We start from the raw sequence: 136,555 nt of genomic DNA on the forward strand, positions 1-136,555 counted from the left end.
AATTGGTTTTATTTCTCAGGTATAAAGAGCCACTGGAAGGCAAACAGACGTGTGGGTAACTATGTTCAAAGGGGCTGCTATCATTTAATGGGTGAAGTGATAAGGAGCTTTAGCATGAGGTGGTACTGGCACAGAACTCCAGGACTCTTTTCCCAGGTCAGGAGGAAAAGCTGAGGACAACTGCACTGACTTTGGCTCATCCCAGTGAAATATTGCAATGATTGTTTTTAACTTGCAGTCAGCTTGAAGGCAGCAAAAGCAGCTCCAAACCTGAAGGAAATGATCACAAGCCTGAAATCCTGCCTGATTTTTTTTCCAACTATATCATCTAGTCTAATAAAAGACAATAACTCCTCCTCCCAACCTTGCCTTGCTCAGAGCCTGAAAACACCAGAGCTCCAACAATTCTCCTGTAACAAAGGGAATGAGTCATTCATCAAAGCGTGCGTTTGGAGAAAAAAAAAATCTGCATGTTCATTTATTCTGGTACTTAGCTAAAAAGATTTGGTTTACCTGTAAAAAATTATATTTTAAAAAAATTAAAATCAAAAAGCCTCATCAATGGCTCTTGAAATTCAAAGTCTGGGTGCAAATGGCTAAAAGATATTTTTGGGCACAAATAACATAATTTTTCAGGCATAGGCCGAATAGTGGGAACAAAGGACTTGCTGAAGGATTGCAGCTAGAGCAAGATCTGGAGAAATCATTTCAACAGACAGATGGATGGAAGGACACCCAAATGTCAGGAAATGGCACCCAAAACCTGACAATATCCAGATTTCCTGGGCAATGAGGAAGCTGCTGCCATTTCATACTGCACATATGGATCATCTGCACACAAAAAAAAAAAAAAAAAAGAAGAAAGCCGCATGGCTTTGAGACATTTTCTGGAGTGACAGAGACATGGAGACCACAAGGTGGGCACATTGTCAGCTGCAGAGTTTTAACAGCACTCCAAAACCCCTTTTAAAAATGGCCTCTAGTCTGCAAGGCAAGCAGAATCTCTGCCTCCAATGGCATTTCCCTGGATCTTCATAAAGCTTTTTTTTTTTTTTTTTAAGTGGGATCTGTGTTGTTTGTGGCTCTAAGCACTGGGAGGTGCTCCCAGGGCCAGCACAGCCTGGAGCTGCAGCAGTGCAGAACATCCCTCCTCCAAGCTGCTGTCTGAACAAGGTGTCTTTGCCCCAGCACCTGAAGAATAGTGGGGTTTTGGAAGCTTCAGTGAATCTTAATTGCACCCATCCAGAAGCAGTGACCTCAGCTGTGCTAACCATAAAACACTGCTCACTGCTTGGGCTTAATGGTGTGTGGCCTGCCAAGGAATCTTTTTTCTCTCCCTTTCAGAGACAATCTGTGGGAATTTATTGGCTTTTTAAAGCTGTCTGATCTTTCACTGAAGGAAACTAATGGAATATCAATGACACCAGGTATTTGTCACAAGTATCATTTATGGAGGAAATATGGGCTTGGCTCAGAAGGGCTCTCCTGCACATGGTTAACCAATTCCAAACACAGGTCCAGGCAGCAGCTGGGATCAAACCCAGGCTTCTCTGTGGCTGCGGGCTTATCAGCCACTACCAAACACAGAAAAGCAAAGAGCATTCCTAATTCAGTTGACTAATTCAATTTAAAAACCCGATGAGGACAAGGCAGCTTGAATTTTCATGGGAGCTTTAATTTAGGATGACACCTTTGCAGCTGGAAGGAAGAGCCTTTGGTTGATTTTAAGCACCTTTTGAAAATAACAGGTTAAAAAAACCCCACTTTTAAAAAGATGAAAACATTCCTTTTCCTATTTGATATTGGCATCTCCATTTTTTTCGACTCTGACTTTTCACTGAGCTACACCCTGTTTGGAGAAAGGTCTGCTCTTTTTTCATCTATTTTTCTGACAGGTTAAGAGTTATCTAAAAGGAAATGATGCCTCAGAAGTGTTATGATAGATGTGAGGCTTCAGCTTTTAACAGAAAAAAAAAAAGCTTTTTACAAAGGCTGCATCCTTATGGGGTCATCTAACCCTTGGGGAGCCTCCTGTGCTGGGTTTCACCCCACAGGGCAGCATCAAGTCCCCAAAACTGAGATCTGCAAACATACCAAGCTCAAACTCTGGTTTTTGGGACACAGATCTTCTTTCAGGTTTTCTCACCAGCCTTAAATCCAGCTTGGGTTCTCAAGAGCCTGCTAAGGACTGTGCCCAGTGATGAGTCTTCTTCTGCAACATGGTGGAAAAACTGCTCTTAATATATAAAATATTCCAGAAAGCAACAAGCAACATGGCTCATTCCTCAATTTTTTTTTGTTTAACAGGGCTTGAATAACAGAGGGGATGGCAGCAAAGGGGTAAAAAGGCCACTTTTGTGCTCAAAGACTGGAGAAATGTTTAAGTACCCAGAGCTTCGTGTTCAATTGGTGCAAAGCACGGTGAGTGCTGCAGGGTTTGAATTTCAGCGACTGCAAACCTCTCTCAGGGGAGAAGTGAAAGGAAAAGTGAAGGTCCCGGGTCTGAGAGCAGGGAATAAATGAAACCCAGGATCCTTTAGCCCCAGGAGGGTGTCAGGAGAAGCCTCCCCAGGACTGCGAGGGAATTTCCCGCAGAGCTTTGGCAGCACAGCAGGGAATGGGAGCAGGGACCAGCGGGGTTGTTTGTGCCACTGAGTGCAGGATCTTCTGTTGCTGATATTCTCTTAGACCTTGCTTAAACCATGGTGCTCTGTCCCTCAAATCCAACCAAAAGGTGCTAAAAATCCGTCCACCATCCCACCAGGAATTGCTCCTCCTTGCTCCGGGAGCTCTCAGGGCTTGTCCACCTTCAGGGGAGATGGGTCAGGGATGGCTCAACATCCCCAGCCCTTTGGTGCCTCTGTTCTGTCAAAGCTTCCCAGAAATGAGCCGGAAATTTGGGTGAAAAGAGGCTTCAAAGTGTAATTTTTAAAAAAATGCCTGACCACATTCCGTGGGTTTCGTGATGTTTGTGGAGTGGTCCCTAAATCTGAGCCCAGGGGTGCTGTGGGCTCACATCTGAGCTGGGTTTGTGTGCAGAACGTGCTGCAGCTCCTGGGACCCAGAGCAGGAGAGAGGGAGGGTGGGAGAGAGCAACAGGGAGACATGCTGCAGGTACTTGTATATCAGAACCTCACGTGAACATGTTTAGTATTTTTCCAGAGGAAAATATCATCCAAGAGGCATAATTATATCTTAGGTTCCTTTTTTTTTTTTTTTAACAGGGCTTTTAAAGCAGTTGTTTTGTTTCATTCTTCTCCTTTTTCTATTTTCGAATTACAGCGTTTGCAGAAACAGGAGCAGGATGACAGCTAACACAAGAGAGAAGCCACTGGTGCCTGAGAGGGAGAGAGATGCTACTGTTTCCTTGCCATCCCTGGAAGTGTCCAAGGCCAGGCTGGAAGGGGCTCTGAGCAACCTGGAATGACACGATCTTTAAGGTTCCTTCAAACCTAAACTGTTCTAGGATTCTGTGACTCAAAAGCAGCTAAATTTAGGCCTTGTTCTGCAAGCTGACTCCCCCATGGTAACTCACAAAGGGATTCTTGCCTGATGCTTGCTCTCAAAGGACAAAAACCTTGGGAGGAGAGAACCTCTTTGAGTTCCCACCATCCCAACATGTCCAGAGCTCAAATTTCCCTGGGAACACATTGAAGAAACATCTCTGACAAGCTGGATATTTTGTACACCTCTATGCTGACAGGTGAGATGCTCGCCCACAGGCACCATTGGTGATGCTCACCCTCTTCCCAGTCATCACTTGTAATAATTTTGTGCTGCTCCACCGGCTCAGGGCCACAGCTGGATGCCAGGAGAGCTGGGAACACAGCACATTTTCACACACACAAGTGCCCAAAGGCATTTAAGATAGCAAACTCACTCCTTCTAGGCTGTCACCACAGTAACAGGGGGCTTCCCAAAAATAATCAACAGCATGATTCTGAGCCGCTCACTTGTCATCTCGGAATTAGCAGCTACTCAATATTTTGGCTGAAAAATTAAATACCCAGCAGGCATTGGTGAGTGGGTGTTTCAGAGGGGAGTTTCACATGAGGCACCTTGTCCTGTGGGACCTTTGGCAGTGGAGGAGAGATCCCTTCCTGGCACCAGGAATCTGTATGTCCTAAAGCATGAGAACTGGTGACAGCAGGGAACCAGGAAAGCTCTTATGGGTCATTAAGTCATTGGGGTGTAAAAACCTCTATTTACTGTTTGAGATCCCAGCTCTAGCCATTGCCCCCTGTGGCACAGACACCTTCCAAGGAGGAATTTCTCACTGTTTACTGTCTAGGCACAGAGAGGGTGAGGTTTCCAGCGATGCTTTTATTGCTCAGCTAACAGTGTTAACCTCTTCAGCGAGGATATGGACCCATCTAGCAATTGTCATTTACTGAAATTAGCTTTGCACTTCAGGATCTGTCAAGTTGCAATTGTACTAAACGTTTTACTGGCTGCAAAGTGACAGTCCTGACACAGTTAATGCCATGACCCTTTGGCCTCAAAGCAGTGTGAGCAGACCCTTGGTCCCTTTCCTCTCCTCTCCTCAGGACTTGCATCTCCTGAGATGTATGTCACTATCATTTTGTAATTTTGTTTTAGCAGTTCTTTTTCACATGTTGTAGGAATTTCAAGCTGTGCATGGATGATGTTTTCAAAATCTCTTCCCTATTTACAAGGCTCAGAAGCCCTTTTTTATGTCTACACCTATTTACTTCAACAAGGATCAGAGTTGGGAGTGGGGAACACAGCAGCAGGTATTTCTGGTCTCACAATAAAATCAGGTGAAACAAGGTGCAAATCGTTTGCAGGGCTGCAGCAAGGACAAGGGACAAAGCTCTTCTCATGCTGTTCTGTAGAGGAGAAAGAGCCCAGCGAGGGCAGTGCTTTGGGGCCAGTCCTAGCTGGACTGGGGGCTGAAAGAGCAAGACACCAGCTGGTCCCAGAAAATATTTAGTAGAATCAGATTTCCTTGTCCTGCCTGTACAGGCACCTTGTGCTGTCACAGGATGCTAAACACAGGGTGGTGTTTAGTGTTTGGAGAAGCCACCAGAAAAAAAAAATCCCATTGATCTTAGCTCAGAAGATGTCCAGCCCTGTTCCTAAATCCATGGCACTGTAAATTGTTGGAAGATCCCAGCCCAGATGCCCAGCAAAGAGATTCTGTTTCCTGGAGCCACAGCAGCTGTTCCCCAAGTGGCACCTCTGGGATGTGACACCACTGAAGCTCACCTGGCTGATGAACATTTGTGATTAATTAAACCCCCACTGCCCTCCTGCTTTCCCTACAGATGTTCCATTAGGATCCAAGCAACAGCCACAGTCAAGAACGCAAAGACAATTACACACTGGAATTTAAAGAAACCATTAATTACCAAGATGCTCTGGCAGATGATGGCTCCAACAATGCTTATTACAAGAACCTTCATCAAGTTATCTGCTCTTTCATGTGAGCAGAGGTAACGATCCCCACTGAGATGGGAAAAAAATTAAAAACCATACAACAAGATGTTTTATTAATGACACGCACATCTCCATAGCTCTAAGAAAATTGGGCAAGCTGTTCCTACACCACAGCTCTCCATCAAGGGTTTGGATTTACCATCACTTTAATAATGGCTTGCTAAAGTGCTATCTGGTTCCCTTGGGTTGGCTTAAAGGAGGAGAGGACAAAGGGAGGATTTATTTATGAGTGGCACCCATTGAAGAGCAGAACTACGGCACAGAGTGGAATAGAAAAAAAGCCTTGCAAAGAGAGTCCCTGCTTAACTCGTTGGCTTTTAAAGAAGGGGTTCAGCAATGCAATAACAAAACTGAAAGTGCTTGAAAAAACTATCTTTAGGAAAAATACTTCCTCAAACAAAAAAAACCAAAAAAACCCAAACCAAACCAAACTAAACCAAACCAAACCAAAAAAAACCCAACAAAAAACCCCAAAAAACCAAAACAACCCACCTTGGTTTCCCTCTACAGATCTAGATCTGATCTCAGCTGATCTGATATTGAATGTTTTCAGTGGGAGCAGGAGCAGATCCATCAGGGGATTCACAAGCTTTGGTGAACCGGAGTTCAGTGATGGGCCAGCAGGGCTCAGCCCTGGGACATGAAACTCCTTTTCATTGCCCTTCATGGAAAGCATGAGGTTGACATGCACGAAGATTGAAGCCCTCTCTTGGTGTCTGACCAAACCCCCACCAGGACAGGCTTTTCCAGCCGGCTCTGCCTGAGGAGTGCACATCCATCCGCTCCTCCCGCCCTGGGGCTGGCACCAGGGACCTGACTCACCACCGAGCACCTTCCCTCTTCCCACTGAGCTCTCATTTACTTAATCACCACAGATTAAAGCCTGTCTAATTAAGGACAGGCGTTAGATGTGATGAGGAGCCGGCTCTTTCCCTGTTCACACACCACGGGGCTGGGCAAGCCCAGTGTCCCTCACCCGGTTCCAGGCTTTCAAACGGAAATGTTTTGTTCCTTTCCCAATGCAAGTTCAAAGTGTAGGTTTCACCTAAAAGAAGAGGGTGTAGAAGGACCTATAAAAACCACTTTAGATCCTGAAAGTATTTTAGAGGAAACTTTTTTGTCTGTCACAGGTATTTACATGCATGGGCTGGGTTGCAGCAGGGATGTGGAAGCTCAGACTGGGCTGAAAAAAGAATAAAATATGGTTATGAGGGCTACAGAAGGAAGCTCACTGGCCACAGGTTCATTGCCCAGCAATACCACAGCTCTGCATGGAGACAAGAAAGGACCAAAACCTTTTCTGCAACCTTTTCTTTTGCTCTCCTAACCTGATCTTCAGTGCAGGCACAGCCTCAAGGGTTGTGGCACTGAAATCAGTCCTGCCTCATCCACATATTGCTGGGTAGCCTTGAGTGAGTCACTCAGCCTCACTCAGATGCACACTGCACAGCTAGGGAGGCATGGATACTCCTTTTTACTCCATGGACATCATTTGGCTGATGGAATTGTCAGGTCTCATTGGTTACAAGGTGTGGACATATTTCTGACATTGGAATAAATAATAATAGTAGCATTTGGCTTTTCTAAGACACTTAGCATAAGTAGATCTTGAAGTGCTTTCTAAAAGGTGTACAATTATTCTTGGTTGGTAAATAGGACCTTAGCCCGGGCAGGAGTTTCTGGAGACTGCCACAGAGCCTTTCATTCATGTTATTCATGTTGTCTTTGAAATTCAGTCAGCAACTGAGTTGCCTCACAGGCTCACCCACTGGTGGCTCCTGACTCTCATTCATCTGGGCACACTCACAGACGTCTCCCTGACCTCCAGCAGAGCCATGTGCCTGCTTAGGTTACAAACAGGCTTCAGAAGGCATCTGCTGGGCTGGTTCACTGCAGAAGCTCAAGTTTCACTCCCCAAAATGACGAAACACTAAACACTTTTTTAGCTGGACAGAGCCATGCAGTTACTCAACTCTGCTGAGGTTTCACTGTGAGAAAAGACCAAACAGTTGAGGACCAGAGCTTTTGTTTGATATTTAAATAATTCCAGCAGAAGAAGCACTTGCCTAACACTGAGATGAACCAGGGCATGCCCAGGGCTGTGCAGCACAGTGAGCACCACAGCTGCCACCCCAACACTGTCAGCGTGCGGCCAGCGCCGTGTTGAAGACCTGCAAAGGGTCTCCCCTTTGTTGTAAAAGGCCACAACATGAGGTGCCAAGGGCTTCCCACGGGTCTGGCAGCTCCCTCCCAGCACAGGTGGGGTTTGTAGGAGGCAGAGCAAGGAGCAGTGTCTTCTTTCTAGCTGGAGAAGAGATGGCTGCAAGGTCAGGCTGGGAAGGAGGGTGCTGCGAGCGCCGTCTGTGCTGCCAGCGTGGCGACGCCGAGGGAGGGAGGAACGGTCTGTCAGCCAGGGAGAACACCAGCCCAAGGACAAAGGAAGGGATATCTGCCCAGGAAAAGGAGGAACTCTCTTCCCCAGCAGACCCTGCAGGCTCACAGGCCCCAACAGCTGGTGACGTGGACCATGCAGACACCTGCTGCCAGCAGTGCCCCGAGCCGTGCATGCACAGAGGTCACTGTGGGTGCAGCGGGGACATTTGGGCTCACCATGGGTGCAGTGGGGACATTTGGACCTCCCCAAAGCCCATCACCTCGCTCTTGCCATGGAGAGGCCCTGGATCTGTGGGTGGGTGCCTTACTGGGATGTCAGGCGCTGCCAAACCCGCATCCTGGGAGCAGAGATGGGGACAGCAGGGAGCACACGACTGCATGTGACCTGAGTGACACGAGGCTGCAGGCACAAATTACACACTTTGCAAGTGACATTTGCTGTCACGGGGGAAGGTTGGAATGAGGCTGTTTAAAATTCAACTAAACTCTGCCCAGAAGCAGGGCAGTACATGGTCTTCTTTTCTTTTCCACCCTCCAGGGTGACACTGTGATGTTTCCAGCAAGGAAGCCCCTCTCCTGCTCACAGATTTGGCAGTGGGTTTTGCCCCAGGGAATGTCTGGCTGCTTTGCAAGCTGCAGACCAGAATTCTTGTCAGTAAGTACCACAGCAATTGATTTACACCATGAGAGGTCTGATTTAGACCAGGTAGACACCCCACAGCTGAGGAGATGCTCATTAACATCCTACAGCTCCACTGTGCAGATGGAGAAACTGAGGGACAGCAACTCTGTGCTCCATCAGGAGAACTTAGAGCAGGATCAAGACCTCTGCAGAGCAATTCTGTTCTTTTTCTTCCTCTAGAAATGATGCGAAAGACCTGAAGGTTGTTTCTGAATTCACAGCTCAAATCCATTTTCCAGATAACTCAAGATGTGAAAGTAAAAGGAATTACTGCTCCCTTTCTCTCCATGCTCTCAGCAAATCCTAACAGCATTCCTGTGACTACATCCATTGGATATTCTCCCTCCATTTTTCTGGTCCTTCTGACTCTCTTTGGACACACACACACCTTAATATAGTTTCCCATCCATGAGTTGCTTGCACAAAGCTTTGCTCTGATTTGTCATAGATGTCTGTGCCATGACGATGCTATTAGGGCAGTTATCTCATAACACAGAATTACTTAATAATTTGCTCCATTTGTCCTCATTGACAGAAACAATGTGCTCAACAATATCTTATCTCAGTTCTCAAGGATTTTAAGCACTCTGTCAAAGCCTTGAGCAGCTCCAGCTCTTCATTTTATCAATGGGAAGATCAGAATATGTGACTCACTGCAGTGCTGAAGGATCCTTCAATCTGCAGAAGAGGACCAGGACATAAACTGAGCTGGGCAAATTCAGATGAGACAATTACCAGTCACAGAGAATATCTATCAAAGGAATTGGTGGACTGACTATGTCCTGAAGGTGCAATTCTTCTGATTAATGCCTGTATCCACAGGGAAAAGCCAACACTAACTCTGTCTTGATGTGCACATTTAGACCCTGGAGAGTTCTAGTCAAGGTGCTCAGGAGAGCCAAGGGGTTATTCTGATCTCTCTAGAGGACACTTCTAACAGGACAGATGAATTGTGCCCTTGCAGTGCACATTTCCCACCACCTATGGTAAAGAAGCTGGGAGCAGCCAGTTAGATATAACTATATTATAAATGTCTAGTTAGGAGAGATGAACTCCAGTTTTGGTGCTCATCTCCATTTCCAAACTGCCCAGTGCTCTTTGGATGTGTTGGGTATCTGCACACATTCCTGCTGGCTGACATGATAAAGGACCTATGGAGACCTTCATCTCCCTGGAATTTGATGTCATCCAGACTTGGGCCTCCTTTAAGTCCTTTATCATGTCTGCCACTGCAGATGCCAGAGGAATCCATGGTATGTGCTGGCTGGGACAGACTGGAGCACCTCACAAATTAAAAGATGCCAGTGCTCAGAAAGCTGAGTCCCTCCTAACACAGCCAACAGTGCTGTTCTTCTGGCCAAAGGAATCACTCCCTGGGGTCCCTGGAGTCCTGGACAGGCACCCATTGCTCACTGGACACCATCCTGCAGACACTGTAATTCAGCTGGGTCTCCATCTCTGAGCTCTACCCTTCACACCGTGCAGGGAGCTCAGCTCTGCTGACAGCACATCACTGTCTCTCACCCCTGGAGGGTCTTGGGGCTATCTTGCCCAGCTTTCAGCAGCTGCTCCAAGAGGGAGGGAGCCTGTAGGCCTGCATCATTTCCTGCCAGATTTGTCTGGCTGCCTCAGATTCTCACAGCATCCCAGAAAACCCCCACACACCTCCATTTAGACAAGTGAACAGTGCCCTGTATGTTTTCCAGGAACACACACATTACTCAAGAATGCCTTGCTGGATACATTGCACAAATACGGGGGTGAGTTTTTGTGGTGTGTGTACACAAATGCTCAGACTCAAAGACCTTGTTTCTGGCCATAAAATTTCCAAATGATCCCTACCTATCGTCCAGGATGTTTGCTTTGCTCAGTTCATTAGTGCAGGCAAGACACTTTTCCTGTGTTTTATCACAGGATCTCAAAGGGTAAACTATTTATATGAATACCAATGTTTATTCTATCATCGGGAACATTCAGTGAAGTTAAAGTACAGTCAAACAAGATGCACTAGGACAGAAAACCACAAACTACGTTTCATGCATGGCCATAAACAAGCGCAGCTTATCAGAAAAGCAGGTCCAAATGTGTCAGGAGCCAGAGAAAGGTTTTGATTACACAGCATCGAGCCCGTGGCCAATGTGGCTGTTGGCCTCTTTTCAGAGGAGCAAGTTATAATCCATGTTGGCATGTGTGAAATAAGGAATTGGTGGCACTCATTAAGAAAGAAAAGGAACGGAAAACCGTGAAAAGGAAAGTAGCTTTACCAGTATTTCCAGTGTGAATCACTGGCATTCAGGGCTGTGGCCTGGTTAGGGCAAGGAGGCTTCTAATTTGGGTGCCCAACTCTGACAAATCCTCCTAGGGAAAAATGCTAGCCCTCTTCCCCTGGAAGCAGAGAGGGAGGAGGGTTAGAGCTTTGCTGTTGCTGTAAGGGATTATTTTTCTCCACTCCCCCCAGGAAAGCCATCCCCTTTTCAAGCTCCTCACTCCACCCTGGCCAGATCCCAGCATTCTGTTCCCAGCCCCATGAGCTGTCTTCAGCCCTGTCTACAAAGGCTGCTCTAAAGGTGTTCAACCCCTCCTTTTCCAACAGAGAGAAAGTCCTGGTTCCTTGAAAACCAATGTCAATATTCTCAGAGACTGCAGGGAAAAATCCAGAGGGCTTTAATATTTTCACCATCTTCCTGAGTCTGAGCTCTTACTGGGAGCAAACTCTAGTCCCTCTCACCAACAGTGCTTTCCCTATAAAAATAGGAGTTTCCAACAGAACAAGTTTTCCCTAATTGTTCCTGGCAGGCATTTCACCATCACCCTCTCCGTGGGCAAACCTGCTCCTGGTCCCTCCACTAAAACCACAGCAAACGAGGTCTGGAGAACAAAACTCAAGATGACAGGGAGATCCTTAAACAAAAAGAAGGGAAGAACAAAACCCACAGCAGGAACATAATCCAGAGAACCAAAGGCTTGTCCAAGCCACCAACAGCTGTGTGACAAACCTGCCCGTCTGGCATGTAAGAGCAGAGAAAGTGGCTCAGCAAACCATGCAGGGGCTGAAAGTCAGCACCCTGTGATGAGTCACTGGGGCCAGGACTTGAATTTTGGGTGTCTGGAAGTGAAGAGGACAACCCAGTGCTGCCTGGAGCACTGAGTTCTCCAGGGAGATGCTGGTGTCCCAGCTGGCCCAGCACTAGAGGGTAACAGTGAGTCAGGCCAGCTGAGAGGATGGGTTGTGTTGGTGCTGATGGAGGGGATGGAGGTGGTGGTGCCAGGGAGGTCAGAGCAGGCAAGAGCAAACGAAGGGGATGGTTGCACTGTCCTCATTGTCCTTGCTGTGGGGCACCTGTGGGGCTGGGCTGCCCCAGGGACAGAGCCGTGGGGTGCTGGGAGGGGTCTCTATGCACTGGTGGAGGAAGAAATGAGGTGACATCAGAAATGGGTCACTGGGAGCGCAGGGCCATGGAGTGGGAGCCCAGGGAAGGGAATGAGGAGCCTAGTGGAAGGTGCTTTCTGCCCTCACAAGATGGTTTTAAGCCCTGCTCTGCTTCTGCACCCCCTGAGCTCCATGTTTTACTCTCAAAGCCCTGGTTGCTCATCTTCAGCAGCTAGACCGCTCTTGAACACATAACACAACCAAAGCCCAGCGTGAGGTGTAGACACAGAACTTCCTGCTGCTTCATTTCAAGACCTCATCTTCTGGACATGGAAAACAGAGCCCTGGCAGCCACCTGAGCAGCCTGTGGTGGCAGGAGCCAGACCTGTGCCAGTGTCTGTTGGCATGGAGCCTGGGACCTCATGTGTATGCAGAGCATCGAGCAGAGCAACTCTTCTTAAACAGTGTCTGTGCTCCCAGAGGGGCTGTGCCCAGTCACACATCACTGGGTAAAGCTGTAATGAATTATTTTTCCTTTAAAGCTTCAATATTTTTTTGAATATTTAATCAAAATTGTAAAGCCTAAGAGAAGGTTCTCTAGCAATTGAAGTTAGGTATCTAGTGGTTAGGAAAGACCGGCAGTCAGGACTCCTGGGTCCCATTTTCAAATCTCCCACTGACTCTTTGACTGACCTTGAAGAAGTCAATTAATTTCTGTGTCATTTTCCAGACAGGTAAAAATGAGGAAATAATTCTTCCCTAGTTCACTGGGGGATTCTGAGTGTTAATTGTTTGCAGGGCACTTCTCTCTCCCCAGATGAGAAGTGAAGGCTGCAGGAAGGCTGAAGGTTGGCATGGCAGGCCATGAACACTTCAGGACCACAGGGCAGTGCTCAGAGGGCAGATCTGTCTTTGCTGCAAGGAGGGGAAACTGCTTGACCCTACATCCCATGCCCTGTACACCTGGATAGGAACCTTCCAGCACTGCACCTGGGGTCCAGCTCTCCCCACAGCTGCCCTGCCCCAGCCTCTCAGCAGCTCTGGATGCTCATGTCTCCTTGCAGTCATTTAAGGAGGCAGAGGCAGTGAGAAGGAGCCAGCTGTCTCCATCCAGAGCCTCTCACACATGTCCATCTCTCATCCCCCCAGGCTCCCAGCCTTGGCACGTTTGCTGATCCTCACCAATAACATGCTGATACCTCACCAACGGGGATGCATCACCAGCTGGCAGGCTCTCAGCAACCAACCACAGCTATGAATTCCCATCTGGGCTATCAGCTGCTTTGTAGACCCTACCAAAAAATCCTTTGAGGACTTGGCTTTGTTCTAAAATGGAATATTTTCTTATCTAGAGTGAGGTGATCCTTTCTCTGCTCTGGTGAGGCCAGCAGAGCTGTGTCAGGCCACTCCAGCCTGCCCTGGGGTGGGAATGACTCCTGTGGGGAAGGATCTCTGAGTTCATAAATGTGGAAGTTTATTTTTGCCTTGCAGGGAGGCTTGTCACTGCCCTGCCTGCAGAGCTGATCACTGCACAGGTTTCCCCAGGCAGGAGAGAGGACGAGGAGCTGCCACCCGGGAACCCCATCCAAATTAACCTACTTACCAGGCTGCTCTGCTGGCTGCTCCAGGAGAGGCCTGTTTGTTTGCTTTGGGCCATTTCTGTGCAAGCAGTAACCAGAGAGGAGCAAAATTCAGAAAATTTCCCCTCCCATGGGAAATTTCAGCCTTTCAGAGGTGGTTTGCATCCCAAATCAGGCCACTTCAGCAAAATGAATTTCTGGTTCAACTCACTTGGAGCAGTTGGATTCTCCCTGGTGAAAAAGTGCAAGCTGGAGAAAGAAGGGAGGGCAGAAATGGGGGAGATTTTCTTTTACTTACAGGAAACTTCCCTTTATGAAAAATTGTATTTTTTCACTTGTTCCAGTCCCAAACTGCTCCAGAACTAATGCCAGGAATTCCCTCATCTATTTATACTGTTTTGCTGTCTGGGTCTTATTGTACCTGGCATTTGCTGTGACATATGACTGTGCTGCAAATAATACCAGGAACATTTACCTTGTGGAAGTATCATGGAGGGAAGGCATCCAAGGGCCCTTTGTCAGCCTGCTGTCAAAAACCTGCAGGGATCACCCCAGGCCCCCCAGACCTGCCAGCAAGGGTCCAAAGCCCTGTGGATTTTAGAGCACTGCAGCTGCAACAGTGTGGGCGTGTTTTGGGTGGGATAAATGCTTTTTCTGGTGAAAGAAAGCAGCAACACTTTGAATTTCTGTCAGTTTTGCCAAGTGAATTCATTTAGAGTTAAAAAACATAAGTTGCTTGAGATGGATTTCACTATGAAATGTGTCTTTGTTCAGAGATTTCCTTTCGCTCTGTTTTTCTTCTTAACATGAAAAATCCTTAAAGAGTGAACTGAAATGTTTTCTCTGGGATGGAGTGAAACTTTTTTATTAGATCAGGAACAATATAGACATTTGCAATTATCTTTCAGCATCGCCAGCAAACCAAAACATCTCTTACTCACCTCATTGTAATTGAAAGCATCGTGGGACACCCTGTTAAAACTGAAGCGCTCGCAATTGGCTCAAATCCAAACAAATAACTCTTAACTGAAACTCTTGTTTTTACAAAAGGAGCCATGAAAACATTACCATAATGAAGATCTGTCAGAGCTTACTTTGGGGGACAACTGCCAAGTGGCAGCTCTGTACCTAATCTCATCAACACTGCTGTAATTACAAGCAAAATCAGGCCCGTGGATTGCTGTTTTCTTGGTATTAAGTTAATGTCAGCGTGAGACAGACCAGATCTGGGATGGAGTTTGGCTGATTGTATGTAAATGTCTAAATTTGAGCTCCCTTCACAGTCACAGAAGTCTAATTATGACAGCCTGTGGTGTTTAGGGAACAACTCACTGAAGTAGGTGTCTAAAACAGTTTGGCTAAACCCCACCTTGAAAGAACTCATGTCACTGCTGCAAAAACAGCCCAGCTCTGATGGAGACAGAGGGTGTAGATGTGCAGGAAGGAAAACAGGTGCCTAAACACAGGCATTTCAAGGCCTTTGGGATGCCCTGGCATATCTTACCTGGCTTCTGGCTGCTTCTAGAAGGACACAGGTGTCACAGAGGACTTGCTCCAAAGCAGCACTTGGTCACTGATTTAATTCCCCTGAAGCTGCATGAGCTTAAAATCATTCCCAAAGTGCCCAGGTCAGCAGGACCTGGAAATACCCCATTTGGAAGCTCTCCTGATGGGCCTCCATTTCCAAAGATGGATCATGTAGCAGCAGCCTGCAGCGTGACAGCCCTGCCCAGAATTTCGGGAGGCTGCCCAGCTGAGCAAGGCAGTCTCCTGTTACCTTACATAAGACACACAGGGACAGGAGGAATTGCTGTGGAGGCTGCATGGGGCTGTCTTGGAAAGTCCTGCATTAACTTCCAACCTTTTGTCACCTCCTGCAGAATCACTTCCATGATTTTCCTGCTGACAAGTCACACCTCTTGCTTTGTGGGGGCAGGGCCATGCCAAACTGCCCCCAGTCTTTGCAGAGGCAGAGCTTGCTTGCATCACGCTAGGAAGCAGGAGATTTACACCAGTGGGATTGCACAATCACCCCAGATAAGGGGAATGTAACATGTCAGCAGTGTCCATGTCTTTATCTCTGTAGGAAAGACATACAGGAACACTCAGATCTCTGTGGCATTGATAGAAGAAATATCCTTCCCTTGCATTTCATCTGAACATGAGCACTGAAGAGTGAGCAGCACTGTTTGACCAACAGCCCCAGTGCTGCTTATCTGCTGCTAAGCCAGAGCTGGCACTGCTTTAAATCACACATTTCCCTTTCCCTGTCATTTTTAATCAATGCAGATAGTTTATGTTTGTGCAGCTTCCTTCATCCCAAGGATCCCTCAGTGTGTTATGGGGCATGGTCCAGATGCTGCCCTGCTATTCTGCAAGTACATTCACTCATGAGGACATCCCAGAATCATGAAATGGTTTGACTTGGAAGGGACCTTACAGATGATCTCATTCCAATCCCCTGCCTTATGTAGGGACACTTTCACAATCCCAGGTTGCTCAGAGCCCCGTCCAACCTGGCCTTGGACACTTCCAGGGATGGGACACCCACAGCTTCTCTGGAAACCTGTGCCAGGACCTCCCCACCCTCACAGGGAAGAATTTCTTCCTGATACCTCATCTAAGCTTGACCTCTGCCCATTTAGGCTCAGCCCCTCTTGTCCTAACACTGCATGCCCTGGTCAAAAGTCCCTCATACAGGGTACCTTTAGGGACTGTGGAAGGTTTGAGCTTTCTGCCCTGGTGGCTTCTTTGTTCATGGATGTACTGGTCAGTGGTGGTGTCCCAAGCAATGATGGAAAGAAACACAACCATCCAATTTATATTCCTCTGTTAAAAATACATCCTAGAGGATGGTTGGAGAGACAGGTATGCCCCAGGGCAAGAAACCTGTGAAAGCATGACTTCTGCAAAGAGCCATATGTGTAGGTTTTAGGGACTGAGTTCACATCATGTCTTTAAAAGAGGGCAAATCCATCTCCAAAGGTGACTTACTGAAGGGAAAATAGACTGAACAGAGATTTGCTTTAAAATCTGAGAGCCATTAATAACTAGGCTCTGAACCTGAGGCTCTCCAACCAAATGTGAATATCTCAGCTGCAGATGTCTGTCCATGAGCTTATTTGACAGACCCCACGACAGAGTCCAGGGAGACAACCAGGGGTTTTTAGGGCACAACCCAATAGGGCAAGTGGTGAAAATGTCTACTCCAGGATGAGGTACATTGCTGGACTGTAAAGGGAGTCCAAGATGACTGTTCAGAAGTAAATGTCCACGCTGCAGATGTCTGAAGTTAGGAGAGAGGAATCTTACCATGTAATAGCACCTGTGAGCCCAAAACTAAACAAGGGATCTAAGCAGAAAACCAAAGTCCTTCTTTCATCTTGACCAACACCTTTGTGTTCTCTGTCCTACACCTTTCAGAGAAATGGAGAAGAGGTGGCAAACAGCACTGGGCTCTTTGTTGCTTTGGATCCAGGTGAAAAGGCAGTGAAACAGGCCTTACCAGCAAATAGTAAGTAAGTAATAAAAGTAGCCAAAAGCTTGCTTGGTTTAATTACCAAGGCCAGAAGGGGGTATAGAAATCAGCAGGGGCAGAATGAGGTATTCAAGCCCAGAAATAACAACCTTGATATTTAGTCAACTGAAATAAACAGAGTGGAGATGGGAAGGGAAACAATAATCTTTGAAACACAACCCATTTTAATGTTTCTTTGGAGATCATCATGAGAACTGTGGAATTACAGGAGGAGATGAAAGTTTCCTATTTAGCAAATTAAAGAGAGGTTTTGAGGCTTTCCAAGAGCTTCACCCAGCTTCAAAACAGAGTGGACCAAAACTAAGCATCACCCGGACTAACCACAGCTCTGGTCAGAAGAACAGATCCAAGAATATTCTCTCTGAGCACCTGAGTCACAGCTGATGGGAACATTCCCACTGACTTCCCTGGGTTTTGGACACATGTGGAGTTTTTTCCCCTCAGACAGACGATCTTAGACCCCTGCCTAAAGCTGCTAACAGAGGCAGTGTTTGCCTGTCTGCATTCCAGAGCACATTCCAGCCCCTGCAGAGGACTTTGCCTCACCTCGGATGCACAAGGTCACCTCACCTTTGATCCTCTGCCTTGGTGTCAGGCTACCCGAGGAGGGCTGGGGAATGACTCAGCAGCTCACAGCCCGCTCTGCTTCTCCCTTTAACCGGATTTTTTGCTCCAGTGGAGCTGTTCCCAGCCTGGCTGGAGCTCGCATGCCCGATCTTGAAGCGAGCGAGAGCGCAGTGACGCAGCAGGTGTAAAGCCAGCGCAGCACCATGAGCTGGCAAACCTTGCCACGGGGAGAAGAGCAGCAGGTAACAACAAACTGTCACATGTCACCTTCGCCTGCCCCACCTCGGCAGGAGAGACAGTGAGCTGGGAACGCTGGGGATCTCTGGGACAAGTTTGATGAGTCCTATTGGTGTTGCTGAGCCCCAGCAGTGAGTGGTTGTCCTGAGCTCATGGGATGTGTAGCAGAAATTTAAGATGGTCAAAAGCCACAAGATAAGTGAGCAATGGAATGACAGATTGAGGGTAGGGCTTGAAAAGTAGCACATAGATCAGGTTTGTCAACTGCTTCCCCTTGTGGGAAGGTGTCTGGCCATCTGTTTTAGAATCACAGAACGATTTGAGCTAGAAGGGATCTTAAAGACCATCTAATTCCAACATCCCTGCCATGGGCAGGGACAGCTTCCATTAAGCCAGATTGCTCAAAGTCCCATCCAACCTGGCCTAAAACATTTCCTGGGATGGGGAATTCACAACTTCTCTGTGCCAGTACCTTACCAGCCTCACAGTGAAGAATTTCTTCCTAACATCTTACTTAAATCTCTCTTGTTCCAATTTAAAACAGGTAAGGGTCAACATACAACCCTGGGTGGTTAATGACAGTGACTTCAGTAGGAATCTTGCCTGGTTTTGCTTCACTCCTTATCACTGGCGTCCCACAACCACAACTCATAAAGTCCCACAGGTCACTGCCCCACATCCCATCACATCACACAGCTCAATTCAAAGCCCATCAGGACCTGGCTCTGAAGACATCACAAGTACCCCCAACACACCTGCTGCTGAAATTCTCCCTGAATTTCAGCCATCATTTATGTACACTAATTAGTACTGGTTGGAACCCTTGAGAAAAGCATGGATAAATACTAAGAAACTACTTAATGCCCCAAAGCCTAAAACATCCTGGCTTTAGCTAGTTTATGCTGTATCATAGTATCCAACTTGCAGCACAGGGCACAAAAATAGCTTCCAATGATATTATCACTTTGTTCTAATGGGCTAAATTCAGCCCTGAGGGGCTGTAAAAATTAACAGGGTTTGGCCCAACATGTAGTTAATGAGGATGGTCTATTTCAAACCCATAAGGTACCACATTCTGCCACTACAGATTGGCTGGGAATAACTCACCTCTTTAGAGACACTGTATTCAATTGCAGCCCTGGCTATGTTTGCTCTAAATAGAGGCAGCAAAAATAGACATCAAAAACAAAAACATTTCTTTCAGCCTCCAAGTGCCTCTGGCTCTGATTTTGATCTTGCGTGCAGTAGAAGCTCAAGTGAGTGGAGAGGTTTATTTCTCATTTGTGTCAGTAAAAATGAAATGGGCCCACTATGCTTAACACTGTTTTAGGATGCAGAACATTTAAGACAGTATCTAACAACGTAGAAATTGTTAATCTTTGTTCAACAAGGCTAACCTGTACTTCTTCCAATCTCTTCCTATGGATAATCTCTTGGCATCTTTTGATTTCTGTACCCACTTAGTTATTAACTTCCCCTGCCCATACAGCCAGACTCTCCTTGGCAGAAGTCCCTTCTCAGGAGCTTCAGTATCAAACTCACCAGATTTCTAGTTCTGCATGACCCTGTTTTCATCTCTACAGAGCTTGTTCACCTAGCCAGGCCAACATGTGTTTACATATTAGAAAAGGTGCATAAGCATGTTTTCTTGGAGTCTGCCCTGCTGCTCCCTCCTTTTGCATCTCAGTCTTAGCCCCCAGCTTGAACTTGACCTTTAAGCCTTTGCTGCTGTTTGTTTGTTTTGAAATAGGGCACAACCACAGAGCCTCAAAATGTACCCTCAGTTCCTGGATGCAAACTCTCCATCATGCCTTGTATTTTTGTCAAAAACTCTTAAAAAAAGCAGAATGCTCCAGAAAGTACTAAATTTCAAATCAAGTGGTGTCAGGTCTTCCAAACATTCTTGTCATTTTTAATGTGGATGATTTGTGTAAGAATTCTCCCACCTTCCCTCTCCCTCTTATATCTTATCCCAGATGTTCTTAGCTGGAGAGGAAACTGAGGAAGGATCTCTCCTAATTGTCTGTTTTGGCTTTCTCTTGGAGTGGAGTAAATTCGACCAGGGGACATTTTCTGGTCCAGAAGCCAACTGCCACAGTCCAGCTGTGTCAGAGTCCTCCAGCCTCCAGAAAAGGGTGACTCCGTCCAGACTGCCTGTGGGGAAAGATCCCTCAACCATGTGAACTTCCAAACACCAGCTGGAGACGGTTTGGGACAGGTCTAGGTGGTCTGGGCCAAAAGTTGTGCCAGGGATAATTCTAACATTAGAAAGCAAATTCTAGGGGCTCAAAACTATTTCACTATTTTAGATGTGTGCTTTAAAATCTTCCCATCAGTATATAATGGAAAACCACACTGGATCTCTTTATTTCCTGGATTACTTACTTTTATCTTATGAGTTGTTTTCCTTTCCCTAGAAAGAAAGAGAGGTGTTTACTGCTGATGAAGGCTGTGCTGAGGAGGAGCACATCCACCTCTTTCCTCTGGGATAAGTTTCAGATTTCATTCTTACAGCTCGTAAACTGAAGTCCCCAAACTTGCTGACTTCAGCCAGACAGACAAGGGTGGGACTTGGGACTGTGAGTGTGGGCTCACATAGACTGCAGCTTTGGAGATGAGGGTTTTCCAAGCAGGAGAAAGAGCCCACCTCCCTCCCAACCCAAAGGTTCTTCCCTGATACAGACAGCACCTCCCAGCACCACTCCACGTTCCAGCAAAGATGAATGGGCTGATAACCAGTTTATTATATTTGATCTTTTACCACATCCAAACACAGTCCATTAATTACTTGGATCACAGAAAATAAAGAGCTGATTTGAGATTCTCGTCTACTTAGTCATTTGTTAACTTCTGATAGAACTGAGCTTTGTCTTCTTATCTCTCTTTGCCAAACAGAGAGGCCAAGGCCAGCAAGTGAACCTCATCTTTCACACTACCCTCCTGATTCAATCAGTCACATATTGTAGTTGATCATTAAATTTTTTAGATAACAACTTGCCCTCTATTCTAGGATGTAAGAAACGTTTGGTGCACTTACCAGCTAATAGGAAGGAGGAGGAAATGCAAAGCTCCACTGATATCACATCTTTGTTATCAATTTATTTGGTGTAAAACTGGCAGTAATTTCACAATTTATTTGGTCCCTAACCAGACGGAATAGCTTATCTGTCTGGAATGAAAAGAGTCTTTATCCTCAATATACATCCATTATACCTCATTCCCCAGGGACCATTCTAATACAAGTTTCTCAGCAAACAAATGTCACCATCTTATCTTTTATCATTATAAAAAAGCTAGTCTTTCTTCAGGGAGTTGTGACACCACTTACTACATCTCACAACTCAGGTTTAAGGCCTAGCCCTTACTCATGGATGCCCTGTGAGTATCCAAACTTTCTCCCAAATTTTGGACAACAAACGAACATCATCAGGTCCATTCTTCTGGCCAATGCATCTGTTCACGTCTGTCAGGCCTCTCATTTGGAGGACATTGGGGACAAGATGACATCTCTAGCCTACACTCTTTGAAGTCACATTCCTAATTTGTCACCACATCTAAGGGAAAATGGAAATCTTGAAAATTTTGAAAATCAACTTTAGAAACTTTACCATCAACTCTGAAAACTTCAGCTTTGGGCTGATGCCCTAACGGTGGAAAGACCTGACTTCATTTGGTGGCAGTTGATAAAATTTTTCTCTCATTTTGAGCAGCATAATTTTGCAGCAGATTTAATTATCCCCTGCAAGCATTTCCTTTGGCTAAGAAAGGGTAGATTTACATGTGTGTGACAGATCATGACCTTTCTCCCACCCACCCCAAAGCTCTGGCACCACGTGTGTTCATGGCATGGTGCACACATCACCCTGCAAGACAGGAAGGCAGCTCTGGAGAGCAAGTCCTTGCCAGCAGCAAAGAAGTGGTTGGTTAAAAGGGTGGTTAATGTTCTGACATACTGAGTGGTTAACAACATGTCAAGTGTGTGGAGAGAACACTCATATTTACTCAGAGGTCAATTATTCACTCATAAATTTATTGGTTTAATTTCCTTGTAGTCTATTTCCTCTATTACATATTCATAATCATCTTCTCATAAGTTCTCCTCCTACAGCTACTAATTATTCTCTATGTTCGCCACACACCCTTTTGTGCCATATAGATGGGGAATATTAATTTCTGTAGAGGAGAGATTTTTTCTTAATTAAAGCAACGTTCTTTGGAAATAAATGCAACAACCATCAATTAAATTCAACAAATAAGGAAAAGTCATTACACAAAAATGCCAATCAAGATGCTGAGCTGAAATTCAAATGACATCAATCACACTTCTGTCATTCCAAAATGCTGATTTAATCAATGCAAAGTCCACAGGGCTTCAGTAAGGGAACCATTCTCACACATTACTTTTTATTTCTCTGGAAGATGCAGTTACAGCTCGGTACCTGGAGCAATCAAACATCATCTCAGCTACTTTGTGCAAAAGGTGTGCAAAAGGTGTGCTCCATGCTCTGGGTGTCTGAGAAATCAACACAGGACACATCTCAGACTCTGCATGGTATCTTCACTCCTCCATGTGAATAAGAGCAAATAACAAAATAGGTACAAATAACTGAAGTATTTTAAATATTCACTGAAAATAAGGGCTCACATCCTCTGGGGACTCAGAACTACTTACTTCTATGGCAAACAATCAGGTGTCACTCCTTTTTCAATGAGGATCTTCCAACATGCTTGAGGCTTTTAAGGTCTGCAAGGGAGTCTTTCTACATCAACACTTCTCTGTTGTATTTAACCAAAGCAGTAAAGAGGGACCTTTAGAACACGGTCACCAAGAAACTAGAACTAGATTAAGAAAAGTACTCTGGTGGGTCTTAAAAAATTTATGGGAACTGGGTAAGAAACTCACAACTCTGTAACTGGTGATGATGGAGTATTTATTTCATACAGCTACATGTTACATAGGACAGAGCAGTTTCACACGGTCATCGTGCTGTAGTTACACAGAACAACAAAAACCATAATGTGCTTCTTGCTAATTGTGTTTGGCCCCAAGCTAGAAAAACTTCTGCAGTAGACGAGCCTCTTGGTCCAGAGGCTGGATTGTGTCCTGGAGCTATCTCATAGATCTGTTTTCCAGAGTGGCAGCCAGACGCACACAAGTCCCATTAAAGTAATTGATTGCTCTGTGAGCTTAATACTTCAATATCCCGGGATCCATAGATTACAGTGCCGTGATATACGGCAAATTGCACTGGAGTCACTTGGCACTGGCTAAGCAAAGACCAAAGAGAAGATGGATATCGGAGTCCAGGAAGAGGCACCAGGGATATGTCAGAAGCCAGTAGCCAGCTGTGCAGAGTTTAACCTGTCTACGATATTTCTGTGAGGGCTGCACGCAGAAAATCCCATCCCATTATCTCCAGAGAGGGAAGAGGGATCATGAAGAGAGAAGGGTGAATTATTAAAGGATAGGCCGAGTATGACTGAGAGCTTATTAAAAAGGGAGGAGGATGGGTAAGTGGAGAAACAGCTTGCTTGGCTGGTTCTATTAAAATCTAAGGCCAGATCCTCTGTGTAAATTAGCATAGCTCCATTGACTCGGGTCGACTGGTTGACTTCTCTGGCTTTATGGCAGTTTACCAGCTGACATTTTAGCCCATTAACTTGAAGCATTGCATGTTTTCCTGGGAGCTTGGTCTTTGTTCTGTCCCCCACTCTTTTTTTTTTCTGCCAGAACTGACAAAATTCTTCAGCTGAAACATCTGAGGAACGACATCTCATCAAAGATGGACGTTTCCATGGAAATATGTTTCGGATGAAATTTTTTTGAGTCTTTCACAGATAAAATATAAATAACTGGTTGGACAAGTTTTCAATAAATCAAAATAGAAACTTTGCTGGAGAAACTGAAATGTTGTTTGGGTTGCATTTTTCCTCTGTTTTCTCAAATAAAGAACATACAATGCCTGAAGAAAAGAAATGGCCAAAATGAAAATTTGCTGAAAAACTTCCAAGAGGAGACAAAACCCTGTATTGGGTTATTCCTCCACAAATGCCTACATTTATACCCCTGAGGGCAGAAAGAGATGATGAAGAGCTGATGCTAGTGAATGCAAGGCAGAGGAGGGAGAGGGAGAGATAAGCACTCCTGGTTTTTCTCTGGATGAGAGCCTTTTTTTTTTCTCTCTCTCTTTCCCCTGCTCCTTCCCTTCCCACTCCTTGCAGCTAGTGCATCAAAATGTAATCTGGTGGAAAAAAAAAAAAACAGAGCAAGCTCTGCCTCCCCTGCACCAGGCATTGCTGATACAGAGATCCTCTGACATGGATCCAGAGGGTTTTTCCTTGCTCATTTTGAACCCTGATTCACCCACACAAAGGGACCAACATTTAATCATAAGGGGAAATACATTCCAGGGGTGAAACTGCTGGGGCTGTTTCCCAAAATGTGATCCTCAGGAAGAAGAACTGGTTATGGAAGATTAATCCCTGGAAACCATTTTAAAAATGAATATGTAAAATAAAATAAAGAGCTCTGTTCAAACACATAGAGGAGTCTGACCACAATGGAAGTTGGTAACTACATCCCTGAGGGTCTTATGGGGAGTTTCATCCCATGAATATTAGAAGAGTAAGAATGCATTGAGGATTCTGGACATATTATTACACCTCCACATGTGCTGGTAGTCCCATACCCCAAAACAGCACTGGGGAACCACTCCTGGGAGTCTTGACCTCATACATGCAGCAACAGCCAAGGCTGTGATTTGCAATGCTAAGAGATTATCAGAGATGCAAGACTCAGTTGAATATTTCCATGGCTTTACCTTACATCAACTGCCCAGAAAGCTCTCCATTAATGAAATAATAATGTTATGGAATCATAGAATGGTTTGGGTGGGAAGGGATCTTAAAGACCATCTCATTCCAACCTCCTGCCATGGGTAGGGACACCTTCCACAAGACCAGTCCAACCTGGCCTCAAATGCTTCCTGTGATGGGGAGTCCACAACTTCTCTGGGCAACCTGTGCCAGGGCCTCACCATCCTCACAGGGAAGAATTTCTTCCTGATATTTAATCTAAACCTGTTCTCTTTGAGTTTAAAATCACTTCCCATTGCCCCATCACTATCTGCCCATGTAAAAATGAGCTTAATCAATCCCTGGTTCTGGGAATGAAGTACCAGCTTCCTTGGCACAGCTCAGAATACCAAAGAAATTAAGACGCCTCCTACGACTGGGGAAGGGAGTTTGAGCTACCAGCTGCTGTGAACATTTGTAGAGGAATACTTGGGGACTGGGTTGCAAATACACTGCTATATTCCACTTTCCAGCAGCCTGAAGTGTGTTTGGCAATATACAAGAGAGAACTGATGTTGATGTGAAACACCAACCAGAACAGGACCTAATCCTACACATGGGTGAATATGGCCCTGCCATTTTACTGCTGTGCATGAGGTCCCATAAAGAATATGTCAGTCGACTTACTTTCCCTGCATAAAGAATAAAAGGTGTGCTTAAGTCAGTGCTTAGCTTTAGGCAGTGCTTAGCTGCTGACCAGCATGGAAATCCCATCTGGAAATGACATGCAGATTCATCAGCACTGCCAAAGTGGTTTTCTACAGCAAGTGCAAGTGCAAAATGAGACAAGAACTACTTATTTTGGTGCAGGCAAACTTCAGCTTTTTCTGTGAGCCTGTTGGGTGAGGTCAGCCAGATTTAAAAAAAAAAAAAAAAGAGTTTGCTAAACTATAAATACAATTAAAACCAAAGAGGGTAAGAGGGTGCATTGGGGGTAGGTTATTCAGAGTGTTTGAGGGGGTGCCAGAATCTGGATCTGAATAGTTTTGATTAACAAACCTGGGTCTGATTTGCTGGAGAACTGTTCATTTCGTTAAGCCATTATTCATGGCCTGTGACTGGTCATAAGTAATGTTCTGCATCCTGATGAGAGGATTGAAGCTTACGCTGGCATGATGAATGCCTGACAGCAGATAATGAATAGTGTACTTCCCTCACAATTCACAAGTGCTCCGGGGTTTCTGAATTGTAAACTACCAGGCCAACTCACTGAACAAGTACATTGAAATAACATTCCCAAAAGCAGCAGGATTTCGGCTCTTTCTCTATGGGGTAGAGTTTAATTTCCTTAAATCAAAGCAGTACAGGTCAAGCAGGTGTCCTAAGAGCTGCTTGTTGGTTTTGTCTCAGGCCCAGGCACCCTGCAAATAAAACCCAACCCCTGAGCCACAAATCCCTCCTCAGGGAGAGAGCTTGGGGTCCCCACCAGGTCAAAACCCAACTCTCCCAAAAAGTACCATCCCTTCATGACTCTACCAGTCCCACTTGTAGCTGGAGCTGTTTAAATACTTGCAAACAACAAACCACATGGTCACATAAATAGCAGGCAATGGAAGCCCAAGTAATTCATTTATCAGTATATTGGCCAGCGGACTGTCTTAATTATTTAACTATTCTGGTAAAAGCTAATGCATAAAGAACTTAAACAGTGTGTGGATCTTGCACAGGGCCTTCAGCCAAGGGGAAAATTCAGGCTGTTCAAAGCCTCCCCTGCATGCAAATGTGTTGGAGAATGTTCCTGCTGCATGGAGCTGTGGGATGACTGGCCAGGGGCAAAGCCTTGCAAGGGATGCTTGGACCAACACATTGCCACGCTGTTTTCCAGCTTTATCACAGTCTCTAAATACCAGTTTGACTTGTTACCAAATATATCCCCAACTGAACACAACACAAGTATGCAAGGAAAAATATTTCATTTACTGACCCAAGGGGAAGTGAGATGTAGGATAGCTGTCCTGTGAAGCCTGGAGAAAATCACCTGGGAACATCAAAATGCAGGTGCTGCAGCTGAACACTTGACAGACAGCCATGTGTAGAACACTTTACCCACAGCAGACGAGGAAAAAATTGTTTGGCTTGAGATATTTGTACTTCACAGGCTGATCTCTCAACCAAGCCGAAGAAGCAATTAATTGAATTAACAGGGCATATCAGTCTCTGGAGCACTCAACACTGTTGCTGTGACAGGCCTGCTGCCCACACATCTTCATCAGAGAGTGCTGCACCTCTTTGCTTCCACTCCAGCCACGTCTTTGCCGTGCATGACAGCCCTGGCACTCATGAAGTTGGTGGCTTGGGACAGGCTTTAGGTTGGGAATGGCTCCTGTGCGAATCCCAGTTCAGCGGGATCCTGCTGGCATGGCGAATCCAAAAATAAACAAGTGGAGGCTTCCCACTGACCCACTGACCCAGCATGGGTTACGTTTTCACCCTTGGCACCTTCCTAACAAACAATTGCTCTGGGGCTGCGTGAGGCCATCATGCACACTCCCTGAGCCCTTTGTGTCTGCTCACAGTGCCAAGCTCCCACTGATCCCCACAGGGATCCTCTTCCTCACAGCTGGAGGACAGGACCAGGAATTATGGACACTGCCTCTCTCCCAGGAGGGGTACACACCTATCACACCACAGCCCTTCCTGTGCCTTTACCAGGTTGGTTTTCAAGCTAGTAAAGGGCAGCTTCAGCCTCAGACAGGAGAAGGAGCAGACTGGGTAGTCCCAACCCTGCCAGAAATTCCCTGTGTAGTTGCAGTCCAATTACTCTTTCTATGTTTCAGTTTTCCACAGGAAATTATATTTCCTTTGACACTTAAAACTGTAGCTCTTTATGCTGTGGGTCACTTCCTACTACGTTTTGTACAGAACCCAGCACAATGAGGCTCGTTTTGACAGGATTACTGAATTATCTTGATCTCACAATCAAATATTTTTATTAAGCTCAATTTCATCCTGGTCGTCCTACATAAGTGCTTCTTCCTGAGGCTCAGACACTTCTGTTATTTGTAGATATTTATCAGGGAACATTTTTCATGGCCTTTTTACTGGAACACAAATTTTACAGTAAAAAGTGGATGATATTGCTCCAAACCATTGGTGGGTGGCCAGTACCTCTGGCTTTGGAAATCTCCAGAAACCAGTCAAGCAGCAGCACCTGTGTTGCTTTACATATTCAGGAAAGCAAAATTATATGGAGTCCTTGGTGCATTCAGAACTGGATTCCTTTTTATTACACAGGCAGCAAAAGAGACAATTGGAGAAGACAAAATTACTATTTCCAAGGACAGCCACAGAACTCCTTTAAATAATCTCTGCTTTTCCAGTATCTGAAGTGCCTTTTCCCAACAAAGGTCACCAGGTTTCTTTGCAGCTCTCCAGCAACCAGGTGCTGAAGACCACCCTACATTTGAAATTCTGAGGGGAAAGACACTAGGATTGAAATGTCAAGATTCCTTAGGAGTTTTTAGTCAAGGATTTCCTATTTCCTCCTCTTTCTGTAGTCCATTTTCCTTTCCCCTGCCTTACCATTTCCTCCATCTACACTTTCCCCTCATAGCTTGTGTACAGAATTCACAGACACCTTTCATAAATCTGTCCTCTTTCCTTCACTCAAACCTCCCCACTTTCACTCTGATTTCTCTACTTCCAGCCACACGGACCACACCACATCATGAAAAATGCTCTTTCACATTCCTGACACTCTCAGGTTCCACTAGCAGCCACGTGAATGAAATTTCAGTTAGACGAATGGTGCGAGTGGAAGCATCATAGCTCCAAAGGCTTCAAAGAGTGCCTGTGGTTTCCATGCCAGCATTTTTTGTGGTACTCACTCACTGCTAGTAGGGTCTAGTATCAGCCTTAACCAACCAGGCCACTTCACTTTCCACAGCCAGCCCATAATTTTAAAAGGCCAATGGACTCTCGATGATGATGCAATGATGAGTTCTCAGGTGCTTCTCGAGGCATGAGGCCAAAAGCTAAGTTACCATTTATGCAATTTGAAATGAAAGGCACAGAATTAGGCAGTGACTAGAATTTCTCATTGCAACTCTTAATCATTTTGACTTTATTTTTCCGACAGTCAGCAGGTTTTTCCTGTGAGGAGTCCTTTAAAAAATAAATTAGATGGCTACTTACCATGACTATCAGTTGACTCAGATGACAGGACATTGAACTTACAAGACCTTTCGTGTTCCTCACTCCTCCTTTTCTGTTTCTCAATTAGGCCAGATTCTACTGCCTTTGTTCATACTATTGCTTTATTCCATAGCTCACACGAATGATTTCAGCAGTGACTCCTGGAATAAATTATTGCTCCCGTGTGCTGAGATGACCTGAAGTCCTTGCCGAGGGCTGTTTCAGGTCTTTGTCATGACTTTCTTATCCTGTTTCATCCTCCACAAAGCCAGGACTTTCTCACAGCTCATCAGCTGGTTCCCCCAGAATCGGTAGACAAAAACCTTCCCATGTCTGCTGTGCCTCATGGGAAACCACAACTGTGTCACTAACGTGTCATGTGTCAACCACTGCTCTCATTAACTCAGCAACCCCACCATGTACCTATCAGTAAGAAGGTGTTGTCCTGTTTCATACGTGACAATGGCCAATGCCTCACTGAATCAGGTATTACAGGAATATTGCCCACATTTGGGGGATAAAACACTTTTAAAAATGGGTACCAGCAGTTGGAATGAGAATGCTGAACATTTAGAAGCATTTGAAAATATTTACCTCTAAGACTTACGAAAGCACCATGGACCCATCCTATTTCCCTCCAGTGAAAGTCCAGTCAATCCCTTTTAAGTGCTATGAAATCCTCACTGGAGCTGGTGCACAAGGTAGAGCCTAATTATGGAGCCTCCTTTAAATCAGTTGGAATCTTTGTAAGCATAAATCATAGAGCAAAATCAATTGTTTCCAAATCATGTCTCAGAAAGAATAACCAAGAGCATGCACGAAGTCAAATCCCCAAAAGATAGGGAATGCCAGAGCTAAGATGATCATGACCTAGTCTGGAAAGGACAAGCTGCTACACTTGATGCTACGTAGCCTCAGGGGAATGTGCAGTAACTGGTTACCCCAGTGCCTTATAAAATCCACTCTCAGGCTTTCCACAGTTGCTATTAATAGGAGTTATAAACAGCCACGGAACCATAACATGAGATTAGCTGTTGTTATATCTGTTTCACAGATAAACTCTCTGACAACCAATGAAACTGAAATGGAAACCAAGTCTCTGCAGCCGTATTGGCAGGAATGCTGCAGCAGGATACTGGAGAACGGAGTGCTCACAATGGGTAACCAGATAAGGGCAAAGCCACCTTTTATCCTGTCCCACTCTTGTGCTCAAGTGAAACAGCAGAGCAATCAAAAGTGAAGCCCTGCTACTGTTGACATGTTCCACTTCTCATCTCTCACCAACATCAAACGGTTATAAAATCATGGAATGGTTTGGGCTGAAAAAGACCTTTAGAAGTCACTTAGTACAACCCCCCTGCCATGGGCAGGGGCATCTTCAACCAGATCAGGTTGCTCAGAGCCCCATCCAACCTGACCTTGAATGTTCAAGGGATGGGGCATCCACCACCTCTCTGTAGCATTAATATGGTCTAAGGCTGCAGAAAAACAAGTAGTTGCACTGCTTGAAGTTGCTATTGCCTCCTAAATGGTTGGGTTTTGGCCCTGTACTATTGCTTCTGGAGTTTGAAAGAGTCAGAGTAATCTCTGATCTGGTCTAGGACAAATTATTTGGGCTAAAGAACTCAACCTGCTGCCTTCAGTCACCTGGGTTGGACTGAGAGAGAGCTTTGTTACAAATGTTTCTGCCAGCTGAATCCTGGCAGCAACTCCCCTCCAGCTCCAAAAGGTTGAGGAACATCTTAGGGCAGCAGGAGACAGTTTAAGCTTGGCCAGATGAACTAGAAGATGCAATGAGCACATAAATGGGACTTTTCACCAGCCTTTGACAAGGCTGGAAGGTGTAGCATTTGCTAGGTAGAACTGGATATGTCATTTGTAGGTCACCTGGTGATGAGCCCTCAGAGCCTTCCAGCTGTGGGTCACCAGCTGACTTCAACCCAGAACCAAAATTACAGCCAGGCATTTTAATTATATGTTCGCTTCCCTCTGGGTCGAACACTCTTCAGGCATCGTTTCTCCTGGGGGTGTCTGACATCTGGCACAGTCAGGCTTCATTTTAGTTGGATTCCTTAATCAAAGCTTCTGGATTAGGAGTCTACGGAAATTTGGGATTAAACATAAATTGTTAATGTTAGTTAAAAAAACTGTTCACCTTGTCTTCAGCACTAATTTAGCCCAAGGTAAGGAACTACATTTTCTATCATGTGCACAGTAAAAATCCCAGGAGAATAAAAAAAGTCACAAGAACTCATAATTTCCAATGTTATTTTTCTCCCTAAAAACCTTTATTAGGGAGAAAGAAGAGACACAATTTCTGTTACAGTACTTGAAAGCCAGTTTCATGACTCTTTCTCAGATTGACAGTAATACTGATTCCACCCAAACAACTCAGCCTGAAACAGACAACTCATAATGTTAAAGTTCAGGACAGTTACAGCTGACTGAAAAAGGGACTCAGAATGGAAATTGTTGTACAACTGCTACGTTATGACTTGCTGCCAGATCTGGAGATAAAACTAAAAGCAGCCATTTCTTCTGATTGATTTGGTTCTCTCTTATCCTTCTGTGGAATGACAATAGTAACATCTAAATGACAGCACTGCTCGGAGTTTTCTCATTTTTTTTCCACAGGAATAAATGCATTGTATTCAAAGGCATGAAATCCTCAGAATTCACAGCACTCAGTGAAACCAAAAGTGATCAAACAAGCACTAGTTTAATAAATTCTGATATGCACATATATTCCAACAGGGAATATGCTGTGTTTTACTTGGGTAAAAGCAGAGTCCCAGCACACTTAAAGCTCAACTCTTTTCTTATCAGAATCTCTTCTGTCATAGCAAATAGGTCACTGTGTGGAAATCACGGCCACATTTTTGAGTGAATTTTATGAATGCATCATAAAATGGGAACTTCATAACTTCCTATTGACATTGTTTTACTGTTGCAATTTACCATTCTAATGGCACTATTTAGGAAACAATGACTGAGCTGCAATGAGATAATTAAGGAATAATGTCCATTACTTCAAAGTATACAAAGCAGTAAACAGCTGCCAAAAGTGATTAATAGCTGAGGTGAAGTTAAGACATTTAATCAATCTAATAAACCATTTATTGCAAGAATATAGCTGCTTACACTAAGTATGAGACATTTATCTTATTGATACAAACTGCAGTATTTTCCTTTCTTTAGGATGTAATATCACGAGACCTTGATTGTTCTCCCATTAAAGTCAAGGATAAAACTCCCATTGTGGGCCCAGGGTCAAGACATCGCAGAGCTGATACCAATGAAAATAAATGCTTCCTTTTAATGTAGAACAGTTCTGCTAAAAACACCCCCCCCTGCCCCCCATTATAAAACATCCTGTGGCATTGAGACAGGGACACATTTTAGTAGCAAGGACAAATGTCAGAAGTCATGATGAAAACCTGGATCTCCTGTTAGCTGGTGCTGCAATTCCCTGCTAAGTATTGCTTTGTCTGTACCTCCACCTCTGATCTGTGACAGGGAGATGAAACCATTCCCTTGTTCCGTGGGATTATTTAGGATTTAGCTCGTGTAGCACACAAAGAAACACAGACAGAAGATACTGTACACACTTCAGAGTGTTCCCAAAGTAAAGCCACAAAGGATACAACATGGATTGCTCTTGATTCTGTAACATCTATCTCATAACCGGCACAGGGATGGGAGTGGTGGGGGTGGGAGAGGCTGATCCCACAGCCAGGGAAGGGACCTGTTTCCGAGGTTACAGCAGTGCTGCTGGGACAAGAACAGCTGCGTTTCCTCAGCTTCCATTCTGCTTCCCACTACCCTGCAGGAGTGTGGACTTTCTACAGCTCCTTGTGTGCTGCCAGTATCCTGCTTTTTTTGCTTTTCACCTTAGGCTGGAGTGGTGAGGGAGCTTCATGGCAGCAGCAAAGGGACGTGGGGAGAGACAGCCCCTCCTGGCACATCCTCTCACCCTACTTCCCCCTTTTATATCACCACAAACAGCAGTTCCCCCTCCAAACTGAAGCAAATACCAAATTCCTGACGAAGATGTACACACAGTGAGCTGTTGGACTGGAGTTTTACCACATGAGGTGCAGAAACAATCTTACCAGCGTTAAAATCACACAGACCGCATTGGCTCGAGGTGAACATTGTATTTGTCAAGCCTTGCAAAACGTGCTTTTCATCCGACAAGATGTTTCTGCCTCCTCATCCCTGCATAGAAAAGAGGCATTGGAATGCTTGTTCTCCCACCACACATTACAATTTCCCTTTCCTGGCAAAGAAGGGGAAGGTGTTCTTAGTGCTGGCTGACTCCTGAACTTGGTCTGAAGCAATTCTTTTGTCTTAATGGTAGCAGGAAGCTTCTTTGGTTTTTACCCAAATATAAATATTGATACAGAAACTCATACCAGATAATAACAGAGGTATGAATTTATTGTTTCAGCAAAAGCTCCTATGCAAATGAACCCTCAGATAATTAAAAATGCCTGCAGTGCCTGGGCGGGTAAAAGATCAAGCACTTGCAGGGTTACAACATAACCAGGGCTGTGATAAAGCTGCATAATAGCTCAGGAGCAGCAGCTCCCAGCCTTCACAGGCAGCAGGGCTAATTCCACCAGCCAACATGTACCAACTCCTGCTCCTCTGTGCCCGATCCAGCCTGTGAGGGACTGTTTGTAACTGCAAGACTCCTGTCTGGAGAAGCCAAAGCCAAGGAGCAGGTTGGAACTTGCACAGCTGGATGCAATGCAAGCAGTGGCATCGCGCTCACTCCCCATGCGAGTGTTTGTCATAGGAGCAGGACAGGAAAACCTAAAATACGAGTCCCAGAAACCTGCAATACAGGTATCTCTGCCTGTACTGCTCTGTAGGGAGTGTTAGTTTTGGAGACAGAAAGAACAGGTAGATTTGGAATGGCTTTTTCTACATTGAAAAAAAACCAAAAAAACCCAAAACACAGTGATTTGAAGGCTCGCAGCAAAATGTTTAAATCTGTTGACTGCAGGAATGAAACAAGGCCCCCGAGCTGTTAAGTCATTTTCTCCAGAATCTGGATGTGGCACTGCTGCAGAGCAGAAATTCCTCAAGGCTGGGCCCATAGTTCTCTTTCACAGCGAGGAAGAGCTGCAACAAAAGCAGCTGGTTAAATTGCTGGAATTAAACAAAATGGTCATTTCTGCAACCCAGCTTGGCAGCTGAAAGGAATCGCAGAATCCCAGAACGGGGATTGGGAGGGACCTTAAAGATCACCCAGTTCCACCCTCCTGTCATGGGCAGGGACACCTTCCACTGCCCCAGGTTACTCCAAGCCCTGTCCAACCTGGCCTTGGACACTGGCAGGGATGGGGAGCCAATGCCATGGTTTTGATACTGTCAGGCAAAACTGCTCATAGATAAATTTATAAATATTTTCTAATGCAAATGGTCAGTGGTTTCCTGTTTTAGTACAAAAAGAAGATCATTGTAACAGACATTACTAAAATTCATGTTGCCCGGGTCTCTGCTGGCTACAGAAGGATTTTCCCATTTATTTTATTAATAATAAAATTATACCTATCTTTAGTGTAGCAAGGTTACAATAGAGGCTTGAATATACATTAGGGTTTTGGTTTTTTTTCTAGGAGGTAAAGGAGGTTACAATTCTTTATTTATGTAAAATACACCACCATGTTTTTTAAAAGGTTTTCTCCTGGTTTTACACTCTGGCAGCCCCACAAGAGCCATTATTTGGGGTGGGTTTCCCCATGTACTTTCCCCATCACTGGGCCCAAGGCCCTGGCTAATGGCAGGTACCGAGGAGGGTGGGAGCAGGACAGGTACACCATAATTTATATCCTCATGCACCAGCAAACAGCAGCTCTGGGAATTCCTGGAGAGCCAGACATGCCTTTTAGGAACAAGACAGAGGGTATTTGCTGTGACAGAAGCAGCCAAGCCTGCCATCGGCACCTCTGCAGTACAAGAGGGACATGGAGCCCCTGGGGTGGGTCCAGGAAGATTGATGGACTCTTTTATGAGGAAAAGCTGAGGGAGCTGGGGCTGTTCAGCCTTGAGAGAATGCACTGAGGGGACCTCACCAATGTCCCTCAGCATCCGCAGGGAGGGCTCGGAGCAGGGACCAGACCCTGCTCTGTGGGGTCCAGCAATGGCACCAGAGGAATGGACAGGAATGATCCCAGGAAGTTCCCCCTGAACATGAGGCAGAACTTCTTTTTGTGCGGTGACCGAGCCCTGAACAGATTGTCCAGAGAGGGTGTGGGGATATTCCAGAACCATCCAGACACAACCCTGTGCTCTGCTGGGGTCCTCTCTGCTGGAGCAGGGACATGGGACCAGGTGACCCACTGTGGGCACTTCCAAATGGAGTGATTCTGTGATTTGAGCTGCACACTTGCTTCTGAAAAATACACCTTACAGACACCTGTAAAAAGACTACACTCCACACGTCTTCTAATAGATGGCTTATATCTGTTCATGAATCCATTAACACTCAGATCCAGAGATGGGAATGGAGCTGGGAAGGCTCTGGAGCACCAGGGGAGGCTGAGGGAGCCGGGAAGAGGCTCAGCCTGGAGAAAAGGGGGATCAGGGGTGACCTTGTGGCTTTGCACAACTCCTGACAGGAGGCTTAGGTTGGACATTAGGAACAATTCCTTCACAGAAAAGTTGATAGACGTAGGACGCCCCAGAGAGGTGGTGGAATCACCGTCCCGGGAGGTGCTTGAGGAAAGCCCTCACGTGGCACTCGGCGGCTGACACAGCGGCGCTGACCCACAGCTCGCACCCACCAACCCCACATCCCTTTTCCCACCCAAACAATTCCGACGCCGTGATTTATTTTTTCCCGCGCAGCCCGAGGCGGGAAATGGCGGCCGGGCCCGCCCCGCGCCCTCACGGCTCCCCGGCCCCGCCCTCCGCTAAGCTGCAGGGGCGGCTCAGGTGGGCGCGGGGGGCGGCGTGAGGCCGCGGGGGGAGGCGCGGAGCGCGGGGACGGGGGCTCTTCCCCCGCCTCGGGAGGCGGCGGGGGCTCGGGGGGAAGCGCTCGGCGGGCTTCCCGGAAGGGTGAATTGGATTAATTCGCCTTTTTTTTTTTTTTTTTTTTTTTTTTTTTTTTTTTTTAAGGGGGGGGGGATTCGCGCTCCTTTTCTCCCCCCCCTTCGCCGTGCGGAGTTGGCGCCGGCAGGAGGCCGCGGTGGCATCGCGTTTGGCGTCGTTCCCACCCCCTTCCCCTCGGTTTCGCTCCTGGAGCTGTTGCTTGTTGAGGTTTTGGTTGTTTTGGGTTTTTTGTTTTTTGTTTTAGGGTTTTTTTTTTCAAATACAAACCCGCGCCTTGATTCATTTTCTTTAAAACAAACAAACAAACCCGCTCCCCCCCCACCACCGCCACCCCCCCGCACACAAGCCTGCCTCTGAGAGGGAAATAGCCAGGTGGAATCTCACTCTGTTTCCATGGACAACCCGTCCATTATCACCCAGGTGACTAACCCCAAAGAGGAGGAGATCCTGTCCTGCACTCAGGATAAAGGTGAGCTGCTTTCTATCTTTCTCCATGATTTTTTTTCCCCTCCTCCTCTGTTTTAAAATGCACGTAGTAACAACTCGCATTCTTCAGTGGCCGTATAATCCTCTCTAGGCTGCTGGGAATAGAGGAGGGCTTGTTGGGTTTGGGCTGGTTGTGTTGTTTTTTTTTTCATGTGATGAAGGTATTTGTGTGAAGGGTCTCTGAAACTGCTTGTTGGATACAGCTGAGAACTTGTTAAAAGTGTTTAAAAACCTAATTTCCTCAGTCATTTTAAAAAATACTCTTGTTCTGTGCGGTTTGGGGAGGTAACTTCTTAAGGTGGTCACTGTGAAGTTAGTGCCCTGCTTCAGGAAAGGGATACCTGTGCTGGGTGTGTTGGAAGGTTTTGAAATATCCGCTGGAAAGATTTTAAATTCTTCTCTCCATTTTTTTTTTCAAACCAGATTTCTTTCATCTATTCCTCCCTGCCTCCCATTCCAGAATCTGTGCAGCTTTCGTGTTTGTTGGAGGTTACTTGTGCTTCTCAGAAAGAGACACAGGCTGCTTGTAAAAGCAGGCTCTGTTTAACTCCTTAGATAAATAGTTGTTGCTTGCGTAAGGCATCACACTTGGACTGGGTTTTACTCCCAAATGAGAGGAATCCAGCCTGGCCGAAGGAGCTGCTTCCCTCCAAAGTCTGGATGTTGATGAGTGCCTTTAACCTTGTTTGCTTTTGGAAGCTTGGAGCACTCTTGGGGCTGTAAGTGGTTGTGTTCTTGTGTCTGGTGGGTGAGCAGGAGGGCTTCAAGTTTTGGGGGCTTGTTCATGGCTTTAGGAAGTTATTTGGATGTCACTTTTATGCTTTGTTACAGGCAGTGCTGGTAAATAGGGGAGAAAGGGCAGAAATTAGAATTAAAGAGTTATGTCTCCATGTTCCTTGGTAGGTACGGTCAGATCTCTGAGCAGTCATCTAAAATGGTAGATTGGTAAATCTCCCACTGGAACTGGTGGATTTGGTGCCCAAAAAGCTTTTTATTTTTGTGTGGCTCATCTTGGAAATAGTGAGGGCTCCTGTATTGTTGGAGAAGTTGCTCCCAGTCACTTTTGACTGTAAGGCCATACATGAAATCTGTGTCTTCTTGCTTCACTAGTGCAGACTGCAGAAATATGGAGGTAGATTAAAAAAAAACCAAAAAACCCCAAACCATCAGTTTTGGGGGGCGTTTGAACAAAAAATTATTTATTTTCGGCATAGGAGCGTTTATGTAACTCTCTGATTCCTTTTGCTTGTGAGGTGGTACTTTCACCACGAGGCCTGGTTTGGCTCAGGAGATTTTTGATGCTTTGGCAATGTGGAGTGTGGGGTATCTGCAGTAAATAAGGTGCTGTGCTCTGCCTACCACTCCTCCTAAGACCTGTTTTGGGGTAGACATATGTGATACTGTGCTCAGATGTTGTGGCTTTAATAGCTTAGATTATTGTATGTAATGGAAGGGCTTTGTTAATATCCGTGGCAACTGCTTGAAATTTTGGTGTAAAAAAGCCAGTTGAGACAAGCAGAGGAAGATTTGACAGCTCGGAATAAGAGTAGGCATCCACATCAAACAAGTGGCTTCGGAGTCCTCGGCAGAGCGAGTGAAAATATGCATCTAACTTGCATAACTCTGCAGTAACTTGCATAATGTGCATTGTGTTCTTGCTATTGGTTTGTCTTTGGCAGAAAATCGTGATGGTCTTCTTAGCAGAGAAGGAGCTTTTCAGGCTTCGTGTTAGCAGGGCTGGGCTGGGGGAGAGGGGAAGGAGGGGACCTGGAGTTGGAGATGAGGAAACTCCAGCGTCATCTTCAAGCAGGAGGTGAATTACCATTTTTTTTCAGCTTTTGGGGTGTGTTTTTTTTTAAACGTGGTTGGATTGACGATGAGCTCTGTGGTAAGACTTTCACATCCCTCCAGAGCAACTTTCGCAGCAGGAGATCCGCGGGTCTGTCCGTCCTGGGCTCTGGAAGGAGAGCGCTGCTTGCTCCAACCTCTTCCACGACAGGTTTTCCCCGTGCTGGAGGTAGGGAGCTTGTGGGAAGCCGTGTCTCTGCCCGCCTCCCTGGCGTGGCTGCACATCCTCACCCAAATTTCTGTCAGATTTCAGAGCGGTTTTAGCAGAGCCTTTAGGTCCAGTGAGCTTCGAGAGAGAGAGCCCGGAGCGGAGATGGGGAGTCCAGATAAAGCTCCTAGCAGGAGGCTGTGCTGAGTCTCTGCTGCTGGTTCAGGGTACTGGTACAAAATGGCTCACAAATGTGTTAAGGCATGAGGAATTAACTCTCTGTTTCATGAAATCCAGAATCAGCTGAGGCTGAATTCTGGAATTCTGTGATAAGGTGAAATGCAGCAGCACTGTGCTGTGTGAGGCAAGGCTGTTCAGTTTAATGAAAAGCTGTTTTTTTTTTTTTTAATCTGAGTTCAGGATTTGGCTGCAGAAGTAAATTCCAGGGTACTAAGTGGCATGTGTTGGCTTTGGGAATCAGGGTTTTTGAGACCTTGTGTTGGTGTTTCTTGTGGAAAAAAAAAATTATTTTCTTGTTCAGCTGGAGAGAGGCAGTTCCAGAGTAACTGAGCAGCTGCTAAATAATGCATGTGTATACCTTTAAGGTTTTGATTTTTTCCCAAGATTTTTTTAAAGCTTTTAATCAGATGTGAGACCAGCATTTAGCTTGATTTATTTATTTTAAATGTATTTATGTTTTAAGAGGAATTAGATGTGCAGTATAGGCTTTTGCCAGATTTCTCCTGTGCGAGGGAGCGAGGTTGGCAAGAAACAGAGCTGGTTCTCTGGTCCTGGGGCAGTTGTGTTTTTAGGTAAATAATGTGTTTTACAAATAAAAATGCTCAAGCTTTTTCTTGCTAGTCCAGATGTATTAAAAAACAGCCTTTGAGATGAGTGAAGCTGTGGCAGCTTGTTAAGGGGGATCTTTTAAACACTAAGAAGGATTTGTTAACATTTATTTTTTAAGAAATAGCAAAAAATTTTGAAGGTGGAAAAAAACCAGGTCTTGGTATGTGAACCATTCCCTAATATGTTGCCACATGGTGGTGCACTGGATTTAGTTGTCTGTCAAGATGAAAGCTGAGCATGGAAGGTTTGCTACAATCATATTTTATTATTATTATGTTTGTAATGTTCTCAAATGCCTGTGGTGCTGCTGGAGGATTTTGTGTTGTATTTGTGTTGTTAAATTAGTTCTGGGAAATAGGAACTTCGATTCTCCCAACTGGAGGTGATTCGTGGGTGCCTGGAAATGCTTTGGACACTAAATTTGCAGAGAATTCAATTCTCTGTTAGTTTTTTAAGTAACAGAAGAATAGTTCTTTGCAGAATGTTTTATGTTGTGGTCATCTGGCACTTCTGGAAATTGGGAACATTAACAAACTTGAAGCTAAAATGGAGACCTAAGTATGTGAAAAGGAGGGGTTTTTTAATTGGGGTGAATGTGAGCAACTAAGAAAAATATAAATAAAAAGTATGAAGAAAAAGTGAAAGTCTGGATCTTTATGAATCAGTACAGATAAAATCAACCGGTTAATTTATTTTTAAATTTGTATTAATTCATATTACTCACAGACCTCTAATGTAAAATCTGTATTGTTAAATGTATGGAAAACTGAGCAGTGCTGACAGAGCTGCTCTGAGTGTCATGTTGGGAGTGTGATCATGGATGGGCAGCAGGCATTCAGTCCAAAGAAATGAATTTCCCTTTTTTACCTGTCTGCATTAATTTGATCCTCATAAATGATGCAGATTCTTGGCTGTTTCCAAGTGCCAGGTTCAATAGTAGTAAAAAACAGTCCAGTACTTCAGGTCCCTCCTTCAGGCTGTGGTGGTTTGTTTTCTGTCTTCAGCTACATCTTTCCTGACTTCTCTAAAATTTTCCTGTCAGCTGAGTGTCTATTTTCAGTTATTTAGAGTAACAAAATGTTTTAGTATCCCTGCAGATGTGAATTGTCTTCTGCAATAAATTATATGAAAAAGGTTCACAATGGAACCTGAACCATTAGAGTTTTTTTTAAATCACAGTGTGAGTGAGTCTCTGGGGATGTTTTCACAAACTTTACCTTCTTTTCTTTCAAACAGAGTTGGAAAAAACCAGCAATGAGAGCAATACTCATTATAATTTTAAATAAGGATTTCTGAAGATCTCAAGTTAAAAGCCAAAATAAGTGTCTTTGTGTCTTCAATAAAAAAACCATTTTGAATATAGCTGAAAATATTTTGAATGTACTTTTTTGCCATTACATCACCAGGATTCAGAGTGCTCAAACACTTGAACATATGTTAATGATCCTGAGACATTGTCTCAACAGATTTTTATAATATTGACTTCAGAATTTTAACACTAAAGTAGCATTTAAAGGGGAGGGAAAAAAAAAGATGTTGAAACCACTCCAACAGTCCACTGGAATGTGAATTGCTTGCAGAGGGTAAAATTTTAAATCATTAACTAATGACATAGTTGTTATATGAAACCAGAGTAGCCATACAGTAGGTTTTATGTTCCAGGGGGACTGTAGTAACCTGTAGTAACCCAAGATTTGATTTAGGGTCACAGCTAACAGGCAGAAGTGCACTGGCAGATGGGAATGATAATCTGAATATCAAATATTCAGTCAGTCTGTAACCTGCAGTGTGATCATTTCTTCACAGTGCTTGTTGTCACCTGGAATTCATACTGGTTTCAGTGGATTTAACTGAAGTGTTCAGAAGTTTAACTTGCCTTTAAAAAAAAAAAATAGAAACCCAACAAAGTTGACCTACATTTTGTTAATTCAGTATTCAGAAATGCAAATAGCACTTTCTGACACAATCAGTAAAACGCAGTGTGGTCGATGCCACGCTTCAGCTTTCAGAGTTTAAGCTGAACATTCCAAATAAGCCTCTGGATAACGGCCCCATTTGTGTTTCTTTAAAGGGATAAAAACTGAAATGCTGAGAAGGCAAAAGGCCAGGAGAAATGAAACTCCCTGACTTGGTCATTGTTGTGAAGGACGTTCCTGTTGCCCTCATAGATAGGTTTGACTGTGGGAAGTTTGCTTTCCCATCATGGAATGATTAATTTATGAGCTTGACTGTCCTGTAAAAGTCACCATTCCAACATCAAAATGGTTGCAAATTAGATCTATCCCACAATTTTATGTATATGTCAAATCTTAGCTCTTCTCTCTGTAAACAAGTGTACTTTTGATACTTTTTGAATTTTGAATTGTTGGCAATGACCGCCATGGTTGGGGCTCAGTGTTACGTTTTCAATTCAAAATCCAGTTTCAGGCAATCCTGGCTATGGAAATGACAACTTAGGGGTTGAATTTGTCCATTTCTCATGCCCAGCCAACAGAGCATTAGACAATTTGAAGTTTTTCTGTCAACAAGAGCTAACATTTTCTTTGAAAAAAAAAAAAAGAGTAGGAAAAGCAAAGACAGGTCTAATTACCTACATTCTTGCTTAGGTTTTGCCCACTGTGTGAATCAGAAAGGGAAAATGTGGCTCATCCCTCTTTCTCCTCCCTGCCTGGGGGATATATCTTGCTGGGAGGGCAGAGGAATGTGGATGTGTGGAGGACCAGGAAGGAGCAGAGGGGTGCCAGAGTGCTCCAGCCTGTTTGGGGGATGGAGCAGGGAATGAAATCCTGCCCTTGGAGGCTGTGGAGCCCAGGCAGAGGCTGCTGGTGGGACAGGGAATATTCTGCTGCCTGCCCTGAGCACTCTTGGGCAGTGGGGGCTCCCCTGATCAAGTCTGAGGGTCTCTGCCCACACATTGGGGTGATTTTGTCTGTCCCTTTATCCCAGCTCAGAATAATTTCCAGAAAGGGCTGGAATCTTCCAAGCTGAAACAGGAGAAGGGCTGATACAGCTGCAACGGGCCAAGCCTGTTTAGATGTTTATAAAGATCACATCTGGATTGCTGGTGAGGATTGTAAACCATCTTGTGCCTCTCAGCAGTGGAAACCTGGCTGGAAAAATCTCCCAGAGATATTCAGCAAAGTCTCCTAAATCTCCATGAGAAGGTTGTAGTGGATGTTCCTGGTCTAAGCTCTGTTTCCAGCGCTCAGCTCAAACATCTCACTGGGTTTAAATGATTTGCTGACCTCCCAGAGCTGCAGGCAGGCACAGAGGAGGAGCCTTTTGTGCTTTAATGTCATCACAGACACTTTCTAGAGTTTCACGTTGGAAATGTTAATCTTCTGTAAATTCTGCTTTTGCTGGAGTTTGAGGGGAGCTTGTTTTATTTTTACTTGGAGAGGTTGAGGCATGAAACGGACATGGATGGGATGAATATGGAAAGCATAAGTAACATCTAAATAGATCTGAGTGAAAATATGTTCCACGTGCTCTGCCATGGTATAATTTTGGCCTTTTTTTTGTATTTCTGGAATGTTTGCTGTAAGAAAAGAAACAAAAAATCTAAAGAGTCTTATACAGTTCAGTCCTTTCAGTGCCAGCTGCTACTGTGTAGCACAGATAGAGGCAGTAAAAATATCAACTTTAAGCGAATGAGCAGAGAAAGTCCTGTTCTAAAGCTTGTAGGCTTTATTCAGCCTGTTATCAAAATGATCACTTGCAAAGTGCCACTTATTGTTTTCTTTGTACAAGATAATAAAGTATGATTTGTAAAAAGAAGAACCCAGTTATTAGAAGTGATTGGCTGCACTAGAAATGAGAATTCTATTATCTAGAAAATTTATGGCGAGTTAAAGCTGAATAAATATATGATAAACTTGGATTCTGAGGGTGTTGGGGGTTGAAATGAGATTTTTTTTCTTTATTTATGTTTTCAAGAAGCTGTTAGTCTCTTCTGAATGTTTATTAATATATTTAAAGCCTGACAGATGGGAAAATAAGACTCTGCAGGACCTATTTTGTACAGAGGAGCAGCCCCAAATAATGGATGCCTGATCTGTCAAAATCTAATGCGTATGTAACTTTTAAAATGTTTCTAAAAGATCAGAACAGGTCCGTAGGAGGCAAATATTTCCTGACCCTCAGCCTGCAGTTACAGTTTGCATATTGATGATATTGTTTAAAGTCAAGTCCTCTGCTCAGTAACTGGCCAGTTGTTTGCTGCCACTGTTGCAAACCTTATTTTCCTGGTAGCAAGAGAAGTATTGATTTTTATTTGCTCTCCCCACCCCCGCAGCTCTCTGCTTCCTGACTTGTCCTCCAGGATTCCCGGCGGAATTGGCAGTAAAACGAATCTTGCTGTTTCCTGGCCTGCTGTAATCAGCAGTAAAATTTGAAACTTTCTTGTTTATTTGATGATTTGCAAAGCTTGGCTGTTCCCTTGGTGTGTGGGACTCCTCCCCTGGCGTCCGGGAGCCAGAGGGAGGGATGTGCTTCCAGCTCTTGAGGATGAATTCTGCCTTTGGGAACACTTTGGGGTAGATAAATCAGTTTGCATCCTCATAATCACCATAAAGAAATTGTGCTACAAGGGTGCTGTTACAGTGGACACGTGTAGAAAAATTCAGGTGTGTTATTTTTTTTAAGCAATGTTAATAAAGAGTTTTTTTTAAAAGATACAAATTTTATACAAAGTCATTCTGAGCATGCATTTAACAATTGGCAGACAGTGCTGCTTTATTTCTGTCCACAAAAGCTGTCTTGTATTTTCATGCTGAATATTTACATACTTGCATTCGTTACCCATGAGTGCACGTCCATGTGGTTACCAGGGATCTGATTACAGGAAAGCTTTCACAGGATCACAGAATGCTTTGGGTTGGAAGGAACCTTAAAACCCATCCAGTCCCACCCCTGCCATGGGCAGGGACACCTTCCACCATCCCAGATTGCTCCAAGCCCCATCCAGCCTGGCCTTGGGCACTGCCAGGGATCCAGCGGCAGCCACAGCTTCTCTGGGAAAGCTGTGCCAGGGCCTGCCCACCCTCCCAGGGAAGAATTTCTTCCTAATATCCCACCTAACCCTGTCCTCTGTCACTTCTAAACCATTCTCCTTTATCCTGTCATTCCAGCCCCTTGTCCCAAGTCCCTCTCCAGCTCTCTTGGAGCACTTCAGGCACTGGAAGGGGCTCTGAGGTCTCCCAGAGCTTTCTCTTCTCCAGGCTAACACCCCCAACCCTCTGTTTGTCTCCATGCCAGAGGTTCTCCAGCTCTCAGAGCTTTTTTGGTGGCCTCTTGGTGTTTCTGCAGCAGGTCCACCTCAGTCGAGCTCAGAATGGTGGGTGCAGGTTTTGGAATTGATTTGCAGTGTGAGCATTCCCAGTTTTTTTCCTAGTGATAGTCAGAGGCATTCTGCAGAGGAGAGGTCAATCGTGACACATTCCTAGAAAATATTTAATCATTTATATACTGGCTTCAGCCAAGCACAAAGAAAGGTCTAACATTTACCACTTGGAGAGAAGGGTACAATTATAAAGTATCTCATTATGCCTTCATAAAACCCTTAAAAATTTTTACAAATGGGCTTATGGGACTTCTTTCAACTAAAATTGGTTAAAGATGCACATTAACAATTTGATGAATGCAGTGCAAAGTGAAACATTTCAGGGAAAACACTTCAAGTATGTATTTCACAGGGATTTTTGGAATTAATCTTTGACCTTTCGGGGTTTTTTTAAAATTCTCTCCCTTGCCTTGTTTTGCTTTCTTGCCTTTTTATCTTCTCCTCAGAAGATCTGGACTGCAGCAGCTGTCTCTTTGTGCTCTGATGCTGTTGGAGCTCCAGGGGCTGAGGTGTTTGGTGGCTGTGTTCAGGGGTAATTCTGGTGTGTCAGTGCTGGGTTAAAGGTTGGACTCTACCTCAGAGATATTTTCCAAGCTTTCTGATTCTCTGAGAAGTTGAAGTGGATGTTTGGGGCTGAGGAGGTGCAGTGAGAAGGAACCCTGGACAATACTGTAGGGACAGATTGTCTCCTGGGAAGTTGGTGATATAGGAGCAGTCTTACAAGGAGAGATGTTCTATGTGTTGAAATTTAGGAATATAAAAGTCTTTTATCACCTCCAGTGGATGTTGTGCTGTATTTAAAGGGAGGAGATGCATGGAAAATAACCAGAATAATAGAATAAATATGCCAGGGCTCTTCCCAGGGTACAGCATGGCTTCAGAGTGAAAGGCAGATTGTTGCATTTGGATTAAAGGAAATATTTGCTCATGCCTCATACAGGTGACCTGCATAACCTGTGAAGAAATGATTTCCAAAACTGTTTATCTGGGAGTTCCTAAACAGGATTAACTGGCAGCAATTTGCATTTGTTACAACTGATGCAACCTTTTAAAGGTACTGAAAACCAGTATTATAAAGATACTGATTGTGTTTCAGCATATGAATTGTGTGTCATCAGTCATAGAAAGGTTTGGATTGTAAAGGACATTAAACATCATCCAGTTCCAACCCCTGCTGTGGGCAGGGACACCTTCCACTAGACCAGGTTGCTCCAAGCCCCATCCAGCCTGGCCTTGAACATTTCCAGGGATGGGGCAGTAGAGGCAGGAAGGGTAAAATTTCATTATACAACTGAACACATCAAGTGTTCGTGCTTCTGTTTATCCTGAACTCACTGACACTTTTCCTGTGCTGGGTTATGGGTGCTCCAAGGTGATCACCTTTGCCAAGTCATTTGTTGGCCAGCTGCCAGTTCTCATTACTTTTTATGATGTGAAGCTGATTTTGTTGAGAATCCACAAGTTGAAAGTGATTTTGAGAGTTTTGGAAGTGAGGAATGGGGGGAAGGTTATGTTAGTTGGGGAATTAAGAAAAGAGAAGGAAAAGAATACTGAATGCAATCTGCAGAGCAATTCATTTGCTAATTACACATTGACATAAATTGGAAAGTCCCAGAAGGAGGGGGTTTACAGCATAACTGGAAAACAATTTGCATCTGTGTAGAGGTCTTTGCTTATCCACAAAGGAATGAGATTTTAACTGGATTTGTTTAATCAGGTTTATGGTGAGTGCATAGGCCTTCCTTTTTCCTCACATTGCAGGATCTCCTGTCTTTCTGGAAGATTCCCTCTTGCGTTGAGATTAAATATGTCAAAGAAGGATGTATGGTGAAGTTTAATGGGATTGAAAGTGAAACCTAAGAAAAACCAGGAAGCGTCCTTCTGAAAAGTGTCCTTCTGAATTTTAGAGTGGATTGAATACATGAATGTTTCTGGCTCCAGATTACCATGATAAAACTGACAGCTTAATTCAAACTTGGCCCTGAAATTCAAATGCTTTTTTTTCTTTCCCCCTGCCCTCTAAGAAATCTGAAACACTCCAGCAAATTCTTGCTGTTTCTGCTGGGAAAGTTGCTAATAACTAATGTACACACTAATTACATGCTAACTAGTGTTGCTACAAAGAGCATTCAGTGTTGCTATTATGATAGTTTGGGGTTTTTTCCTCCTATTAATCTTTCATATTTGTTGGTGCTCAACATGTTACCTACAGTTGCCTCCACTTTCCCTTTGGTAAACATGTCATGATGAGGAAAAGACAAAAATTTGAACAAAACTAGAAATCAAACTTGACAGTTTTGAAATGGGAATCTGTTCAGGTCTCATGCCTGTATTTACTTGTGCTGTTGCTGCTGCACATGATTATAAATTACCTGTTTAGCATCGTTCTGGCAGGCAGGGGAGCTCTGAGAGCAAAATGTTTTTAAAAATGTCACTTGTGGCAGTGATGGATTCTTTTCAGTACCTTGAAATCAATCAGTTATTTATCCTAAACATAAGAGCTAAATACTGTTACTAGCTCATGATACACAACTGTAATAATATTAAAAGGAGAAAAATGAGCTTTCAGAGCAAACCTGGCCCAGATGCAGGGAACAACCTCAGCAGGTTCCTGGGGACCAGGTGTCCCTGGATCCCTCAGCCAGGTGCCATTCCACGGGGTGCAGAGTAGCATTTAGTAACTAAAAACAAGAAATCAGAAGGAGGTTTTGCTTTATAATTTTTCTAAGTGTCCTTTCAGGAAAAGTCCTCAATAGAACGAAACTCTGCCATTTCATTTTGTGTGATATGCAGGATTAAGCCCTGAAGTACAAAACTTTTTGTTGACCATGTGCAGTTGTGGTTCTGTTCAAATACAGTTTCCACAGTGGTGAATTTCTGATGTCCCAGATGGTTCTGGCTCTTTCCCTCATCACCCAGAATTATTTGTTTCACCAAAGTCTCCTCAAATAACACTTGCAGTCTTCTTAAATTGTAAATCTAAAAATATTGATTATGGCTTTGCAACATAAAAAACAATTACCTGTGCTCCTAAATCCAGGAAAACAAAAAAACCAACACAAACCCCAGCCAGGAATAAAATCAAGCAAAAATACAGAAAGAATTCCCAGCATTCCCAGTAATATTAGCAGGGGTACAAGCTGTGAATGTGAAACTGCTCCTGGAAATGTGGCAGGTGACCTTGTGGTGGTGACCAGGAGGACACAGCAGTACAATTTTCAGCAAGGTGACCTGGCACTCAGCCTGAACAAACCACTCTGCAGCCCCTTGAGAAAGGGGGATGCTGCTGTACGAGGGTGTGCATTTGTCTGAGTGTTGTTTTTACTAAAACATAGAAGTAACTCTGGTTTTATTTTGGAAATGCCTTTGATGGGCACTAAAAGACAGATAAGAGTGAAATAAGTCTGGGCTGACTCATTGCAGAATGTGCTGAGATAATCTTGAGTTCCTGTTAAGGTTAATATCTGTTTAGTTTAGGCTTTGTTTATCCTTGTACTGTGGATAGGGGGTGTTGGAATTTGCTTGAAATAATTCTAGAAATTCATAGGTAAAAGTTCATTATTTTTTCAGCAAACAATGCACATAGTAATTAACAAAAAAAAAACCCTTGATTTTTTTTTTCCTATTGCTGATGGTGAAAGGCTGAAGTAAAGTGTTTCCAAAGGCCACTTAAAATATCAGGTGGAGTCAATGGGAAAACAAGACTTTATGGTGCTGTTTTTAAACTGTTTTCCAGTAATTGTCAGCCCAATACACGCTCTTTAAGAAAAAATATATTGCAATTTTTGTTATGAAGATGATTTCTGAAGTCCCACTGTAGGTGGTCCTTGTATGAAAGCCTTCAAGTAATAAATGGCTTTATCTTCTCTTCTGCTAATAAGGTCAGTAAAGGTTTCTCTTTTGGATAATAATAACAAATTTCAAAGGCATAAGAATCCTGAGTGGAAAACACGTTCAGAGTTATCAGGTGATTGGCAGCTGCTGCTGCTAGGAAGTGTTGTACAGGAATAAACTCCTTTTCTTGCTTTAATTAGGACCATGTGTGTACAGCAACTGTGATTGTCTGGGGAGCTGCATCCTGTATTTTCAAATAGCTGATAAAATGGTGCAGTTGTGGAAGTCACTGCTAAGTCCAGTGGGCAGATGTCTTTGAAAACTCTTTTGGTTTTGCTATTTATTCATTGAAAGTAATCAGACATTGATTGAGATTTGATGGTCTTTTGCTGGAACAAAATAGATACAGAATTTTTTCCTCAGGTGATAAAGCAACTGTTTGGGCCCAGTATCCAGGAACATATAAAAAACCCACCAAATTCCAAGTTTACTAAGCAACTAAAACACCTGTAAATTGTTGTTGTCTTTGCAGAGTCTGCATGGATTAACTTCTCTGTAGTGAGTTGTGTTGCATGGGAAATAATAGGAAAGAATAGAAAGAAATTAATATGAACACGTTAAATTCCTGATTTGTGTTCTAGTGAAAGGGACCATCAATATTTGCTAGAAAATTTTAGTTTTAATTTGAAAATTAAAATTTTAATTCTAGGATTTTTAATTCTAGAAACAAAACCTGTCAGCTGAAGGGAGGGCTTGGATGCTGGACCTAAAGATACTTCTTTGGCAATGTTTGGGTAGAAGTGACCACTAACGCCCTTCCCTCTGGAAAACATCCCATCTATTTATAGCACTTCCCAGAGGATAAATGCAGCCCTTGGAACGCTCACAGGAAATAATAGCAATGTGCCTCTGGACCATGAGCTGCCTTTTGGCCCAAGTGGCCAAATATGCCACTTTTTTTGATTACTGGGGTGACCACATCTCATTGTTGCTGCCTCTTGTGTGGAGGCAGGAGGTGCCAGGAGATGTCCCAGGGCACTCCCTGCCCATCCCTCTCTCCCCTCCCTTCTGGGAAAAGTTTTTTGTTGGTTTGGTTTGGGTTTTTTTCTGTGTTTATTGACAAACACCACTGTGTTTTCACCATCCATTTCAGCCTTTTTCAGGAGAAGCTGAGCCAGATGTTGTGTTGTCTCTCAGCTGTGGATGTGTGACTGAAAGAGGCAGTGTCCTGCTCATCTCTGCTCATCCCAATTTGGCAATAATTGTCCCCCAGACAAGGCTTTCTGCCATCATTGGTGTTTTCAGTTCTGTCATTTGGCTTGCTTGGAGGGGTCCTGAATAATGCAGTACTTAAAAATCTGGTAGGTCTTCTTCAGTCAAGTATTCAAACTGTTGCTGGAACCATTTCCATATCTGAAAAAAGGAAATATTGCTGTGCCTGTTCTTTACCAGGTGCTGAGGAACAGGAGAATTTTCCTTCTTTTTGGTTGAGAAAAGTTTGAAGTGAGGGCATCTTCCATTTTGTTCCACGTGCTTGAATAGTTTTTGGTTTTGGTAGGGTTTTTTTGATAAAATAATACATGATAATAAAAATTTTAAGTGTGGCTTTGTCCTGTGTGCATGTAAATAAATTGGGTTTGTCTTAAAATTTGGTAGAGAAAACACAGGTGCTGTAGGATGCAGCTGATCCCAGTTGTCTGGTGAAGGATGACATGAATCTTGGGGACTCCATTAACAGTGAAGAAACCTGTACAGATTTTCACTGACTTCTATGCAGAGATAAGTTAAATGGAGTTAAAAATCCTGATTTGACAGCTTTGTCACCCTGTGTGTCAGCACTGGGGTTTGGCTCCATCTCTGTGGCACTGGGGATATGGACCTGCAGAGTTCCACCATTCAGCTCCTCTTCACAGGAGAAAGGAGAAGAAGAGGGGAAAACTTGGCAGAAGAAATTCAGTGGTTGGTGGTGGTGTTCTGCTTCTCTAAGTTTAGCAGCCTTGGGGGTGGTTGTTAAAATGAACTTTCAGATTTTGAAAGCCAGCGTTGGGAGCAGCGTTAGGTAACGCGATGCCTCAGCGTGCTGGAAGCCCATCAGTGCTGCCAAACCCCCAACACCTGGGTGAACTTACACTAATTCAGTAAAAAGGGAAGAGATTTAAAAGCTCTCCCCGTTACAGGCAAGAATTGTATGGTTTTGTCACGGATGAGCTCGAGGCAGAGTATTTAAATTGGGATTTGTGGAAGTTTCATGTCACAGCAAAGTCCTGTAGCTCTGCTCCATAGAGGCAAACCTGAACCCAGCATCAGCAGGGACTTGTTGTTTTGCCACTGTAGAGAAACTTCTTGTGTCTGTTACACAGGCAGGAGAACAATATAGAGGCTTATGGAAAGGCTGCATTATCCCAGGGGCCTTTTGGAGGGATGGCACTGTTTCTATAGGATGGTAGCAAATGGCCCATTGCAAAAAGCTGCAAGTGAATTGGATAAAATATCACCTCTCCTAATTCTTTCTCTGATGGATTTTGTCAGCTGCCTTCCTGAGTGAGTACCACCAACCTTCTATGTTTATCCTTCAGCATTGCCATGAAATCTTTTCTTTATTGCCTGTTTCTGAATTAAATTATTTTTGCAAGATCAGGAGCTTTGCATGATTATTCAGGAGAAGTCTTTGTAAGAACTTTTTCATTTCCTGCTTTTTGAGGGAAGAGCATTTCCTGCTCTTTTTCCCATGCATCTGAGGGAAATCAATACTCAGGTCTGAAAAGGGAGGTGGATTCATCTGAGATAATGACTTAACACTGGCTGTAGTGGGAAATGGGGTGCTGTTGTGAAGTGAGGGAAGAGGTCACATGGACACTGGATTCTGATTGGGTTTATCATCCATAAATTTTGATAGTCCAGGGAACTGCTAATGAAAAAGTCCAAAGCCTGCATCCCACTAGAAGAATTCCATACTGTCCTATTCTGTGCTGTATTTATCTTTTAATGTATTCAGGAAGAATAAATTTACTGCACTCACAGTGAAATGAAGTTTTCATAGCTGTTTAGAACTTAGACTTTATATTATTTTTAATGAATTTCATTGGATTTTTAGCGATTTTGGTCTTCAGAGTGCTCTTGTCAGTGGAGAAAAAGATGCTGCAATGGGGAATCCTTGGCAGGGCTGTTCATGGCTTCTGTCTCCCTCATACCCACCCTTCTCCTCTTGTGAACTTGGAGCTGGGGTATTTTGGAATCTTGTCTCATCCTGCAGGTATTTGTGCCTTGGCTCCTGTACAGGACTTTGTGTGAGCTTAGCTCTGGTTCAAGGGGAGGCATTAACACAGGTATTTGTGTTTTGGGTTGGATTTACAGCCAGCTTTAAACTCCTGCCCTGAAATTCTCCCTTAGGACCAGATTAAATCATTCTGCAGACTCAGCTGGGAGCTCAGTGGTGTGATGTTAGTGGGGCTGGTGTGTGGCACTAAGGATAAAATTCAGCTCACTGCTGGAGCTTGGCAGGGTGAGATTCATGATCAAAGTTCTCAATTTAGGAAATATTTACGGGGCATTTAACAGATAGTGAAACTCTAACACTGTTCACCCTTTTTCTGTGATCACTGATCAGCAAGGTGATATTTTATTTCCACTGGCAGACTGTGTGATTGCTTGCTCTACCTCTACTGTTAATGTCCCAGAAAGTAATTTAAGGGAATGGGGATGCCTGAAAAGTTAGGATCTAGAAAAAGAGGATAGGCCAGTATTTCTACAGTAAATAGAAACCTGAGAAAAAGGAGAGCATGGTAACTAAGAGAAAACTGGAGGAAAGATGGAGGAAAGCTTTTAAGGAATTCAGTGTGATGTAAATGTCAATTTGGAAAAAAAAAAAAAGTCACCTTTCAGGTGTCACACAAGCCCTTTTAAGGTTTTCTTCCTTGGCAGTATAGGTTTTCAAGATAAAAATACTAAGCTTTAATTTTCTGCTGTAGAAAAGAATTTAAAAGAAAAGGCTTATTGTTCATACAAGACTGGCAGACTAATGTTAGAGAGGGATTTTTTTTAAAAGCAGTAGGGTTTTTAACCCATTAATGTTACTTCAGCCATTGTAAATAATTCTTTGAGTAGCTGAGGTTTAGTTTGTGCTCCTGTGATCACATGGAATAACTGTAGGTAAATACCTGTTGCCTACATTTGGGTTAATTATTGTGAGAGGAGGTTCCAGGAATTCAGGTTGGAAGGGACTTCTGGATGTCCTTGTTCAAAGCAGGGCTGAGGGTGCTCTGAGCATTCTCCTGTCACATTTGGAGCATCTCCAAGGATGGAGATTTCACAGCCTGTCTGGAACCCTATTTGAGTGTTTGACCACAGAAATTATTAATATTTCCACAGTAATTATTAATATTTAGGGCAAATTTATCCTGCTGCAGCTAGGATCTGCTGGTTCTTGTACTGCTCCTGTGTCTGTAGCTCCACAAATCCCAGTCCATGTTCTACATAACCTCCTCAGAATCTGTATCTGCCTAAAGTGTTAACCTGGTTATTAAAGGACTAATAAAATGCTTGTTTGTCCAGTGTGTTTCCCTCTTACTCAGGCAGTTCTGTGTTTACTTAAATATAATTAATTTGCACAGATCCTTCTCTTCCACAGTGTTTGTGGTGATTTTCAGTTTAAAGCCAGTGCTTCATTCTGTCCTCACACCTGCCTTGGCTACATGTGTTTTCTGTGGCTGTAGATTTCTTCTTAAAAAAATAATAACAATTTTATTATGCTCCCATCTAAGCTATTTTTTGATATTGTATAATTATCTGTTGGAAGTAGCTGCCCTGTTGTACATGCACAACTTTTCAGGTTTTCTAGAGTAAACAAAAATCCCACTTTCAGCTAAGTCATACTGCATGTCAAAACCCCCTCAGAATTGTTAAGTCACTTCTTTTGAAAGGGATGTTCCTCTTTTCCAGCCCTCTTCTGATAAAGATTTAAGGTGCTGCTTCTTGAGATGCTCTGCTCAAATTACTGAGTGTTTCAGAAAAATACAAACTGTTCAACTTTTTAAATTTGCCCAATTACATATCCAGAAAAATGAATAATGTATATTCATCCTCATTCTTGAATTCAGCTGAAGTTTGGATTCAAAATTTAGATGTCATTCTTTACCTCTGAAATTCTACTTTCTCTGCTTTCAAATTCAGCAGTTCTTAATATCCTGCAGCAATTTTGTGTGGCACTTTGATACATTTTCTGTAAAGCACACAGAATCTGAGTCTTTTTAATGTCACTAAGTATGAGAATGGCTCTTCCATAGTGCAGAGTGAATGTGAAAAGGCTTTGGGCAGAAGTGTTCCTGCTCTGCAGAAAATTGGTGATTGTGGCCTCCTCCAGAAATGAGATGATGATCCATAAACAGCTCAGTGCAGAAGCTTAAATGATGGGTTACTTCTAAATAAATTTATATCTGACAACTTTTTCCATTTTTTCATGCTGTTTGTGGGTTTTTTCCTAAATGTATAACAGTTTAAAATAGAATTTGAGGTTCTGCTGTAAGGTGGTGTCTGTGGGGGATTCTTGTAGGGAAGGTTGGGTTTGGAGGGATTGGCAGCATAGGAGACCTTGGTGCTTTGTGTTTGGGAGGCATTTTCAACCCTTCTTCCCTTCTGTCTGTCCTAATTTGCTGAAGCTGCCAGTGACATCTTCCTTCTGAGGTTACAGAGAATAACTGTTGAGATTAAGTAGGGAATTATTTTGTGGCATTAGTTCTGAAGGCTCTTTGTATTTAATGTATAACAGTTTAAAATAGAATTTGAGGTTCTGCTGTAAGGTGGTGTCTGTGGGGGATTCTTGTAGGGAAGGTTGGGTTTGGAGGGATTGGCAGCATAGGAGACCTTGGTGCTTTGTGTTTGGGGGGCATTTTCAACCCTTCTTCCCTTCTGTCTGTCCTCATTTGCTGAAGCTGCCAGTGACATCTTCCTTCTGAGGTTACAGAGAATAACTGTTGAGATTAAGTAGGGAATTATTTTGTGGCATTAGTTCTGTGGGCTCTTTGTATTTATTTTTTAAATTTTTCTCTCTTTTTTCCTTTTTTTTTTTTTTGGTTTTTATGTGTAGGATAATTTTCCTGCTGCTTGATTTTCCTAAGACGTGTAGGACAGTAATGTTCTGGGTACTACTTTTCACCTGTAAGATCCTGTGGTCTTATTTTACCACAGGACCTGCAGAGGTAAAATAACTTAATTCATCATACAACCTGCTGTTCTCACAGCCTCAAAAAGAATTTTAATAATAATTATTATTATTGGTGTTACTCAGAATATCATGAACATTATTTTTCAATGCAGAAGATTGAGAAAAATTAGAGGCGAGGTATCCCTGTTGAAAATCTGTACTTCATTTTACAAATTCCTGTGAATTGTCTTCAAAGAAAAAAAAAATACAAAATTACCTTTGTATCTCCCAATGAAATTCTGACATCTCCTTATTTTTTTAGCTTCAGCTTTCCATTTTGCAGTGCCCTTTGTTTTACTGCTGTAGCACCAGCTAGTCCATAAGAAACCAAGCCCAAACTGCATCATGATGGCAGGTTGCTTATATTCTGTTAATTCTCTCAAATAAAACAATTTGTGTTAATTACTGCTTGGGTTTCTCACATTATTTGTGCAAACAGCTCTGTTACACTCAGCGACACATTTTCTGATTGTTTGTTTGTTTGTTTGGGGAGAGTATTAGTGTTTTCCTTCAGTGTTTTAAGATTAACATATCATTAAGCAGCATAATAAGACACAGTCTTTATTCTCGTGCAGTGAAATGGCAAGGGAAGGCAGGGCATAGTCTTGCTGTTTAGTCATGAGAAGTGAAAATAAAAACCAAACAAACAGCAAAAAAAATCTCTGAAAGTGGATGAGGGGCTCCCTGTTATGGGATAGCAAGGCCCAAACTGAAGCATCTACAGTAAAACTCATGTTTGTGGAGGTGGATTATTTGTCCATTTTTGCCAAATGTTTCAGAAAACATGGACTTCTAGTACCAAATGAATCCATGCAGCCAGGTTTTGCATCATTTGGGAAAAACACTCTGATTTATCAGCACTGTTTTGTGTATTTTATAATAGATTGTGCTCTGTGTCTCTCTGGTATGGATTAGTAGAGGTCCCTCTAATAACTGCAGTTTGGGAGATTGCCAGTTAAAGGAGTCTTGGCTTTTGGAGGCAAGAAGTTAATCTTTGACAGTGTATTTTTGACAAGTTACTGGAAATCATTCTGTGCACTCACTCTACTCTCATTTTCAGCAAAACTGCTGTCAGTGGAGCCTCATGAAGCAAAAAACCCCAGCTAATCCACGTGTTGTATCCATGGAATTACGCACTTCTCCTAAATGGAACAGAGACTTCTGTGCACAGAAAACCTTTTTAGTGGGGTGCTGCACTTCAAATCCTGTCTTCACTTTGGGGTCCCTTGATACAAGAAAGACTTTGAGGGGCTGGAGTGTGTCCAGAAAAGGGAATGGAGCTGGGAATGGGTCTGGAGCAGCTGGAAAAGGAGGTTCAGGGGGGACCTTCTTCTCCTCTTCCTGAAAGGAGGTTGCAGCAGGGTGGGGATCATGCTGTTCTCCCCAGGGATCAAGTGACAGAATCAAAAGAAATGACCTCAAGCTGCACCAGAGAAGGTTGAAATTGGATATCAGGAAGAATTTCTTCACCAGAAGGGTTATCAGGCATTGGAACAGGCTGCTCAGGGCAGTGGTGGGGTCACTACCCCTGGAGGGATTTAAAAGAGGTGTAGATGTGGCCCTTGGGGACAGGGTTAAGTGGTGTGCTTGGCAGTGCTGGGTTAATGGTTGGACTCGTTGATCTTGGAGGTCTTTTCCAAACGAAATGATTCTGTGCTTCAGTGATTCTGTGATGTGACAGCCTGCTGCAGCCTCATCTGTTCCTTCATGAGTTTGGCTCCTTTTATAACCTAAGTTTAAACAAGAGTTGTATTAGGCAGAAGAAAGACAAACTTAAACCACACAACTTTTTTTTTTTTTTTTTCCTTATGCTCCGGCTTTGCCTTTAAAATGTGATTCCACATGGAACAGATGGTGGTTGTTCCTCTTCTGGCTTTTCTCTTCAGCTCCTTTATTGACCAAAAAATGTAGGACACTGGGCTATCTAGTAGCAGTTCTCCGCTTAAAGTTCAATGAGTAAAAGCATTTGGCAATCCTGTGCTCTGAAGTGCTTCAGAAAAGCTGCTTCAGAAGTTCCTGAAACACGTGGGGTTCTTTCCTCAGCATGGAGCCTTGTGGTGCAGTCCTGGTAGTTGGTGATCCTTGTCTGCCACTGATAGTTGGTGGCTTCTCGTTTCCTAAAGCAAATGGTGTGTTTGGAGTGAGATTAATATTTATTTTTACACCTCTGTCCACAAAAAAAAACTGAGTTATTAGTATGCATTTACATCTTCTTCAGAGGGGTTACACACATCCCTATTGCTTAAAAAAGGGATCATCAGGCTGAAAATTTCTCAAGTCTGACCTCTTACCATCAACTTCACAAGTGCCACTAGTTTTCCTTAAGATTCATCCTTTTCTCCCCACTCTTTTTGACTTCATGACCCACTTGTAGAGACAAATGTGCCAAACAGGCTGCTAATTGTTGTGCTTGCTTTAGCTGGGGTCTATAATAAGGCATCTCATGATGGAAAGGTGGTTGCTTCTGTTGAAAACCTGATAGATGAACATGTCACCAGTGACGCAGAACACGACAAATGTGCCTCCAGTCATTTCATTCATCACTACAAATGTGATTCTCTTCATCTGCTTGGCATGAATGTATATGCAGAACAGATTTGAGCATTCCTGTGTCGAGTGGTAGTGTAGATTAAGTGTGGTGGTAGAAACATTTGTTGTTACAAGAGCCTCTCTTGAGTTTGGGTGGTTATTGCTTGAGATGGAAACCCATTGATGTCCCTCTGAGGTGTCATCACTGGCCTGGAACATTCTGTTTCTTCTTTATTTTGCGCTCCTTGAACTCTCCAGGTCTTAATTTTTTAATGTTACAAACAGTTGAACGTACAAAGTAATGTTCAGAAATAGTGTGTTTTAAAAAAAGTCAGCCTGGGACAACCACAAAATAATTTTCATCTTTTCTTCTAAGGGTGTTTAATACTGATTAAAGTGTTGGTGACCAGTTTAAAACCTACCTATAAGGAATTGTGTAGGTGTTGTACAGACCTGTGTGTTTTACCAATGCACCACGCTCAAAAGTTCATTTAAAAATACTACAAAATTTCACAAAGGTTATTTGTGTGGTATTTAAGTTAAGAATTATTTTTTAAAAATGCTTAAGCAAGCAGGAAAAAAAAGGCATTGAAAAAACACCCACCAAACAAAAATAATTGGATTTGGTGTGGTGAAGGAGAACCTTGGTCCCATTGACAGCTTCCTTAAAAGCAGCAGGGCAGAGCTGGTCCATGTTGGATCAGAGGGGAAATGTAAATCAAGAGGTGCTTTTGTGGGGACCTGAGCTGTATTCCAGATCACTTCTGTGGGCTACTCTGCCTCTCTGCCAATTCTTAAACTCTGAAAAATACAACCTAAGATTGTCTTGGTAGGAAAATACGTTTCATCCCTTAAGAATTAGTACGCTCCTCTCAAAATGTGACTTCCATATTTCATCTGGACGTGAAGATTTGTTACAGCACTTATGTTTTTAAATGTCTGAGTTGTGCACTGGTGAGAAAGGGTCAGTGTGAGCCACATGCTGTGCTTGGTGGAAGCTGTGGTTGTGAAAGGAAGGGATCAGGAAAACGCAGGGTCTGTCACAAGAGGGGATTTTGGTGGGGACAGTCCTTCACCTGTGACAGGGACACCTCTTCAGTCGCAGCCTCACAGAAGGCTTTGGTTGGAAAGGACCTTGAAGCCCATCCAGTGCCACCCCCTGCCAGGGCAGGGACACCTCCCACCATCCCAGGCTGCTCCAAGCCCTGTCCAGCCTGGCCTTGGACACTTCCAAGGATCCAGGGCAGTCACAGCTTCTCTGGGCACCCTGTGCCAGGGCCTCCCCACCCTCCCAGAGAAGAATTTCTTCCGAATATCCCACCTAACCCTGCTCTCTGTCAGTTTAAAGCCATTCCCTGTGTCCTGTCACTCCTGTCTCTCTCCCCAGCCCCTCTCCAGCTCTCTTGGAGCTCCTTCAGGCCCTGGAAGAGGCTTTGAGGTCTCTCTGGAACTTTCTCTTCTCCAGGTGAGCATTCCCAGCTCTCCCAGCCTGGTTCCATCCCTTTGAGTATCTTTCTGCCTCTTCTGGACTCATTCCAGCAGCTCCTTGCCCTTCTCATGCTGTGGCTGTTGTTTAAACCACATGAGGACTTTGGAGATGCTGCAAGAGACTGTCCATGGTCTGTGTTCAGATCATACACATGCTGAAGGGCACCAAGATGGAGCAGTGATGAGGATCCAGGGCACATCAGTGACTTCTGCATTTGCTGTTTGAAGGCTGCTGCCCTGTGCTGTGGAACATCATAGCAATGTACCTAATTCTGACCTTGCTCACCTTCAGGATTGTGCTCTTGTAGAGTGCTGGGGCACCCAGCAGCCCTGTGAAGGGTCTCTGTGACACAGTAATTAATATTTGAGTTTCATTTATGGGGATATCAAGAAAGGAAGCTGGAGATGAAATGTTAGAAGTAACAAAACTGACAAATGTAGCACCAGAAAGCTGCAGCAGTGGGCAAGTTTCATTAAAGCTCGTGTGTCCCAGTACGACAGGTGTACAATGAGCACTGCTGGTGTCACTGCAGTCACATTGCAGTGGAGAGTTTTCCTTGGAAAACCTTACAAACCTTCACTGTTTCTTCCCTTAATGGGTGCCCTGTGGTGGGTGAGACTTTACATTTTTTTGGGGGCAGGGCAACCTTACAGAAATACCTCAACTGTGGTAGAATTGTGCCTAAGGGCAAAAAGGCCTCTGCTCTCTGTTGCAGCTTTTTAGACACTCAAGGCACTTAGTATAAGTTTCTACTAAAAGCTAAAAATCTGTATTCTGAATCTATGTTTCTGTTTTACTTTGTGGCTTCGTATATCTCAGTTTCTCCAGGGGTTTCAGTTCAATCCCTGTGCCCTGAGGGGCTTGCATTCCAACAGGTGAGTGCTGCAGAGATTCCAACCACAAAAGGTGCTGGCAAAGTGATTTTTTTTTGCAATAGATACTTGGGGAAGGAGTACAGCAGGGCATGATGTCAAGCACATCCTTCTCATATTCCAGCAGGCTTTGATGCAGGAAAGGCAGCTGAGAGAGATCCCTAAAGGCATCACAGGTAAGGAGGCACCACAGGACAGAAGTGGGAGGTGGCTCAGAAAGGGTGGCTGAAATTGTGACATTTACTGAGGTTCAGAGGGAGAAAGAGCAAAAACATGAAAATCAGTGAGCTGCAGGGTGGCAAACTTCAGTAAGCTCTGAGAAGCTGAAGATATGACTCAAGTTCCTTCAGATGCAAACCTGAAAGGAAAATAGGAAAATTGGATTTAAGATGATGTAGCAGTTTAACAGGTTTTTTTTATTGTGGAGATGGGCACAGGCTGTGCCAGTTCAAATGAAGCATAGGAAATACAGTAGTTCACTCACTTGATAAGTTTTTTCCAGTGCAAGAGGAAGGAAGGAAGCCTGCAAAAAGTCTGCCCTAGTTTCCAACAGGGATGGTTTGAGCAAGAATATTTTTGCTTCCCTGATATTTTTGGATGTTGTTTTTAATTTTTCCTTAATAATCTTTTTATGTTCTGTCTTTTGCTTGCCAAAACATGCACCTGGCTGTGGAGAAGGCAAAGGATTGGCAAAGTATTGTAGTAATGAAAGGAAGACAAAGGATTTGGTTTGGTGCTTAGTAGGAAAGGGAAGTCACCAACTTCTGACACTGAAATATTGTATTAAATTGGGGGGAGGGAAGCTTGTATCAGTCTTTGGCTATGACTTTAATTGGGAGCAGATGGTAAATTAAATCACTGGATGCCTAGTGGCTGGTGTGAAACTGTACAGCTTCAGAACTGTGAGCTGTTACCTTTGACACCTTGGGAAGAGTAAATAAGCTTCTAAAAAAACCCTGTAAGAACTAAAATAGTGCTTAGGCTGCCTTATTCATAATTTCCAATTTCAGTTTTCAGAAAGGAACACAGAAACTTGAGAAATACTGCAAGGAACCAAGGAAGCCCATAATACCCAGCAGATTTTTCTTCTCAAAAATAAACTATGCCACTGAGACTGAACTTAATTCTGTAATGTGCTAACATGGGGAGGAAAAAGGAGTAGATTGCCACAAGCTGAAAAGAAGCTTTTTAAGAATAAACTAGGAAAATGTTGGTCTGCATGTAAGCTGCTATAAAATGGATGCAGAAATGTTTGCTGATTTATCAGCAGCTCAGAGCCTTTAGGGGGATGTGGCAGGTGGAAGTGTCCAGGTCTGGTCACTCACTGGTGACCTGGCTGGTGCAGTGGAGCAGACTCTGAATCTGCAGGTACTGAAATCTGAGCCATACTGGGTGTTTCCACTAAAAATAGAAAGGGACTGGAGGAACAAAACATAAATCATGTGTTTTTCAAATTACCTAATCAGATTATTACAAGTTTTTGTGGAATAAATCACTGCAAAAGCTGAGAGCAAGAAGACAACTGGTAGTGTTGGTAGACCTTAGAAAATCCTGAGGTATTTGTAGTAGTCAGATCTGACACTTAGCAATAAGAAAAGAAAGAGATATGTCTGTTTACACATTCCAGTGTGACAGCTGATTTGTAGGAATGGTGAAGTTCTCCTGCTGTACCCTGTTTTGGAAAGACTTCTCCTTCTCTGAGCTGCTGTGTAAAGCTTTGTCCTCTGGATTTGGAGTTGGGAGCTTTCCAAGAAGCTGGGAGAAAGCAGAGTAGAAAATCTGACCTGCAATAAAAGGCTGAACAAACTGAGAATTTCTTCTTTTTGTCCTGTGAAGGGTTATCCTGATTTTTTATTTATTTACATATCTGCCCCTGGTTTCTGTGACTGATGTGACCACAGCATTTCACCAGTGAGTTTGCCAGTACAAATCACAGTAGTGTGATACTGGCACACAAGTTTTCATGTAGAAAAGGTGTGTTGGTGTGGTTAACTCTGCACATATTAATCCAGGTATAGTCACTTCTTTTCCTTTCTTCTCACCTCTTGTTGCTATTCCAGTATTAACCATTACACCTGTAGTTGAACACAAAATAAAGAGTGAGGGTTTAAAAGCATCAGGTTCATTCATACCATGGAAAGCACCTTAAATCAGCACTTCAGACAACGTGGAATAAATCACTTCAGCTGGCTCTTTAAGCACTGCCTGTTCTTCCCTCCCTTTTCAGAAAACACCTTTTCTCTTAGCCATCATATTAAATGCTTTTTTGCAGAATATGTCCATTTTAAGGAGAGTACTTTAAGGCACCCTTGATTTGTGGTACCCTCTGCACATCCCCTGGTGTTTCCATGAGTAGCTGCTGTTCCTCAGCCAACCACAAGCATCAAAGAGGCTTCAGCTCCTTTGGATGAGGCTCTTGATACAACAGTAAACAGCAATTTGCTGCTGTACATCTTAAATGGTGTAAAACTATGTAGTGTAAAGCCTGTAAAAGTTGTGGTGGAGTTGTGCTGATCCCAGTTGAAGGAAGGGTGAGTCTGGCAGCCAGGCAATCCTGCCCTTCCAAAGTGCCATGGCTGCATTTAAGCAAATTGCAGATGTCTTTATTTGTGGTGTAGGAGTTTTACCCGCACTCAGTAATTGAGGAAGCACCAGAATAATTGGAAAGGATGACAGGAAGGCTTTTTTACTCTATTTTAGGCTATGAGGTTCAGGAAGAAGGAATTGAGGAAGCTGCTGGGAGGGGACACACACACACAAATAACATTACAAAACAGTTTCAATATATGATGCTTGCTTGGTTTTTTCCCCCCTGGAACATACTGGGGTGAGCCTGGCAATGTTGTAATGGCCAAGAGACAGGAGAAGAAGGTTCACCCTTTTAGGCTGAGAAGGAAACTTCTGAGGGGGTGATGGTGCAGTCCAGAGGCTGGCATGGAGCGAGCAGGCAGAGAAACTCAACAGCTTTCAGAGAAAAAGGAGATGAATTAGAGCTGTAGATGACTCCTTCCTCATTTTACTTCCTTGATCTGATGCTCTGGGTTCCCAGACTGCTGTGGCCAAGCTCAGTCTTCTTTCAACCACATCTTCTCCATCTTCCTCCTCATCTCCCACAAGTGCTGTTGCTGCTGCTTCCCCAACCCCACAGGAGTGAAAGTGCCAGTTGAGTAACACTGAAACCTGTGAATAAAGACCTTGGGACATTCCAGATTTTCTAGCTGTAGTGGTGTTGCAAAGTTTGTTTGTGCCTTTTAGATTTGGATTATCTGCTTTCTGTCTTGATGTATAATGTTCAGTGTGTTTGTTCAGCTGCAGGAATTTGTTAATCTTTCCTTCAGTTTTCTCCCTGTAAAAAAAAAAAAAAAAATTAGAAATAATCTCACCGTGGAGAATTTTAGCAAAGATTGGATTGTGAGAGCTTTCTGTGCCTTTTTTTTTCTTTTTTTTTTTTTTTCTGGGAGAGTACATTTGTAGTGGTAGCTGGAAGAGCAGAGAACTGAATGTGCAGGATTAAGTTTGAGGCCCCAGCTTCCTGTATAAGGGGAGAGGAGCTCACGAAGCTGAGGCAGCAGCCAAAAGGAAAAGGGTAATGGACAAACATCATCTGTGTGGATCAGGGCACTGCTTGCCTGCTGCTCCTGGGGGGATTTCCTGCTCGGGGACACCAGGGACCTTGGGGACAGTCAGTGTCAGTGCAGAGCTGAGGAGCTGGCTGAGGGAGCTCCTCGTGGGTTTAGCAGCTCAGAAGGCAATAGCAGTTCATTTCTGGGAGGTGCAAGAGCTCCTTATGGATTTTGTATTTAAGATTATGGCAGAGAAGGAGGAAAACAGAAGTTTGTGGGAAAAAAAAGTAGCACAGGAAATTTACGGGTCTTTAGTGGAAGAGACACAGGTTTGTAGGAGCTTTTTTGTGGATGCTGCAAAACCAAGCAACTTCACAGTGCAGATTCAAAACCTTGCTTGGAATTCACTTCCCTTTGAAAGCTGGGTTAGAAATGTGTTTGTGACAGGGTTTACAGCTCACTTCCACAATCTGTGATCTGGGAACAGATCAACAAACTGTGCTTGTAGATAATCCTCTGCAGAAGAGGCATGAGAGAGTCTCTGATTCCTATGTCTTGCACCTTAAATCTGCTTTTTTGGGGGAGTGTGAGGAGCCTCCTAAAAGTCCAACCCAGAGTGAAATCTTTGCATGCCAATCACTAATAATAATTTTAAAAATTGTGATCAGTTAGGTGAGGAAGAACACTTTGTTTCCTACTGTTTTGCTGTAGTAATGAGCAGAGTATCCCAGCTCATGTGGAACACGATGCCTTAAAGTGAAATTAGAAGTTATTTTGAAAGTGTGTTGGGAGGGGGTGATGGTTGGCTGAAATCTGTACCTGCAGCCACACACTCAAGCTTATAACATTTCTTCCAGTCACCTTAATAAAAATAACTGTTTTGCCATTTCTTCTCTCCCATTTGACTCATCCTTCCACCAGGCAATGCATGGAAATCCTAGAATCATTTAGGCTGGAACAAACCTTTAAAACCATTGAATCCAGCCATCAGTTCTGCTCTATGCTGAGGCTGCGCTGGTGGCCCAGCCCTGAACAGTGAAAGCAAAGTTTCTGCTGCTTAAATTTGTCCTTTGTGCTGCAGATTGCAGCGTGTGTGCTCTTTCTCAGAGGACACCTTGTCCAGTTCCTCAGAGTGTCATGAACTTGCTGCTGGCTTCCTGGAGAAGATGCTTGGAGCCTCCAGGGAGCTGAGCCCCGGCGGTGCCGCCTCCCGACGCGCCAGACGCGAACACTTAAAAATACATCTCCCGTAGCAGCACGACTGGACTCCTGCTTTCTGATCCCTGAAACATCTGGGTTCGTGCTCCACAGTCTGTTTATTTTTGTTTATTTTTGTACAAGCCTGAGAAGGAGCCTGAGGCCGTGGCAGAGCCCTCAGCCTGCGGAGTCAGGGCTCCAACAAGTGGCACGGGATCGATGCGGTTGCTGTTCTTAGAAGGACTCTCCTCTTCCTAGAAGTTTTCATCCTTTCACCAGGCACTTGTTTCCCTCCCTCTCCTCTCTGTCATCATTCTTGCAGCTGTTTTTTCTTGTGGGGCTGGGTTTTATTTACATCTCCTGTTACTAACGTGGACTGTAGATGCCTCCTTGAAGTCAGGATTCTCCTCTGTGTAAAAAAGCTGGGTTTTGTGAATGGCTGAAAAAAATCTGTTCCACTTCAGATTGTAACACTGAGTTATGGAACAAAATGTCTTACACTCCTTATTGTGGATACGGTAAGGGATTATCTTTTTTAATGACAGTTACAAAGCTTTACAGAATTGTTTCAGAATTGGGCTGATAAATGGTGAAATATTTTGTTGCAGCTTAATTATGGCGAACAGGAGCTTATGGTTTACCCTTATTTAAATATGTACATGAATCTTTTCAAAGTAATAGGGCAAATATAGTACTGTTTCTGGAGGCTTAAAAAGAAGATTTGTGCTCTAATATTAAATTTTTAATGTATTATTCATGAGGAGAGCCAAGCTGAAAGCTTTTTTTTTCTTCCCCTCGGTGGAAATAAGCTTGAAGAATACATAATCTGTATAGAAAAAAGAAAAAATGTAAAGGATTCTAGCTCTTGCTAATATTGGCGTGGTGCATGCAATTTCCAATGCTGGAATTTCCTCAGGGAAACAGAATTTGGTTGAAAATAAGCTGATACAATCATTGAATAATTCATACAACATTACTCTAATTCAATTCCTAAAATAAGTCAGGGTAGTTCCAGTTAGAATGTGCTTTTTAGAAAAGCACATCCGAATGACGGAGTGATTGTTTATTGAAGTTGCCTTAAACCCCATGTCTAAGAATTATTGCCTCTGGTTTGGATACAGGGCTGGGCTGCATATTTTTGTTACTTGTGCCACTTCCATGCTGGCTTCTGCAGATGTGTGTATGTGCACACCATGTATTCCTGCAGATCTGTGTGTACTTTTGGGTTGTTAAGGCAGGAAAAATGTGTGTGAGCTTTGGAATCTGGAGGAACTATATAGTATTATGTAATACATTGCATCTTTTCAATATGGAATATTTTATACCCGGTGCAGACTGATGTTTGTAATTATATTTCCTGCTGTGGCATAACTATAAACAAGAAGTATAAGCCAAGTGATGTAATTTTTGGTGTTCTTTTTCCTTTGTACTTTCTCATTCCTAGATCATGCTTGGTTTAGTTGCTGAGGTGACTCCAGGAAAAAAAAAGTTGCATGTTTAAGCAGCTCTACAGATATTTTTCCATTGCCTTGCTAGAATCTTACACAACAATTGTTTATTAATAAGAAAAATGTCAGTAATGTCCAAACACCACAATTACATCTTATTGAAGGCCTAACTTGAAATGTTACTTAAATGCTGAGACTCATCTAGCAGGATTTCCTAGATACGGTTAATGTCATTTCTAGACCCTGGATAAAGCAGGAATATTTGCTCTGTGTGATAAGGGAATAAAGTTAGGATGTTACAAGCTAAATGCTCCTCTAGAACCTACTATTAAATTATATGAGAACCTCTCAATTTTTAATATATATTCTGCCCCAAGGTCCTACTCAAAGGCTGTGTGTGTGCCTTACCTAAGAATAAAATTGAGGCAGAAAATGTTCTGCAGTTAGTTTTTACACTGGGTTTAAAAAATATGAACAAGGAACTGTTACACAAAGACTTGGGAGCTGCTTGTCAAAAAAATGGAAATTTGGAGTGGAGCAGAAAAGTGGATCAAGGTTCTCTTTGGACTTGAACTGGTTTTCATGGGTGGGGCTGACCAAATTCCCTGTGCTTTGCAGGACATACATCCTATTAAGAAGCACAGTGTCGTGTTGTCTTTTTGCCACTTGATCCAGAGTTTAGAAATCCTCAGTTCTGCGTCCCCAGCTGTCATTTGGTACAGTTAATACCTTCTGGCATTACTTGGAACTGTTGAATTGTCTTTGCTTTTGATGGGAGTGTCCAAAACTTGGGGTTGCAAGAGAAAATACATGTTTGATGCATACTTGGAGCCACATTCCTTCAATATTTGCTGTGAAACTGTGTAAATTACAAACTGATACAGGAGTACCATAAGCAAAAGAACAGGAGGAATGTTTCAGATTTATAGAAATTGCCATTTTTTTAAATGTTAGCCCTAAATACAATAATCTTTGGGACTGAATGAAGAAAAAATGCAAGGTAGTGGTGGGAAACTTAAAACCTGTGCCCAGGGAGCAGGTACAAACATCCCAGAGTGTTGCAATCACCTCGTGGTGTTATCAGGTGGTGCTGGGCACATGTTTTGACATGTGGCTTGTCACAGGTGTTTGGAAATTGTGCTCATCCTTCATTGAAAACTGGGCTGAAACAGCTTCCTCAGTGCTTGGGCTCAGCTGTAGGTGTGCACCACCTGATAAAATAAGGCCTTTGAACAATTGGATTTCCTAAAATAAGAGAAGAAAAAAACCCCCAAGTTTTGTGGATAATGTGTTTGCTTAAGTGCTCAGTGGCCAAGGCATCCTCTGCCTGAGAAAACTTTCCACTTTCACCTCTGGGCGAAAGGAGGAAGGAAGAGTGTTCAAAAAAATCCTGCTGTGAAATCCTATCCAGAAGCTTTGCCCTGTTTGTGTAAGCTCTCTCCCTTGGGAATTGTGTTGCGGTCTTTCAGCTGGTACAAAAAATACTTGGAGCAAACAATCATCCACTAAACGTTCTGCCATCAAAATTTTCTGTGGTATGGCATTTTTCTCACAGCACCTCCTGGGGAACTCACAGGGTTCCTCAGGAGTCCTGGAAGCAGGAAAATGTGCCGAGTGTCCAGAGCTCCCAGGTCAGCCTTGCTGAGGAACCTCACATTAAGCCCTAGTCCTGTGTTTTGTTTTCCTTATGAGCAATATTTTCCATTTTGGATGTGCAGATCAGTAGTGTGGAGTGGTCAGGAAATAGTAGCACTGGGCACAGAAGCAGGAGGATTAAATGAAGGGGTTATTTTGCAGCATTTTTTGGATAAGCAAGTTTTGCTGGACTCTTCCTGGTCTTGGCCAACTCCAGTGACTTACAGGAAGGACTGAAGCAGTGATGTGGGGGATGGTGATCTTTCCCTTAACTGTAAATATTTGCAGTGTAAACAGCTGAGCTGTTCATCAGGGGTTCCCAGGGGAGAGAAAAAAAACAATATTGGCATTTTTAGGGTGGGTTCTGGTGTGGACAAATGAGATGCATTGTGCCCTACAAGTGCTTATCAGCTTGGCTTTGTGAGCTCTGCTGTGGTCAGCTGGGCTGGTGGCTGAGCTGCCTGGAGGGTGAGGAGAAAATTAACACAAACTACTTGGGAGCTATAATGATGTAGTTAAAACAAGAAAATAAACCTATTTTTTTTCAGTGTCAAGACCCATTACTACCCAGAGACTTCCCCCCACCAGCTGGCTGGGTCTTGGCAGGAGGATTTTGGCAGTGAGTGTCTCAAACACACTGGACCTTACTTTGTTTTTTTTGTAGGGCTGGAATTCTTTGTGTGTGTGGGGACCCGTGGGAGGGGACTCAGGCCTTGGTTTCTGCTCATGTGTGGCTGGAGTGCAGTTCTTCAGCAGAAAGGAGAATGTCCCTGCAGCACTGCAGGAGTTTTGTCAAGAGTACAAATCTGGATGTTTGTTAGATTTGGGTCTGGGAAAATCCTGTTGGGTCATGGATTTCACAGAATCCCAGAAGGGTTTGGGTTGGAAGGGACATTAAAGATCATCCAGTTCCACCTCCCATGCCATGCAGGACACCTTCCCCTAGAACAGGTTGCTCCAGGTCCCTACCAACACTTCCAGGGCCTTGGGCACTTCCAGGGATGGGGCATTCACTGCTTCCTTTGGCAGCCTTTTCCAGTATCTCCCTTGTCATGTTTTTCTATGTCACCAGGAGAAATAAGATCTAAGACAGGCCCTAATGAAGCCAATAATGCAGCTATTTGTCCTCGTTCTGCTTATGTAGGAGCGGGAGAGGTGCCAGATATTTATCTTGCTTTGCAGCAGGCGTGCCAGAGCATACAGAGCTTTCCTGCTGCAGCTCTGTGGAGCTTTGGGAGAGCAATTGAAATGCAGAATCTGTTTAGATTTGAGTAATTCATTGAATGTGCTGGGCCTGGGCAGAAGGAGCCAAGTGGGCTCTGCCCGAACTGATAGCGCTCAGCCAGTAGCCAGAAAAAAGCCTTTCAAATTGCTTGTGCTGTGGTGTGGTACAGAACATAATACTTACTGTTGGTGCCAAAAGGGATTTTTAAAGCTATCAGGATAAACAACACACCCAGCTGTGCAGGTGTGACTGTCTTAGGCACTGCTTTTCTGCACACAGCTGGGGGGGTCCTGGAGGCACCCGGAGGGTTTTCAGTTAGAAATTGTTGGTTTTGTGCCCCTGTTTCCCTCAGTGTGAGTTACAGCCCACGTGGCAGGGGGTGGTTGTGTGAACACCTGTGTGTGGGGTCAGTGCAGCCACCTGAACTGCAGAGGGGCATGGGCTGGGGTGGTGAGAGCAGCACGGGGAGCTGGGAGTAGCTGAAGAGGAGCAGTGCTGGTGGCAGCGCTCACTGGGGTCCCTCGACTTGGAGCTTGTTACCTGCTGGGAGAGGAGGAGCAGCAAGGACTCAGCATGGCTCTCTGAGTGCTTGGGGATTTCTGTAAGTATAGACTTCATGTGATCCAGCATTTATGGGTCCTCATGCCTGGGGTTTCCCATCTGAGCTAAGTGCGGAAAATGTGCTGGATCCATCATCTGCTCAGGGCTCCTGCCTGAGCTCATCAGCCCTGAGCCAAAGTGGGACCTTTGAGAAGCCCTCATCTGCTTCTCTGTCCTGGGCCAAAGTGGGACCTTTGAGAAGCCCTCATCTGCTTCTCTGTCCTGGGCCAAAGTGGGACCTTTGAGAAGCCCTCATCTGCTTCTCTGTCCTGGGCCAAAGTGGGACCTCTGCTGCTGAAAGGCTCCTGCCTCCCTAGGAGATGAAATGTGCTTCCTTCACCTCTGAGAACAGCAGGGCTGGAAGATCTCTCACCCCATCCCTGGGCAGCCTGGACAGGGCTGGGAGCAGCCTGGCATAGTGGAAGGTGTCCCTGCCCATGGCAGGGGGTGGAACCAGCTGATCTTTCTGGTCCCTTCCAGCCCAAACCCTGCAGTGCTGCTGTGATCTGTTTAATGTAAATGGTGAAAATCTGGGTCTTCCTTGCCAAGAAAGAAAAGGATGCAAAGCAGTGGGGATAGCATTGCATCATTATGTACTAAATACACAGCTCACCCTTGCCTCTGCACCAGTGCTGGAGGAGAGCAGCAGGGGTTTTTGCCAGACTGGGCAGAGACCAGCTGATCTGTAGTGTTCTGCATAAACAGCCTGGGCAGGAATGTAGGCTAAGAGAGGCTGCTTGGACAAGATGCAGAATTAGAATAATTACTCTTGCCTCATGCCTGGATTCTCTCTTAAAATTAGCACAAAGGCACATGCTGCAGAAGTAAGCTAGGGAAGAGTTTCTGCCTTGTTGATAGGGTCAGGTGCAAGTTTTTTATCTCCTTTTAGTCTGCCTTTGATAAGATTAATACATGGCCTTTGTTTGGGGATAACAGGAGTGGGGTTTGTAGAACGAATCAACAGAGTTAAAATTATAATCCTTTCTGCTCTAGTAAGTAGCGGAAAATCACTGTACTGCTTTTGTTGGGGTTTTTTTCCTCTAATATAATTAAGGAAACAGTTTATTTTTAAAGTTTCTAAACTTGTAGTCCTGAAGACACTGGTTATTTAATATCCTCAGTTATTCATACTTTCTGATGCCTCCTCTGTGAAATAGCAAGTGGGCTGCTCTCAGTGCCACAGGATTGTCAGGAGTTGAAGCATGGCCATTAAATCTTGTGCATTCCTTTAGTTCAAAGTTTAGGATATTTCAAATAGGTCAGGAGAGAGGCAGTTAAACGTGTCTGCAGCTGTTCCAACCTGCAGCTGAGTTGTCAGCATGGTGGAGGCATCTGAGTGCTTGCTTAAGACACCAAAATGCTTTTTAAAAAATCCCCTCCTCTTAAAACTTTTTTTAAAAAATATTTCTTATAGCTGAATTTCTCAACAGGCAGTGAACTGTGGCTTTGTTCTAGAAAGGAATTGCTGGAAGTTCATCAAGTTTCACTGCTTTTATTTTTTGTCAAAACTGTAGTCACTTTATCATACAAAGCTTGCAGTTTCCTGTATCTTTTGTTTCATTCTTAATCTAGTTTTAGCTTTCTAAATATCATATTTCCAGGTGGGAATGTGCTGTTTTTAATGGTCTGGGAATGCTGAATGGGTAAAATACTCATGACTCCAAAGTACAAGGTCAGAAGAGCTAGGGTTGAATATTTTCCAGCTTATTTCTTGGGATCAGTTGAAAACACTGTTAATAAAAAAAAAAGAAGAAAAAAAAAGGAGTTTGAAAAGTGAAGGAGAGATGCAGCACCAGGGCAATGTGAGATATTTTAGCAAATTGTTAATTAGACTTTGCAATGTGCTTCTGTGGGGGATTTTTCCTTACTTCTTTACTTAGTGTATAACAATAGATGCTCTGTTACAGCTTCAATTTTTTGTCAGAGATACCTGGCAGAGCTGCTGTTCTGCAGGTGACACTTCAATTGAACTGAAAACCCACAGTGGTTGATATTGTAATTACTTTAGATCTAAAATAGTTACAGAAGATGTGTAGGTTTTACTGAAAACGTAAATTGATCAAAATCCTTTCCAGCTTAACTGGTGAGGGTGGATTCAACAGCTTGAAGAAGGAGGCAGCAAATAAAATTACATTTTTCTCTCTGTAACAGGCATTTGTATTGCATGTCTATAAATATTGTAATTATCTTTAAAAAAGAATTTATGAAGAGTAATCCAAGATAGGGTAAAATCTGCTTCATGAAAGCTAAAGCTGGAGAAGAAATTACCTTGGCAACAATTTCTCCAAGTGAGATTCTGTCCCAGCAGATACACTCCACTGTAACCCAGACCTCTTATTGAGAAATCCCTGCAACAAATAAGTTTATAATCAAAACCTGATGTTTTTATTTTGCTCCCAGAAGGGCTGGATTCCAGTAACCTGCTAAGTTATACTTGCTGTATGATGCCTGTAAATTGATTTTAAGAGCATTTTTAGTTGTTAGAAACAGCTGTTACTTTCAGATTCTATTCATGATTGAAGCACTGAAGATAATACAGTGATTCAGAGAAAGTTTCCTCTTCCAAGTGAGTGGGATTCCTCTTTATTCCTTTGTATCTGGGTCTCATAATACAGAGAAATTTGAGGAGGGGCATGGAGGATGGGGAAAAACAGTAATGACACCAAGTAAATCTGCATTTGTGTTTAAGTCTGTGTCTTTTTGAAGCTGAGCCACCTTTATTTTTCTTCCAGAGAAACAAGGTAAATATTTCATACTGGTCACACCTTGTTCCCTGCTCCATTAAGAATCTTTTCCAGAAATTACATTATATAAATGGCTTTGGTTCTGTAGAACTTGTCACCAGAAGCAGCATCATTTTAGGTGTGTATTTTCTCACAGGGTGAATGTTTTATGAGACCTGCACTCAATATCCACAAAATACCAGTGGGTTGGGAGAAATAAATGGGGTTTAGAAAGAGGAGTCAAAGGAACTGCAGAAAAGATGTCCCAGTTTGATTTTTTTGCTATTAGAGATGTGTCTTTTGGGGAGCAAACTTTGGATGAGTGAATTTCCCTGGCAGGAATTAGACTTGTAGCCTGGCCCGAAAATATCCCCAGGGAGGGAATGAAAAATTCATAAGGCAAAATGGAGAAACAAAACTTTTCTTTGCAGAGGAGCACCCTTTAACATATTTTTGCAAGATGAATTTGTTAGAGAAGAGCTGTTCCTAGGAAAGAGAGGAGAAAGCTTGCAAAAATAGACTAATGCTTTGGATTTGATGCCTTGCTGAAGTATTTGCTGCAAAAAGTACCATATAGAATTTTGCTGTCTCTATGGGAACATCTTTGGGCTATATTTAGGAAAATTAAATTAAGCTTATTCTCCTCAGATGAGCAAGGTTTTAGTAAGGCTTTGGTTGGAGGTCTAATGGTGGTTTTTGGGGGAGAGAGTAGAGGAGTTTCTTCAACCTTTGTATTTGGTGAACCACTTATCTTACACTTTTCAAGTCAAATAAAAGAACTAAAACTGTCACTTAAATTTGAGTCAACCTGCATGTGGCAGGAGGCAGGAAGAAGCTCTGCTTAATTTCACAACCCCAGGCTCTGAATTTGGTCACTGGAGGGAAAGAAAACCCTATTAAAATCCTTTAAAAAACCAGTTTATTAAACTCAATCAATCTGATCAGGAAACAAGCTGATTATAGGTACCATGTCCAGCAATATTCTTTAGGTTTGGATCTCTCTTTGTCTTGAAAAATCAATGATTGGGTAAAAGTTGTGTGGCTAGGTGGGAAGCACAGAAAAAGAGGTTTTTGCAGCTCTTCAATAACTTCACACTAATTTCATGGCATAGATTCTTCAGGAAAATGTGGCCTGGGGCTGTGTGTGTGTGTCCATCCTTCTGTCTGTTCATACCCGGTGCAATAAGAAAATACTCTCCCAAACAAGCTGAAGAAAGTTTTTATCCCTCTTTCTTCTATCAGCATTGGTTCCAGGAATTTTAAAAATCTTGTGATGATGCCAGCTGTGAGTGAAGTTAATGTGTGGGGCAGCAGTTACTGCCTGGGCTGTGTGACGGCTCCAGGTGCCGCCGCTTCCTCGCCTGTTCCTGCTTTTCCCTTGAGTTTGAGCTGCTGGGGATGGAGCAAATTGTTCTTCCCTGCCTTTCCCAGCGTGTCCCACGTCAGCAGAGGCTGGAGCAGAGCGGATGCTGGACATATTTCTGCTCTATAAACACGTGCTTGTTTACATTCACTTCGCTGCGTTCCCGCTTGGATCCTCTCCCCCTGCCAGAGGGGATCAGCCCTGACTGACAAACGCCAAGATCCGGCCATTTTGACCCCATGTGCTGCTCCTGTTCCCATTTGTTTGTTTCTCCTTTGTCTTCCTTCCCAAGTATTTAACAAATCATTATTAAATATTTTCCAGAATTGTTTTTTTCAAACAGGCCAACCTTGGAGTGATTCGAAATCAAGTTGAGATTTGCAAACATCTGATCTGGTTGCTGTGTGTGGTGGAAAACAAACTTAAGTGCTGAACAAAATAGAAACAAAACAATCCTTTTTATTGTAAGCTGCTACTAATATTTGGCAAACCCTCCTCAAGAGAAAACCTCTGCCATGGGTGCAGCAGCTCAGGGAACCACAGCAGTGCAGATTTTGCAGCTTTAAACTGCCAGGTCTTTGCTGATCCAGCTCCACCAAAGCGTGACGTTACACCAACATTGCAAATACATCAAATTCTTTTTATCAGCAGAAAAGGCTGGGTTGGATTCACAGGCCACATCTGCTGGTGAACTTTGTGCAGTGTATTTTTTTTTTCTCTCTCTCTTTTACTAGAAGAAAGGTTTGTTTGTTGGCGGCTGCTCGGGGCGGGACAGGAATGTAATGCATGCACAGACTGCGCAGTATTTCCTGTTCAACTGCCGCTCCAAACCTCGGCGCTGGGAAAATATCCAGATCCAGCAGCTCCAGCCTTGCTCAAACAGCAGAGAAACACCACACAGGCTGAAATGCGTTGTTTTTCACAAAAAATACCATTTTTAAAGGGAACTGTCATGGGGTGCTGGTGCTGTAAATGTATCAGTGTGTGGCTGTTGCTCTGTAATATTTATAAATTATTGGGCTGAGGCAAAACACTTGAAGTGCTGCAGGGACGGGAAAATGGCTCCATAATGCCCCTGCAGAAAGTTCTGTTTATTTTGTATCATAATACATGGCCATAGCATTGCTTGCATAGTTCAGTTAGCTTGGTTTACCACCCAGTTACAAACCATGGCAATCTTGTGGCACTGCAGCTACTTTCTCATTATTTGCTGTGTTTTACTTGGCCCTTAAACTGGTTTAAGGCATCACTTTTACACTACGTGAGTTTTGTTCCAGGAGCGAAAGATTTCAAAGCAAAAAGCTTGAAATTGAATCATTCTGCCAGCTAGCACTGAACTCCAGTGCTGCAAACCTGGCCTTGAGTGTAGTGTGAAATGAGTGTAGTGTCAGATGAGTGCATTATTTCTTTCAATTTTTCATTTTTTTTTTCTTAAGTGGTTCTGGTCCTTTTTATGTGTTTCAGACTATCAGCTGATGGAAGGGTGATTGTGGGGTGTGGCTACTTACTTACTTATTTTATTTAATAATTTACTTATTTTCTTTAAGCATATGTATATTTTGAGCACTTGTGTTTACAGGCTGCTCTGAAAGCTATGAAGTGCTATTACTCTTCTCACAAAAAAGCAAATACTAGGAAAAGATTTTACTGTGAACTGTGTATGTGTGCATTAAAAATTGTTGTATATCCTTGTAGCACCTTTTTTAGTGTGCTCAGTAGTTTTTCAGCCCTGTGTGAAAAGGAGGTGTGCACAGGTAATCCTTGAAGAGTGGGGCACATCCCTCCTGGCTGCTCCAGGGAGAGCACAGGCCAGGCTGGGTGGGCACATTCAGCTCCTCTTGAAGAACTCTCCAGGTATTTATGGCAAAGGCAAAGGTACAGCAGCTCCCTGGCTCCTCTTGCTGGGGGAGTTACTGGAGTGAGCATCTCCTAACTTCTCCTTTGTATCCTCATCCATCTTCTGCTCCCAGTGGCTGTTTCAGTGGCAAGCAATACAGGCACAAGAATGAAAGTGCTGCTTGTTAATTAGTTCCTTCCTGGATTACAGGAGCCCTACTTTTCAGTCCTTTGGAGATACAGATCTGCATGTGCTGCTTCTCAGAATTGGAAGTGGTCTCGGTGTAGCCCTGTCAGCTTGTCAGGCACTGGAGCAGGGGAGGGGGCGGCCAAAATCTGCCCAGTTTAATTTGAATTTGAAGGTATTTTACTCAGAACATGGTTCAGCAGGTTAATTGGGTTCTTAAAGCAGTATTTAGCTTTTGAGCTTTGCTCTGAAATGTGGATACCCCTGAAGCAGTGGATCTGCCTTGGGTCTTAGGGCTGAGTAAATGCCAGAGGTGGGCTCTGACAGATGAATTTATTTTTATATGATCTTGCCTGGTAGCAGCTCTCCTCACTTGTGGAATACTGCAAAAGATGTTTAAATCATGGCTTATATGAGAAGCTGACACACATATGAAGGTTATGCCATCATATATACGTGTCCAGCCAAACCACAGTGTGAAGGCTGAAGTGCAGCAACAGCTTTAAAAGGTTTTGGAATTTGCCTTGAGGTCCATCAGCTGCTTGTGCTGTTTTGAGCCTTTTCATGGTTTCTTATCCCTCCTTGTCATTTCAGAGGCTTCTGTGTGCAGTTGGTGTTTTTAACATTTACTGGCTGCATTTCATGAAGCATCACAGCCCTTACAGCAGTGCTGAGTTCTCAGTCGTGTCTTTTAAAAGTGACTTTAGAATTTCACTACCTTTGATCCTTCAGATATGAGCATCCAATAACCAACAGCAGATATTTAATCTACCCAGATTTGAGGGCTGTAGTTTTTTTTTTTTTAATTTTTTTTGGTTTTTTTTTTGATGTAGCCAATAACCAACAGCAGATATTTAATCTACCCAGATTTGAGGGCTGTAGTAAATAATTGATGTAAGGCAAAATAAGGGGTTTTTTTAGCTTCAAGCTGCTGCAACAGAAACATTTCCAAAGCTTTGTTTGGTTAAGTAGAGTTCTTTTTTCTTCATAGAGCTTTAGCTGAATTGATGGATGAATTAACATCCATTCTGATGATTTTTGTCCTAGGTATTTTGTGAAATTGTATTTTGGAGGAAGTGAAACTGTAGTTTCTGATATCCACTGGGTAGCTTCTGTTAGAGTAAATAGAAGGACGGATAGGTTATAGGAAAAGCAGTTCTTGTGTAGTTATTTCATCCTAGCATACAGGTGTAACTCATAACTTGTTTTCCAAAGCATCATGGAATCATTTACTAAGAATAATGTTCAGTTTTTTCCTAAAATTCCCTAAAAGCTCCTAAATCATGTTGACTTTTTTTTTTTCCGATCCAAGGGCACTGACCTAAAGAAATTCTCTCCAAAAGAAAAATAAGTTACTTGGTTATTTTTCCTTCCTGTCCCACCTTCCTTATGTATTCCAGTTTTTTTTTTCTTTGCCCATCAGCTCCATCCAGAGCAAACTACTAATGGAAGGCCTGGGAAGCAGGTTGGTGGAGAGGAAGAGTCAAATGTTTTGGAAATATTTTTATTTCACTAAACTAATCTGGGATCTCTCCCTTCAAAGTAATAATTTCAGTGGAAAACCCAAAAACTTGCTTCTACTTAATTGTGCTGTGGGGGGGGGAGAAAGGTTGCCAATTTCAGTTGAAATTAATGTAATTCTGGGGTATCACATGCTGAATTAAACAGAGCAATTTCCTTGGGCTTTACATGCTGGAAGGTTAAACCAGTTGTGGGTGGTTTTTTCAGGTATGTGACAGTGCTTTTATTGCTGTGTTTGCTGCAAAGTTTACACAGGAAATGAAACCTTTCAATGGTAAACTGCAAACAGCATTTTAAAACCAAAGTTATGGGAGCATCACATGCAGATGTGGCACCAGGTGTTGTAAAACAATTTCTGTCCTGGTCACATCACAGAGGAGGAGCTGTGTCAGCAAGTTGATGATTTTCTACTTAACTCTTTCTATCTTGAGGTGTGTGGGATATAAAATTTCTTTTTTTTCTGAGAAGATCAGGTACAGCCTCTTAGGAAGTTGGAGAAATTGGGCATTTCTAATCATGTATAGATTTTAAAACTGCTTCCTTTGAAGAAAGGCTTTGTGTAATATCATTTAATTCTGACTTGCCTCTCACCATCCTGTGTTACAAACAAACTCATGGTGAGAGCTCACCATACCGAGATGTTCATTTTATTGCATTTAGTGAGTTCGTCTGGAGGCAGGGAAGTCTCCTCATTACCCAGTTTATATTATTGGGAAGAACTGGATATTGCATTCATTTAATTAGGACAAATTCAGCAGTAATTAGCTCTTTCCTGGCTGCAGAGGGGTGGGCTTGGAGCCTTCCAGTCACCCCTGCAGCAGCAAGGCCTTTGTGGTGCTGTGGCTGTGCACAAGAATCTGCTTTTGTAATTTCACACCACCACAGCAAAATCTATGATGGGGGAAGCCCTCAACTAAACTTATTTAGAGTACAGTGCCTGAGAGGAAAATCTTTTTCTTGGCTGTGTATTTTGTGCTGCTGCTGGAAGTGTCCTGGTGGGAGAGCAGCACAGCCCTTCTGCCTCCTCTTTCCTGTGTGTGAAAGGAGCTTGGAGAAGATGCAGTAGATTACTTCTATTAGCACCTCTTCTATTAATTTCTATTCTAACATTTGAGTTATTATACCTGTGTGTGTTAATACTTGGGGTTTGTTATGGCCTTTGTCTCCCTGTTCTCTTGGAAACCACCTGGTATGGCTCCATACCTCTCATTTAAGGTTATGTGATTGCAGTAATTTATTTTAAAAATTGCCTTTATCTTTCCTTGGGCTCCTCCCCAGTCTTAGCAGTGATGTGGGTTTGTTAAGACTTGCCAGAAGACTTCCTAGAGCACAGTTCTGGGATTGTTTTTGGATTCCAGGCAATTCAGGGATTAACATGCCCTCAAACCGTGGGTGGCACAGGGGTCCTGGGCAGTGAGGCTTGTCCTTAGAAATGGCATCTGGGAGTTACAGGTGAGACCTTAAACTGGGGGCAATCTGCACCAGAGTTACTTCCCTTTTAGACTGTGCTGTTTCTGACCCTGGCTGCAAATAATGTTTTACAAATTCAGGTCATTTGACCAAATTTTTCACTGAAGGTCCTTGCAGATCCCCAGGAGTGAAGCAGTGCTGGATCTGTGCACTCTGCTCTTCAGCATGGCCTTAAACCACATGGAAAAATAAATAGAGTGATCAGAGTTAGTGAGGGAAAATGTTATGTATTTGTTGGTGCATGTAAATAGATGTGTGTGTTTATATGTGCATCTGTATATAATTTAAAATTTAATTGTGAAAAGTTGTAGGAAGGCAGCATGACTTCAAATGACTGGCCTTTAAAATAGCAGATGGAATTAAATGTAGATACATGTGACATTTTCTGCATGGAAAGATAGAAGAATTCTTGATTTATGTTTGCAGTGATGCCTGAAATCCCTTCTAATGAAGAGATCTTGGTGTTATAATCAGATCTGAAAAATCACATTAGCCCAGTGCTCGCTTGTTATAAACCTCAAGTAAGATGTTAAGAATTATTAGAAAAGCAAGAGAACAAAGCATTGTGTGGGTGTATAAATTCAAGGAGGAATTTCTTGCTTTCATCCTGGATATTGTGTGTGCTTCCAGTCCCTCTCTTCCTGCTTCAAAAATACCAATTAGGGCCTGCAGAAAGGTAAGAAACAAGGATGCTCGGAGTTCTGAAGCAGCTGAACTCTTGGCTGAGCTGTGGACTTCCCTGCCATGTGATACTTTGGGCTCTAACAGTTGGTGTAGGTTCAGAAAGTGATGGAGCAAGGCTTTGAGTTTGTGGAGGATTATTGCACACACACATTTGGTGTGTTCAGGTGAGGAGGTCCTTAAACTGCACTTGGAGTGAACCTGGGGTGGTGGGAGAGGAGAGCAGCTCTCCAGCTCACCCTGATCCTTTCTTCAGCCCTCCTGCAGACACCTGCTGCTCTCAGCCTTCTCTGCTTTCACAGATAACACATTTTCATGTTTTGCCTGGCTTTTTTTGGGCTGTGGTGTTGACGTGTTCCATGTGCAGGGTTTGAGATGGAGAACGTCACTGAAGTGTCCTCGGTGTGCTGGGGTAGAGATGGTTCACAGTGTCTGGGGAGGAAATCAGCTCCAGAAACTGAGGTTGTAACTTCTAACAGATGGAGGGGGGAGAAAAGAAAATCTTAATTTATTTTTTGTTAAACTCCATATGCTGGATGCTGCTCAGACCTGCAGTTTGGATAACTCAATTTACCCTTCCATTATTGTTAGTACCTGCTCTCACCTATTAACTATTTAAGGAATGCCAGGTTTGTCCTCAGTATTTTTTTCTCTTTAAAATTTGCTGCCATCAGGAATGCCTAAATTTGTGTTGGTAATTCAACATCAATGCTTCTTTGCACCTTTGTAGTTGTTATATTTATGCTGTCACTGCTTCAAGGAGAAGAAATCCAGTAAACAGCACACAGATTGCAGGTGGCTCAGGGTAGCTGAGGAAGGAGGAACTATTTTCCATGATGCACAACACTGTCAGAATAGCTAAAAATGAGATATGGGTGCAAACATTTTCTGTGTGTGAAGTACTTGTATTTTAATGTAACACAGCACATAAAGCTACCTGAAAACTTGTGCTCCTTACTGCATCCAAAATTATCATTTATTAAGTCACTGTAAAGCCTCTATAATAGCTTATTAGAGAAAATCCTGTTAAAATAACATTTAAATTAGTGCAAAGACCTATTTGAAACAGCGCTGTGTTATGAATGGCAGAATTGTCAAGACTAAAAACCAACATGAAGGATTTTTTTTTCCTAGTAAAATGTTTCACTAAGTGAAGGGAGTGGCCAGGTTTCAAATGTATGATTTGATCCAAGTATTCTTAGAAGATTTGGACCAATCAGTATTTTTTGTCTAGATATTTTTGAATGTTTATGTAGATAATTTATTGTCTATAGTAGAGTAGAGATGATACAAGTATTAGTTCTGGAGTGGGTTTGGTGTTCCCATTGATCTGTTGTGCAGCTGAGGCTGTGAGTTAGGAATTTAAGCGCCCTGCTGTAATTGATACCTGCACTCAAATGAGATAATTTGCCCTCATATTTTGAAATAGAGGCTGAAAACAAACCAGAAATTATGAGCAAGGTTTCTGTGGCAGTAGCTGTAGGCAACAGGACACACAGCATTGTTCTTCCCGTTCTAATTTCAGCATATTTCAATTTTTAATGTCGGAAAGGAGTTCTCCTTGCCAGGATTATATTGCAGCTAACTCGCTTGTGCTTGCAATACCATTTTTTCTGAGTGCTTTGAAAATGTCCTTCCCAACTGCCCAGGTATCCTTTGGGGATTTCTAAAACTGTGTTGTTGCAAACAGAATATGACATTTGGAGAATTAGTCTTTGACTGTAACTTGCAGCACTGGTGGCCAGAGTTGTTCATGTGTTTTCTGTTTGACTGGAGTATTGATAAGTGATGCTGGGTTGGTTTCAATTTACAGATGTTTTTTAAAGTAATGAAACACTTCCTTAAGCACACAAATCTCTGCACAGTTCTGACTTCATCCTGTTATAGGAGCACTTTTTAAATAGGGGAAAGTCTATAAAACCCATTTAGTTTTTGTTATTGGTACACTTGGCTCTTAATAGCAATTAATAACTACATCTGGGCAGTACTCACTGCCTTAAAATGGAAAAGTATATTGGCAAATATGGGAATGATGGGACTTGCAAAGAATTTTACTCACCCTCTAACTCTGGGATTGGAGGGAGTTGATTTCCTACCCAAAGCAGGAAAGAAATACTTCTAATTATCTACAAGAATGATAATGGATCATTAAAATATTTGGTGAACACATGAAGTATTTCTTAAAACATTCTAAAATTTTTCTCCAAGTCTTCTATTTTTTTTTTTCTTTTTAGTGTGTGTTCAGAAGTTTTTTTCCTTAGGGGAATCCCTAGATGTCTTAGGTGCATTTCTTTTCTCTAAACTATTGCATTCAACTACAATTTTCATTCTTTAAAAATGCTACACTTGCTTTCATTCAGCTGTATGTAATTTTTTACCACTTTAGGATTATTTTTATCCTGGTAGACCAGTAAGCAAGTTGAAAGTCAAGGCCGGGGCTCCTGTTTTAGGACCACCCTTGTTCTTGTAGCCTCTGTGTTGTGTCTTCTGTCCTCCAGCAACGCTGTCAGACAGTCACAGAGGAAACTCAGAAATATCTCAGAGGTTTTCCTGACCATTGCAGGACTTGTAAATGTTCCACACATGATTGTGTAGTTGTGTAGAAACACTACAGGAGGCATTTAGTGCACCTCTGGTTTTTAGATCTCTTTGCTTCCTTCTCTTCATTCAGAGATGAATTTCAGCAGCGAGTTATTCTGTGTAATTACAGTATCCACCTTGGATGTTACTGGAAAACTCTCTGTGTTGTCTCAGTGTCATTATGCAGAGTTCCAGGATGTCACTGTGCGAGTCTGGCAAGGGAAAAAATGTGTTAAAAAAGAAGAGCAGTCTCAGTCTGCTGGAAAATCTCAGTAATCTTAAGACTTGGTAAAGATTTCTGGGTATAGAAACCTTACATCTTCAATTCAATTGTTGTAATCTGGAAAACCAGGTCTGTACCACATGAATTTATTTTTCTGCTGTGTGTTTTTTTTTTCCTCCAGTGTCCCAATGTAATATCAGCTTGAAGAAGCAGAGGAGTCGAAGTATCTTTAGCACCTTATTCTGCTGCTTTCGTGACTACAATGTCGAGCCACCATCCACCAACAGCACCAGTGCTCTGCCTCCTTTGGTGGAGGAGAATGGAGGACTTCAGAAGGTCAGGATTTTGTCTTATTTTGCTGTCATATGGGTGTTTTGTAAGCAAGGATTAATTCTGCTTCCAAAGGTTTGTCCTAACAAATTTTCCTCATGGGGAACAGCTGTGAGGTACAAGAAAAAAATTACTGGTGTGATGGTGGATTGCTAATACTGTCTGTTCATCTGTAATATAAAATTAATATTTCTGTTGTGGGTGTTGGCACTTTACATTCTGTAAACAACCAACATTTAAAACCTGATTGAGACACAAAAAAATGGAGACTTCTCATAAAATTTCAACTGCTGAGCTGTCCCCAGCTTTGGTTCCCTTTCCTGATTACAGGAAGGTTAAAATGTGTCCCACTGGAGCACAGTGGAACCTTCTGAACATCATTTTAAAGGGTTTTCAGTGACATAAAAACAAATCAAAAGAACCATTATTATTTAGACCTTTTTTTTTCCTAAGCAGACCACTTATATTCAATACACGCTGAGTCCAGGGACAGCAACTTTTGGGCATTTTCCCAGATTATTAAGTTTTGTTTCATGAGTCAAATGAATGGATGGAGATTTTAGATGGAATACGAACAGTGCAACACAAATTTCTTCTTTAAAAATCTGATAACACTGAGAGCATTTGTGTTATGATCTGAAGAATTTCAGTTCAATATGGCAAATCATGCCAAGTTTTCCATATGGTTTCCAGGACTCTGAGATTGCAAATACTGGTGAATTCATAGTGGAGAATAATGGCAGAAATGGAGATGTCTCTATGGGTTCTTTATCCTTCTGCTTTTCACACAATTTTTCATGTCTGATGCAACTGATTCCTTCCTTCTCTTGTCCAGTGTGTTTTATTCTGGTTTGAATTCTGCTGGTTGTGTTTGAATTCTGAAAAGCTCAGGAGAAAGAGCAAGGAGCTGTTTGGTGGGAGAGAGGGAAGGAGAGCAGATGAAAGTGATGGAGATTTCTGTGTGGAGGTAAAGTCTGAACTGTAACAGTTCCTGCTGAAACTGCTCTCACAGAGGTAAAATGCCCTGAAAATCCTGCCAAGAGGAAGGATTGTACATATATTTTTAGACTTCTTCTGCTAGCCAAGGTACATTTTGAGTGAAAGGAGGGAAATCTAGCCTGGATGTGCTGAAGGGAAAGCTGAGGAGTGTGTAACATGTATGCACACATTCATCTGAGGGAAAAAAAAGGGATGGGAAGCTACTAAAATTTCCTTTCCACTATGCTGGGGAATGGAAAGCAAAAAGAAGTGAGGCTATTGGCAAAACTACAGCTGAGACAAAATGGGACTTCAGTAGAAACTAAAACATACAACCAAGTTTGTTTTTTCTGTAGAAAAATGTGAGTTAAAATGGTCTGGAGTCAGTAGTGTCCAGATTGCATTTTGCAAAACAATTGTTTTTAAAATATGTCTTGTGCCTTGAGAGATTGCATGGGTGTCCACAGAAGTTTTCATCCTCACTCTGTGCTGCCTCAGTGAGCAGTTCTGGAGGTGTGCAATACTTGTACACAGGACCAGGACACAAATCACAACATTCCTAAAATGACCAGATCAAAATATACAAGATTAAAAAAAAATATCAAAGAATATATTGAAGATAATTTAATTAAAGAGTGTTGTCTTCAACTGAATGAAAGGCACTCAGATATTCATATCTTTGTAGAAGAAATCAATATAGCTGAACTTTCAGGTGGTTCTTGAGGTAAAATAAGTCTGTGAGATTGCTATTTTAAATGCTGTGTTAATGTGTTTTGTACTGTTTGTATTTTGAGTGCTAACACAGTAAGTAAGAAAATCTTCTAAGGAAATCAAAAGAGCATTGCAGATTGGACATATGTTTGAATATTGTTACACTGTTGGACTGGTGATTTTTACCAGGAGAGCTGTTTCAGAGCTGTGCAGGCTGCTTGAATTTGGTGGAGTTACACTGAACATCTTGCCTAGATTCAGAAATAAGTAAGGTGGGGGAAGCACCAGTGGGCCTGGGATTCTAAATTGGTGAAATGAAATGTCCAGGAATGACAAAATTGCCTCTCAGGAAAGAAAATGAAACCTGACAACCCACTGCTTAAATTCCTTTGCTGTTTCATTAAAGCTCTTCTTTTACATTAGTTTCACTGCCAGGTAGGAATTGTTTAAATTCTGTTAAGCTGCTGCTCAGATGGTCACTTGGTTAAATCTGCTCTCTCTTTTATGTTTTATTAATTATTTATCACATCGCTGTTCACTTCTGGCTGGGCCCAGTCAGTTCATGTGTTGTGACCCTTTCCTTTAAAAATGGACAAGGAAAATTGCACAATAATGTCAAGCAGTTACCACAAGAAATGAGTATAAAATGGCTTGGAGGTACTTCCCTTATGTCTTTGCTGTTCAGTGGAGTTGGTACATGAAAACTGGTGATAAAGACTCCAGAGGAAGGGAAGGAATGGGGGAAGCTTCTGCTGGTTTCTCTGGAATTCAGTGTTCTGTGTTGCTTCAGGCACATTCTGAAGCTGATGTGATAAACCAACTTCCTTTTCAGTAGGAATCTTGATTTTTGTAAATGCTGACCTGTTCAAAAGGAGGGAAAGAGTATTTTAAGGAGTAGTTGAAAACAGCACTGAATTTTTGTTCAGAGTAATTGTGATATGTGAGAAAATTCTTATTGTTATTATTATTTGGCTCTAGTAGAAGAAATGAAATCAGTGCTTCAGATTAATCAGTGCTTCATGATGTGACTTGATGGTGCTTGACACGTCAAGTGTTCTGTCACTTCTTCATGGGGTTGGAAGAAACACCAAATTGAGCGTGGTTTTGATTAAACATTTACTTTCAGTGCTGAATTCTATTCTGTAATTGAAATTTTTTTAAAAAAAGCCCAAAAACTTCTTTAAAGTATTGCGTTCTCTTTTAAACCTTCTACTCACAGAGCAGCTGCTTGTCCAAGTGTGACTCTAATACTGGTAATGAATGGTCCATTCTGTCTCTGAAGTTTCAATACAACATTTTTTTCAATAATAACTTGTATTTACTGAAACTGTGGCATATTTGTTTTCCTTCAAATGCAGCAGCTATTCAGCACAGCAGAAGATGCTTTGTAAGATGTGATGTTTGTGGGTATATCAGCCTGCCTGCAGCTTGGATGCTGAGCCAGATGTGTCACTGGGAGCACAAAATATTCAGCCTCATGAACTCTTTTATAATTTTTCCTGCCTCCTCTGCAGCAGGCAGCTCCTCAACACCTTCCAGCCACGTTTTTTTGGTTTTTTTTTCTTTAGAGTGTTGGGAGATAGAGAATTGTGTTTTCTTTTCTTTGGGATAAATTCAAATCTCAATTTCCATTCTTCAGTTAGCAACTTGACTCAATTTTTGTGTTTTTTGCATGTAAGTTTTTTTCTTCTGGGTAAGTTTGTTACCTGACTTCTGAGATGTTTGTGAATACAGATTTCATTCATTCAGACTTGAAGAAGGAGTCCAAATAGAGAAAGGTGAGAAAAGCAAGATACAAACTCTTTTTCCCCTTTGCTTTCAGTCGTGGTGGGTGAGGGAGCCCTGACAAGTCTGTGGGCACTTTGCCACTTCACTCCCAGCCCACTTCCACTGGAGTCATCCTTGCTGTTGTTTCACAGCCAGGTCCAGATCAGGCAGATGGCTCCAGTCAATGAGGTGAAGCATGAATGAGGAAAGGGATTTCTGTACTTGCTGGGTTAGAGGAGAAGCTCTTGATCCACACGCGACAGGGAAGAAGACAGAATTAGGAAGAGGATTTTTCTGGCGGCAGCAACTGCTCCCTCTGCTTTTCCTGTCGCTGAATTTCCACCTCACTCCAAAAGTTTTGGCTCCTTCTCTCCACTGCATGATGCTATCATCTCCCAGGTGATGTTGGGAAGCTGAGTAGATGCCCTGTGGTTGTGTCTCCAACACTCTTCTCTGCCTCAGGGATCTCTGTTTATAGCACAGTACAGGGAGAAGGATCTTCTGTCTGTCTCACATGAATAGGGCCCAGCAAAATGAGGAGAACAGCTTGGAGGGAGCACGTTCTTGAGGTCCAAGTAGCATCTGCTTCATGCTGGAGGAGCAGCAGGAGTGTGGGCTCTGTGATGAGGACATCATTAGTGACAGGCCTTCTGAGCAGAGGTGGGAATCCCTCTCCATGTGGAGGCAGATAAATGAGATTGATGTAAAACATTCTGCTTTGTCTCCTGCTTAACCTTTGCTGATCAGAGCAGGAGAATTCCATGTGTTTGGTTCTGTTGGTCACCATGGAGATGTGGTGTGGAAGGTGCGTTTAGAAAACAAGATTTCCTCTCCAAAACTATTCCCAGAATGACCAGGTTGGAAGAGACCTTCAAGATCAACCCAACCCCAACAGCTCAACTCAACCCTGGCACCCAGTGCCACATCCAGGCTTTGTTAAACACACCCAGGGATGGGGACTGCACCACCTCCCCGGGCAGCCATTCCAGAACTTTAGCACCCTTTCTGGAAAAAACTTTTTCCTGATATCCAGCCTGTATTTCCCTGGGTGCAGCTGGAGGCTGTGTGCTCTGGTTGTGTCAGTGCTGCTGCAGACAGAGCCCAGCCCCAGCTGAGCACAGGCACCTTTCAGGAGCTGTGCAGAGTGAGGAGGTTCCTCTCTTTGCCCACTCATTCTGATCTTCTTTGCTTCCCAAAAAGTCTTCTTTATTAAGAGACAGCTTAGGAATTTGTAAAATCACTTAAGTGTCAAATAATAACTGTACTACTGTTGTAAAAGAACAGCATGGTCATGGTCTAGAGCAAGCTGTGCTAAAGAAACTAATAGGATAAATCTGTTATTTTGGTCAGCTTCTTCTCTAAAGTGAAAAAGCTCCTCATCTTTCAATACAGACTGCTCTGAAAAAAAGCAAAATATTGTGGCCTGTCACTTGGTGCTCATTGAGGCCACCCATGACCATAGTTAGTGAGGAACTCAGTGCTGTAAATTGTTGTTTCAAACTACAAATTATGCAGCTAATGGAAAAGATAGGATTATCATTCCATCTGTATATAGCATGGAAAAAATAAAACCCATTAAAAAAATCCCTGATTTCAATGGCTGGGGACAAATCAGTTCCTGGGTTGTCTTAGGGATACAATAGGGAAATTTTGGCATTCTAGGAACAGCTTTGTTCTGTTACCAACATCAGGAGCTCGTGGAAAGCCTTCAAGAAATGCAGTCATCTGTCATCTCTTTCAAACTCTGCTGTTGTGACCCATTTCCCTTCCTGTTCCAAGGCATTAGGAAATGAGGCAGGACCTTGTAAGAAGTTTCCCAGAGCAGGCTTGCTTTTAAGAAGCATTTGCCTGTTCACGAACACTTTTGCTTTCCCAGCAGACTCTTGCATTTCTTTCTGCTTGTTTTTGCTGTTCTCATCTCCCTTACTTCTGTTTTGATTTTTCCATAGGTATTTTCAGGGTTCCTCTTAAGAAATTCGCCTGTTTCCCCTTTTTTTTAAATTTAATTTAAGAAATTCTTTAAGAAAAAATAAGCAAACAGTAATGCAAGTCCTTTAGCAACTTTGGTTTTGGGTTCCCATGAAAGTCAGTTTCACTAACAGGACATTAATTATATTTTTAATTTTTTTTTTCTATTCTTATTGCTGCTATCCTGAGGAAAACTTGTATTCTTACCAACTTTTGTGTGTGTTTTTTTCTAGAAATCAGGTACTTTTTACTAGTGGCAAGTTTCTGATATTTCATGGTAGTTGCTGCTCTCTAGTTGCTCCTTCAGCTTCTCAGGATTTTGGGCAAACTTCAGTAAAAATTTCTGCTGAGCAGCAATAAAAAGAGCACTTTAAAAATAATACAGAGTTATTTCTGTTTGTCAGTGATGTGTCAACACTGGTAGTCTTGAAAACAAATAAACAGGAGGCTTCTTCAGCTGGAAGAGGCTGTTCTAGAGTTGAAAACAGCTCTTTCAACAGTTTCTCTGCTGGAGATCAGAGCCTGTGTTGCCCAAATATTAAAGAATAAAATCATCTACCCTAGCAACATCTATGCTAGAATGATCAGCTTCCTTTTTTTGTGTGCTGTGCCCACCAGGAAATAAAGATGGTTTTGAAGGAAATAGAATTCTAGCTTCAAAAATATCTTATTTGGGTGAGAGTTTGAGTGAGAGTTAACCCATTTGAGCCAGGCTTTGTCCATTTTGGAGCTGGCCCTGTTTCTGGATGTCCAAGGATGATGTCCTCAGACATTCTGCTCTTGCCAAAGTGAAAATGCTGTTTTTTCCAGTCAGTTGTCTCAAATGAATTTGGGTTCAAGGAGTGGGGTTCTGCCCTCTGCCAGGCTCTGGCTCAGCCTCCTGCTGCTGCAGTGCAAATTGACAAATATATACCCATTAATAGATGTTAAAGCTGAAAAAGTTCCAGTAAATATGGGTACTTTCTTATTGTCATCTCTTATTAATCATAGCATGGGTTTTATCAGTCCAGTCTCCTAAAAATCATAAATGCCAGTGTACTAACAGATCATTTCAGCAACTAAAATGCAAAATCCTATTTTTTTTTTTTACCCTGGTTTCTTGAATACTTTGAACTTTTGGTTTAAAATGTTTGAGTGCTACATTTACTGCTCCAGACCTTTGTTCTACCCTTTAAAAGCCATTACCCTTACAGTGATTTTTTTTTCTTTTTCCCCAGGGTGACCAGATGCAGGTCATGCCTATACCAAGTGTATGTATTTTTATCCCTTTTTCTTTTAATAATTTTCATTACTTTTGCTTTGATTCATTTTATGTTGCAGTCTAACAGGTCTGGTTTGTGTTGCATGTTAACAAAAGGATTTTATGTTCTGTCTGTAATGTTGTATCCCCAGAGGTGAATTGAACTGCATGTCTTCTACAGGGACTGAAAGAAGAGTTTGGGTTTTATCTGGGTTTCTTCTGAATTTTTAGCATTTTGAAAACACATGAGGTAGTCTGAAAATTACTTATTTGAATAGAGGCAAAAGGTGACTCATCATCATTGTGTGAGACACAATTACAAAAACCTTTTCCTCTCATTTTCCCCTGTATTCCAGTTGAAAAGAAGAGTTGGAAACTGCATCATTTATTTGAAATAAGTCATGTTAAGAAAACAGAGCACACTGACTGTTGCTCATTACTGCACTTGTTTGAGATGATGCTCTTTGTATCAGCTGCTGCTTTATGAGCCTCAATATTTCTCTTTATCTTCCCTGGATTAAACTTGGAATGCTGCTTGGCATCTGAATTATTTTTCAAAGCTAAATAAAAGGAAATAAAAAAACAAGTCCTTCAAACTGAAGCTTTTAATTTAATTAGTTTTAACCTTTTTTGGTCAAAAAGCTGCTCTTTTTTTACAAGGATGAAGGCTTAGGCTTTGTAAAGCTGAAAATACTTTTTGTTTTTTGAGCTCCTTTGTTGTTTACAACACTTCATCATTGCAGAGTTTCCCAGAAAACAGCAGTGCTGATGTGTGGAGATTATGACCCAGCCCTCTTGTATGAGATATTTGGTAGCTTTTAAAGACCTGGATATTCCCCAAGATGCCATTCTTTTTCTTCTTTCCTTTCTTTCTCACGTAGCCCAGCATTCCAAATCCTCCTCTAAGAATCCCCCTGTCTGTGCTGCAGTGCAGCAGTGCCAGGAGATCCCTGGGACTGTGCACATCTTCCCCCTTCCAACAGCTTCTCTTGGCTTTGGGAACTGCTGGAAATTCCTCTTTGTTGCTTACCTGTTATTTCTGGTATGGCTCATGCATGGTGTGTATGCAGGCAGGCATGGACATGCATGTGATTTGTATTTCTGCAAGTCTAGGGATAGAAAAACCTCACATGTAAATCAGAAAATACTGATTTCCAAACTACTTTTCTTTTTTACATACCTGCCAAATTCTGTTAGGTGACTGTAGTTGCTCCACTAGGAATTATTTGAACATGAAATATATTCTGGCTGTGCTCTGACCTGGAATAAAAACCTTTCCCAAGAGTGACTGTAGGTACTAACAGAATAAGAATTGAAACAGAACAAAATTTTGGAAGGAAAATGAGTAGAGCTTTGACAGGTACAGAAATTAAATCAGATGCTTTGTTAGAACACTGCCTTTGCAATGTTAAAGCAGTGCTCTGTTAGATTTGGACACTGGTAGGAAAATGAATGATTCAGGAAGGGATATCTTTTTTTTTTCCCCTCCTTTGTTTTGGGTTTGTTTTTTTTTTCACTTAAGCTCAGCTGTAATTTTACAGACACATTCCCAGCACTAACAAGGCAGTAAAATTAACTTATCCCTGCAGTCATGATGTGGAGTTCTGAGCAAGCAGGTGACTTTAAACACTCCTTCCCCTTCTCCAGTGCCATCTGATGCTTCTTCTTGCAGCAGGACACGGCAGTGTTGTCAGGCAACCCTGGCCCTTGGGCACTGGTGTGACATTTACTGCAGTATCAAAGTGCTCCTGGCTCTCAGGAGCCAGCCAGCAGCACTCTGTCATCATCTAAATAAAGGCACAAGGGAGCTGCACGTGTGCTAGGAAGGGAAATGCAGGGTTGTTTTGGGAAAAACACCTAAAATTGAAGTGTTGCTCTGCTGGTCTCAGGAGGGGTGTTGGTCCAAGACAGCTCTAATTTGGTGTTTGAGATCCATTAAGGCAGAAATTCTTGATTCTCTGCTACCTAGGGATGAGAACTGGGGCTGTGGGAACTGCAGTGTCGTGTACAAACCAGGAGGGAGATCTGAACAGACACAGAGCTTGGTCACAATTCAGTGGACATTCACTTTTTGCAGGGCTGGTTGCAAATGTCATCAGTTCAAGTGTTCACAGATTTCCTGAGAGCTGTAAAAAGAGCTCTGCCCACTCCCCACTTTCAAATTGAAGCCTCCAGTCAAAATATGAGGATTTCTGGAGCTTTGTTGTGCTTTTTATCGTGTATTAAACCTGGCAGTGTGCTGAGGTCACCTGTTTGAAAGCTTCCATTGCTTTATGTGCGTTTTGCATTGCTTTTATTTGCATTTATGTGTGCAGTTCAGTGACATGGATCTTCTGCTCAATCAGATTTGTCCTGTATTAATTGCACTGAGTTGAAAAGTTTGACTCAATATGGATTTTCACTTGGTTATTGATGAAGATGACTGCTAAACAAGAAATATTCCAGCTTCAAGTTAGGCACTTCAGAAAATAGAAGCAGCATTACTTTGGAGTTTTTTTAAATATGAAATTTTCTGTGTTTGTAACTCATATTTTGAAAATGTTTCCAGATAAGGCATAGGTTAAATAGCAGCATAATTGATTATTTTCCTTATACTGCAAAATTAATTATTTTTATGGCTGAAATAAACACAGAATTTTTTAGAAGGCAAACCCAAAACATCCCCAGTTGACAAATTTTGATGGACCTGATGAAATATGTAAGTGTAGCTCAGGATGCCTGTGTTTTCATGGATTTTATTCAGCTTTGTTTTGAAAGGATATGGTAGAGAAAACATAAAATCATACAATGGTTTGGGTTGGAAGGAACTTTAAAATATTATCTCCTTCCAACCCCCAAATCAAAGCAGACCCATAGCAGCCTCGCTATTTTATATTCTTTTGAATGAAGATGAAATTCTTTTGAATGTAGATGGAAACACAAAGCCATGATTATGCAACATCTTAAATGAGATGTTGTCAAACTTCAGCTCTTAAATGAGTTGGAGTGTCCACTTTTGTTCAGCTTAAAATTCCATTGTTAATGAGTGGTATCAGAATTATCCCTCAGAATCCCTGCAGAAGTTAAATCTTAGCACAGGGATATTGGGGTTTTTTTTCACTTGTTCTCACCTACATTAGCTAAATCCTTATTATAAATTTTTTCTAGCAGAAATTTTGGGATCTGCCTGCTCCACAAGAGGAGCTGGCATCTTCTGGCAGCTGTGTTTTAAGTGGGAATAATTTATCTTCTGTGAGAGTATTTCTGCACATAGCTGCTGGAAGAAGCTGTTAGCCCTGCAAGTGCTGCCCAAAGTGTGAGCAGAGGAGGACACAAAAAGTAAATTAATGTGCTGCACTTGGGCTTGACAGCACTGCCAGGACAGACAGAGGAAAAACAAAAAGGCTTATTAATTCTGATACCTGTGGGAAATACAGGCCTGCAGGGAGGAAAGCTGATGGTTGTTCTGTACAGTGAATTTCTGCAAGATTTGTGTTGACCAGCTGTTTGTGCTTCAACCAAAAGTCCTGTTCTCTTGCCGCCACCATCCCCTTTTTTTTTGTTTTTTCTTAGGGAATTTACTATTTCCACGGGACTGAAGCAGTGCAGCAGTCGTTTCACTACAAGGTCTGTTGAGCTGATCAGCCACGAGACCTGGCTGGAATGCATAAATCCCAAAGAGTGACTAGTTTAACTTGTGTGCAGTTTGTGTCTTGTTGGAATGGAAGAGCAAACCAGTGAGAGATACCACGTGTCATTTTTCTGCTGAGTGCTGTGGAAGGCTGCAGCCTTTGGGGGAGTGTTGCATAGTAAATATGAGTTGCTGTTAGCCACAATTAAATATTCTTAATCATCTCAGATGTCTTTAAGTGATGCGTGTAAAAAAAATCTAAAAAAAGAGACATTGTCAAACTTCCATAACTACTCAGTGTTAACTGTGATGGAAATCTGGTATTTAGAGCTCTTCTTGGGTATGTCTCCATTAGTGAGAAAATTAAAACTCTGTGTTGAGTAATGCTTGTTTCTGACTAAAAGCTTTGCTGCCCTTGACAGGTGGAAATTGCTTTAGATCAGAAAGCTTGAACAGCAAAACAAATGGGCTGATACTTTGCATACAAATCCTTTCAAGTTCCTAAAAGCCTCAAAAATGCCACCCTTGCTCCCAGGTCCTTCACCAGCTATTTAGCAGCCTCACAACTTGTAGTGGCTTCAGCTGCAGAATAATTTCCTTCTCCCTATTATCAAAAGGTGAATGTTTTCACAGTTGAGGGCAACAGAATTGCAGTTTGTGAAATGGAAAATTCATTTATTCTGATCTTCAAAGGTGTGAATTTAAGGAAACAAGATCAGATTGAACTCAAGATGCCAAAGCTTGTGGGAGAGTTGGTTGTGCCCTTGTTTTAGATCGAGTTAGGTCAGTAACTGCACATGATCCCTGAAGCAGTGCTGAAGAGGGAGATGAGCTCCAGCAGTAACCAGAATCTCTGTGTGGGTACCACAGGTGACTTGTGCCTCTCCCAGCCACTGCTTTTGAGAAAGCAGAGGTGCAGGTGGGTGAAAAAAACCAGGTACAGGTCACCTCACTGTGCATTCAGGGAATTTGGGCTCTCAGAGATGAAAGTTCTTGCATTTTGTAGTCTTTGGTGTGTGTCCATCCTTTTCTTGATGACAAATGCAACAGTTTGCAGCTAAAAAGATAAAGATACAGTGCTCATATTTTTATATATGCATTTTGATGTGGAAGAATATATGGTTCCATATGTTTTCCATAGGTACAGATATTTTCAGTTTGATGAGGAATTTACATAGCAGAAGGAATATTTGGCTTTGAACTGCTTGTGCAGATTAATGTAGTAAAAAACTCAAAGGAGATAAGAGTTTTGAGTACAACAATAAACTGAACAATTTTAATTTATTTTAAAAGTATGTTTAAGGTTTCTTGGGATGTTCCTGCCTTTTTTTCATCTTCAAAGACAGGAAGTATTGAAACGTGTTCTGAAGATTACTGTTTTTAAATGGGTTGGATTTTTCTTTCAATAAGCTTTAACTTTATTTAGGTTGCAAGTTTGGATCCTTCTTAATATGACAAACTGAGGTGGAGTGCTAAATACCTTTTAGGCTTTGAATAGGAGAGAAAAACCAAAATTCTTTAGGTCTGGTGCTAGCTGCCAACAAACAGAGGTGGAACTGAAGCTTCTGTGGGGCTGTCCATAACCTAGCCAGGTGTTGTATAAATTCCAGCCTGGCTGCGTGGCTGTGGAGCCTTTGCAGGCATTGGGCAGAAGCTGTTTGAATTGGAAAGTCCTTGTCAGGTGTGTGCTGAGGGGAAATGCACTGAGAGAAGTGGTTTGTAGGCAGGGCAGCTTCCAGTTTGGTAGCTGAGGGGACTGTTGTTGATGTTAATTGTGAGGAATTTAATCAATTTCAGTGAATGCTCTTAAAAATCCCCCAAGAACTCCTGCTTTAGCTAAAAACACTTAATTTAAGTCCAGAATCTCATTTGTTAGGTGCTTCATTTAAGAGTTTATTAGGCATCATTGGCCAGTATCTATCAAGGTGACACTTGAATTCAGGCAGTGGTTGATGATCTGTCCTGGCTGCTGGAGGGTGTCCCTGCCTCACCTGTGACACCCCTCCCTGCACAGGGGTGGCCTCAGATTTCTGCCAGAACCTCTGCAAAGGGCCACTGAAAAGAACAAACCCATAAATAAATATAAATGATGAATCCTTACCAGAGCCAACAGTGAACGGATAAAAAAATAGGAAAAGAATGGAGTTAGAGTTGTGTATCCAAGTCTAAATTAATTTAATTTCCTCTCTGTCTTAAGCTTCTCCCTACTGATGCTTTTCTATTGAGCTAATCCTTTTCTTTCATCAAAAAACCCCAAGTGGCAGCAGTGTTTCAGCTCCAAATGGAAGCATTTTCTCTCATTTCTGTGATTTCAGAAAGTACCAAAATCTACATATTTCTATTGCAAACTGGGGTGTTGAAGTGGAAAATGATCCAAAGAATATGAGAGTATCTGCATTGCTTTCAGAAAAATTGTCAATTCATAGGATTGGTGCCATTTTTAGTAAGGGCAGTGTGCTGTAGAAGAGCCCAGTTCAGGTTCTTCACTGCAGTTTTAACACCTTGACTGGGAGCATAATTCACATGGAAGTTGATCACCACCCTCCTAAGTGGTAAAAACAAGAGTGAAGACATGTCCTGGAAGATAAAATTAGTAATGCTGTCTTCCATCAGGGTGGATTCCTCAGTTTCAGCATTTTTCATGGCAAACAGAAATAATGATTTGTGTAAATGTCCATCAGCCTGATATGGCTCCAAATGGCATTGACTGGAAATAGGATAACAACAGCAACCAAACCAGGCATTGGGAAAAGAGCCACTGGAAAAAGATGTTATATCAAATATCCTGGTTTTATGATTTTTTTTTTTGTTTAGACAGTGGTGGTGTTTTGCCATTTTCTTTTCCAGTGCTTTGGAAGTCATTCTAAACAAGTCTCTAATTTAAAAAAGAAAAGTCTGTATGGGTATTGCAATTGCATGAGCCATTAATATCCATACATAAACTTGGGATGAGCCCAGAAAATAATTTGATTTCAAGTCATGTATTCCAGCTCCCAGTAATTACTAGAATAGTAATGTTGACAGAAGGGTGCCCCTTCCATAGAGGTTTTACTTTTTTTTGTTGTCTTCCTCTTTTCTTTTTATTTATAGCCACCAGCTAAATACCTCCTGCCAGAACTGACAGCATCAGACTATGGGAAGAAGTGTGTGGTCATTGATTTAGATGAAACTTTAGTGCACAGTTCATTTAAGGTAAGTAAATTCAAAAGGGATCTCTTGCAGCTTCAATCTGTCAGTGAATGCTGCAGGAACTGTTAAGCCTCTTAACACTTGAACTCCTCTTCCATCCTCTGCCTGGGAGTGCTCATTGCCTCTCCTGTGATTATTCATCCTAATTTAGCTCTCAGGGGAGTGACAACAGAGATTGCTTTTTAAATTTTATTTTATTTTTTGAGAAAATCACGCTGACTCCAGCAATGCCTGGAATAGTATTGACTTTGTGGCTTTAAGTATTCCACCAAAGACCTGTGTTTTGGACAGGTCCAGAGTTTGTTGCTTTGAAAACAGGGGTTTGTTTTTGCAGTTTCAATGATGCCATAGGTAGTGTAGGAGAATGGAGAATCAGCACAGCTTTGTGCTGGGTTAGATGTACCTTAAACCTGGAGATTTTGGGCACAAGTTGTGGCTCCTCTCTGGCTGGAGGATGTTGTTTTCCAGGTCAGGCTTCTGTCCTGATCACAGCAATTGTTTTGAGGTATTTAGTTTTCAGAGCAGAGAGCAAATACCATTTAGTTGGTGGTGGTGAGTCAGTCATGTTCAGGAAGCAGCTTCTGTAACCCTTCAGAGCTCAGCATGTGCTGAAGGTACTGCTGTTTTTTCTGTTGTTTAAGTAGGGCTGAAATTAGGAGACTTCAGAAACACAAAGAGTCTAAATTGGCTCAGGGTACTGATAGCATTTCTGATTAGTACAGCTAATAATGACAAAGCATCGGCTGGTTTTATACATTGATTGGAGAATTTATAAGAATTAATAATGGTACCTTACTACTCCCAAACCAGATTAACCACCTTTCCAGTCTTCTAGGTGCTTGCACTCCATTTTTCACTGGAAGCACCAGCTCCACTCTTTAATTCTTCACTTGTTCATTGCCAGTATTTGAAATGCAAACTTGTAATTCATGTTGTGGTTAGAATTTGGCAGCAGCCTCTCTTTATTGACTTAAAGAAAACCTTATATGGAAATATTGGAACAAATATTCCTGTGCCTCAGACTGAAATGAAGAATTTCTTTCTCTGTCTTTTTTGTGCCTAATAATAATTACAGAATCCTGTACACAGAATAATTTCTGGTGTACAGGAACCTCCAAGCCTCAGTACCATATTTGTCTTCTGTAGCCAGACTGAGCTTGCTCTAGAGAACTTTTCAGGGAGAGAAAAACCACAGCTGGATTGGGAAGGGAGGAGCCATGCCTTCCTATTTAAACAAGAGTCAAAAAGAAGGGAAAGCTGAATTTAAAAGTCTATAATTGTGTATAATAAAATTGAAGTGTTAGGCTTATTGTTTCCTGAAAGGTAAAAATATAATTTTGCTTTCTGAGTGCTGTGGGTAATTTTGTACTGTGATTTTTTTTTCTGGTTTTGAAACAAAATGAGATTCAGTTTAGGTGGTTATCATTTTTTACACCATTTTAAAGAAATGCATGTTTAATGGTTAACACAGTTGCAAATCTCTCTTGTAGGACTGAGATTTGCAGAGTGTTTCTTAGAGGGCTCCTTTTAATCCTCCCACATTCAAATGATATTTAATGGGTATTTAAATGATGTTGAGTAGATATTTAAGAAGAACCAAAAGATTTTTCTGCTTGATGATGAGCACTGAATGATGTTGTGTGTGAGAGAAAGAAAACTGGTCCTTTTTTGTGTGAGGTCAGTAGAGTTGGGCAGATGTTGGAGTTTCTGCAGAATTGGAGTTTTAGGGTGACAATGGTGTTATTTCAATATAAACCCTGTGATTGGGGGTCTGTAAGAGAAAACCAAGGGCTGGAGGAAATGAATTTAGTTGTTCAGTGGCTGGCACTGTCCAGTGGTGCTGTCAGGGTTTTGTTTCATGAAGAGAAATTCTTCAGCTGAATAAAGACCATTAATTGTCATCAAAAATGATGATACATTCCAGCAGAGCAGGGGTTTGAACACCTGGGTCCACCCTGCTCTGCCTGGATAGTCAAGTTACTTTTGTAGTTTTTTATTTTGTAGGGGTTTGGGGATATTTTGAGGGTTTTTCTTCCATTAAAACATGTGTGCTCTAACCAAGTAGGTCCCTACTTAAAAGCTAGAAAAGCATACATAAATTTGAGAGTTTTAGTACAAAAGGCTTTATTTAAAACACCTGATGCTTTAGAATTTGTAATTCTGTTATGAAATAGGCTTCATATTTCAAATGCAGATTACATGTTTTTTTGACACAACCAGAGAGGCAGAATATTTAAAGTGCTCTTTATGAAAGTAGCAACATCTGAGGGAGGGTAATTCTCATCTTTTTATGCCCCTGCATATTTGTGAAGCTTTTAAGGAGGTACTGGTCTTTCATGTTAGGTGCATATTAAAGGAGTAAAGTTTGGGGTTCTTTGGCAAGAGTAAAAAAGGAATAGATAGACAGGGTAGTTATCATTCCCATCATAAAACAATAATAGAAGCAAAAAAATAATAAATTATTCAATCAAGGAGATGTAAACACAGTTTTGTATAAAATGTATTAAACCACATGCAAGCCTGGAATGTGGTCCTATTCAAAACTGGCGGTGAAACACCCTTAGAACATTTAAAATGCTAAAAGTTTGGGGATTTTTTTAATACAAAAGTTCCAACTGAGCTGAAGATTTTCAGTGGAAGTGCATTCCTTCTTCCAGGCTCTGTCTCTGTGCTTCCCACTGGAGGCACGGACGTGCTTCATGTGCCCACAAACCTTTACCCAGCAAACTGCTGCAGACTTTTCTCCTCTTTTCCCTCCCTGAGGAGCACAGAGCTCCAGTCTGTGCTCCTTTCCTTATCACCAGTGCCAACAAGAAAGCAACATAACACCTCAAGTGGAAGTGGGGGAAGCAAATTGGGAGTAGCTTGTGACAAAGTCTGAGGCTGAGTTTTATTTGTTAGAAAAAACCAAAGTTGCTCACACTGAATGTGCTTTTCTCTGGCATCTGGTTGATGTTGCTCCTGTTAGGATTAAATTCTGTACAAGCTGCAGTTTTATCAGTGGATTTCAAAACCTCTGCAGCTTGCAGTGACCTACTCCTTTCCTGCTGCTGCTGCAGAGTGTTTCTCTTGCTGAAGGGAATCATGCATATATAAATCCTTCAAGTGTGTGCAAGCCTCTTCAAAGTCTGCAGGAGCTGGCACCCACTGGAAAACTGGTGGCTGAGGCTTCTTGACAATTCATTTGGGTTTTTTTTTTTTTTAAGGTGAAGCATCAGAACTTTTGTGTAGCTGTTCTGTGGCTTTTAGAGCTGCACAGTATCTTCTTTATCCGAGGGGCTTCATGCAGGGAGCAGATGGGAACCTCCCTCTGTCTTTTTCCACAGCAGAAAGGGGAAATTGCTCAGTGTTAGATAAGAAAAATATATGGAGGAATTGAGGAATTATTCAGATCACATCAGCACAGGGGTCAGCAAGAGGTCTGTTGCTGGTCAGGATGAGAGGATTCCATGTAGTCTCTCCTGTGCCCTCAGACCCAGCACTTGCAGGTGTCAGATCAAACCATCTTTATTTCTTTTCTCCTGAGAAAGGGTGTTTCCCTCCACAGAAATTCTTGTGGTCATTTTGCTCTCCTGGCAGGGAGGTTGTCTGGCAGGGGAATTAGAATCTGGTTTACCCAGGGAGTGGGATCAAAGTGCTGCTGGCAGGTTAATACTGCAGGATCCTCTTTTCCCACCATTTTTTCACAGAGCACCTGTTTAGACTCCCCAGTTTGTGATCTGCTTCTAAAGTCACTTTCCCTCAGCTACTTCTCTGCTTTCTTGGCACAACTTTGCCCCCCTGAATGAGTCTAAAGTCTGTTTCCAGTGCCACAGATACTCCAGGGACATTTTGGTGGTGGTTCCTGAGATCAGCCTGTGGTGGGAGCAGGTGGAACCATCTGTACAGATCTCACAGAGCTGAGTGAAGATGTTCTCCAGCCTTAGCTTGCTGATACCAGTTCCAGCCTGGCCAGTATCCATGCAAGATCCTGGCTGTTAATCAGTCATGCTAAAACTGTCTTTGGCAGCTCTGTCTCAGCCATTTCCAGGCTGCAGGTGATGGAATGAGCTCCAGGCATGTTTACATGACTTTTTTAGAATGGACACAGTGTATGAGCTGTACCTAAGTGTGGTGTCCACTTGAACCAGTAAGCATTGGCAGCAGCCTGTTCTCAGCTACCCCTGCTGTCTAGCCAAGATTAGCTTATGAACTCCTGAACTGTCTTACAAGGCCACTTTGCTGTTTTCCAAGGCAATTTTACTTGACCAGCAGTTTTTCACAGTAAGTCTTGAGAATTAAGTTGTGTTCGACAGGCTGGAAAAACGGATTCAGGGACTTGGGCAGAGTGTGCCTGCTCTTCCTTTTGGAATTAAAATGCAATTTTACATGATTAGGTTGATTGAATTGGCATATTTAGAATCCTTTAGCTGTACAACTTCAGTCTTGCTGCAGCTGCTGATTCAAATATGACCACTAGGTATTACTTTTACCACTGTCTTTATTTTTAATTTAGTCACCAGTTGCTACCCTCGAGTAGAATGTGTGCAGTACACAGCTGATTTTCTTGATGGTCATTTATCCACAAAGACTGGATGGAAGAGTTTATCCAAAGAGATTGTTTTCCTGATCAGCACACTCAGTGGTAGTGGGGGTTATTCAAGCAGTGAAGCATGCTAGATTTTATGAAGCTTAAAAATGGGAGAGAAAAGGGAAGTGCAGCATCTGAAATTACAACTGTGAGCTTCTGACTCGTGTAAGAGCACACACAGAGTGGATATGTGTAGTCAGTAATGATTATTAACTTTTCTCTCAGAAATTGGTACTCTTCCCTTTTATGCCCCTGAAATTTTCCCTCTAACCATTTTATTTTTAATGCTGATTATTCCCTTGTCATTCTTTCTAGCCAATTAGCAACGCTGATTTCATCGTTCCTGTTGAAATTGATGGAACCATACATCAGGTAAGGGCTGTTTTTTCCTTCAGCATTGTGTCCTGAGTCCCAGAATGTTCTCTTCTTCCATTTGCTGCTTTATATCCAGTAATTTCTCTTGCAAAGCATGGAAGCTGTGTATTCTGGAATGCACACAGGCATCCCTGTGTGCTCAGGTGGAGTCTCTCTCTCAGGACTTATACTCAACTCTGTCAATTTTAAACCATTTTCAAACAGGAAATTATGTAAGGATGGGGTTCTAAACATTGCTGGGCCCACAAAAAGCTGCTTGAACACTGCATTTTTCATTCCCTCCAACACAAATAGAACATAGGTTGGCTTTAATATATGTTGGTAGCTCATATGCTAAAGGTCATTTATATTTTATAAAAGTATAAAGGAAGAATAGACATTTATTCTGTTTTTGTGGAAATCTGTGTTCAATTTCTGTCCCCTTTTATTCCTGTAAGTAATTCAAGTTCCTCTGATAAGAGTTATTATATACTTCAGCATATTTGAAAGGTCTGGACAAAATCATGAGGAGACTGATTTCTGTGTCTTGTTCTTGAAGAACTTCACTTAAGGCTCTAAGAAATGGTTTTGAGTAAATGCAAAATGCCTATAATTTGAAAATCAGTCCCCTCCATGTATCTTGGATTGGTGTCTTTAATCAGTGATCATTTCTGAAGGGTTGAATAAAATAAATTACAGTGCTGTTACTTTCCCTCTTCAGGCAGACATTGAAGTTCTTGCTGGAGATGAATTAAACAGGTTAATGTGAAGCTGAGCCTTTCTAATACATGAACTCTGTAAATTGTTTGAAACATATTCTGTTGGGTGTTACAGTTAGCAAACCTTCCCTCCGTGTGATTGAACAGAAATTTAAAGTACTTTAAATTCTGAAATGTTGTTTATATATTTTCTTTATGGATTATTTCTACTTGGACAAAGAAGTTTGTATATTTTAAGAGGTTTTATATTTTATTTGTATATTATATCTTGTGCTAATTTGTGGATCATAAAGATAGTTCATAATTTTGTCTGATTTCTGTGATGGAAGCTCTCCATGTATTTGTCACTCTTAAAATGATTACTGAATATCAGTCAGTGGACTGAAACGTGCTTTAAAGTAATACTTGTTTTGACAGTTCTTACACTGTGCCTGTTTTATGTAGAAAAAAACAATATCTGTGGTACTTCCACCTGTAATGTTCACCAGAGCTGATGCTTACAACATTTAAGTGATGTTTTGGAGATCTGTGATTTTTAATCCTGATTTGATGTGGGCTTGAGCTGTGTTTGGTACTGTGGAACAGACAAATTCTCTCTCCTAAAACTTTACAGAATGCTTTTGAAAGTGAATTTTTGAGTGGCTTAGAGTTGTGATCACTTCACTTGTCAGGCTGACATATTTACATTTGAAAACAAATTCCAATAAAAGGCTTGGGCTTTATAGTCAGACATTTCTAAAGCCTGTTGCTTTTCCATTCCCTGCTGCAAACTCTTGAGATGCTTCACCAAAAATGATGCAGTTTGGCACTTGGAGATGACTCCATGTGGAGAAAAGAGAAAATAGCAACAAAAAAGCCCTGAGAACAAAAAAAAAACCCCACAGCTGAGTCCAAAGGGAGTGGATTTGTGCATCTCCTTCCCCTCTGACAGAGGTGGTCAGGTGAATTTGGTCTCAGTGCTTTGCTGGAAAGTCCCTGCATGGTTTTCAAGGAAATTGCTTCACTCTTTGAATTTCAAGTTCTTAACCTCTAAAATAAGTAAATACCTCAAGCATATTGGGATGGTAAAAATGAAGGTAATGGTAAGGAATTTGTGATTCTTGAAATAAAGGTTATTTGTGTGGCACACAGGATAGGCAAAGCCTCTTGTGATATTGCTGACATTCAGGAATCTTTTCTTTTTTGTTTTGCACTGTGATAAAGGGCAAAAATGGGTATTCTGGCTGAGTGTGATGTGCATTAACACAGCCTGTAGAGCTCTGACAACCTGTTCCCACTTCAAACCTGTAATTCTGTAGTCACTTAAAGCATAAATGAACTGATCTGAGCAATTTCTGTCATTTAGCAGGGTTTGTCATCTGTGTAATGCGTGTCCATTTTCTTGAGCAGTTTATAAACTCCAACATTAATCACTGACATTGAGAAATATTTCCACCTGTGCAAAATATCCCAGGAGATGGAAAATATTGTGGAACCACCTTGTCCATAGTGCATATCCCTGTTTTACCAGTGAGCCTGGTACCTTATCGGGCAGGAGGTTGACAGATTTTTATTGTCCTTGACCTCTGCCTTAGGCAGAACCCCAGTGGAAAGGAAGTTTCCTTGTGAGAAACACCATTTCAGAGGTGCCCGTTTGTACTGAAACTTGGAATTGTATGAGATTGTTCAGATCTCATATACCAAAAAATACAAGTTGTGGGAAATGGAATTGCTGTACTCCTCAAAGAGTTTTGAGATTGACTTATCTACCAAGTTTTTTCATTGTAAATGCTGGTTGGGTTGCTTTTTGGTTTGTTTTTGGTTTTTTTTGCAGCTCAGCAGAGGTCTTAAAAATAATGTCTTTAGTTTAGGGAATTTGCTTTCCCTTATATAATTTATTATCCAAAGGTCAGAAACACTCTTGGGGTTTTTTTATAGGGAGGACAATTCATCATCTTAAAGGGTTCTTGGGTAAACGAGCTTCCCTAGATTAAAAACCAGCTTTTCTTAACATCCCTTCTCCCTTTCCCATCTTTCTTTCTCCAGCCTAAATTACCTCATCTTTTGAAAGGATTTGTCATTTTATTTTAAGAAGGAAATAAATCAAGTGTGAAGGAACCTCCCTTTCTCCCTGCTGTGGGTCTCTGGATTCCTGCAGAGCTGCCATCCTGGGCAGCTGAAGTTCCAGGGGAGAATCCCACATTTTCACAGAATGACCAGGTTGGAAGAGACCTTCAAGACCATTGAGTCCAACCCAGCCCCAACAGCTCAACTCAACCCTGGCACCCAGTGCCACATCCAGGCTTTGTTAAACACACCCAGGGATGGGGACTGCACCACCTCCCCAGGCAGCCATTCCAGAACTTTATCACTCTTGCTGTGAAAAACTTTTTCCTGATATCCAGCCTGTATTTCCCTGGGTGCAGCTGGAGGCTGTGTGCTCTGGTTGTGTCAGTGCTGCTGCAGACAGAGCCCAGCCCCAGCTGAGCACAGGCCCCTTTCAGGAGCTGTGCAGAGTGATGAGGGCAGCCCTGAGTCTCCTTTTCTCCAGGCTGAGCACCCCCAGCTCCCTCAGGGGTTCCTCTCAGGGTTTGTGTTCCCAGCCCCTCTCCAGCCTCGCTGTCCCCTCTGGATGTGCTCAGTGTCCCAAGGTCCTTCCCAAGCTGAGGGGCCAGAGCTGGGCACAGCACTGGAGGTGTGACCCCAGCAGAGCTGAGCACAGGGGCAGAGTGACCTCCCTGCTCCTGCTGCCACACCATTCCTGCCCCAGGAGCCATTGGCCTCCTTGGCCACCAGGGCACTCTGCTGTGTGGTGGGAGTGATGGCCCAGGTACAGAAGGGGGTTCTGGTACAAGCTGACCCTTGTGGCCACTCCTGTCCTTCCACTCTGCTTCTCTGGGTGAAAGGAGCTCAGAGCTGGTCCTGCCCTCCCAAATGACAAGTGGGAAATCCAGTGGAATGTGTAGGAGCTGTGAGGAGGCTCGCTGGGGGTGGAAGTGGTGGCTGGAGGAAGATGTTCCACCTGTTGGGTACCTTGATTTAACTCTGCAGGAGCAGATCCTCTCCTTTGGACCCACTGACCAAGAGCAGAGTGACCACAGCCCCCAGACCAGAAACTGCATCAAATACAGCTTTAATCCCCAAAGGATGAATGTTTTTAGGGAATGCTTGTGCTTCATCTTTCATCCAAATTGAATTCCAGTGGCTTCGTGCCTTTCTTTTGGTGTTCAAGGGTAAAGAGTTTGATTTGGCATTACTTTGAATTTTATTTTTAAATACAATTTGTTTATTGAGTAAAGCTAATTTTTAAGTCTTTGTTTGGGGTGAGGGGGGAGTTAACTCAATTAATTGCTTATTTTTAATTGTTGAAAGCTGAAGGAACATTTGGCATGTATATTTTGAATATAATACACAAAATTTTTTTCTTTCTATGTTGATGGGGGGAAAGGCTGTTTGAATAATAAATTTCCTTCCTGTAAAGCACAGAATTCATGGAGTTTCTTGCAGAAGGCTGTGGCCTGGTTCAAGTAATCCAGGATAGGCTGTATCCATTCTAACTGGCCTATTCTTGGTTACTTGCACTGGGACACAGCCACAGCTGTGTGACCCAGGACCACGAGGGACACGTGGGATTTTCTGCTCACTGCTCAGAAGAGACATGAAACAGGAGATTACAGGAGTTGGAGTTGTCATGGGCAGACTTTTTGGTCATTACTTGCAGATTTCCTCATTGTAAGGCTGCTTTTGAAAGGCAATTCTCTGTGTCCTGTTAAATTGGTTGAAAATGAGCTGGGTTTGTCTTTGGGTTTCACAAACACTGAGTCTCAGTAGGCTGAAGCTGCTTTGAGGTATAGAAAATTGATGTGGAAGTATGAAATGCTTGAAAACAATTAAAGATAATTGCTTGTGTTCTGCCATTAGCAGCTGTAAGAATCCTGTGGAAACATGCCTACTGCTTGATTTGTACTTAAAATGTTGAGTAGGGTTCATTTTAAATAATTTATAAAATACTATATTCTTCTAAATTCTTGCTGTGATAAGGAAAAAAGTAGTGAACATACAAAGAAAGGATTTTTTTTTAATGCCCTGAAGACAGTATATAAATTTCTGAAAAATGCCAGGAGCCAGTTAGTCTAGAGATTTCAACTGAAGACATCAGGCAGTGGAGGAAAAAGCCAAGCCACAAATAACCATGCAGCATTGAGATTCAAGTCCAGCCACTAACAAAGTAAAGGGGGAAAAAATTCCAAATGAGAAGGAAGAGGAGAAAAGAGCTGCACTGTCAGCTGAAGAAAGCTTTCTATGTGGAGTAAACCAAAGAGATTTTGTAGCCCAGGATACCAGTACGTTTTGGAGTTGCTTCCAGGCTCTAAGTAGGACTTCTCAAAGAAAACTTCAACTCTGGAGAATAACTATCCAGAGTATTAAAATATGTTGTTCTGCCAAAAAAAAAAAAATAAAAAAAAGAGTAAAGGAATTTGGGCTTTTTACAGAGGGAAATAATTAAGGGAAAAATTTGGTGAGACTTCATCTTAAGAGTTGACATTTATTATTAATTAGCCATTTAACATGAGAAGCAAATCTGTTGGCCAGATCCCAGCAGGGAAAGATTTAAGGCAAAGCAGCAGGAGAAACTCAAGTAGAGGAGGCTGTGAGTGCTGTGTGGTGGATCAGGAGCCCTGAACTGCAGAAGGGAGACCATCCAGCTAAAATTGCTGTGTATTCACAGCTAATCCTGAATTAGGGGCAGAATTAGGAGCTCTGAAAACAGCCAGAGGAGTGTTTACTGCCAAGGCTGGCCAGTGCAGCCCAGGCTGTGGCTCAGGGCTTGATTTACTGAGTGCTCCTGATGGAGGAGGTGGCTTGTGTTGCAAGCAGCAAAGTTCAGATCCTTGGCAGGGAGTTTGTAATTACATTCCAAGTGGAAATACTTCACTGACAGGGGCAGAGACAGGGATGAAGAGCAAAGAGGAGACTTCTTCTGCTGAGGCTGGAAGCACTGGGCTTTAAAAGGGAAATTAATATTAAATTCCAGCACTAACTCTCCAAGAATGATGTTAAGACTCTGGGGTGCCCCTTTTGTGCCCTCAGAAATAAATGTAGGAATAAAATTAAGGCTAAAGAATCAAGAACTGAATAATTAACTTGGATCCTGATGTCTTTCCTCTCACATCTGGGAAGTTGGAAGCTCTCAGGAAACTCTCAGAGGGACTGCAGCTGTCTTTCTGTCTTTTAAAAAAATTAAAAGGTAGAATCTGGAGAGGAAATACTACAGCACTACTTTGTGTAGAAAGAATTAAATGAAAAATTAATTGTGTTGTTATAGGAGAGGAAATTACTTGGTTTATGCCTGGTGAAATACAGGAAACATTGCTGTAATTATCTGGGAAGAGAGTGGTGGTGAAGTACATCTGTTAGCTGTCTTTAATCCATAAAATGTCACCATTATTTGATGTGTTAGGTGCTGCTGTGGTTGTTTAAAAGAAAATCTGGGTTATAAATTGTTGTCTGTATCAAAGTTTGAATGTAATGTTTATGGGGTCAGAAATAGTTTAGATAAATTTCATAGAAATAACTTAAAAGAGATAAAGACTTCATGGTATGATCCGTATGCTGCATAAAAGGGAAAATTAACATTTCTGCTTTAGTCATTAAGGTACAGCTCCAACAAATGTGTTTTTAAAAAAGCTTTACTTTCAAATTTAGGTCTTCAATTTCAATTACACAGTTTCTTTTTTTTCTTCTTTTGCTGAAGGCTTTAATTGTTACACTTGAGTTCAAGCTGCTGTTTCCATATTTTTCTCCTTCAGGCTTTTTCTCTGAGTACCTTGATTTTTTTTTTTTTTACCTCTTATTAATAGGAATCTAGTAAAATACATTCAATTAATCTACTTTTACATATCAAAGAATGAAATTCCTGAAATAGCATCAGTCTTGCAATTCTTCCTGAACTCAGCTCTATGCCAGACTTCTCCACTTGAAATTTCCAGTATTAGGGATTATTTGCCAAACAAAAGAAGATAAAATGCAGCCAATATTTTCTCTCAAACTTTTAATCTAACTGCAAACAAGACAGATAAATATTTTTCAAGCAGACTCCCCTCTTCAGCTTCCCAGTATATTGTGAGCCGTTTCCAAGCTTTCTGAGCAGCACTTCCCTTGTTTTGGTATTTTCTGTGAGCACAAAATCATCTTGTGTGCTCTGCAAGGAGAAGCAGGGAGGTTTTAATAATCTGCTAATCAGGTTGTTGACAGCAGGCAGCCAAGGCAGTGCTAAAAGGCAGCAGAGCACTGCTGAAGGCAGGATGCTGAAGAGGAGAGAAATCCTGGGAATTTGCCATCTTTTGGCATCTTTAGAAGATGCTGTAGACTCTGTCAGATTTCAAACCCAGCATTTTTAGATGTTCTCTGTGATGATTTTTGGTGAAAAAAGTTCCCTGTAGAGCTGGAGGGCTTGATCACTCTCCATAGTGAGCTGTGGTACTTAGCACCTGGAATTTCAGAAATGAGACAATCAGCCACAGAAGGAAAGCAGGTCCCTATTGAGCAATGCCTGCTGTCAGAGAGGCTTCATCAGATTTATTCCTTCTGTGGGGCTCCTCAGCTTCCCAGCACCAGAGTGGGTTTGGTGGAGAGATCTGAATCCTCACTTCCTGAGGAGCCCTCCTGTCTCCCTTTGCCTTTAATGAGATTTTTTGAGGAGCACACTCCTGGTGATGCTCAGTGTTTGCAGTTCCATAACCAGCAGGGGCTTGGCAGCCCGTGTGTGCCAATCTCTCATTATTGGATCTCTACTTTTATCTTGCATACTTTCCTTTTTCCCCAGCATTTCATTTGAACTGCTTCCCTGTTAACTTTTGTTTCAAGTGCTGGCATTGCAGGAGTGGTTTTGTTTTTTGGTTGTTTTTTTTTTTTCCTTTCCTTGAGCACCATCTGACCTAAATGCTGTTATCATTCCAGGTTTATGTATTGAAACGACCACATGTGGATGAGTTTCTTCAGAGGATGGGAGAGCTCTTTGAATGTGTACTCTTCACAGCCAGTCTAGCCAAGGTTTGTTCCTCCTTTCATCTCTTTAACCCTTGTGGTGCTGGTCAGTGGACTTTTGGTTGGGTTTTCTATGGATAATTATTTCCACAGTTGGTACTATCTTAATTTTTCCCCTTCTTTTCTGCTTCTTTGTCTGACAGTGTGTACTTTGTCTGCTAGTGTGTGGGTAAGTGTTTCCATGGTAACACCATCACATATGGGCTTGTCTCATAATGTAGCCTCCATGCATTGCTCATGATGCCAATATGAAAGGCTCACAAGTTACCATGGTTATAGTGAGAAATTAGAACAAATAGCGTGCCAGTGAAGCAGCACATGAAAGCTGGGCATGAAATAAAACACCGAATTAAATCCTGTCTGCACCATCAGCCAGTGACTCAGAAACTCACTGGAAATTGGAAAACCAAGCTTCTTGCTCTCTTGAGGTGCAATTTCAACCTGGAGTTAGAAAATGAGGCCTTTTTGCAAAGCTTGAAACGTCCCCAGGAATATTTTGTGCCCTCTGGTTCTGCAGTAGCAGTAGTGGCTCGTAGGTAGTTTTTGTGGTAGATGTTACAGTAGTAGAGTGATCTGGAATTCTTCACTTCCTTCAGTGTACTGTATTTGTGGTGTCTTGTTTGTAAAATGATGCTGTTTTTTTCTAAATAGTGCTCTAGCATGGCAAGCTTTTGCTCCAGCCTAGTGCAGAGATGGTGGCAGGGGACAGGACCCTGATCTTCTATAAAGCCTTTTTCCCTGCATTCTCTTTAACACATACTGTTCAGTCATGTTGAAAAAATCCTAAATACTGCCCCAATTTCATACTGAAATTATGTGCCTTATTTCATAATCAAAAGATGATTGATTTCAACATCAGGATTTTTTCTTGGTTTAAAAGGCAGGAAAGTGGTAACTCCTGTTGTGCAATAATAAGATGTAACTATCATTTTCAACTATGTGATTATTCATGTTCAAGTTTATTTGGCTACTTCTTCTTAGTTTATATAAATGGTTGGATTCTAAGCTGTGCCTCACTTAAAATACCATCTTATGTATAAAATGAGAATTTCCCTGGTATTGTACATGAGTATTTGTATTAATAACATCTTTGGCTGATCTTTTTTGGCCTAATTATGCAATTTGGTAATCTTAAGAGTCTTGCTGACCCCGTTGCGCCAAGGGCATCATTTGGCAGAGCCACATCAGGCTCAGATTTGTTCCCTGCAGTTTATCTTCAGAGGCACATGGAAACAAATCAGCTGGGGAAAAGCTTCCTATTGATTTTCTAGTAGCATTGGCTGGTTTTATGGTGATGGTAGGTGAGATCTCTGGATCCATCAACCTCTAGAAAACTCTCAGGTTAACTCTAAGTTGGCCCTGAGAATAAAACCTAATTAATAAATCACAGAAAACATTTAGAGTGCAAGTTAGTGTTCTCTAGAAAGATAATTGTCCTACTTTTGCTTTATCTCTTTATTAATCACTTCAGGTTTGCAGGCAATTGAGTTAATTAACAAGGAGCAGGGAAGAAAATGGAGAAAAAGGGCATTTTATCTCAAATTATTTCGTGTCCTTTCTTTGTCTGGCTCTGTGAATCAGCCTTATGTGCTTGTTGCTAACTTGATGTTTCTGACTTGTATTTTTAAGTATGCAGACCCAGTAGCTGACTTACTGGATCGCTGGGGTGTGTTCAGGGCAAGGCTCTTTAGAGAATCCTGTGTTTTCCACCGAGGGAATTATGTGAAGGACCTGAGTCGACTGGGCCGTGAGCTGAGTAAAGTTATTATAGTAGATAATTCTCCTGCATCTTACATCTTCCATCCTGAAAATGCAGTAAGTATTCAGAGTACTCGAGCCTAACTTCATCTCTCTGTCCTTGCTCAGGTTTTGTGATTCAGAAAATAGACTTTTCAGAGCACTGGCTTGTGTCAGATTCTGTGTTTTCTTAGGCTGCAATGGGTTCTGGGGTTCACTGCCAAGTGCTGAAGGACGTGGGCAAAGTGATCTTGACAGAGTGTCACAGCCATGAGTGCTCGTGTGCTCTGAGCTTTGGCTGCTGGCTTGAGGTCCAGCAGTTCTCAGAACCTGAAAAGCCAACCTAGCTCTAAGAAACAAAGCTGCCTGCAGCACAGATTTCGTTCTTTGGAGCAGTGACTGCAGAAAGAATGGTTTGCTGTATTGTATTTTCAGGCATCCCTGATGAAGGCAGGAATGATGAATCTGACTCCATGTTCTCAGAAGGCTAATTTATTACTTTATAATACTGTATCATATTAAAGAATACTATACTATATATACTGAAGAATACAGAAAGGATATTTACAGAATGCTAAAAAGATAATAATGAAAACTCGTGACTCTCTCCAGAGTCTTCACACATCTTGGCCCTGATTGACCAAAGAGTGAAAACAACTCACACCAGAATCCAATGAAACAATCACCTGTGGGTAAACAATCTCCAAACACATTCCACATGAGCAAAACACAGGAGAAGCAAATTAGATAAGAATTGTTTTCCTTTTTCTCTGAGGCTCCTCAGCTTCCCAGGAGAAGAATCCTGGGCAAAGGGATTTTTTCAGAAAATGTGAATGCCACATGCTTGAACTTCTTTTTAGGGACTCTCATCGTTTTTCATTGTGTGAATAATATTTTATTAGGCAAGGTAATTAATGATTTACTGGTTGCTACTGAGCTCTGCATTTGTGGGTAAGGGAAAGAAAAGAAAAAAAACAAGATCCTGTTGTGTTGTTATGCTCCTCTTCAATTATTTTTGTCATACCTCCATAATTAGAACTGTTAGTCAACAAGTTAATCAAGGTTTAGGAATAAGGATGAAGGGCAGGCAGCAGTTCTGTAGGGCAGAACAATGAGGAGCAGTGTGCATTTTCTGTGTCTTTGTGCTGGCTCCAGGAGCTCTGATGGAGAGGTCTGGGGTGCTCCATCCATGGCTGCAGCCAGCACAGCTGCTCACATCTGCTTTGGCTGCCAGGGGAGAAGCTGGAACTCTTAGATCTGCTGACTTTTAGACAACCAGGCTGTGCACTGTTTGCTTTGATGTTTTTAGGCTGCTTTCTTTGTGAACTGTTCAAAATCAGTGTAGGAAAGCTTTTATTAAGAACACAGCTTTGCACAGTCCTGTCTCTCCAGAATAGGTTTTTTTTTTTCTTTCTTTCTTTTAGTAACATGAGCTATTTATCTTCCAGCAGTCAGCTTTCAAGTTCAGATCCTAATATTGTGATGCCCTAAGTGATGGGGTGAAAACATTTTCCTGGTTGGTGCCACACATGGTTTAAAGCTGCCATTTATAATAACCAGGACCTGTAGCTTTAATTTATGTTCATGGTTAAAATTAAAAACCTGATCCAAGATCATCATTTGGTATCTCGGAAATCAGTGCCAAGGAAATAATGAGCTGTAGAAATTTGGGAGGTGAAATTAAGGGCCTTGTCAGAGTGGTTTAATCATGGGTAGAAAAGTGCTGCTGGCTAATACTGGAGTCTCTGCAGAAACCAGAGCTTGTAATAAGATCCAAGATAGTCTTGGAAAGACCTCAGTGTGCTGCAGGTACACAGAACACCTTCCCCAAATCCAGCCTGCATATTTAAGAAGGTTTATTATCTGTGTTGTTCTCTAAACCCACTCACTAGATGTAACATTTTTACTGAACAATGTTCTGCCCTTGCAGTTAAACATTTCCTCCAAACCCCATGCTGGAAGGGGATGTTGCTGCCTGCCTGTGCCTGGTGACTCACTCTCATCATTCTTAGAGGGAAAAAAAAAAAATCCTGTAAATAAAGTGTCAGTGCAGCTTCAAAACCTTCCAGTCTGTTCTGGATACCAAGGAGGCAGAGCAAGGAGAGCTGCCCAGTGTGGGCTCACGTGGGTCACCTGGACGTGCAGGTGAAGCTCAGCTGTCCTGGCTGGGCTTGGGGTTGACCCTGCTGCTCCACCTGCATGGTAATGAGTAGCTAATTGCCATGATTACTCTAGCATGATGATGATGGTTACAGAACACCTACACAGACAAAACTCACGTGTCTTTTACATCATGAAACCCTCTCAGTGTTTGTTGGTTGCTTTGTTTCAGGTGCCTGTGCAGTCCTGGTTTGATGACATGACAGACACAGAGCTGCTAGATCTTATTCCTTTCTTTGAAGGACTAAGCAAAGAGGAAGAAGTTTACAGTATGCTTCATAAACTCTGCAACAGGTAGCCCTTAACTCTGGCTGACTCCTGCTCCTAGATTGCAGTTGCTAGAGGCTGTCTCCATCTCTTTCAGCTCTTTCAAATGTAAGCTTGGGGAGGTCACCCCAGTCAGAAGTGCTACTCTTGATCTTCCTGTTACATTGGACACGAAGGACAATCATGAGTGATGCTATTAAGCCTTCAGAAGCCTGACTCCTAAGGTCATGTGTTCAGACTACTTTTTTAAAGGAAAAAAAAAAAAAGCTATTTTGAATGGGACTCTTTTAATTAATTTCATAAATGGACATCTTTTACTGGATCAGCTTTTCTTAAAACATGCCAAAAAAAAAGAAGCTTGTATTTCAGCAGTTGAATTTCTCTCCCTTTCTTCCCCTCCCACTATGCAGACAATTTTACCCCCCTGCTTAGAGCAGTTGACCTGACTCTGAATTTTTTCTTACAGAATGAAGTGCCTTTTTGAATGTTATTTTAAGATAAAAATTCATTTTTGTATAAGACGTATTTCCAGACATCTTTTAGTCTTGTATTGTCTAAATGCTTTAAAAGGAAAAAGGAAAAAAAAAATTTATAGAGCACTGTAATATATAACAAAGGAAAAAGTTGAAACCAAGATGCTGGGTTCCTGTCTCCACGATGACACTGAGTTGTGTTACACTTTGTCATGCTCAGAAGGTTCAGGCGGTCGTGGGAGGGGTGAACTGGGGTCATTAGCATGGTTGTTTCACTGATGAGGGTTTTGGGCACAGTTTTAAAACATATCTGCAGTTGTTTGAGTATTTAGGGAGTGATGGAGTTGAGGAAACGAGGTGGCTGATAGACCTAAAGCACCTTTAATTCCAGACAGATGAAGTTCTGCTGTCTCTGCTTACGCACAACTGCCATGCCTCCTCTTTTTTGGAAAACCATTCTCCTGGGAGAACAGCAAGGAGATCTATTTATTAGCTTAAGATTCTTTTCTCAAAACAACCCATCTGGGGAAGCTGGATCTACATTGAGCTGTTTGGAGTACTTTTTTCTTTTCATTGCTGCTACTGTATACTCACCAAATGGAGTTGACCATCGGCTGTTATACTGTTTTTGCCACTGTGCCTGTGCTATGAGACATTTTCTGTAAGCTGCAAACTTGGGCAATAAATAAAATGCAGGCTTCATAACCCACCCCCATGGATTAATCCATTGGTATCTCATATACCAGTTAAAGGTGACCTGTAAAGGATATTTTTTTTCAATTAAGATGAAGCCCTCTCCTTTCTTTGATACATGAAAATGCAGGAAGTTTGCTGCCCACACCTTTGATTTGTATTTCTTTTTCCCCAAGGTGTAAGGTGCAGATTATGAGCTGTATCAAGTCTTGCTGGAAGGGCAGAAGTTACTAGCCTAGACTAAAATTGGTCCTCTGGCTTTGGAGTTGGGTTACACTCATCTCTGAATCTGAGAGCCTGCTTAACATCTTCTGCAGTGCCATAGGTATTTCAGTGAATGATTTTTAAATATTTTATGCCTTTGAAGAACAAGGCACACCATTTTTTCCCCTCCCCCTTTCCAGTGTCACCTTGCAGTTATTGTCCACAGCAGAAATCTGCAAACATAAAAAGTGCAGCTGCCTTTGGCTGTCATCAGAGAAGACTAAATGGATTATTTGGTGCTTCTAATTAGCCTCGTGCTAAATTCTGAATTGTAGACCCCCTTTGCCTTTTCTCTTTTCCTCAAAAAGTCCCGATGGCTTGGGAAAAAAACAAATTCCTTTGCAATGGACCTGGGACTTGTGATCCTTGTCTCAAAAACATTGGTGAAGCAGCTTAACAAATCCACCTGAGAGGGGCAGGCCAGTCTGCACAGGCAGCGAGTGGGTGCTGGTGGGTGCAGTGTCACACTGAGCCCCCCTTGCAGTGCAGCTGTGCTCCAGCTGTGCTCCAGCTGTGGCTGGGCCCAGGGGTGCTGAGACAGTCCCATCACACCCGTGAGTCTGCAGGGCATCACCCTTTTCTTTCTTAACCAGCTGGCATCACCTTAGTACTGTATAAATCTGTGCCACAACAAAAAGACAAAGTGTCGAGCTTAAAAATGAAAAATATTTAAAAAAAAGCCTACTTTGTTTAAAACATAACAACAACAAAAAAACAAGAAGGACGTATGGATTCTGGTTAGTCCATTAACGTTTATTTTCAGTTTAAGATGGTTTAATTTTGTATTTGACTCCAGAGTAATGAAACTGTAAGCTGCCAAAAAAAAAAAGTTGTTCTCTGAGCAGTATTTTCAACTGTGCCTGTGGCTCCTGGGCCCCAGTGCAGTTTGCAGGGAAGTATTCAGGTTGTAGTTAGTCGTGCAGGTATGAGAGGAATGGCTGAAGAAATTCAAAGACTTTTTCTCGTTAGCATTAGACCAAACAATCAGACAATGAGTAAGCAGCCCACGAGACAGGGCCGTGTGACAGTTGTGACCTGTTGGACGTGAGACAAACCATGTCACCCGTTTGCATCTCTGGAAACAGTGATTTCATGAACCAGTTGCCTTAAGTCTGTGAATGAATGTTGATTATATTATTAAAGTGTCTTGTATTGTTTTCAAATCCACATAGAATGGGCAACTGAACTTCTGCACCAGCCTCTGGAGGAACGGTTCTGATGATGTTCTGTACAACCATACTTGTACTGTAGAATTTTGGCTCTTAAAACCCCCCCAAATTTTGAAAAACCCAACTTACTGTAACTTAGTACAGCATTAAAATGACACTTGGTGACAATACAAAGACAAAAAACGTAGCACAGCTTTGATCTCTGTTAGTATATTAAGAGTATTTTCTATAAGTTCTGATCAGTTCTATTTTTTTTAACCCACCCAACTCATATGGGAATAAAACTCAGAGTGCTCTGCAATCAGGTTTGGACTCCCCTGAGTATTCAGATTTGGCCAACAACTGTCACAGTTGTTTATTTTGACACTGTCATCATACTTGAAATTTCAAGTGTTGAGTTTGCGTGGATATACATACGCTATATATTTAGAGTTTCTAGATTCTACAAAAGCAATAGAGTTCTGTCCATAAAGTCAGAGAACGAGTGGAATGTTTGTAAAATTTGCAATACGGGTATTTGATTGTATTTTCAATACAAGATTTTAAAAAAAATTCAAATAGGAAAAAAAAAACAAACCTTGTTTCCTAAATCTCTTGCATATTTTGAAGTTCAGTTACTGCATGCAGGTTACCAGGGCTGTTCTAAACCCTGGGTTTCAGTTCTATTTCTGGATATTATAGAAACTTTAAAAGGTCTTTCCCAGTTGGTCATTCTAAAGACATGCTGCCTGGCCTGAAGTTCTGTTGTCCTTTTTATGTTGGGTTAAAAAAACGGTTTTTTGCCTGTATGGGTATTTTTAAATTAAGCTGTAAGGCAGAATGCCTTAGACCCTTGAAACCCAATGGAAGTATTAACAAAGAAATTGCCATTTGTAACCTTAGGGCTGTGCGCAGAATCCGTGCTCACACCACGAGGCGTGGCAGGCTGGGCATGGGGAGGTGGTGGCAAATGTACAATATTGCTCTGTTCATTTTAGGTAGCTTTGGAAGAATAATTTGTCTCTTTGTTTCGCCCTTTTGATCTTTATTAAAACAGCAAGAGTTATACGTGGAAGAAACTCAACACCTGGAGACGTTTTTGGTTGTCAGTGTACGCAATCACTTTTCTTACAGCATGATTTTGATTAGACTGGTTGGGGACAATAAAGTATCTAAATGACACTGGTGTGTGCTGATGTTGCAGCTTTTGAAATTTCAATGTTAAAAAAAAAAGAAAAAAAAACCAAGAAAAAGAATCTGTAGCTCTGTGACTTCCGAAGGCGTAACCCTCTGTTGGACAGATTGTTTTTAACCTAATAAACCACAGTTCCGCACAGCCCTATTTGTAAAACAAAAACAAGTTTGTGCCTCTGATTCCAAGGTGCTGTGATGTTTTTTGCCTTTGTGGGGCGAGGAGGGGCAGGTGAGACTGGCGTGGGGCAATTGCTTCAAAATCTCTGGGCTAACTATGCAAAACCAGCTGTCAGTTTTCTGTTTCACGTGATGTTGTAAAATCCCAGCTGACTCTCTCTTATTTCTTGTTAAAGATCTATTGGGAGCTCCTCAACAGAGGAGTAAGCAATGGAAATGTTTCTTTCTTTCTTTCTTTCTTTTTTTCCTTTTTTTTTTCCTTATGATGGAGCTGTTTACACTTTGATGCAATGAACAATCCAGCAATACTTGAGAAACACTACAGATACCATATGAGTGTTTGCAGGAGAGAGAAGTGTTGTCAATCAGGTATTGAATGGTTTCTTTACTGTCACAAATAAAAAAATTTTAACAATATAGTTACTTGTGCATGTAATACTTCTCTGGGAAAAAAAAAAAAGCATTTCTGCACTTCTCTTTCAGTAACAGGCACTGATTCAGCAGGGACTTCACTGCTGCTAATGCACATCCATGTCAGAGGGTAAAATCACCCATCCCTGTCCCACCCTCCTCCCCCTCTCCTCTCAGTCACGTGCAGGACTCCTCAGTGGCTGCCCTGGCACCTGCTTGTGCAAACAGAGCTGATGAACTACTGATGAACTCTGCTAAATAAATTGGTGGCGACTCTTGCAGATGTTCCAGCTATTTAGATCTCTTGGATGAGATCATACAATAATTTGTTCAAGTCTCAAAGCTGTGTGACTTCTTTTGAAGGGCTTACTTCAGCTACTTGAATAGCTGTTCTTAACATCACTGCCATATCCACATGAATATCTGAATAAAACACTTTATTTTGTCGGGAAAATCTATTTTGGGGCTTTTTATCTGACACAGTAAGACTTAGGCAGAGCCTTCCTTTCTAGGAAAAGGCACATATTATTGATGCTTTATGAGCAGAAAACCTCAGGCCTGTTGGAATTAGCAGCTGGGTCAAGATAGCACATTAGTTGCAATTAAAAATATTTCTTAATTAGTCCTATAATGGGTTGGAATTACCTGGCCTGCCTTTACTTTGTACTGGTTGGTCAGGTTTTTGATTTTTTAGGTTTGGTTTGGTTTGGTTTTGTTTTTGATTTTACCAATCTCTTTAGCTGCTACTTAGGATAAAGATGCCTTTCTCTCTCTTTTTTTTTTTTTCACTTGGTAAAACAAGTGTTTCAAAATTCATAAAACAGCTCATTTATAGTGGTGAGAAAGATCCTGTTGTTCTGTGCTGACAGAAGCCAAGTGTCTGCAGAACTGAATACACAATAGTCTGTACACCTATAGGCTTTCCAATGGGTTTTTTCCCCCTTTTTGTTCTCTTGACTCAGAAGGAAAGCCAACTGCTCTGCAATTCCCTGCAGGATGGGGTAGGGCTGCTCCAGGTGGGATGCAGCCTCCAGCAGTTTTCCTGGCAAGCAACATTTGCCATCCAGCCTTCCCACCAGCCCAGCCACGCTGGCAGGAGCCCAGGAACGTTCTGGGCTCCTCTGGTTCTGCTGGAGAAGGAGTGATCAGTGGGTAACCCACTGGTTTGGACAGGTTGGAAAGTTGAAGTGTTGGGAAGGAGCTGTGCTGGGAGCCTGGGAGAGCTGCAGTTTTATTGGGAAGGAGCTGTGCTGGGAGCCTTGGGGTTGTTCTGTGCTGACAGAAACCAAGTGTCTTCAGAACTGAATACACAATAGTCTGTACACCTATAGGCTTTCCAATGGGTTTTTTCCCCCTTTTTGTTCTCTTGACTCAGAAGGAAAGCCAACTGCTCTGCAATTCCCTGCAGGATGGGGTAGGGCTGCTCCAGGTGGGATGCAGCCTCCAGCAGTTTTCCTGGCAAGCAACATTTGCCATCCAGCCTTCCCACCAGCCCAGCCACGCTGGCAGGAGCCCAGGAACGTTCTGGGCTCCTCTGGTTCTGCTGGAGAAGGAGTGATCAGTGGGTAACCCACTGGTTTGGACAGGTTGGAAAGCTGAAGTGTTGGGAAGGAGCTGTGCTGGCAGCCTTGGGAAGCTGCAGGAGTTGTGTTGGGAAGGAGCTCTGCTGGGAGCAGGGTGTCCGTGGTTGAAGCCGTGTTCAGGGCATTTCTGAGGCACAGGACACTTGGGGATCAGTGGCTCCACAGGGCAGGGTTCCCTCTGCAGTGCACCCCAGTGTCAAAAGGTGAGGTTTGGCCATGGCTAAAATGGGATCACAGAGATTTTGGAGGTGGTGGCTGTGGCTGTGTCCCCCCGTGGTGCCTCCCGCTGCTCTCCCCAAACCAGCGTCTCTCAGTTTTGCACCCATATTTTGATTTCATGACATGGACACAGCTGGCGGGGGTGCAGAGGCAGGAAAAGCTGGACACGGGAACATCTGGCACCCATCAGCCTCCTCACCTCGGGCTGCACCCAGCAAGGACAAGGCTGCTGCTGCTCAGAGGGAACAGAGGAGTCACCGCTCAGCCAGACACGTGTCACCCCCTCGAGAACCTCTGTCCCTCCAGATAATGAGGGGTGATCCTTTTGTCCCTGCAAATGTGATGTCACCGCCTCTGAATTCCCAGCCTTGCAATAAATGTTGCACTCAGAAGCTCGGGGGGGTTGTTGGGGAGTTGCTGGCTTGACAATGGGTTGTTGTCTTTGATTTTAATGAGCTTTTGTGATGAAAACCAAATTTCTTTACAGTGTAACCTTGTAAATTTTTTTTCATGCTTTGATTCAGTTTGAGAATAAACTGTGTTATTGAAAACCAAATTTCTTTACAGTGTAACCTTGTAAATTTTTTTCATGCTTTGATTCAGTTTGACAATAAACTGTTATTTTTTTCATTCTCTTCATGTCTGATAAAGCAAATAGTTTAGGTCTGTTCCCAGAAATCCCCCTTTCTCTGTCCCCATGCCATTCTCTGTGGGGAAAGCATTGGGAGGGGGAAGCAAACACTTCAGAGAATCAGGCCAGAAAGTTCTTATTCCATTCTTCTCAACTCCTGGGAGCTGCTGGGCTTTACTAAAGATGAAAGCCTTGACTGCTGAGCACCAAGGCCTTCTTCCTCTGCCAGCAGATTTGGCAGAAAGGTTCAGCTCCTGTTCCTTTTGGTTAACCTGCTGAGGTTTGGATAAATCCACCTGGCTGCTTTCCAAAGCACTGAAGCCTGTAAGATGGAGCTGAGAAAGGGAGCAAGATCCTGGATTGTGGGAGAGGGTAAGGGGGCAGGAGGAGACCTGATGGTGGCTGGTTTTCTGTACAAACCCCTCCCAGTCCCTGCATGCAGCACCCCTTGTATGATGACATTCCCAGCATCCCTGAAGCAGTTTGTTTTTCACCTGCCTGTCCTGGGTTTTTAGGGATAAACGGGGCTGAGAGTGGATCAGGATCATTGCCTTTCTCCCAGGCTGTGGTGTCCCCTCTCAGTGGCTGCTGTGAGTGCTGATGTTGGGCAGCTGACCTGGCACAGGTCTTGGGTCACCCAGCCTGCAGCAAACCTTCATTCCTGAGGGAAGGAAGCTGGGGGAGCTGCTTCTGCTGGAGCTGGATGGGGTCAAGGTGCCCACAGAAGCAGTTTCACCTGGCACAGGTCTCCAGTTAGGTCTGCATGGAAGGATCAGGCTGAAGGAGTTGCAAGTTAAGCATTTGCTGCAAGACAAGCCCACAGAAAGGTGAAAGTCTGGCATTTTCATGTGTGTTTTAAATAGGAAGATTATTTTATAAATGCTGTTAGGTTTCTTTCTAGTCTCTCCTGGTTAATACCTGCTGTACCTTCAGAGACTGAGAACCAGAGATCTGTGTAAAATTTATCTGTGGGGATTTTAGTGCATCTTTTTCCTTCACAAGCACATGCAACTAGAAGAAGTGGGGAAGATTTTTGTCAAGAGCCATTTAATGACAGAATTACAGAATCATTTTGGTTGGGAAAGACTCACAGCTGAGAGGAACCAGGTGCTGTGTAGGAGTAGGGCTGGGGCTGAGCACGTACAGGTCCTGCCCTTGGCTCTGCATCACAGGGCTGGAGCTCTGTGACTCTTCATTTTCCTTCTGGTTTTTCCTCTCAGTAGTGAGTGGAGCCTTGGCCTCACTGGAATCCTGTGTACCAGATCTTAGTCACCCTGAGCAGGTTCAGATGAGTAACCAGCCACTGGTCTGAGCCCTGACCTGCTGGATAGAGCTTGGAATAACAGCCAGGGGGATCAGGCAAGTGCTCGGGGTGATGGTGCTTGGAAAACAAGCGGATTGTTGCATCCCAAAGAGGAGCATGAGGGAGGAAGGTTTGTGGCTTGGGATTGTGGTGCTCCAAGGTCTGGCAGTGGCAGCGTTTGGCTTTGATGTGTCAGTGATGGAAGTCTTGGAAAAAAGCAGGGTTTGAAAGGCTCTGGCCGTGCAGGGCTCGGTCACACCACGAGATGGTGCAGCCGTGCAGCGCTGCCCTTTAAAGGAGCCCTAGAGGAAATTTAAATGACATTTTTATCTCATGGAGCATCACCACAGCTTTGGATGTCTGAGTGCCCTGCCAGGATTGTGCTCCACAGGTCCATGGATAATGCCTTCCTTCAGGTAAAAAAATCTCTTTTGGTGCTTCACAATTTCTTCATTGCCCAATCATTCCTGAGTTCCTTTGGCAAAGGAACCAGTGGCTCCACACCTGAATACAGGGTAAGTATTCCTGATCATTCTAGTCACGGATTATTTTTTCTTCCATGAAAATGCAGAAATATGTGATCAGTGCAAGAAAATAAAAGAGGCAAATCAGCGTTTCTCAAATAGTTGAGCTCTAAATTATGGCCTTACACCTCCCCTAGTGTGCTAAACCATTTTTCCTCCAAAAGCTTTGCTGCTCACCTTTTTTTTTTTACAGTCAACATCATTTTGAGTTTTGGCTGAAGTACACAAGGAGAACTGTGGACAAATGTTGACTCTACAGGAGGGGGAGTCAAAAAAAAGAAGAAACAGAAGTGGTGCCAAGCTGGCAGGTGTGTGACAAGGACATTCCCCGTGCCAGTTCCGCTCCCTGCCCGTGTCCAGCGTGTGGGGGCGAGGGGACAGGGCAGCCAGGGGCACGGGGACAGGGGCCAGCCTATTCCAAAAGGGTTGGACCTTTCCAGGGAATGGAAATGGAATCTTTGTTAGTGACTGCAGCACCTGCTTTTGGGGTTTTTTTTGGAGAAGGGTGGGTTTTCCAAGCCATTGGCCACCCCTTTCAGCCCATCTCCTTGGCTTTCTGCTCTCCTGGTAAGGCTCCTTCCCACCTGGAAGCAGCTGCCCTGTGAGGAAAGACAGGAGGAGCTGGGTCCCTGCTGCCTGGGGATGGGAAGGCTCAGGGGGTCCCTCATCCCAGCAGCCCAGGGCTGGAAGGAGCCATAAAAAGGATGGAGGCTCTCTCCTCCCCTCTCTCTTCCCACAGAGCCATGGAGAAGACAACAAGGAATGGCTACAAGTTGCCCAGGAAAGGTTTTGTCTTGCCACAAGAAATCTTCACAGTGTGAATCATGGAAACAACTTCCCCAGGGATGTGGGGGAGTCCCCAAGGCTGGAGGATTTCCAGGTGGGACTGACCAATGATGGAAAGCCTCACCTAGGCTCCCTTTCCATGAGAGGCTGGAAATGCAGCCTGGAGAGGCAGGAGATCAGGATCTCTTTCAGTCGGGGCTGTTCTTTGATTCTGTGGTTCCCATTTATCACCCTCCCCCTCCTGGAGGCTGTGCCCAGGAATGGGGAGCCCATGGTAAAGCAGGGCTGCTCTGCAGCCCCAGCAGCTGAGGAGGAGCCACCCAACCTTGGCTACTCCCTTCTGGCTTAGATGGCTGTGGGAATCTGGTAAATCAGAAGGTTTTGGGAAAGCTGTGAAAGGCAGGCCTCAGAGACAGCAGAACTGTGATTGGAGCTAAGCAATAGCCATAAAATAAGTCAGCAAAAAAATAGTAGAAAAGTAAGGACAAATGGGACAGTGGTTTGTGTATTAATGCTTGTCTAGAATAACTCCCTAAACTGCAGAAAAGTATATCAAGTGAGATGTTGGGAAGTTCTAAGCTTAATAATGGAGATCTGTGCATTGTGTTTTAAGGTTCACAAACAGGTATTATATTGGAAATAAGCAAGCATTGTTTAACCAAAGGTAGGTGTGCTTATAGTGGTTGGATAAATCTACTGTCAATCTGCTTTTGCTTTCTGTGATTGGTCAAAAAACTTTTAAAGCGAGTTGTAACATTGAGTTCTTGGTGTGCTGCCTGGGATGTGAGCTGCTGGCATCTTCCCATTGTCATGACCATGGAATGAGGCTGATGCTGGAAAATAAAACAGCTCAGGACACGTTCCCAGCAGTCCCATCCCGTTTGTGATTTGTACACAGCCCCTGGCCAGCGATAGATGGCCTCTCCTCTTTTGCCTCTCCTTTAATTCATGAGGTCAAGACTGCCCTAAAAGTTAAATCCCATCAGGGATCCCTGCCTGGGCCCAGTTCCTGGCTTTTCCAGGCACAGCTTTGCCCATCCCAGGCAGCTCCAGCCACACAGGGCTCTGGGGCTGCTGGAGCTGCTGCAGGGAACTCCTGCATCTCTGCTAGCAAAACAAAGACATTCTTGGCTGCAGAAATCAGATTATCTGCAAATCCATGTTCCCCATGGGGTGCAGGATGAAGGTGTAACTTGATGAATGTAACCCAGCCAATATGGAAAATTTAAATTAAAAGGAGAAAAATTCCTTGACAGGCATTTCCTAACCTTTGCAGCGTGCCAGAAAAAGGTCAGGCTCCAGTTAATGACTTGATGTTAAACCTGGGTCCCTACAAGATCCAGTTTCTCCTCAAATCCTTTCAGTTCCTTGGATGCTGTTGGGGCACAGGCACTTCTCACCTTCACTTGTATGAAAGGGAAGGAAATTATCTATACCTCATTGTCCAAGGGGTAAAACCAAAATAATATATTTTCTTTTCTATCCTGTAAAGGTTGTGGCCTCATCTCATTTGATTCCATGTCACTCTTGTTCTCCTGAAAGTCTTTGGGTGCTGGGGGATAAATGTTTTTTATCTGCCTGCGATGAGTCAGCTACAAGGCAGCAAAGGGAGCCAGATTTTCTAAATTTCAACTTTACAGAAAAATCAAGTTCTTCTTTTAACTTTTTCATAACCAGGTTGTCAGCTGTGACACTTTGTTGTGATGTTTTTTAAAATAATGAATTTGATGTGCTTGCTGACAGGCTGGATCACACAGGCACTGGGTTTGTATGCTGTCACCCATTTTTAGGGATCTCACTACCAAAATAGGTATCAGCTCCATCCTGGAGACAGTCAGAAATGCTGAAGCAGAGCCACTAATTAGTCATAATGGTGGGTTCTTTTCCCTGATATCGTTTTGAGCTTTAGAGCAGGCACCTCCTGAGAACTGATGTGTGATTATCAGTGAAGCAGAAATTGGATCATTAAGAACCTGGGCAAACAAAGACAGCAGCTCATCCTGCAGCACGTGGAGCCCATCCTGGGCTGCATCACCAGAACTGGCACCAGCAGGGGGAGGGAGGTGATTCCTCCTTTCATGGCCCAGAGGAGGCCATGGAGATGTTCCAAGGGATGGAGCCAGGCTGGGAGAGCTGGGAGTGCTCACCTGGAGAGGAGAAGGCTCCAGGGAGAGCTCAGAGCCCCTGGCAGGGTCTAAAGGGGCTCCAGGAGAGCTGGAGAGGGACTGGGGACAAGGGATGGAAGGACAGGGCATGGGGGGATGGCTTTAAACTGAAAGAGAAATTTGGATTAGATATTAGGAAGAAATTCTTGGCACAGGTTCCCAGAGCAGCTGTGGCTGCCCCTGGATCCCTGGAAGTGTCCAAGGCCAGGCTGGACAGGGCTTGGAGCAACCTGGGACAGTGGAAGGTGGAACTGGATGAGTTTTAATGTCCCTTCCAACCCAAGCCATTCTGGGATTCTGAGAGATCCCACCTGCCATGGCCCTGCTGAGAATGACAGCAATTAGAGATGGGTCAAAGTGCTCTGAGTTGCCTTTTAAATGCCAATATTTTTTCAAAACAAACCTCAGCATTGTCGATTCCTACAAACTTTCTGCTCCCCTCTCCTACTCTTAGGCAGCTCTGGAACAATGTAAAAAAAAAGTCATTTTTTCAACAGCATTTTCAAAGCTCATAACAATTCTGTGATTATTATTTTATTTCCTTTTTTTTTTTCTTTAAATGAGCAGCAACTACAGCTTTACTGCTTTTATCAACCAACAGCCTTGAGGCTGATATAAAATAGCTGCACTGCTGTAATGAAAGAAACACAGATGGGAAAACTAAGGCTGCTGCTGTACTAGTGAGCTGTATGTGGCCTCTGAACATTCAATTTTAGCTTGCAGGTAGCCTAAACCACCATTCAAGGGAGGGAAGGGGAGAGAGAGGCTGAATTCTAAATGGTCCCAGTCCAGCTCTGTAAATTGTGTGAAAGCACAGGCCTGTTTTCCTAAATGTTCAGAGCTTATCCTGATGCTCAATTTAAAATTGCACAGTGCAAGGTGGGAGGGGAGAATGACTGTGTCAGGCTGAGGCAGGAGGGAGGAGGGGAAGCACAATCTGTCAGGGACTGGAGCTGCCCTCAGATCTCCAGCAGCAGCTTCAAAGCACTGCAACAAACCTCGGCCGCCTGAGCTGGAAAACATGCAGGAGTGGGGAAAATAACATCAGGTGCCTGTTCCACAGAATTCCCAGAATGACCAGGCTGGAAAAGACCTTCAAAACCATCGCTGAGCACAGGGGCAGAGTGACCTCCCTGGGAAAAACAGTGGTGGGAAAAACCTCTCTCATCTCAGGTCAGCCCAAGGTGGGACTGGACAAGAAGTCATTCACTGAATCCTGGAATGGTTTGGGCTGGAAGGGACCTTAAAGCTCATCCAGTCCCAAGGCCCTCCCATGGCAGGGACACCTCCCACTGGGCAGGCTGAGGTCAGTGTTTCCCTTGTGTCCCAGATTGCGAGGCAATGTGTGTATTCTATTGCCATCTGTCAGAGCTGGGGCAGTTCTCTCTGTTCATGGGGCAGTTTTCTTTCTCTCTCCCACAGCCAATCCTCCCTCCAGGAGATCTCTGCTGTCCATGGCCACTGAGTGTCCCTGCAGGGCTGATCAAATTCCAGCATCCCATGGGGAGATGCTCCGCCCAGGGCAGGAGCCAAGCATTCCTACCTGGATACAATCTGAGCCTGGAACAGCACAGCAGCCTTTGCCCACTGCATTCCCAGAGGAGCAGCTGCCTCTTCCACTGGAGCTTCAGTGGAAGACACCACCCTTCTTCAGGATCCCTGCTCCAGCAGAACCACACCTGACACTCCAGAAGGGCTGAGCCACAATTCCCATTGGACTGCTGCCAACACCCCAGCCCAGAGGGTGTCAGACTCTGTCAATGTTGTTTTGATTTACTGCATTGTTTATTTTATTTTTTTAGTTTTCTTCCCTAATAAAAGAGCTGTTATTCCTGCTCCCATATCTTTGCCTTGAGAGCCCCTTAATTTCAAATTTATAATAATTCAGAGGGAGGGGTTTATATTTTCCATTTCAGGGGAGGCTCCTGCCTTCCTTAGCAGATGCCTGTCTTTCCAAACCAAGACACCTTGCTGTCACCTGCTCCAGCTGATGTCTGTCTCCACAAGAGGTTTTAACACAGCTTTGCTCATCCTTCAGCTCCCCCAGCCTGGGCAGAAGTGCTGCTTACAGAAAATCTAGGGGGAAAATTGCTTTAGTCATGCCCAAAAGCCCCCTGAAAAGAGCTAAACCCCCGTCTCAAGCTCAGCTGCCTAAGCTGGGCGGGCTTGGAGGGGCTTTCCAAGCATAATTTCTTGCAGCAGTTTCCCCAAGGACAGCCCTTTCCCGTGAGGATTTGGTGACTGCCTTGTGTGAGCTGAGCTGTGGAGCTGCAGGGAGATGAAGGCAAGGCTCTGTGTTAGACACTGCTGCCATTTTAGGGAAGCTCCGTGCAAAATCACCTCCTCTGTCAGTGGATCTGTGGGTACAGCCACACCTGACTGATGCTCCCCCAGCCAGAGCAGGGAGGGGTCTCTGAAGCCAGGGAGGAACAATCTGCAGTTGAAAACCCAGGAGGAGCAGAAGAGAGTTTGCCCTGGGAATGGCTGAAATCAGAGATGTGAGCAGGGAGATCTCCCTGAGTGACAAATCCAAGCAGATCAAACACAGGAATAGAGAGCAGGGTGATAAAAGCAGGAGGTGATGAAGTGGGAGTTGGTCTCTTCTCCCACAGGACAAGAGGAAATGTCCCCAAGTTGTGCCAGGGAAGGTTTAGTTTGGATCTTTAGGAATATTTATTCACCACAAGGGTGGAACAGGCTGCCCAGGGCAGTGGTGGAGCCACCATCCCTGGAAGTGTCCAAAAAATGTGTAGATGTGGCACTTGGGGACAGGGTTTAGTGGTGGGCTCGGCAGTGCTGGGTTAAAGATTGCACTCATGGATCACAAAGGTCTTTTCCAAATGTAGAGATTGAATGGTCCTGTGCAATGAATGCCAAGGTCTGGCTGGATCACCTGTGCTGTGCTTCAGAAGGAAAAAATACATGAGTTTAAACCAACAAAGCATTGCCAAAAAAATCCCCATCTCATCTGAGGAATAGGGGTTTTCAAAAGGGGAGTTATATAAAAACTGGGAAATAAGTGCTGCTGCTCTGCTGGATGCCAGAGAGGCTTCCACAGAGCTGTGGCCAGTGCCAGTGGGCCCTAGGTCAGAAATCAGAGATAAAGTGGAGATAAACAGATAAATCAGAGATAAAGTGGGCTAGGAGTGCCACAGAACAGAGTGTGGAAAGCACAGGGGGAGAAAAATATCACAGAGAGAGGCTCTGCCTTCCTCTGGTGTCCCTGCCCATGGCAGGGGCAGGAACTAAATAATCTTTAAGGTCCCTTCCAACCCAAACCACCCCAGGATTCTAGAAGAGGGAGGAAGTTGTTACCAGGATAAATGCCTGGCTTTCAGCAGGATGTCTGATTTGTGTCATATCCAAAAAGAGGATTAATTCTCAACACAAAAATGAGATTTCAGCAATGTGCAAGGACAACCATACAGCTGTGGCATTCACATTCTCTGAGCAGAGAGAGATAATTCTCTCAGGGCTTTTACCTGCAGAAGCACAGAGAGAAAAGAAAACAATTCTTATCTCTACTTGCTGCTCCTGTTGTTTTTGCACATGTGGAATGTGTTAAGAAAATTATTTACCTGAAAAGATTAAGTAATTAGATTCTAGTAATAGTTGTTTTTATTAATTGGCCAATTAGGTCACAGCTATGTCCCAGCTGTCTGGAGACACTCATGGGTTTTTCTTTAGTAGTATCTTTTGTATAGTATAGTACAGTATATTTTTAATATAGTACAGTATAGTGTAATATAATATTGTTTAATAAAGCAATTGTGCAACCTTCTAAATCATAGAGTCAGATGCCAATCACTCCCTGCATTGGGGGCACCCTGATTTGATATACAGTTACAGCCTTCCTGCAAGGGCATGTGCTGCTTTTGGAGTGGATGATTCCTGTAGATCTTTTCCAATTGAAAACCTCTTCTCTTCTCTTCTCTTCTCTTCTCTTCTCTTCTCTTCTCTTCTCTTCTCTTCTCTTCTCTTCTCTTCCTCTTCCTCTTCCTCTTCCTCTTCCTCTTCCTGCTCCTCCCCACCTCTTTTCACTTCTCTCTCCAATATGAATGCCAAAGTGAGGTACCTGTAGCACCTGTGAGCTCCTTTTAGTGAAGATCTTGAACAAACCCAGCCCCTGGGCTCCAGCAGCACGCAGCTCTGCAGACTCCAAACACGGCTGGGCAGGAGCTGTGTGTCCTCTTCAGATTCCTTCATTTCCCATTTCCCTTGTCTGAGTGGGGACACCCCTGATCTGGACCAGCACACCCTGTCACTGTCACCGTGCTGCAGCTGAGGCTTCTGGCCACCCCTGCATCCCTGGGGTGCCAGAACATCTGCAGCTGCAATTCTCTGGCACAAATGCATCTGGACTCATCTCTAAAAGCAAATGTTGTGGGAGCTGCCAGCAGCCAGGAAGGAGCTACCTGCTGCTGCTCTGCTGCCAGGGTCTGTGAGGTGCAAAGCAGCCCAGTGAAGAGGGCTGGAGACTTTGGGAAATGTAACCCAGCTGGGAAGGCTGATTTGGGAGAGAAGAAAGGGGATGGAAGGAAATAACTTCAAGCCTGCGTCACTGGAGATTTGAAGCGGTTTGGATTTTGGCTGAAATGGCTGAGAGCTGGGGCGTGGGCTTTTATTGAATAATTGCCATTTTCTGTGCAAAGTGCAAAAATGTTCCTGAGAAACCTCTGGTGCTTCAGTTGTTCACACCACACATTTCCTGTGTGTAAAGTGTGGCCCTTTAGAAACGTCAGGTCCTTTGCTCCCTGGGCAGCAGCAATCCCTGTGTCCCTGCAGTTCCTCAATCCCTGTGTTTCCTGAAATTCCTCAATCCCTGTGTTCCCTGCAGTTCCCCAGTCCCTTTCTCCCTTTGTTCCCCAATCCCTTTGTTCCCTAATCCCTGTGTCCCTGCAGTTCCCAATCACTGTGTCCCCTGCAGTTCACCAATCCCCATGTTCCCTAATCCCTTTGTCCCCAGCAGTTCCCCAATCCCAGTGTTCCCCAATCCCTGTGTCCCTGCAGTTCCCTAATCCTTGAGTTTCCTGAAATTCCCCAATCCCTGTGTCCCCTGCAGTTCTCCAATCCCTTTGTTCCCCAATCCCTGTGTCCCCTGCAGTTCTCCAATCCCTGTGTTCCCCAATTCCCGTGTCTCCTGCAGTTCCCCAATCCCTTTGTTCCCTAATTCCTGTGTCTCCTGCAGTTCCCCAATCCCTTTCTCTCTTTGTTCCCCAATCCCTGTGTTCCCCAATCCCTGTGTCCCTGCAGTTCCTGGGAGGGAGCAGAGGCTGCAGCTGCCAGGACAGGGCAGGCAGAGATGTGCAAACACACTCAGAGCTGGGTGCTCACTGCTCTCCTTGCCTTCACTCAGCTGCCTGAAGCTTGCAAACCAGTCCAGCCTGTTCCAGTCCCCTCCTCCCTGGTTCCTGGCCTTCAGCTGGGCTCTTTCCTTGTGGGACTGGAGAATGATTCATCCACCAGCACAGGAATGCAGCCCTGGAGGCATCGTTTGGGGCCTCTCCCAAAATGCTCTTCTGGAGCTGGATTTCTGTGCAGAAGGAATGTGGACTGGAGAAGTCCTCCCCAGGAAATCTTTGAGCAAAGAGGAGTGGAGTCCCACTCTTGTCTGGTCCTCAGCTGTGGCATTCACATTCTCTAAAAAATCCCTTCACCCAGGATTTTTCTCCTGGGAAGCTGAGGAGCCTCAGAGAAAAGGAAAACAATTCTTACCTCATTTGCTTCTCCTGTGTTGTGCTCATCTGGAATGTGTTTGGAGATTGTTTACTCACTGGTGATTGTTACACTGGGTTCTGGTGTGAGTTATTTTCACTCTTTGGCCAATCAATGCCAAGCTGTATCAGGCTCTGGAAGGAGTCACGAGTTTTCATAATTATCTTTTTAGCATTCAGTAAGTATCCTTTCTGTATTCTCTAGTATAGTATTCTTTATACAATATAGTATAATAAAGTAATAAATTAGCCTTTTAAGAACATGGAGTCAGATTCATCATTCCTCCCTGCCATGGGTGTTGTCTGCAAATACAACACTCAGCCTCATCCAGATCCTTGCTGAGGAGAGAAAACATCCCAAACCCAGGCGTGGGTGCAGCAGATCTGCCTCAAGGGCCAGGACTCCTGCTCAGGTGTGAGTGCCCTGCCCTTCCCTCCTCCCCTGGCTCCTCCTCCTCCCTCTCCCTGTTTGCAAAGGGAGTGATGCCTCTGTCTGCAGGCAGGCAGAGCCTGAGACACAGGAGAGAGCCCAGGTGCATGGTGATGTCACTGTGCCATCTCTGCCTGTCCCCAGGCGGTTTTGGTGAGCAGGGAGATTGCCTGGCATGCTGTGTTGTGTGCTCGTGCCCCTCTGCTCCACTGGGTAATGTGTTTAATCCAAATTAAACACAGCCAAGCCCTGGGCGTAAGGAGAGGCAAGTTCTGCAGCTCCTCGTGCTTTCCCCTGGTGCCAAAAATAGGTGAGATAACACTGCCCTTTGTAGGACAAGCTCCCTGAGTGAGTGCTGCTGTTCAGAACAGCCTGGAAAAGTCAGGAGACACAATAATCCAGCCAGTTTCTGTTCAGTGTGGCACAGGGATGCCCCTGGAACAACCTCTCACTTGTGTCAGAAGGAGTCCCATCCCACAGGGAAGTAACGTGAGCTTCTTGTTTGGTGTTCAAACACAGTAACCAGAACTTCCTGGGAAAAGGCTCTGGGCCCATCTGAGCTCTGAGCTGGCTCTGGGTCGTGCCAGTGTGACTATTCCAGTTATTCCCATAGGATAACCCCAAAAGGTTCCTGGGAAGCACTGGGTGTATCAGCCTTGTGGCAATGAAAGCTGGAGGGTTTCAGGCAGCAGCCTGTCATGCACAGGCTGGGGGTGGCTGGGGACACCAATCCTTGCTGGCACCCAGGACTGTGGCTGGCCTTTTATCTCCACGTGCAGCAGGGCAGGAGGTGGCCCAGAGGGGACAGGGGACACAGGAGCTGGGGGTTCAGCTCTGGTCTGGACTCTGTGGAGATCATTTCTGATAAGGCAGCTGAAATCCATAGACTGTGATGTGTCCTAAAGAATGGCTGCTTGAATTCTTCACCCATTGAAAAGCTGTAATGGTAAAATCAATCTTACACTTTATCTTGGGGGTATGGTTTGGTGGTAAACGTGGCAGTGCTGGTTGGACTCAGTGACCTTAGAAGTCCTTTCCAGCCTTAGCTATCCTATCTTCCATTTTTGAGAAGTCCTGTGGTCCCAGCCCACCTAGTCTGTGATCCTCGGGCTGATCTACAAGAAGGGGGTGCAGAAGTGTGGGGGCCACACGGGGAGGTGTGCACAGCACATCCATCAGCTGAACCAGGCTGTGGTGGGATCGTCCCCTCAGGTGTGGGCAGCAGGGCTGGCAGAGCTGAGTGACCCACATCTGCTGGGGGGCAATGGGCCAAGGAAGGACACCAGGCACAGACAGAGCAGGATGGCATTTTCCCAGCCTTTAGGGGTGGTGGATTTTTGTTGCTCCTTCCTGGTTGGCACAGGCAGGGCTGCATTCCTGCAGACAATAGCTCCACCCGGGCAGCCCCAGCCCTGCTGTCCCCTGGCCATGCAGGCACAGCCCCGGCTCTGCCTGCAGCTGCCAGGCTTGCAGGGTTTGTCCTCATGCTCCTGCACCTCCTCAGAGCTGGATTAATGAGCTCTGCTGGCACACGTGAACAAGAGCAGTGATGAACTCAACTCAGCTGCCAGACTGCCCATCCTGGAAAAATCTTTGCTCTGTTTTGGGGAAAGTCCCTAAGAAAAATCTGGATTCTCTGTCAGGGCACAATTCCCACCTGACACAGGAAAAGGCCATCCCCTGTGCTCCCCAGACTGGCAGCTGCTGTGCTGCTAACAATTTCCTGGGAGAGGCCGGTGGGCCCTGGCAAAGGCAGGGATTCAGGATTTCATCCTGACTCCCCCAGCACACGGTGACTTTCTGTACTCACACGTGCAGCCTGGTCACTGAAATGAGACGGGTTAAAAATTAAATTTGCAAGGGAGGGTGGGGTTATTCTGTGGGAACTTGGGTCACCAACAGGAGCAACCAGGTTTCCCACAGTTGTGAAAATTTCTGGTCTGCCTGAGGAAAAAAGGAAATAAGGAAAAAAGGGAATAAACAGTGAGGGTGAGAGCTCCAGCTGCCTTCACCAGTAAAGCCAACCTGTTCCACAGCTACCTCAGCATCCAGTGATCCTGACCCGCAGTGAAACCACTGGGATTAAAACCCACTTGGATTACTGAGTGCTAAAGAAGCAGCCTTTTACTCTGCAGGAGAGAAACCCAGGCTACCTCTCCTGCAGGATGGGCATGAGCTGTGGGGAAACTGAGACAACTTTCTGGTTCCTGCATGGACATCTCAGGTAATCTTGTCCAAAGGGCATAAATAACCTCTGTTTGCCTCATCTCCCATGGTAGAACAAGGTATTGTTCTCTCATCTCGCTTGCTTGTGGTGTGATTCCCATGAAAGGACAGTTCCAAGGAACCTGGACCTCAAGGGCTGTCCCTGCCACAGCACAAGTGATTTCCTCCTCCACAGGATGCCATGGGATGACCTTTGCCAGGCTCACACACCCATTAACCAGCGCTGGGGTTGAGCCTCCCCTGCCTGTGAAATGTCTCCTTTCTGCTGGACCCAGCTGACACTGGGAATGGCAGAGGCTCTGCCTGATGACCCTGACCAAAGTGTGCTGGAATTTGCTGGGTTTCATAAGGTTTCCATTAGGGCTGTGAGAGAGCCCCTGAGGTTTTGTGGAACTCCTAAACTATCCATGCAGTGATTTGCAAAACTGTTCTCTTTGCAGGGGCGTTGGTTTTTACTGATCCTCTCTGCTGTTTTTCCTTCCTCTCCCACTGTCTCCTTCTTCAAGGTGTAAACATTGCTCTGAGGGAAACATCTGATCCACACGAGGGCTGAAAGGGTGGCCAGGCATTGGCACAGGAAGTGGTGCAGTCACCATCCCTGGAAATGTTCAAAACCACGTAGATGTGGCACCTGGGGACAGGATTTAGTGGAGGACCTGGCAGTGCTGGACTCAGTGATCTGAGAGGTCTTTTCCAGCCTCAGTGATTCTGTGGCTGAGGGACAGGGTGGTGACAGGATGATCAGGAGGAGGTTGGGTACCATTCCCAAGTTGCCAGGCTCGTGTTTGGGTGATCTGGGTTTGGTTTTGCTTTTATTACCCAGTTCCCAGTGTATCCTGTGCTCTCTCCCTGCTGTGTGTATCCTGTGCTCTCTCCCTGCATCATCCCTGTCAGGGCAAGCAATAATCCCTGCTGCCTTCTTAAGGCAGACATGGGACAGGAACACATCTCAGTGCAAGGCTCCCACAATGCCTCACCTGGGATTAAGTCCTGAATCAGGATTTAAGATCCCTAGAAGACTGCAGTTTAATATCAAGAATCAGCAGGTGATAGTCCAAATGGCTCAGCCAGCTGTGGCTTGAGTACAACTGAGAAAAACCCTCAGGAACAGGAACAGCCCAGCTTTGCTTTCCTGCACAATGTTCCCCCGTGGTTACTCTGTGAAGCTGCCATCAAACTCACCCTGTCAGACTCCATCTCTTTCCCTAAAGGATCAGCTCCTGCTGAGCCTTCACTGCCACCAAGCACTTCCCTAAAGTTTCTTGGCATTCTGGAAAAGCCTCTGGCTCATTTTCATTTGCAGTAGCAAAGCCAAGTTTTTCCCAGCACAAACCTCATCCATCTTTGCAGACAGTGAGATAACCCAAAGAACATCTTGTGCCCACCAGCATTAGGAGCAGGCTTTGACAGCAACAAGGGGGTGATGGCTCTTGGGGGTTTGGGTGCTTCTGGAAGTTTCCCCAGATAAAACAATGGTCTGAGCACATCCAGATCTGGCCTGGGGCCCATTTCCTGCATTCCTGGAAGGCAGCCAGGGCTGCCACGTCAGAGTCCCACCTGGGCTGTCCTGTTCCCTCTGCACCTGCTGATTCCTGGCTGTGGCGGGCGAGGTTAAAGGGGAGAGGTGCAGAGGAGCCCAACCCACAGTGCACACAGGCTGGGCAGCTGCCCCTCCTCTGCCACCTCCCCTGCACCCAGCAGCTGCAGATTTACCTCCTGCAACGGCAGGGCAGCTCTTTTGCTCCAAGACAGAAGCCTGGAACAAACCTCCTACTCCAAAGACTGGGAGAATGTAATTCTCCCAAAAGTAATTTTGGAAAACATGCTGCTGTACATCCCTCTGCAAAAACTCCAGCCAGAGCTCACAGGGACAGACCAAGGGACACAATACAGCCATTCCATCAGTCTTGCTGTGGTTATATTCATTGAGGTATTTCTCCTGGCTAGCAGAGACTTAGAGTGGTGCATCCCACCTCCAAGGATGGGCTGTAGACATTTCAGGATGTAGAAGAGGGTTCAAGACTGACCAGAAGCCCTGGCAGACCTTGCTGGCAATGCTGCAAGAAGTCACCACCTCTGTCACTCTCTCAGGGGGTACTTTTGCCCATAAGCCTGAGGACAGACGAGCCCCACCTCTCCAGTCCCCAGCCCAACACAGATGGCTTAAAATGGATTTTACACTAACGTGGCCAAGTAATAAACTGGAGCAACAGCTACAGGTTTGCTCCATGTCAGAAACTGCTCCTGTCTCAACCTGCTGGGAGCTGGAAGGGTGAACTGCATCTCCAGAGCTCTTGCCAAAGCTGCTCCTGCCCCAAACAGGCATTTACCCTGGTGCCCTTGGCTTGCCAAGGCTGTGCCTTTCTCCAGAACGGGGCCCATCCTGCCTGTGCCTCCACAGAGTCTGCAGAGCACAGCAGTGCCCCAGAGCTGTGCTGGGAGGGCTCCTGAGGTGGACTGAGGGTTCTCGGTGTGCAGGGAGCCACTGACTGACAGGAGGTGACCAGGGGAGGGTGCAGCCACTCCCTGTGGCTGGAGAGGCGTGTGACAGCACTGCTGTGCACTGCAGCACAGCCACGCTCCTCACCTGAGTGCCCAGGCACCTTCTCCTGTCCCCAGAAGTTCCCACCTGCTGCTGTTCACCATTAACCAGCTGCTGCCCACAGAGCTCCAGAACATGACCACAGGATCATTTGGGATGGAAAAGACCCACAAGATCAACTGTAAACCCAGCACTGCCAAGGCCACCACTAAACCCTGTCCCCAAGTGCCACATCTCTGTCTTTTAAATCCCTTCAAGGATGGAGACTCCACCACTTCCCTGGTCAGCCTGTTCCAATGCCTGATAACCCTTGTGGTGAAGAAACTTTATTCCTAATATCCAACCTCCTTTGGCACAACTTGGAACCACTTCCTTTTTTCTTTTGTTACGTGGGAGAGGAGACCAACCCCCAGCTCCTGTCAGGGAATGATAAGGTCTCATCTGAGAGATGATCTGGCAGTCGGCACACAAGCATTTGTATTGCCTTCTCAGCTTTTCCCCCACACCCAGGGGCACAGGGGGTGAGGGAGCAGCAGGTAATAACCCAATCCTCCTCTGTCAGAGCAGCAGTTACACCTGTAAGGGGCACTATGCAGATTTTCATTTGGGCATTATGATTTTTTAGGGCAGGGAAGTGCCTGAATGAGGCTTGCAGTGAAATGTCACGTGAGGGACTTGCAGTGAAATGTCACTTGCTTGGGTTGTGGGTCAAGGAAAGCTCTCCTGAAAGCTTCTCAAAAATTCATGCAGTGCTTTTGCTGTTACAGGTCAGGGTCTTTAGCCTCAGACTGATGGCTGAAGCACTGGTATTTGAAAAGCTTGTGAGGGTTTTTTAACTCCTTCCTTTGCTTTTCCAAGGCAGGAGGCCCCTGCTGTGTTATCTCATCTGCAGGGCTTGGCCCTTCCCTCTTCCTCCCAGAGCTCCAACCCAAAAGAGAGCTGGAAATGCCTTTGGAAGGTGTCACTTTGCAAACACATCCTTGGCAGAACCTGTTTCCCCGTGCACAATGTCAACCCTGTCCACAGGAACGTGGGCTGCTCCAGGCTGAGGCAGATGTTGGGCCATTCTGCTGCCAGACCCTGAGCTTGCAGTTCTGCTCTCTTCCTCCCAGCAGCCTCTGATTTACCCCAGCATGGACCTGGACAATGCTTGCAGTGTCTTGGGCTTGCCTCATCTGCCACCTGCAAGCACAAAAAAACCCCCAGACCACAAGGTCTGTGAGCTCTGGGAATACCAGGGCCAGGCTTAGCACCAGGACACGAGTGCAGCAAGTTGAGCACATGGGAAGCACAGCTGGACAGGGACATCTCAGCTCAGGTTTCAGTTCTGGAAGTCAGGCTAGGCTGTTTTCCACCACTACTGAGTTAAACTGCTCGGAAATAATGTTTTCTGCTCTATAACCCCATGGCATGACCAGAATTAGCAGGAAGCAAAAGTGCCTACAGCTCAGCACTAAATGAGTTTTATGACGAAGATCTTCTTTTCCCTTGGCATTGACTGTTCTAAACTGCTTTGCACATATTTCTGCAGAGTTGGGCTCCTTAAAAGCTCAACAGGATGATTTAGTGGTTTTTCACTGTGGCACTAATGGAGAGGAGGAGAGGGCAGCAGCTCAGGCATCACCTGTGTGGGAGCCTGAAGTGCATGAGCAAAGCTGTGGGTATGGCAGTGACAGGCTCCATCCCAGAGCTCAGACTCGTGTAGCCACTGCCATGGATG

At 43.5% G+C, this 136,555-nt stretch overlaps 1 protein-coding gene across 5 annotated transcripts; it reads left to right on the forward strand.

Moving 5' to 3' along the window:
- The first annotated feature begins 35,752 nt into the window (after positions 1–35,752).
- On the forward strand, positions 35,753–116,716 carry CTDSPL (CTD small phosphatase like). Of its 5 annotated transcripts, XM_039726501.1 has the most exons (10): positions 35,757–36,348; positions 64,119–64,752; positions 81,908–82,062; positions 88,698–88,730; positions 92,273–92,326; positions 95,421–95,522; positions 100,405–100,461; positions 108,102–108,194; positions 109,818–110,003; positions 112,258–116,716. In XM_039726501.1, the coding sequence occupies exons 2-10, from the start codon at positions 64,725–64,727 to the stop codon at positions 112,381–112,383; spliced, it is 834 nt and encodes a 277-aa protein (XP_039582435.1). In that variant the 5' UTR covers positions 35,757–36,348; positions 64,119–64,724; the 3' UTR covers positions 112,384–116,716. The 5 variants fall into 5 exon arrangements, with proteins under 5 accessions (XP_039582438.1, XP_039582435.1, XP_039582433.1 ...); XM_039726499.1 differs by lacking the exon at positions 64,119–64,752 and having other exon boundaries at positions 35,760–36,348; XM_039726502.1 differs by lacking the exons at positions 64,119–64,752; positions 92,273–92,326 and having other exon boundaries at positions 35,763–36,348.
- The last annotated feature ends 19,839 nt before the right edge of the window (positions 116,717–136,555 follow it).

This window comes from Passer montanus, unplaced genomic scaffold (genome assembly GCF_014805655.1).
Source record: "Passer montanus isolate IOZ18808 unplaced genomic scaffold, ASM1480565v1 scaffold59, whole genome shotgun sequence".
NCBI classification, from domain to species: Eukaryota; Metazoa; Chordata; class Aves; order Passeriformes; family Passeridae; genus Passer; species Passer montanus.

Coding starts and splice junctions, on each gene's coding strand:
- CTDSPL (XM_039726499.1), top strand. CDS start 36,273: ATGGACAACCCGTCCATTATCACCCAGGTGACTAACCCCAAAGAGGAG. Junction 36,349..81,907: donor GTCCTGCACTCAGGATAAAG/GTGAGCTGCTTT, acceptor TTTTTCCTCCAG/TGTCCCAATGTAATATCAGC. Junction 110,004..112,257: donor TCTTCCATCCTGAAAATGCA/GTAAGTATTCAG, acceptor GCTTTGTTTCAG/GTGCCTGTGCAGTCCTGGTT.